The 136,585-nt window shown below is 41.3% G+C and overlaps 1 protein-coding gene across 8 annotated transcripts; it reads right to left on the bottom strand.

Moving 5' to 3' along the window:
- Positions 1–50,746: 50,746 nt before the first annotated feature.
- PLS3 (plastin 3) lies at positions 50,747–131,635 on the bottom strand. Of its 8 annotated transcripts, XM_035007518.1 has the most exons (18): positions 103,632–103,719; positions 100,945–101,106; positions 90,411–90,494; positions 87,909–87,989; positions 76,627–76,790; positions 70,357–70,486; positions 69,717–69,849; positions 67,902–67,983; positions 66,607–66,772; positions 64,208–64,350; positions 61,569–61,664; positions 57,486–57,681; positions 56,041–56,119; positions 55,144–55,258; positions 54,789–54,922; positions 54,109–54,232; positions 53,764–53,888; positions 50,747–51,997 (listed from the first exon to the last, which is right to left on the bottom strand). In XM_035007518.1, the coding sequence occupies exons 4-18, from the start codon at positions 87,979–87,981 to the stop codon at positions 51,865–51,867; spliced, it is 1,893 nt and encodes a 630-aa protein (XP_034863409.1). In that variant the 5' UTR covers positions 87,982–87,989; positions 90,411–90,494; positions 100,945–101,106; positions 103,632–103,719; the 3' UTR covers positions 50,747–51,864. The 8 variants fall into 8 exon arrangements, with proteins under 8 accessions (XP_034863409.1, XP_034863416.1, XP_034863432.1 ...); XM_035007525.1 differs by lacking the exons at positions 100,945–101,106; positions 103,632–103,719 and adding an exon at positions 131,547–131,629; XM_035007541.1 differs by lacking the exon at positions 100,945–101,106 and having other exon boundaries at positions 103,632–103,720.
- Positions 131,636–136,585: the final 4,950 nt, after the last annotated feature.

Raw genomic sequence — 136,585 nt, 5'->3', positions numbered from 1 at the left:
GGCAGCTGCCTTTCTGCATTTCAGGTCAACACAGGAAATCTCACAAATCCCTGCTGCCTTCCACTCCCAGAGGGTGGAGGGAGGGGTGAATGCTCTGCCTCACCTTCCCCACCAGGCAGAGTGGAAAGTGAATTTCCTGACCCATCCCTGGCCTCTGGATCTCAGCTGCCCCTCTGGATTCCTCCCTGTGTTTCCTGTCCTTCCCTTTAGGGAGTAAGGGCCATTTCCTCACGCAGAGATCCAAGCCAAAGCCTTTTCTTCTGTCCCCCTTCCCTGGACAGACGCAGATTCCGTAACTACTAACCACCCATTGTACCTGGAGACCGAGGTCTAAATGGCTTTGCCCTGGTGAACCAGGGCTGCACAGGACGCATTCATACACACGGGGCTCTCATACTGTAAAAGCCTTTGCTCTCTCCTCGCAAAGGCCCAAAAAGCACACGAAAAAAATTCCCAACATCATTAGAGAAATCAAAATCACAGGAGATACCCCTTCACACCTACCAGGACAGCTGTAATGAAAAATGGAAAATAACAAGTGTGATAAGGATGTGGAGAAATTGGAGCCCCCATTCGCTGCTGGTGAGAATATAAAATTGTACAAAAACTGTGGAAAGCACGTCCACCAAAAGTTACAGAGTGACCACATGATCAGCAATTGCACTCCTGGGTATAACAGAGAACTGAAAACATATTCAGACAAAAACATGTACATGACTGTGGCAGCATTTTTCCTAAAGCCAAAAGGGGGAAACAACCCAAATGTCTGTCAACTGATGAATGTTTAAACAAATTGTGTTATATCCATACCATGGATTTTTAAAGATTTTTTTATTAATTTATTTCGGCGGGGGAGAGAGAGCACGAGCAGTGGGGAGGAGCAGAGGGAGAGCAGCAGACTCCCCGCTGAGTGGGGAGCCCGATGTAGGGCTCGATCCCAGGACCCTGAGACCATGATTTGAGCCAAAGGCAGATGCTTAACCCACTGAGCACCCCCAGGCGCCCCCATACCATAGATTTTTATTTAGCCATAATCTGAAATGAAGAACTGATACTAGCTAAAACACTGAAGAACCTTGAAAACATCATGATACATGAAAAAAGATAGACACTAAAGAACCACACATAGTAAGATCTCATTCACTAAAAATATCCAGAACAGGCAAATCTATAGAGATATAAAGTCATTATTGGTTGCCAAGAGCTAATGGCAGGGAGATGTTGGGAGAAAAACTTTTCCTCTACCAATTTAGTACAGTGACTGGGGACTGCAAATTAATTAACAGTAAATTAACAAGAGAAAAGTTTATTTACTATGTGAGAGCTTTTAGATGAAGAGGCTCCCTAAAGAGCTTGAGATAGGGGTTTATATACCAACTTCACAAGGCAGGGTGCACTTCAAAGGATGGAAAGTTCTTATGAGGTTTGCTTATGCAATCTTTTGGAATGTTCTAAGGCTCAAGACCAGGCCTCCCTGATTAGAGAACCCCCCCAATGGGGGTGGAGCAGGTTGTGGCAGCTGTCTCATAAAACTCTGCTGAGGCACCTGGGTGGTTCAGTCAGTTGAGCACCTGCCTTCAGCTCAGGTCATGATCTCAGGGTCCTGGGATCGAGCCCCACGTCGGGCTCTCTGCTCAGAGGGAGTCTGCTTCTCCCTCTCCCTCTCTCTCTTCCTCTGTGCTCTCTCTGAAATAAATGAATAAAGTCTTTAAAAAAAAAACAACCCACTGCTTTAGCCAGATAAGAGGAATTCAGACAAGGCTTCCGCTGCTCTTGTATCTCCGGTGTTTTCACTTTGAAGCTACCTTTATACCATTCCGGTGGGTTATCAGTCCCATCAAGAGAATGGGAATGGGGTGCCTGAATGGCTCAGTCATTAAGCATCTGCCTTACGCTCAGGTCATGATCCCAGGGTCCTGGGATCAAGCCCCACATCGGGCTCCCTGCTCCGCGGGAAGCCTGCTTCTCCCTCTCCCACTCCCCCTGCTTGTGTTGCTTCTCTCGCTGTGTCTCTCTCTGTCAAATCAATAAATAAAATCTTAAAAAAAAAAGAATGGGAATAGACTGATAATAAGTATGAACTTTCTTTCTGAGGTGATGAAAATGTCCTAAAATTTATTATGATGATTGCTGCACACTTTTCTTTGTATTCTAAAAAACAGTGACTAGTATACTTTAATGTGGTGAGTTACATGTTATGTGAAGGGCATATCAATAAAAAAATGTGAACCAGCACATAAATTCAATAAAATTTAGGTAAAAGATTTTTAGAAAATTGTACAGTGTGGGTAAACTAAGAATACTGCAATCCACTGATCAATGTTTACATCACCAAAAATGTGAGCAACAGATATCATGTGCATTCTGATATAATGTAATAAGAGTACAAAGTGTTGACTATAAAATGTTCTGGCTAAAGTAACTGAGCCTAAATCTAACCAAGTTCATAGATGTCACTTAGGAAATTCTCTTTCTCATGGAACATGGCCAGCAAGAAGATACATACAAAGAAATCTAGAATGTGAGTAATTCTACAGGACAAATAACTCAGTCTTTTCATCCAAGGCGTGGCAAGAAAAAAAACGGGGTGAGAGTGGTTATCAATAACGAAGATTATGTCATATTTCAGCCAATGCTATGTATGATCCTTGTTTGCATCCCAGTAAGAACAAATCAAATTTAAAAGACACATTCAAGTCCAACAGGTTCATTACACATGGATGTTTTGATATGGCATCAGGGAGTAATTGTAATTGTTGTTAGATGTAATGATGGTATTTTGCTTATGTTTTTTTAAAGTCCTATTTGTTAGAGTTTATGGTACAGTAGAGTACGTGGAGGAAATACCTTCCTTGAATTTATGCATGAGGACATATGATATCTGGAATATGCTTTGAAATATGCAGGCAAAAAAATTAAATAAATAAAACATAATTGGCAAAATATTGGTCCTTGTTGAAGCTGGTTGGTACATAGAATATTTGTTATATTGTTATATCTGCTTTGTTTGAAATGATCCATTTTTTTAAAGATTTTATTTATTTATTTGAGAGAGAAAGAGCATGAGCAGGGGCAGGGGAGGGGGGCAGAGGGAGAGGGAGAAGCAGGCTCCCCGCCAAGCAGGGAGCCCCACGTGAGAGTCAATCCCAGGACCATGGGATCATGACCCTAGCGGAAGGCAGATGATGAACCACCTGAGCCACCCAGGTGCCCCAAATGATCCATGTTAAAGAGCTTAAAAAGTCCACAAAAACAACTATGCCAACCAAAACTGATAAAATAATCATATTTTGAGTATGTTATTGAGATAGACAGAATACCAAACTGAAAGTGTTGATTATGGTTACATTTACACATCTGTAATTGGTTACGTTTCCAGTTAGGACTGAAGACAGGTGATTTTTTTAAATTTGTTTTTAAATTTTAAGTAAACTCCACACCACACATGGGGCTCGAACTTACAACTCCAAGATCAAGAGTCACATGGTCCACTGACTGAGCCAGCCAGGTGCCCCCAAGTGATTTTAAGCACAATAGTCCCCCCTTATCAACGATTTCCTTTTCCAGTTTGTTACCCGCAGACAACTGTAGTTCAGAAGCAGATGCTCCTTCTGACATAGTTTAAGAAGGTCAATAGTAGCCTACCACTATGTCACCATGCCTAATGTCATTCCTCTCGCTTCATCCTGACACGTAGGCATTTTATCATCTCCCATCATCATAGGAAGGGGAAGAATGAGTACAGTACAATAAGATATTTTGAGAGAGAGATTCTATTCACATAACTTTAATTACAGTATATTGTCATAATGGTTCTACTTAATTATTAGTTATTGTTGATCTCTTACTGTAACTAATTTGTAAGTTAACCTTTCTCATAGATATGTTTGTCCAGGAAAAAACATGGCATATATAGGATTTGGTACTCTCCATGGTTTCAGGCATCCACTGGGGGTCTTGGATCATGTCTTCCACAGATAAGAGGGATTACTGTAGGGACACCTGGGTGGCTCAGTCGGTTAAGCCTCTGCCTTTGGCTCAGGTCATGATCCCAGGGTCCTGGGATCGAGTCCCACATCGGGCTCCTTGCTCAGCAAGGAGCCTGCTTCTCCCTCTGCCTGCCTCTGTCTCTCTCTCTCTCTGATAAATAAGTAAAATCTTAAAAAAAAAAAAGAGGGATTACTGTATTGTAGACATATTCAAGAGCTTAATTGCGGAGGATGGTATCTAATGGGCCCTTGTATTAAAATGCAAATATGTGGAATGAAATTCTGAAAGACACACACTATATGGTTAACAGGTTCACCAGTAGGAATGGCATAAACATGAGGGCCCAGAAGGTCAGGGTGACTCATTTTTGCTGAGCACCTACTATGTGTCAGGCACCATTCTTATTGCTAGAAATACACCGTGTAAAGGGGGGGGAAATCCCAGCTCACATGGGGCTCACCTTCTAGTGGGGGGGAATGAAAAAATAAGACCAATGAGACACATATATATCATAAGGGATAATGATCCGAGCTTTCCAGCACACGAAGGCAGGAGAGGGGAGTAGGGCATGGGGTGGCTGTGGGGATTTGCACCTTCAGGTGGATTGGACACCTCATTGAGAAGGTGACATAAGATGTGAAGGAAGTAGGAGGAGAGCCCTGTGGAGATCTGGGGATGAGAGCTGCAACGAGAGGGAATATCCTGTACCTCTTTCTGCTGTTACTCTGTTAAATCTTTTAGCCCCTGACCAATAATCATTTTCCCTCCAGTTTTGATGTAATAGGTGCTGTGTTTAGGGCCAGGATTACCTTGATGGTTTATGTAATTAAGACATGGTTGGGGCGCCTGGGTGGCTCAGACGGTTAGGCGTCTGCCTTCGGCTCGGGTCGTGATCCCAGGGTCCTTGGATCGAGCCCCGCATCGGGCTCCCTGCAGGGAGCCTGCTCCTCTCTCTCCCTCTGTGACTGCTCCCCCTGCTTGTGCTCTCTCTCTCTGTCAAATAAAAAATAAAATCTCAAAAAAAAAAAAGATATGGTTCAAGACCTTTGCTACTTTGAGTAAGTTGAGGCTCTAGCCATGCGTACTAAGCATGTATGCTTCTATATGTTGGATCTTTCTTGAACATGTGCATAAATTATTCCTTGCTTAGCATCTTAAGTGGCTAAGTCCAGTTTTATAAGCTGTTCACAGCTACTTGAGTGACAGAGCTGTACAAAATCCAAACTGTCCCTTGCCACCTAGTGCCAAGATATTCATCCCTCATTGGAATCATTAAGTAGCAAGTGGGGAACATTTCTATATCCGTGGATATAGGGCTAACAGGATATTTATTTCATTAACCTCAGGGACAGTAGTTTAAGTAAGCAGAAAGGTTGATCAGTATCTCTGGCCACTGAATCCCAGCAAATTACAGTGTGAGGTCACCAAATGGTCACAGCTGATGACATCACAAAGGGTTTGCAGCATATAAAGCCCAGACCATCTTTAAGTCTAGGCTTATTTCTCCTAAGGGTGTGTGGTGGCTGGAAGGGTTCCTGTTACAGGGCTAGTAAAAGACTGGTGTATTCTTCTCTTTCTCATGCAGAATCTTTACTTAGAGAAATTGATTCGTATCCGCAGCAAGGGTAATCAACAATAATTTCTTTCCTTTTCAGCTCACGGTTTTGAAGAAAACCGAAGAGTGTGATCGACAGTACGTGCTGCCCTTGCCGTGGTGTGGACACAGAGTTCAAGCTTAGATGAGGAGCAGACACTGACGTCACACTTCTGATAGGTAAGTAAAGTCAGCTCAGTTGTACTTTGATTCTGTGCTACCCCCTTCAGCACATAGGCTCCTTTTTCAAAGTAGGCCTCGCACAGAACTTCCTCTGTTAATATCTGGTTAGCACTGTGTCCACGTACACTCCGTCTCTCTAATGGTTCATTACGATCATCATGAGAGATCGTGAGCCTGGGGGATTGGAAATATTAACCTATCTGGCCATGATGTGACTAGAGCTGGTTTCGTGGTAAGTTGTACCTTGTGTTTTATCCCCTTGATATTTACAAGCATGACTTTCTGAAATGTTTTAATCCAGTTTATACTGGTGACATGGAAGTCTTGTAGGAATCATGTGTACATTAGACTTCAATTAATATTATAGCTCGGGTTTTAGTGCTCAAGATGGAGCAAAGAAAGGTGGTGTTATTTCAGTACCTTGATACCTTCTAAAGCTGTCGGAGTAGCCTGATACTTTCATTAACCCTAGAACTAGGAAAAATTTGAGGTTATCCTGTTTGTCTCCCTGGACTGCTGAGGAAAAGGATGATGTTGAAACTTTCCCTGTGAGGGCGCCTGGGTGGCTCAGTTGGTTAAGGGTCTGCCTTTGGCTCAGGTTGTGATCCCAGGGTCCTGGGATCGAGCCCCGCATCGGGCTCCCTGCTCAGCGGGAAGCCTGCTTCTCCCTCTGCCTGCAACTCCCTCTGCTTGTGCGCTCTCTCCCTCTCTCTCAAATAAATAAAATCTTTTTTTTTTAAAGATTTTATTTATTTATTTGACAGAGACAGTAAGTCTTTCGTCTTTGTAAGACGAAAACTACACTTGTGAATGCCAATTCTATGTTCTTCTTTTGGTCTGTGGCACAGGGCAGCCTCAGAGTAATAGTGAAAGATGAGTAGCTTATTATGATGATGTGTTCTTTTATGATTTTAACAGTAAGACACATGTAGGTGATTTAGAACGTTATGCCAGTTTTTTAAAAGAATTTATTTTCTTGAGAGAGCGAGTCAGCGAGAGAGCACAAGGAAGGGGGAGTGGCAAGCAGAGGGAGAAGCAGGCTCCCCACTCAGCAGGGAGCCCGATGCGGGACTCGATCCCAAGACCCCGGGATCACGACCTCAGCCAAAGGCAGACGCTTAACCCACTGAGTCACCCAGGCACCCCTCGTTCTACAAGTTTGATGAAGGAGTCCTAAGAGCCTGTTTTCTAATGGTTGTACTGGCTTATCACCTCCTATGGACCATATCCTCGGCACAGTCTCTCCTGCTAACGTGGTGAGCGGGTCAGGGTTCCGCAGACACCGGCTTCGTGTACCGTGTGCCAGTTCCTAAGCTCTGTGAATCAGCAGCTGGAGCAGGGAGAGAGGAGAGCACCTGGAGAGAGAGGGGAGGCAGGACCCAAACACCCCTGTGATCTCATCAACCTGCTAGCTCTGATTTTGAACAAATTTCTTTACTTCTCCAGGTTTTGATCTTCAACTAATATGTGGGGCAGTTAAATGAAAAGTTCTTAAAAATGCGTGCTCAAGGACCTTTCCTAGAAGCTGATGAATAGTGTGGAAATTAATTTTAAAGTACATGCATATTGAGCATCTTCTTATGTGTCTCTTGGCCATCTGTATATCTTCTTTGGAAAAATGTCTATTGAGGTCCTCAGTCCATTTTTTAAGCAGATTCATTTTTTTTCTGTGTTGAGTTGTAGAAGTTCTTTATATATTTTGGATATTAACCCCTATTGGCTATATTATTTGCAAATATCTTCTCTCATTCACTAGGTTGCCTTTTTTTTTTAAATATTTTATTTATTTGACAGAGAGAGACACAGCAAGAGAGGGAACACAAGCAGGGGGATTGGGAGAGGGAGAAGCAGGCTTCCCACCGAGCAGAGAGCCTGATGTGGGGCTGGATCCCAGGACCCTGGGATCATGACCTGAGCTGAAGGCAGACACTTAATGACTGAGCCACCCAGGCGCCCCTGCCTTTTTGTTTTGTTGATGGTTTCCTTTGCTGTGCAAAAGCTTTTTATTTTGGTGTAGCGGTCACTAATCATGAGAGAAGTGCAAATCAAAACCATAAGGAGATATAGCCTCACACCTGTCAGAATGGCTAAAATCAAAAAGACAACAAATAACAAGTGTTGGCAAGGATGTGGAGAAAAGAGGGAACACTTGTACACTTTGGTGGGAATGTAAGTTGGTACAACCACTATGGAAAACAGTATAGAGGTTCCTCAGAAAATTAAAAATAGGGCACCTGGGTGGCTCAGATGGTTAAGCGTCTGCCTTCGGCTCAGGTCATGATCCCAGGGTCCTGGGATCAAGTCCCGCATTGGGCTCCCTGCTCCTCGGGAGCCTGCTTCTCCCTCTGCCTCTCTCTCTCTCTGTCTGTCATGAATAAATAAATAAAATCTTTAAAAAAAAAAAGAAAATTAAAAATAGAAATACCATATGATCCAGTTATTCCACTACTGGATATTTACCCAAAGAAAATGAAAACCCTAGGGCACCTGGGTGGCTCAGTCGTTAAGCGTCTGCCTTCGGCTCAGGTCATGATCCCAGGCTCCTGGGATCGAGCCCCGCATCGGGCTCCCTGCTCAGTGGGAAGCCTGCTTCTCCCTCTCCCACTCCCCCTGCTTGTGTTCCCTCTCTCGCTGTGTCTCTCTCTGTCAAATAAATAAATAAAATCTTAAAAAAAACAAAGAAAAGAAAATGAAAACCCTAATTCAAAAGATATATGCACCCCTATGTTTATTGAAGCATTGTTTACAGTAGCCAAAATATAGAAGCAACCCAAGTGTCCCTCAATAGATTAATGGATAAGGAATATGTGGTGTCTGTACACACACACACACACACACACACACACACACACACACTGGAATATTACTCAGCCATCAAAAAGAATGAGATCTTGCCATTTGCAATAACTTGGATGGACCTAGAGGGTATTGTGCTAAGTGAAATAAGTCAGGGAAAGACAAATACCATATGATTTTACTTATATGTGGAATAAAAAAAAACCCACAAATAAATAAAAAAAAATAGATCTTAAATACAGAGACAAACTGGTGGTTGCCAGAGGGGAGGTGGATGAGGGAATAGGCAAAATAGATAAAAGGAATGAAAAGGTACAGGCTTCCAGTTACTAAATAAGTCACAGATAAAAAGTACAGCATAGGGGTGCCTGGGAGGCTCAGTCGGTTAAGTGTCTGCCTTCTGCTTAGGTCATGGTCCCGGGGTCCTGGGATGGAGCCCCGCATTGGACTCCCTGCTCAGTGGGGAGTCTGCTTCTACCTCTCCCTCTGCCCCTCACCCCCACTCGTGTGTTCTCTCTCACACTCTGCTCTCTCTCAAATAAATAAAATCTTTTTTTAAAAATTTATTTATTTTATTTATTTGACAGAGAGAGACACAGCGAGAGAGGGAACACAAGCAGGGGGAGTGGGAGAGGGAGAAGCAGGCTTCCCGCCGAGCAGCGAGCCCGATGCGGGGCTCGATTCCAGGACCCTGGGAGCATGACCTGAGCCGAAGGCAGACACTTAACGACTGAGCCACCCAGGCGCCCTAAACAAATAAAATCTTTTAAAAAAAGGTATAGCAGGGGCGCCTGGGTGGCTCAGTTGGTTAAGCGACTGCCTTCGGCTCAGGTCATGATCCTGGAGTCCCTGGATCCTGGAGTCCCTGGATCGAGTCCCGCATCGGGCTCCCTGCTCGGCGGGGAGTCTGCTTCTCCCTCTGACCCTCCCCCCTCTCCTGTGCTCTCTCTCTCATTCTCTCTCTCAAATAAATAAATAAATAAATAAAATCTTTAAAAAAAGGTACAGCAGGGGCGCCTGGGTGGCTCAGTCGGTTAAGCGACTGCCTTCGGCTCAGGTCATGATCCTGGAGTCCCGGGATCGAGTCCCGCATCGGGCTCCCTGGTCAGCGGGGAGTCTGCCTCTCCCTCTGACTCTCCCCCTCTCATGCTCTCTCTCTATCACTATCTCTCTCAATAAATAAATAAAAATCTTAAAAAAATAAAATAAAATAAAAAAAGGTACAGCATAGAAAATGTAGTCAGTAATATTGTATTAATGCTGTACAGTGACAGTGACTATACTTATGATGAGCACCAAGTAATGTATAGGATTGTATAATCAATATGTTGTACACCAGAAACTAATATAACATCATATGTCAATTATACTTCAATAAAAAATTGAAATGCACATGTGCACATACATACACAAATTTGCAGATATTTCAGGAACTTTAAGGAAACCTCTGACATCATTCTGAAGAGCACCTGGACTTAGGAAGCTCCATGTCTCTTCTTCCACTTTCACTCATCTGTGATTCTAGTGGCTTCCATCACTCAAATCGTATAGGCCCCTTGCCCGAAACTCAAATGAATTCCCCTTGGAATCAGCATAAAAATAATTCTCAAGCATAGCCAGCAAGACTGGATCAGACCAGTCTTTGCTCTGCTTACTTAACCAGGTTTTTCCTTGGTTGCTTTGCCCCAAACACACAACTTTTGCGTTTTTTTCCTAAGTTTTATTAATAGAAGTATAATTGACGGAACACAAACTGTCCCATTTAAAGTGTACAATTTGAGGTGCCTGGGTGGCTCAGTCGGTTATGCATTTGCCTTTGGGTCAGGTCATGATTCCAGGGTCCTGGGATGGAACTCCCTGAGCTCCCTGCTCAGCGGGGACTCTGCTGCTCCCTCTGCCTCTGCCCCTCGCCCAGCTCATGCGCACTCTCTCTCAATTAAATAAATAAAAAATCTTAAAAAAAATAAAGTGTACATTTTATAAAATCGATATATGTTACACCTGATAAATGATCACCACAATCAAAATAACGAACACATCCATTACATCATGTTTTATAATCCTTTGGAACATACAGTAATGAAAACTACATTGTTGCTCCAAAGAGGTTATTTAGATATTTATTTCCTGCTTAACTAAGGATAATTTATCATTAAGGCAATTACATATATACTTATAAAACATGCACCTCGTGTATTTGAGTGTACTTGAGAAATTTTTTTTCTTATGTACTTGATACTTTCTTCCCCAGATCAAATGTTATTTAAGTGAAATCTGTCATAGGAATCCTGAATTAATGAGTGTTATTGTATGTCCTATCACTGCTTTTGGTTTAAGGGTATTTTGAGACTTAATCATTGTAAATATGGAGTCTTTGACACAGTTCCAACCATAAGAAATTATGAACAAAATTGTATAGAATTCTATAATCATAAAAGTTAAAAATATTTGGAATTCCTTAAAAATGGTGAGAATTTGGTCAAGATATGTTCATGGATTCTTGGTTATGGTCCTCGAGGAGCCTACTGTTGAACTCAGTAAGTCAGCTGAGGAAACAGTATGTGGTAGCTTATGCGTTATGTGTGGTCCAGGTCAATTTCTCTTTAATGGCAATTGACATAAAAATAACAGTCTGAATAGAAGCATAGACTGGCAGTCACCTTTTGCCTGAGGAATATGATACAATAATTTCTAATTGCTTGTGTTTAACCTTAATAGATTCTTCATGGACTAGGCAAAAGTTGAGGAAAGCGACCAACACAGCAGTGGACATTTTCAAAAAGGTAGGGCTTACTAAATATTTGATATAGTTGTTTTACTTAATAACCTAATTACATTACATATACTCTCCTTTCTGTTTTGTGACACTTTGAAATTTTGTTTTGGTTATACAGTTCTTAGTATTTGTGGATTTAAAACTTTTTTTTTTTTTTTAAGATTTTATTTATTTGACAGAGAGGGAACACAAGCAGGGGAGTGGGAGAGGGAGAAGCAGGCTTCCCGCGGAGCAGGGAGCCCGATGCGGGGCTCGATGCGGGGCTCGATCCCAGGACCCTGGGACCATGACCTGAGCCGAAGACAGCCACTTAATTGATGGAGCCACCCAGGTGCCCCAGGATTTAAAACTTAACGACAGATACTGATTTCTTTTTTTGGTAGCATGATAGTGAAGCACTGTAAACAAGCAAAACATTTGTCAACTGGCAAGTGCTTGTGCTTAAAGAAATACGTGATACAGGGGCGCCTGGATGGTTTAGTCGTTAAGCCTCTGCCTTCGGCTCAGGTCATGATCCCAGAGTCCTGGGATCGAGCCCCGCATCAGGCTCCCTGCTCAGCGGGAAGCCTGCTTCTCCCTCTCCCACTCTCCCTGCTTGTGTTCCCTCTCTCACTGTGTCTCTCTCTGTCAAATAAATAAAATCTTAAAAAAAAATTAAGAAATACATGATACAATCTTACCAACCATGAAATATGAAGTTTTTATACATAGCTTTATAATTAAAAATTATAAATATTAATAAATTAAATAAAATTTAATAAATTTTGATGTACATGCACATCTGTGATAATATCACCAAATCAACATAAGGAACATATTCACTATCCCCTGAAATTACCTTTTCCCCTCTGTTATCCTCCCCTTACACATCCCTGTCCCTCTCATCCCCTGAAAGTCATTGATATGCTGTATATCACTTACAAAATTTTGAATTTTTTGGAGTTTTATATAAATGAAATCATAGAGTATGTACTCTCTTTTTTTTTCCTGGCCTTTTAAACTCAGAATAGTTGTGAGATTCATCCATGCTCTTTGTGTCAGTGGTTCATTCCCTTTGTGGCTGAGTGGTGTTCCATTGTATGGATATGCCATAGTATGTCCATTCATCTGTTCACGGACATTTGGAGTGTTTCCAGCTTTTGGCCATTATAAATAAGGCTAGGTACCTACGTGTGTGGGTCTCCGCGTGAACTTTCATTTCATATACCTTCATTTCTATTGAGGTATAATTTACCTATTGTAAAATTCACTTTCAAAGTGTACAAAATTGTACAAGTTTTGACAAAGGTATTTAGTCATCATGTACCCACTATCATAATCAAAATATGGAATATTTCTATGACTCCAGAAAGTCTTCTCAGGTTCCTTTGTAGTCTGTGACCTCATTCTACTTCCCGTCCTTGGCAACTATACTGATCTAATTTCTGTCCATATAGTTCTGTCTTTTTTAAAATCATATACATGGAATCATAGAGCAATAATCCTTTTGTTTCTGGCTTCGTTTACACAGCACAACACTTTCAAGATTCATCCATGGTGTATCCTCATCAATGGTGCATTCATTTTTATTGTTGAGTATTTCATCGTATGGATATATTTTGTTTATCTACCTGTTGCTGGACATTCAAATTGTTTCCAGGATTTGGGGTTTCTGAAAAGCCTTATGGGAGAACTTTAGATCTTCATATGGGTTTGAGTTACAGTCCAGAATCCTTTTATTTCAACCTAAAGGATTTCCTTTAGCAATTCTTGCAGGGCAGATTTAATAGTAATGAACTACCATCAGCTTTTATTTATCTGAATTTCTCATTCCATTGCATTTTGCGCTTTTGCTGTGATTTTGTCCTGCTCTTTCATTTGGTACATATTCCTCTGACTCCTCATTGTGTCTGTTCCTATGTATCAGGAAAATCAGCTACATTTCCTGATCTTGAAAGTAATGGCCTTGTGAGGTGAGGTCCTGTAGCGCCCTGGAGTGCAATGTCCCTTGTTCACCAAAACTAGGCGCTACAGGGGTGTTGCATGTGCCCTCCTTCGTGGCTAAACTGCATTGCATCCCTTCAGGTTTCATTTCCTTTGAATAGGTGGTTCTTTGTAGAATTACAAGCTAGTAACCTAGTTCTGTCTGCCATGGTCTCTAATGTCACTCTTCTTGATAGCAACAAAATGGTGTATCTCTCCTTTCTCTCCCTGCTTGGAGTGACCTTACTTGGTTTCCTTGAAATATTTAATTAAAAAATTTTAGGGCACCTGGGTGGCTCAGTCCGTTAAGCAATCGACTCTTGATTTTGGCTCAGTTCATGATCTTGGTGGGGTCCTGAGACCGAGCCCTGCGTCTGGCTCCATGCTTGAGATTCTTTCTCCCTCTGCCCCTCCACCTGCTCGCACTGTGAATGAATGAATGAATAAAATCTTTAAAAATTTTTAAATGATGGTGCTACCTCATGTAGACTTGCTAGAATTTGAGTTTGCCTTTTCTTTCCATGTGAATGACTTAAATAAATGTGGTAGGTAGAACAAATGACGGATTGATTACTATGCTAATGTGATTTAAATCTAGATTTCTTTTGCTTCTCTCCTGCAAGCATAACTACCATTAGGTTCTATCAGAAGTTTCATTTCTTTTTCTCTTAAATCCTATGAAACTTCAGTATAGTATTTCTCTCTTGTTGGTGTAAGAAAGGAGCACAAGTGTAAATGGTCTCTAGTTTTCAGCCTCTGATAGCAACATAAAGGGCTTGTGTGGTCTCTCTTTTGAGAGTTTGGCTTATCTTGGAGGTAATCAGTTTTCTCTCAACAAGAATTAGAGTATCACTGAAGTTACTTCAGGATTTCTTTGTTTTTCTATGGGTAGAATAAATTCTAAGAGCTTGGAGTATAAAATGTTTGTATGAAATTGTCAGTTTTTTGGTGAAAGAAGTTGGATTTTTTTATTAGAACTTGATGCATCAAATGTTATTGTTTCAAGGAGCACATTCAAAATTCCCTTTGAGAATCTTAGAATCAACTTAATTTGGGGCTGGCATTGTCGGCAATAAGCAAATGATGATCATCTGTCACAGCTTTTCTGTAAGATTTTATTTTTTAAGTAATCTCTACACCCAAAGTGGGGCTCAAACTCACAACCCTGGGACTAAGAGTCGCACGCTCCACCGACTGAGCCAGCCAGGCGCCCGGGTCACAGCTTTTAAAAACACGTATTTAAGAAAAACAGCACTGAAAAATAACTTTTAGAAAAAGAAATTTCAGTGTTTGATGATTTATTCTCATCACCAACATTTAAAATTAAAACGCAAGTATATATGTTCAAGTAAGTCACTTACACTCCTCAGATTTTCATTTCTTCATGATTAACAGGAGAGGATAAGATTAGTGAACTCTAATAAGGCCCCCTCCGTTCACGTATTTCAGATTTGTGTGATTCCAATTTTTTTTAAAGATTTTATTTATTTGAGAGAGTGAGCATAAGAAGGGGGGGCGGCAGGGCAGAGGGAGAAGCAGGCTCCCCGCTGAGCCAGGAGCCCGATGTGGGGCTCGATCCCAGGACCCTGGGGTCATAACCTGAGCCAGAGGCAGACGCCCAACCGACTGAGCCACCCAGGCGTCCCTGTGATTCCGATTTTATGTGTGGTTACAGATCGTTTAGCCAATTTAAATTACAAGCAGAAAGATTCAGTGCTTTTCTGTGAGAATGTACAAACGAACTATTTACATAAAAAAGGAAATTGTGGACAGTTCGCTTGTATAGGCACCAAGCTTGGGGGGGAAAAAAACAACCACGTGGAGAAGATAACTTCGGGGGGGGGGGCGGTTGGAGATGAGAGTGTGGACTCAGAGAAATCTTAACATGGATAATAGTCAAGTTGAACTATCTCACACTGGAGGTCCTCCATCTTCTGGGAAGTTCATTTACTGTCCATGAAGGCTCTTGGTGGGGGGGGGGGCCTTGAAATTTAAATAGACTAGAAAAGTTTTGGATCAGCCACTGTGGGACATTTTCCAGAACTCAAGTAGGGATGGCTAAAACAATTAAAATAGTAAAGATGTCCGTGATAAATCATGCAAAACTTTTCTTTTCCAGAAGTGAAAATGACTTTGTCTGTCTTTGGTTGGAGACCTATTTCTTCATTCCTTCCACTACACCCACTACCACCAGCAGCACTAGCCGCACCCCCCACATGGATCCTTAATTGTCATGAAAATAATTGTGACTGAGGATCTGAAATGTAATGCTGTATTTCATACATAATATTGTTTAAAACTATGATTAAGTATACATTTATGCTGGTGATCATTGCAGGTAAATGAAGAATTCAGAGCCCAAACCGAAGTTTAAGCCAAGATGCAAAAAAAGAAAAAAAAGATCAAAGAGCCTGGGACAGAATCCTGGCAACAGTGAACCCAGGTAATAAAACTAGATCATATTGTATCATGTCACGGTGAGTTCTATGGCAGGAAATTATTTTGGTAGATGGAAGGAATGTGTGGCCAGAAGTAGACTTTCTTTTTTTTTTAATAATTTTTTTTTAAAGATTTTATTTATTTATTTGAGAGAGAGAGAATGAGAGAGAGCCCATGAGAGCGGGGAGGGTCAGAGGGAGAAGCAAACTCCCTGCCAAGCAGGGAACCCGATGCGGGACTCGATCCCGGGACTCCAGGATCATGACCTGAGCCGAAGGCAGTCGCCCAACCAACTGAGCCACCCAGGTGCCCCAGAAGTAGACTTTCTGGTAAAATTAACATTTTCGTTTACATAACCCTACAAGTTTGATTTTCTTTTTTTTTTTTTTTAAGATTTTATTTATTTATTCATGAGAAACAGAGAGACAGAGAGGCAGAGGCAGAGGCAGAGGCAGAGGGAGAAGCAGGCTCCCTGTGGAGCAGGGAGCCCAACATGGGACTTGATCCCAGGACCCGGGATCATGACCTGAGCCGAAGGCAGATGCTTAACGGCTGAGCCACCCAGGCGCCCCAGATTTGATTTTCTAAGACAGTAAACCGTGTTCATATGTGGAAGAGACTCAGGCATCAGTTTCTTAAGCCGCACTGAATGTTTTGTGACAGAATATATTACGCAAGCAAAACTGTTTTCAGGAGGAAATTGTCATGAGGATGTGAATAACTGGGTCCACAATAATTCCTTTCAAAAAGAAAATCCTCAATTTCATGATTAACCAAAGCCCTTTGTAAACCTCTCGGCCATCATTTAATAACCTATGAACATGATCTATTCACTTTGACAAAAACATCTGTGTATACTTAACATCTTCATAAGAGTGTCTAAACTCCTCAGCTGGCTGAGAACGGTCCTCAAGACAGCTTATGTTTGGAGGGAATATGCAGAAAGTGAAGGCTGCATCTTAACAGAGGAGATGCTCACTAGGTGTTTGTTTTTTAAATTTGTCTCTTTTTACCATTCTACTAAAAACTTATGTCGAACTCCAAACAACCCAATCTAGTGGCCTTTTCCCAAGTTCGTCCTGTTTCACTATAATATTTTATAATTTTCCACTACATTTATTTTTCCTATCCTCCTTCCCTTTTCACATCTCTGAGAAGTCAGTTACTCTTTTTTTTACCCCCGAGGTTTTGTCCTCAGCTCGTGACAGATGACATGCATTCATGAGGAGGTAGCCTGCTGTAGTCGAAAGGGAGCTGAGGGGCGCCTGGGGGGCTCAGTCGGTTACACGTACAGCTCTTGGTTTCGGCTCAGGTCATGATCTCATGGCTTGCGAGATCAAGTCCCGCATGGGGCTCCATGCTCAGCGGGGAGTCTGCTTGAGATTCTCTCCCTCTGCTGTCCCCTCAAATAAATAAATCTTAAAAAAAAAAAAAGAAAGGGAGCTGAATTAGGTGTGTGAAGAACCGCATTCAAGTCCTAATCATGTTTCGTACTAACTGCATGAACTTTGTTCAGTCCCTTAAATCTTGGGAGTCTCAGTTTCTGCATCCACAAGAAGTGAGATGAAACTTACCCTACCTATGTTACAAAGTTATAATGAGGATCAAAAGGGATAAGAAATGTAAAAACTCTGAAAAGCATACGACTGTGCAAATGGTTATTATTTATATTATTACATGACAGCTAGGTCATTGGCACTGTGAGAGAGACTCTATTTAAAGCTAATTGGCTCCCAAGGGGAATAAACCATGACCTTATAGGAATCATCCCTATTTTGAGACCTTATATTAATTATCTATATTTGAACCAACTAGTCTAACAGGCCCAAGCTGTGGAGATTAATTCTTCTTTGTATTTTCTCACCATGAAATCTAATTTTGCATTATTTGGGTTGGTCAAATATCTGTAGAAGTCTTTTGCCTATATTGTTAAGTCCTCGAATGGTGATAAATAATGAAAAGCATGATAAAATGCTTTTAGCACCTTGAATGTATAAGAAAACTCAAACGTCTACTGTTATGAGTTATTTGCTACGTATTTTATTGGCAGCATTTAAACACTGGATTCTTTATGTTACAGGAGCATGGGCCCTCAGGTTGCCCTTAGATTTCAGGATCTCTTCCAGCACATTCATAGGCAGATGGAGGGCCACGCCCACGAACCCCTCTACCCACACCATCTCTACCCTGAGGAGTTGCTCTTCCTTCTCCAACTTCTTTACCTAGTATAAGTGGTAAACCATCATCACCACTATCACCTTTGTTGGAGGACCTCCTCCTCCAAAATCACCACTTGCTGGGTCTTATGGAATAAAGCAGAAATAAACGTATCAGTCTGAATTCCATGTATTTATTCTTGAAGTGCATGACTTGATTCTCCTTTGTAAGAATGAACTCAATGGGAAAACTTTGACTACAGAATGTTCTTGAGCATCTTCTGGCCCTCAGTGGTCATTTATGAAAACTGCATACCTGTGGGTATTATATAATGTTAGAGAATAAGACTGCTGACTCTCGATTTCCCTTGTGAGCTCATTGTCTTATGTTTCTCTATCAGACAGTATCTCAATTGGAAACTCCATAGAGTTAACTCCATAGAGATATAAAATTCATATAGCAAGGAAAGGAGAATCAATAAAGTGGTATAAGGATAAACGTATTCATTTCCTAAGGTTGCCATAATAACTGCCTACTAACTAGATGGCTTCTAAAAACAAAATCTTTTCTGTCAATTCTAAAGGCCAAAAGTCCAAAATCAAGATGTCGGCAGGACCACACTCCCTCTGGAGGCTCTGGGAGACAATCTCTCCCTTGCCTCTTCCAGTTTCTCGGGGCTGTTAGCATTCCTTGGCTTGTGGCTGCATCTCTCTCTGCTCCATGTTCACATGGCCATCCCCTCTGTGTCTATCTGTAAACTCCTCCCTCTCTTATGAAGATATATGTGATTGAATTTAGAGTCCATTCAGATAATCCAGGATAAGACACTATGCTTTTTTTTTTTTTTTTAAGATTTTATTTATTTGACAGAGAGAGACATAGTGAGAAAGGGAACACAAGCAGGGGGAGTGGGAGAGGGAGAAGCAGGCTCCCCGCTAGCAGAGAGCCGGATGTGGGGCTTGATCCCAGGACCCTGGAATCATGACCTGAGCCAAAGGCAGACGCTTAACGACTGAGCCACCCAGGTGCCCCAAGACACTATGCTTTTTAATTTTAATTCCAGTATAGTTAACATACAGTGTTGTATTAGTTTCAGGTGCACAGTATAGTGATTCACCAATTCTGTACATTACAAGATGAGTGTACTCTTGATCCCTGTCACATATTTCACCCATCACCCCTCCCACCTCCCCTGAATGGGGAGAAATCAGAGAAGGAGAAAAATCATGAGAGACTCTGGACTCTGGGAAACAAACTGAGGGTTACAGAAGGGAGGGGAGTGGGGGATGGGGTAACTGGGTGATGGGTTTTAAGGAGGGCATGTGATGTGATGAGCACTGGGTGTTATATGCAACTAATGAATCATTGAACACTACATCAAAAATTAATGATGTGCTATATGTTGGCTAATTGAACATAATAAAAACAAACAAATAAACAAAATACATGTGTTTGCCAAAATGTACTTTAAATATTTGGTCACAATATACAATCTCTCCAGCACTGTATGAAATTTGCCATTTGCAAAAAACTGACCTGAAGACTGAGAACAAACTCTACAGCTAAAGGTAGATAAGAGGCCAAACGGAAGAAGGTAGGAAGTGTGGAGACACAGTTTGGGAGAGAAATGGATCATGGCCGCTGTGGTGGGGAGAGAGCCATGCTCATGGAGAAGGATGAGAGATAGACTAACATACAGGGGAGCATGGGGAAAATGAATCGCCATAGCAATTGGCTTGGAAAGCAAGTGGGGCCAAATTTTATGACTTCTAGCAACCAGTGGGGCTTAAAGCCTGGGTTTTTTGTTTTTTGTTTTTTTTTTAAGATTTTATTTATTTGAGAGAGAGCAAGCTAGAGGAAGAACCGAGTGGGGGGAGGGGCAGAGGGAGAGAGAGAGAAGCAGACTCCTCGCTGAGCAGGAAGCCTGACATGGGGCTTAATCCCAGGATCCTGGGATCATGACCTGAGCTGAAGGCAGATGCATAACTGACTGAGCCACCCAGGTGCCCCATGACTGGTTTTAAGGGTCAGCAAGCTTGGCTGGGATAGAGCCCAGAGGGTACTGCACTACTCTTAGAGAGAAGGCAGGCAAACAACATGTGGACATACAGCATGGAAACAGGGATCTTAAGAGTACCTAGGGCACCCACTGGAGAGGTTATTTGCTCATTTTGCAGCATGTTCCAGAGAGGCAGCATTCATGGAGACACCCTCTGGGAACAAAGGAACTGACCAGCACCATTTCCCTCCCCAACTCCTCAGCATAAGCACAGGGCCACCTGTGGGAACCAGCATAGCATCCACACTCACTACCTAAATTGCTTACACCAAGTCCCACCCCCCTGCACTCTGGTGGAACTGCCCTTCCCAGTCTCTCTTGCCTTAGTCCCAGTGCTGTGTGCCCCTCACCCAGAAGACCAGACCAGACTCCTGCTCACAGCACATCTCCCAGCACATCTCCCAACCCGGGAGTTTTGCAAAGCCTCAGTTCTAGTGGCAGTGGTGACCGGTCTTATTTCACAAGCAGACCAGAGCATACCTAATCAAAATGCACCACATTCAGGCCAGGGACCAAACACTTCCCACAACAGGCAAAGAGAGCCTCTGCAGACAAGAGGAGAGCACATGCAGCACACACTGGAGACAATCCCAAAAGCACCAGGCCCTGGGGAACAGTGGACACTACATGGCAGGGCACTATAGGATTTCTTCATAAGAGCATTAACTCTAGGAGATGTAGCTAAATTTCCTAACACACAGAAACAGGTTCAGAGACTTAGAAAAAATTAGAAGACAGAAATTCATCCCAAACAAAAGAGCAGGACAAGGTCACAGCCAGAGATGTAAGTGAAAGAGATAGAAGTAACATGCCTGATGGAATATTTAAAGCAATGATCATAAGTATACTCACTGGACTTGAGAAAAGAGTAGAAGACATGAGTGAGACTCTTAACACAGAGATAAGGAATAACATAGGAGAGATAATGGGCTCAATAAATGAAATGAGAAACACACTTTTTAAAAATTTATTTGAGAGAGAGAGGGAGCACAAGCAGGCGGAGTTGCAGGCAGAAGGAGAGGGAGAAGCAGGCTCCCCGTTGAGCAAGGAGCCCAATGTGGGACTAGATCCCAGGACTGTGGGATCATGACCTGAGCCGAAGGCAGTCACTTAACCAACTGAGCCACCCAGGTGCCCTGAGAAACACACTTAATGGAATGAACAACGGACTGGAAGAAGCAGAGTAATGAATTAATGACCTAGAAGACAGAGTAACGGAAAGTCATCAACCTGAACAAAAGAGAGAAAAAAGGGACACCTGGGTGGGTCAGATGGTTGTGTCTGCCTGTGGCTCAGGTCATGATCCCAGGGTCCTGGGATCGAGGCCTGTCTTGGGCTCCCTGCTCAGCAGGGAGTCTGCTTCTCCCTCTCCCTCTCCCTCTGCCTTTCTCCTGGCTTGTGCTCAACCTCACTCTCTTTCTCAAATAAATAATAAAATCTTAAAAAAAAAAGAAAGAGATAAAAAAATAAAAAAATAAAAAAGAAAGAGAAAGAGAAAAAAGAATTATACAACATGAGAATAGACTTAGGGAACTCAGTGACTCCATCGAATGTTATAATATTCATATTATAGGAGTTCCAGAAGAAGAAGAGAGAAAAGGGGGCAAAAAATTTGAAGAAATAAGAGCAGAAAACTTCCCAAATCTGTAGAAGGAAACAGATATCCAGATCCAGGAGGTGCAGAGAACCCCCAACAAAGTCAACAAAAGTAGACCCAAACCAAGATATATTATAATTAAATTGGCAAAATACAGTGATAAAGAAAAAAGATTTGAAAGCACAAGACAAAAGAAGATAGTAACTTATAATGGAAAACCCATAAGCCTAGCAGGGGATTTTTTTTAGCATAAACTTCCCAAACAAGAAGAGAGTGGCATTATAAATATTCAAAGTGCTGAATGGGAAAAATCTGCAGCCAAGAATTCTCTATCCAGCAAGGCTATCACTCAGAATAGCAGAAATAAACAGTTTCCCAGACAACCAAAAATTAAAGGAGTTCATGGCCACTAACCCAGCCCTGCAAGAAATATTAGAGGGGACTCTTTGAGTGGAAAGGAGAGAACAAAAGAGATGCAGGGAGGAAACACAAAAGCAGTAAAAATGAATATTTCTGTAAAAAAATCAAAGAACTCACAAAAAAAGGATGTATAATATGACAACATATACCTAAAATGTAGGGAGGAGATGAGTAAAGAATGGGTTCAAACTTAAATCATGATCAACTTAACATAGACTGCTGTAAGCAGAAAAGGTTATATACACACCTAATGGTAACCATATATCAAAAACCTGTAATAAACATGCAAAGAATAAGGAGAAAGAAATCCAGATATATCAGTAAAGACAACAAGCAAACCATGAAAGAACACCAGAAAGGATCAGAGAAAATCTTCAGAAACAACCACAAAACAAATAATACATGACAATAAATACATATCTATCAATAATTACTTTGAATGTAAGTGGACTAAATGTCCCAATCAAAAGACATAGGGTGGGGTGCCTGGGTGACTCAGTCAGTTAAGCGTCTGCCTTCGGCTCAGGTCATGATCCCAGGATCCTGGGATCAAGCCCCGCATCGGGCTCCCTGCTCAGCAGGAAGCCTGCTTCTCCCTCTCCCACTTCCCCTGCTTGTGTTCCCTCTCTTACTGTGTCTCTCTCTGTCAAATAAATAAATAAAATCTTAAAAAAAAAAAAAAAAGACACAGGGTGACAGAATGGTTAAAAAAAAACAAGACTTATCTATATGTTGCCTACAGGAGACCCATTTTAAGCCTAAAGACATCTTCAGATTGAAAGTGAGGGGATGGAGAATCATCTATCGTGCAAATGAATGTCAAAAGAAAGCCGGAGTAGAAATGCTTATATTGGAAACACTAGACTTTAAAACAAAGACCATTACAAGAGACAAACAAGGATGCAATATAATATTAAAGGGGACAATCCAATAAGAAGATATAATAATTGTAAATATTTATGCACCCAACAGGGGAGCAGCCAAATACATAAAACAGTCAATAACAAACATAAAGGAACTCATCAGTAATAATACAATAATAATAAGAGGACTTTAGCACCCCACCTACATCAATGGACAGATCATCCAAACAAAAAATCAAGGAAACAATGGCTTTGAATGACACACTGAACCAGATGGATTTACCAGATATGTTCAGAACATTCCATCCTCCAACACCTGTTTCTTGTGTTTTTGACTTTATAAAGCCATTCTGACTGGTGTAAGGTAATATCTCCTTGTTGTTTTGATTTGCATTTCCCTGATGATGAGTGATGTTGAGCATCTTTTCATGTTTTTATTGGCCATCTGGATGTCTTCTTTGGAGAAATGTCTGTTCATGTCTTCTGCCCATTTTTAATGGAATAATTTTGGGGGGGTGTTGAGTTGTATAAGTTCTTTATATATTTTGGATACTTACCCTTTATTGGATATGACATTTGCAAATACCTTCTCCCATTCTATAGGTTGCTTTTTAGTTTTGTTGATTGTTTCCTTCACTGTACAGAAGCTTTTTATTTTGATGTAGTCCTAATAGCTTATTTTTGCTTTTGTTTCCCTTGCCCCAGGAGACATAGCTAGAAAAATGTTGCTACAGCTGTTAGATACATTACCACCTGTGGTCTCTTCTAGGATTTTTATGGTTTCAGGTCTCACACTTACGTCTTTGAGTTTATTTTTGTGTGTGGTGTAAAAAAGTTGTTCAGTTTAATTCTTTTGCCTGTAGCTGTCCAGTTTTCCCAATACTGTTTGTTGAAGATGCGATCTTTTTCCCATAGCATATTCTTGCCTCCTTTGTCATAAATTGATCATATAATCATGGGTTTATATTTGGGTTCTCTATTCTGTTCCATTGATCTGTGTGTCTATTTTTGTGCCAGTACCATACTGTCTTGATTACTTCAGCTTTGGAGTACATTTTGAAATCTGGTATTGTGATACCGCCAGCTTCGTTCCTTTTTTTCAAGACTGCTTTGGGTATTTGGGGTTTCTTGTGGTCCCACAGAAATTTTAGGATTATTTGTTTGTTTTTTTCAAGGTTTTATTTATTTATTTGACAGAGAGAGAGAGAGAGAAAGAGCACACAAGCAGGGGGAGCAGCAGAGGGAGAGGGAGAAGCAGACTCCCCACCGGGCAGGGAGGCCGATGCGGGGCTCGATCCCAGGACCCCGAGACCATGACCCCCAGCCAAAGGCAGACGGTCAACCAACTGAGCCACCCAGACGCCCCTAGGATTATTTGTTTTAGTTCTATGAAAAATGCTATTGGTTTTTTGATGGGGATTGCATTAAATATGTAGATTGCTTCAAGTAGTGTGGACATTCTAACAATATTTGTTCTTCCAACTTATGAGCATGGAATATCTTTCCATTTTGTGTCATTTTCCTTATTATGTGTTTGTGTCATCTTCCATTTCCCTCATCAGTGTTTTGTAGTTTTCAAGAGTACAGGTCTTTTACCTCCTTTGTCAAGTTTATTCCTAGGTATTTTATTCTTTTTGGTGCAATTGTAAATGGCATTGTTTTCTTAATTTCTCTTTTGCTACCTCATTATTAGTGTAAAGAAATGCAATGGATTTCTGTATATTGATTTTGTATCCTGAGACCTTACTGATTTATCAGTTCTAGTAGTTTTTTGGTGGTCTTTAGTGTTCTCTGTATCTAGTATCTGCAAGTAGTGGAAGTTTTACTTCTTCCTTATTGATTTGGATGCATGTGTGTGTGTGTATGTGTGTGTGTGTGTGTGTCTGATTGCTATGGTTGGGATTTCCAGTACTATGTTGAATAAAAATGGTGAGAGTGGACATCCCTGCCGTGTTCCTGAACTTAGGGGGAAAAGCTCTCACTTTTTCACCATTGAATATATTAGCTGTGGGTTTTTCATATATGGCCTTTATTATGTTGAGGTATGTTCCGTCTAAACCTACTTTGTTGAAGATTTTTATCATAAATGGATGTTGTACTTCGTCAAATGCTTGTTCTGATTCAACTGAAATAATATGGGTTTTATCCTTTCTATTTATTTATTTATTTATGAGAGAGAGAGTGCAAGTGGGGATGGGCAGAGGGAGAGAAATAATCTTAAGTGGGTTCCATGCCCAGTGCGGAGCCCAACGCAGGGCTTGATCTTAGGACCCTGCAATCATGACCTGAGCCGAAATGAAGAGTTGGATGCTTAACTGAGTGAGCCACCCAGGTGCCCCATAATTTCTCTTTTTAATGTCATGTATCATGTTGATTGATTTGTGAATATTGAACCACACTTGCATCCCAGGAATAAATCCCACTTGATTTTGGAGAATGATTTTTTAAAATGTATTGTTGGATTCAGTATGTTAATATTTTGTTGAGGATTTATGCATCTATGTTCACCAGGGATACTGGCCTGTAATTTTCTTTTTTTGTACTGTCTTTATCTGGTTTTGGTATCTGGGTCATGCTGGCCTCATAGAATGAATTTGTAAGCTTTCATTCCTCTTCTATTTTTGGAATAGTTTGAGAAGAATAGGTATTAACTCTTCTTTAAGTTTTTAGTGGTGATGTAGTTTTGGAATGTTGGTGAGGTCCGAAGCTGAAGGCCAAGAAAGAATTCTTGAGATATCTTCAGGGCAAAAAGGTGGTTTTAAGTGAAAGCAGGGGGACCAGGACCTGTGGGCAGAAATCTGCTGCCCTGGGATTGTGAGGACCAGCTGATTATATGCTTTGGGGTTGGGGGAAGTAGAGATAAGGGAAGTTTCAAAAGGACTTTCATATGCTAAAGAAGACTCACAGGAAACCTGAGGCCTTGCTATCGTCAAACTAAGGTTGTTTTTCTCCCTAGTAAGGCATTAATATTAAGACAGTTGGGAGCTTCCTGGAGGAACACTATACTCTGCCTGCCTCAAGTATTTGTCAATCGGCTGCAGGTTATAGGGACATTTAATTTTATTTCCATTTCCTTCTGCCTTTGTTTCCCACATCAGAATTCACCTGTGATGCCTACTGGTCCTCGGCTTTTGTTTGTTGGGAGTTTTTTGATTACTGATTCAATTTCCTTGCAGATAATGGGTCTGTTCAAATTTTCTATTTCTTCTGACTCAGTTTTGGAGGTTGTATGTCTCTAGAAATTTATCAATTTTTTCAAGATTGTCCAGTTTGTAGGCATACAATTTTTCATAATATTCTCCTATAATCTTTTGTATTTCTGTGGTGTTGTTATTTCTCCTCTTTGTGATTTTGTTTGGGGGTCTCTCTCTCGTCTGGCTCAAGGATTATCAATTTTCTTGATCTTTTCAAAGAACCAGCTCCTGGTTTCATCTATCCATTCTATTGCTTTTTTCAGTTTCTCTTTCATTTATTTCTGCTCTCATCTTTATTATTTCTTTCCTTCAACTGGTTTTGGGTTTTGTTTGTTGTTCTTCTTCTAGCTCCTTTAGGTGTAAGGTTAGGTTGTTTAGTTGAGATTCTTCTTCTTCCTCCTTGAGGTAGGCCTGTATTGCTATAATCTTCCCTCTTAGAACAGCTTTTGCTGCATCCCAAAGATTTTGGACCCATGTGATTCATTCTGATTTTATTTTTTCTGTTGTTCAGATTATACAATGTTACAAGAAGTCTTCCAGTTCACTAATTCTTCTGCTTGTCTAAATCCACTGCTGCGCTCTTCTTGAGTGAATTTTTTCATTTTGGTTAATGTAAGTCTTAACTCAAGAATATCCATTTGCTTCTTCTTTCTATAGTGTCTCTTTATCGATATCCTGTATTTTATGACTTGCTGTTAGAATGCATTCCTTTCCTTCTTTCAGCTTGGTTTCCATTAATTTTTAAATTGTATATATAAGAGCTGATTTGCAGTCTGTCTTCTAAATCTACCATTTGGTCCTCTTCAAAGGTAGTTTTGATCGCCTGTTCTTGTTTCTGTGTGTGGGTTACACTACCCTTTCTTTGCACCTATTTTGGTTTTTGCAAATTGTTTTTGAAAAGCAAACATTTAAGATAATATATTGTAACCACCTTTGATACAAGACCCCCTCTCCTTTCCTTCCTTTGGTGTTTTTGATATTGTTTGTGTGGCCATTGTTTGTTTGTTGAAAGACTTGGCTGTACTATTTCTGCAAAGTCTATTTCTTCCATAATGTGTAGCCTTAGATGTTATTGCTTAGATTTGTTTCTTGTCTTTTTATCATGCTCCTGCAAAAGAATGTTCCCATAATGGAGACATGTGTAGATTTGGAGAAGAGAAGAGACCTAACAGGTGATGTGGCCACTCAGAGATGAGGGGTGTTAATTTGGTGCATGGATCCTCCCAGCAGGCTATTCTCTAAGAACGGAGAGGGAGGCCAGGATGAGAGAGAGAGAGAGAGAGAGAGAGAAAGAGAGAGAGAGATGCATATAAAAATCTTTTAAAACAATAGTCTAAGGAGCTCCCTAGGCCCATGGATAACCTCAGCTATTTGGTTAGTAAACAATGGACTGCAAAAATATCTTCGTTGACTCTTTTTCTCTTCATTGACAAATGCAATCCTTGCTCCATTACTTTTTAAAAGAAAACATTTTCATGAATACAGATGCATTTCAAGGGAGAACTGAAGTCACCTTTGCCCACACCTGCATAGTCCCCTCAAGACCATCCAGTCCAGGCTACTCCCAGCCTGGCTCAGGCTCTGACTCCCAGACCCCTTTTCTCACCCATTCCCTAGTTGTTTGGACAGAAGTGGGTGGGGATTTCTAGGGCAGGAAGGAAGGAAGACAAAGAGGACCCTGAGGGGCTTTGTCCTGGTCAGGCAGCTGCCTTTTTGCATTTCAGGTCAACACAGGAAATCTCACAAACCCCTGCTGCCTTCCACTCCCAGAGGGTGGAGGGAGGGGTGAATGCTCTGCCTCACCTTCCCCACCAGGCAGAGTGGAAAGTGAATTACCTGACCCATCCCTGGCCTCTGGATCTCAGCTGCCCCTCTGGATTCCTCCCTGTGTTTCCTGTCCTTCCCTTTAGGGAGTAAGGGCCATTTCCTCACGCAGAGATCCAAGCCAAAGCCTTTTCTTCTGTCCCCCTTCCCTGGACAGACGCAGATTCCGTAACTACTAACCACCCATTGTACCTGGAGACCGAGGTCTAAATGGCTTTGCCCTGGTGAACCAGGGCTGCACAGGACGCATTCATACACACGGGGCTCTCATACTGTAAAAGCCTTTGCTCTCTCCTTGCTCTAGGTGGACATTTGATGTCACCTTAGGGTGGAGACCAGCTTGACATGCAAACCTCCAAACAGTGTCGTGTTTCGATGCTAAGAAAGGGGAGGTCCGTATACTCCAGCTCCTTTCTCAGCTCCAGGTCAGGACCATCCCGAGCTGGGGCTGATTTGCTCCTGTTTTGCCTCTGCTCGGGTCCTTAAGGATTAGTTCACTTCAGCGCCCTAGCTCCTGGCCTGTGTGATGAGAAGAACGGCAAGAGAAAGGGAGCTGAATCCAAACCCCCTTACGACGTGCAGCCCACTGACAAATACCTGAGACTCGCAGGACCTGATCCCTGAGGGAACTCACGGCTGCCTTGTAGAGGCCGTTTTGCGGCAAGCCACGTGGGCACTGGACACCCGAGCGACGTAAAAGGGGTGTCAGTGGCCGCCAGGCTGAATACAAACAGGCCCATGAGGGGGACCCGCCTCCAAATACCCAGAAGCCCCAGCTGGCCAATGGGCTACTTCCACCTGGACACAGATTCCAAAGAAGGAAAATCGCACACGATCCCATAGCTCCTCACCTTCCGTGCACCACTGCGTCCGGGCAGACAATCTGTCCTCCGCTGTACTGCCTTCTCCTCCCTTGTACTGTGTTCTAGCTCCTTTTTCTGCCTTGGGTGAATTCTTTCCCCGCCCGCACCTTGGGCCTCCGCCCGATTGGGTCACCCCACATGCCTTAATGTTGAAGTTTCATTAGAGCTTAAAAGCAACCGTATCTTGACAATAGCCAGACTTCCACGGTCTCATAAACCCCACTTTCCGCATTGAGAAATCCCTTAGAGACTGCCCTTACCTCTATCCTCCTCCCTCCACACGCTTAAAAGTATAGACTCAGTCACTTCCCCCATCACAGTGCAGCTCTTTCTGCCCACGTGTCCTGTCCCCGTGCGCCTTTTTTGCATCACATAACGTCCCTCGAATTCTTTCTTGACTGTTGTGCTCAGTGAACCTGCATCATTTGTGGTGACCCATCCATGTGCAGAATCTGCGTCTTCCTTCGGGACCTTAAGCCTTGGTGCAAACACAGTGAGTTACTCCCTCTTCTCCTTTATACTCTCATTTCAGAGGCTATTCCAGGAGCAAGGTCTTATTGCAACACTTCCAAGTCTGCTGCTCAGGCTGCAATCCTCTGGCCCCCATGGCCGCTCTTCAGGGAGCAACAAAAGCCTACCTTTTTCCTGGAAGCCAGTACTTTGGCTGGAAATGGTAATAAGACCCAGAAACTTGATGCCCTCTCTTTATTCCTATTCTTACACAAAGCTGCCTTTCCTGGGCATTGGACAGCCGCTTCAGTTACTAGGATGGTTGCCAATTATAAGACTCCTGTGTAAGGTCTCCTTCTCACTGGTCTAACGCGATCCCCTCCATATCTCTCCTCTAGCCACTTCCAGCTGTGAGACCTCGGCTCAGAGCTGCCTGAAACCAGTACCTGCTTGATTTAAATCCCAACCGGGGATGTTTCCTGGGGAAGTTGGCGATAAAGACTATGGAATGTGGCTTAGACCATGGTGGATTTCCATCTTTACTATTCTTTTTATTTATTTATTTATTTATTTATTATTTATTTATTTATTTATTTAAGATTTTATTTATTTGAGAGAGAGAGAAAGTGAGAGCGAGTGAGCACGAGCTGGGTGAGGGGCAGAGGGAGAAGCAGACTCCCTGCTGAGCAGGGAGCCCGACGCGGGACTCGATCCCAGGACACTAGGATCATGACCTGAGCCGAAGGCAGTAGCTTAACCCACTGAGCCACCCAGGCGCCCCTACTATTCTTTTTAATATTTAAAAATCTTTTTAAAGATCTTTATTGATTTGAGAGAGAGAGAGAGAGAGAGGGAGAACAAGCTGGGGGGGGGGCAGAGGAAGAGGGAGAAGTAGACACCCTGCTCATCAGGGAGCCCGATGCGGGGCTCAATTCCAGGACCCTGGGATCATGACCTGAGCTGAAGGCAGATGCTTAACCAACTGAGCCACCCAGGCGTCCCAATATTTTTTCAATTTTTATTTTAAGTAGGCTCTACACCCAATGTGGGGCTCAAACTCTCGACCCTGGGATCAAGAGTCACATGCTCTACCTACTGAGCCAGCCAGGTACCCCTCCATCTTTACTATTTTTGGTCAATGTCCCCTACTGACTACTTAAATTGTAACATTAGGTATTTTGCCCTGCAAATTCTTAGCATCTCCATGAGTTAAAACAGCAGGCTCTCTTAGTCCATCTATTGGCACCTATTATGTCCTGGGAAAAACAATAGGGAAGTGAAGGGACATCCACATCCCTTCAGTAGGGCAGCTCGGTGATCATAACTACCTTTTGAGGGACACTTCCGGTGGCTTTGAACACTAGGAACCCTTGACATTATCCTGAGCAGGACACCATGCAGGAGTGGGGGGTAGGGGGTTGGGATTATGGCAATGGACTTTTCTTCTTCAGTCCCCAGGAATTCCCCCTTGGAGTGTCTTTTAACCCACTGGAGCCAATTTGGATTGCAAGATTTAAAGAAGGGACATCTTCTTCTGCAATAACGCATGGCCTCAGTACTCCGTAGGAGACGAGGAAAAAATGGTCCATTAATGGGTCCGTAAACTTCAGTACTATTTCTATCGAGAGATCCTGTACAGACCTCCCTCTTTCTCCTGAGTTCCTCACCTGCTCTTTGCTTCTTTTGTGTGTCAGATCTGGAATATATCTTGAAAGGACTGAATGAATGGGGTCTGACTCTTGTTGAGTGGGGGAGGTTTTCTCCCTCATTCATTTCCTGGGTTAATGGCTATGATAATTGGAGCCAGTTGTCTGGCTAGTCCAGCTCAGGACAGGGACTTTTCAAACTATTCCCAAGCAGCTGCTGAAACTCCTTTTGTCTTGGGGAGGGTCTCTGTCTTCTCCAGGCCAACATGGACTGCCTATTCTCCCTTTCTGTTGGTGGAAATAAAACACATCTGCTCATCTGTCCGAGCTGACCAGCTTTAGGACTGGGAGTCCTCTTTCGTCTGTCTGGGGTTTTGGCTGGAGGCACCTCAGCTCTTCTGCAGCCCCCCCTCCCCATTTTCTGCACCACAGTCAGTACCGCTTGCGAAACCAGCTCATCTACCGTCCTCAGTGCATCCGCCACCATTGTTTCTTGCTCCTCCTATCCCCACTAACAAAGACTGGAGAGCACCCCTCCCTGGACTTAAACCGTCCACTTCAGATTTCCCCACAGGTGCCCCAGGTAAAAGTTGACAGTGGGGAACAAATGGACTGACTTTCAGTGGCCCCAGGTGCAACATATTCAGTATTTAAGCCAATTTAAGTTAGTTTAATTAAGGTAAACATGTCTTTAGAGTTATCAGCGTGAAACAGAAAACTTTTATTCTACCAAGGTTTACTGATAGCCAAATAAACTCATGTTATCTCTGTTAAAATTTGTCCGCAAAAGGATGCCTGGTTGGCTCCGTCAGTGAAACGTCTGCCTTTGGTTCAGGTCATGATGCCAGGGTCCTGGGATCGAGCCCCACATCAGGCTCCCTGCTCAGCCGCGAGTCTGCTTCTCCCTCTCCTCCCTCTGTGATCTCTCTTACTTTCAGTCTCTCTCAAATAAATAAATAAATAAAATCTTCAAAAAAAAAGTGTCTGCCTTTAGCTTGGGTCATGATCCCGGGGTCCTGGGATCAAGTCCTGCAGCAGGCTCCCTGCTGGGCGGGGAGTCTGCTTCTCCCTCTGCCTTGTGCGTGCGCTCACTCTCAAATAAATAAATAAATAAATTCTTAAAAAAAATAAAATGACGGTTAATTTTGTCTGTCTCAAAGTTTTCATGGCTACTTGTTGAAAAAAAACAAGTAGATTGAATGAATAAAACAGTTGAGATGAATGGATTTTTAAAGTACACTGGTATATGGGGCGCCTGGGTGGCTCAGATGGTTAAGCGACTGCCTTCGGCTCAGGCCATGATCCCAGGGTCCTGGGATCGAGCCCAACATTGGGCTCCTGGCTCAGCGGGGAGTCCGCTTCTCCTTCTCCCACTGCTCATGCTCTCTCTCTATATCTCTGTGTCTCAAATGAATAAATAAAATCTTTAAAAAAAATAAAGTACACTGGTATGAAATTCAAATTCTGCATTTCTCTCTTGTTAAAAAGACAAAGTTGTCTTGGATTGTTGGTCTGCTCTCTGTAAGTAAATGTAAATAAAGGTTTTTTTTTTCTTTTTTCTTTATCCGTCCAGAAAACCAAAGCGTCTATGTTTTGTCTTTATCAGGTCTTTCATTACTTGAGAAAGTTAAAACTTCTCAGTGTTAAAGGAGCTAAGTTTTGCTAACAACTATTTAGCTTCCTGTAGAATCCCTTATTGCCACCTTGGTTAAATGTATATATTAAATTTATAATAATCTATAATCCTATTTAGGCATGTGCTTTAAAACTTTCTGAGGGTTTCGACAGACTTCTCTGAGATATGAATTGTAAATGAAACCTTTTTGACTCATTAGGTTTGTTTATTTGGTATGTTAAGTTACTCTGGAAGGACTGTCAAACAAATAATGATAAGCTGTGGTTGTATTTTTTGGATAAATGCCATAACTGTTCTAGAAATGATGTGAAATTCCTAAAGTTCTTTTTTTTTTTTAAGATTTTATTTTTAAGTAACCTCTACATCCAATGTGGGGCTCAAACTCACAACCCTGAGATCAGGAGTCACATGCTCCACCCACTGAGCCAGCCAGGCACCCTGAAATTCCTAAAGTTTTTTATATGTTCTGGTATAAGGTCGTTACTTGACGTTCTAATTACTGAAGTGTTATGCGTCACAGAAATAACTGGATTTCCTTGTCAGCTACATTATAATGAATTCTCATATCAGATTTTAAACGGTGACCATTTTTAAAAAAATATTTTATTTATTTATTTGAGAAATAGAGAGAGATCATATGTGGGGCTCGATCCAAGGACCCCAAGATTATGACCTGAGCCAAAGGCAGACGCTTAACTGACTGAGCCACCCAGGTGCCCCAACTGTGACCGTTTTTTAGAAATCTTTTGTCATTTGTAGTTATTGTTCTGATGCCCTTGCAAAATGTGTTTTGTCCTCAAGGAGAGTCATGAAAAGGACTTTTGACAAAGACAAGTTTATGTTCTTTAAGATCTTAAACTAAACTGGGTAAGAATTTCCAGAACTAATGGAAAAGCTGCATTCACACAGAATAAGAATTAATAACATGGGACTGAATGAGTTGAGGAAGATGAGTTTTTATGACTCTTACTTGAAACATTGTTGGTTCTCTAATGTTTGCTCTACCGGATTAAGGAAACTTTCTCCTAAGATATCCATGATATGCAGAAATATGATAAAATATTCCTTTGTGGACAAATTGAAACATTTACCTTTTCTCCCTACCTGAACTCTCTGAACCCTCTGAAATTCAGAAACTCTCAGTGAGGATTCTTCCTTCCATGGCAATTATATCTGCATAAGTGCAATGAGAAACTGTTCTCCTTGTAACAGGACGCCACTGGAAAGATTGGTTATATTTACCAAGGCTTTGCCTGGGATGTCACATTTGAGAGACATGCCTAGACTCAGAGATGACCAGACAGCTTTAAGGAATTAAGGTTCACTTTATGGAGCCAATAAAGCTCCTTGGAACTGTTGGCCTGATACCTTGCTTACAGGGTTCCCAGTAGCCTCGTCCAGTAGTGAGCAAAGAATGTCACTTCCCGGCAGGTGCAGGGACCTCAGGATATGGAATTTGCCCAAATCCTCAGGTATTGCAGGCATGTCTGATGACAAATATTTGGCTTGGCTTCTGGCCTCGAGAGGCTATTAAAAGGTCAATCTAGAGATTCCTTATAAAAAGTTCCAGCAAAGCAGATTTTAAAAGATCTATCTGGCCAATCACTATTCTTGCTGAGTTTCTGTAAATAATTAGGCCAGTGTGTTAAAGCTGGACTTGTTTTTACACACAAATGAGTCGTGATTTGGCTGTCTTTGATAAAAATGAGGGTGGTTATAGAGAGAAAAATGTGTTTCGATAACACATCTTTGTAGATATTAGATTTTAATACTATTTATTATAAACTAGACTAGATCCTGAATTCTTCTGGTTTCCTCAAATATCTGGCTATGGCTCTCCAAACTCAGGTTTCCAGTCTTCTTCTATTGTTTTGACTTAAACTCATTACAAACTAGAACTGCCCCTTTTCCTAAAGCCCTGAAAACGGATGCCGGACAGCTTGAGGTCACCTTCAGAGACACTGTCACAAAACTCATGTATGGGGGCGCCTGGGAGGCTCAGTCCGTTAAGTGTCTGCCTTTGGCTCAGGTCGTGGTCCCAGGGTCCTGGGATCGAGTTCCGCGTCTGGCTCCCTGCTCCGCGGGGAGCCTGCTTCTCCCTCTCCCTCTCCCTCTCCCTCTGCCCCACACTCGCGCTTGCTCTCCCTCAAATAAATAAAATCTTTAAACAAAAAAAACAAAACCCCAGAATCTTGCATCTACATTCCAGATTATGATAAAAATGTAACAGGATTGCTAAAAGATATGAATGCTCAAATTGGTGCTTTAAACCATCCCTCCCTCTCTTTTTTTTTTTATAAAGATTTTATTTATTTGGGGCGCCTGGGTGGCTCAGTTGGTTAAACGACTGTCTTCGGCTCAGGTCATGGTCCTGGAGTCCCGGGATCGAGTCCCGCATCGGGCTCCCTGCTCGGCAGGGAGTCTGCTTCTCCCTCTGACTCTCCTCCCTCTCATGCTCTCTGTCTCTCATTCTCTCTCTCTCAAATAAATAAATAAAATCTTTAAAAAAAAGATTTTATTTATTTGAGAGAGAAAGAACATGAGAGGGAGGAGGATCAGAGGGAGAAGCAGACTCCCTGCTGAGCAGGGAGCCTGTTGGGGGACTCGATCCTGAGACTCCAGGATCATGAACTGAGCCACCCAGGCGCCCCTCCCTCCCTCTCTTTTAATGATTGGTTAAACTCCTGGACTGGAAGAGGATTTTGGTCAACTGTCAAGGATCTTTTTATTGGGCTTCTTTTTCTCATAATAATATTAATCTTATTTTGTTGTCCCCGACGCTCTCCGCCTGCTGCCGAGACTCCTTCCGTGCCATAACTTCAAGCCAACAGCTGATCATTTCTACTCAAGGAGATATCTACCTTCATATGCGATGTCTACCTTGGATTTGGCTGTCTGTGCCTTTCATAACTCCCACAACTGATGTCAACAACAAATGATCAATGTTGACCCCAGGTAGGGACATCTCTACACCCCTATTTGGCAGGAAGAAGTTACAGAAGGTAAGACCGTCCACCCTCAGCAACCTTAAAGATTTAAGGGTCAAAATTGTTCAGGGTGGGAAATGATGAGGAGAACAAAAGCAAGAGAAATGTAGCTTAAATTGAATCTTGCAACTGCAGCCCACTGATAAATACCTGAGACATGCAGAGAGTGACATTCTTTAAGGAACTCATGGCTGCCTTAATGTTGATTTTTTAAAAAGATTTTATTTATTTTAGAGAGGGAGAGAGCATGAGCACAAGTAGGGGGAGGAACAGAGGGAAGAGGGACAAGCAGCCTCTACGCTGAGCACAGATCTCGATGCAGGGCTGGATCCCACAACCCTGAGATCATGACCAGAGCAGAAATCAAGAGTAGGAGGATTAACCAATTGAGCCACCCAGGTGCCCCAGGTTGATGTTTTATTAGAGACTAAAAACAATAGTCTTGACAATAGCCAGACCTCCAAGGTCCTGTAAATCTCAATTTCAGCATAGAGAAATTCCTTAGAAACTGACATTATATCTGTCCCCCCTCCCTCCACACACTTAAAAGTATATAATCAGTTACTCCTCGCAATCACCGCGCAGCTCTTTCTGTCCCCCTGCCATAATAAAAGTACCTTTTTGTACCATAAAACGTCTCAAGAATTTTTCTTGACCATTGCACTTGGTGACCCTGCATCCCGTGGACAGATTTTGGTTTTCCAATTCAATGCTCAGTGCATCAAGCTCACTTCCCTGGCCCCTGCATCCCCTTTAATTCCACAATTCTGTCTGGCCTTCTGGTACACAAATCCTGGCCCCCTCCGCCTTGGCTGCACCCTTGTGAGGCTAGTCTGGCAGACTGTGCCTGAAATCTGCATGCCCACCTGCCGTGCTTTGGGAATGCTCCTGCCTGAATGTATCCCATTGTGATTTCAGGACAAATACACATAAATCATACGTGGTTGTGGTCAAAGGAACCTCAGCTTCAAGGGAAAATCAAAAATTTTCCCAGATGAAGACTTTTGTTTTCCCACCAAAGGCAGACTATTTCCAAAAGTTTAAAGTGTTCTTTGCATCTTGACTTAGAGGAGGCTTTGTTATTTCATCCAAGCACCAGGGGCGTGGTGAACTTGGCGGGTCCTGTAAGCCTTCGGTTCAATTTCAGACAAGCAAGTAGCACCATGCAATTTGGCCACTAGATGGCAGGAGTGTTCAAGGTTAGCATAACAAGAAACTGGCCCAGAGTCCCCCCCAAGTGGTCACTCTGGCGAGCTGCAGGCAAAGCAAGAGGAATTTACCAAATTTTGGTGAAAGGAATTCTTCATGTATGGGTCTTCCCAAGTCTATCTTTATCTTGATAATGACGTTAGGAAGTGTAATTCTGATCTAGATAGTTTCCACACTGATAAGTCTATCCTCTTTACATCCTGTCTCCACATTTAAGAACCCCTCTAAGGAAAACCACTTTAATCAGCAAAGGAAATCAGAGATTTTTTTATGGAAACATAGGGCAAAGACAGAAGCTCCACTTTTGTGGAAAAATGTCTTTCAAAGGAAGTCTCCAGGAATCCTAAAGCAAATTTCCTGAGCTCATGTGATTTCAAACATGAAGAACTGATCCAAATTTCATTCAGAGCAATTATCCACAGAAGTTTTTTTGTTTGTTTTTTTAACAGAGAACCTATTCTCATTCATTCATTCGTACATTTATTTAAGTAATCTCTACACCCAATGTAGGGCTCGAACTCACAACCCCAAGATCAGGAGTCACATGCTCTTTGGACTGAGTCTGCCAGGGGCCCCACAGTTAGATCTTTTTTTTTTTTCTTTCCAACTGTGCCCTTAAATGCTTTTTAAAAAAAATTTTATTATGTTAGTCACCATACATTACATCATTAGTTTTTGATGTAGTGATCCACGATCCATTTTTTTCTTATAACACCCAGTGCTCCATGCAATACGTGCCCTCCTTAATACCCATCACCGGGCTAACCAATCCCCCCTCCCCCCTCCCCTCTAAAACCCTGTTTGTTTCTCAGGTCCATAGTCTCTCATGGTTCATCTCTCCCTCCAATTCCGCCCCCCATTTTTCCCTTCCTTCTCCTAATGTCCTCCATGTTATTCCTTATGTTCCACAAATAAGTAAAACCATATGATAATTGACTTTCTCTGCTTGACTTATTTCACTTAGCATAATCTCCTCCAGTCCCATCCATGTTGATGTAAAAGTTGGGTATTCATCTTTTCTGATGGCTGAGTAATATTCCATTGTATATATGGACCACATCTTCTTTATCCATTCATCTGTTGAAGGGCATCTCGGCTCTGTCCACAGTTTGGCTATTGTGGACATTGCTGCTATGAACATTGGGGTGCATATGGCCCTTCTTTTCACTACATCTGTGTCTTTGGGGTAAATACCCAGCAGTGCAATTGCTGGGTCATAGGGTAGCTCTATTTTAAATTTTTGAGGCACCTCCACACTGTTTTCCAAAGTGGCTGTACCAACTTGCATTCCCACCAACAGTGTAAGAGGATTCCCCTTTCGCCACAACCTCTCCAACATTTGTTGTTTCTTTCCCTGTCCATTTTTGCCATTCTAACTGGTGTAAGGTGGTATCTCAGTGTGGTTTTGATTTGGATTTCCCTGATGGCTAATGATGATGAACATTTTTTCATGTGTCTGTTAGCCATTTGTATGTCTTCTTCAGAGAAGTGTCTGTTCATCTCTTCTGCCCACTTTTTGACTTGATTATTTGTTTTTTGGGTGTTGAGTTTGAGAAGTTCTTTATATATCTTGGATACCAGCCCTTTATCTGTAGTGTCATTTGCAAATATCTTCTCCCATTCCCACAGTTAGATCTTGAATGCATTTTCTCATTGCTTGCCTTACAAACCACATGGAGATGGAGGCTGTGGTTTCCAGTGCCTGAGAACACCAGGACCACCTAGCCCTGTAGCGAGACAGATGGGATCTTCTGGCTTATTGAAGGAACCATGAACTGTCTCCATCAAAGGGTGTTAGAAAGGACTTAATTTAGGATTTGAATTTGTATGAAGTGGTTTTATAGAGAATTTAAAGGATTAGTGCTTTGCTCTTGATCGGATGCTGTGATATAAGAAGAAGTAAATACTTGGTCTTTGTCTTGGGTTGCTGGTACACTGTTCCTATAACCCTTGGAATCTTTCGGGTGATGAGCGTCTTTTATATGCTAATGAGATGACTCCAGTCTGGGGGCCTCTAGTTAACTTCAGGGCTGGGCCCAGAAAGACCATGATTAGAAGGTTGAAACTGACCTCCAAGGAGGGGAAAGGGACTGAAAAGTGCATTCGGTCCCTCTCAGGAGTGTGAGCTGGCCTCCTATCTGTTGAGGGTCTGGATAGAACAATACGGCAGAGGAATGTGAATTCTCTCTGTCTCTTCTTGAGGTCGGGACGTCTATCTAATCCTGCCCTCAGATATCAGAGCTTCTGGTTCGTGGGCCTTCCAACTCTAGGAGTTTAAGATATTGTAGTCTCCTCGGAGTGGAAAGGTAATTCAGAGGATCAGTACCTGGCGAGTACTCAGGTAAGGGAGGACAGAATGGAGAAGAGTCACATCAGCCTTACCGTCTTTGTTTCAGGTACCTCTTGTATCGTTCCTTTTTTTTATCTTTTATTTTTTCATTAGCCTCTTGCAACAAATCATCCAAAGAAGCTATTTCGGAATTTTGAGGTCTTCTAGAGGCTTTTGCATACCAATCAAAATAGGTATCCCATTCTGCTTGTTGGATTTGGGAACCCTTACTTTTTTTTTTTTTTTTAAGATTTTATTTATTTATTTGACAGAGAGAGAGAGTGTGTGTGTGTGGGGGGGGAAGCTGCAGAGGGAGAGGGAGAAGCAAGCTCCCCACTGGGTCATGACCTGAGTGGAAGACAGAAACGTAACCAGCTGAGCCACCCAGGTGCCCCCAGGAACCTTACTTTCAAGTGCCCTTCTTAAATGAAGAATCTTGTTTAATTGGAACGTTCCCCCATGATTAATTCTTGGTTGTGTTAGTGGGATTTTTGCCATTTTTGTAAATATCCCTAGTCTCCAGGCACTGTTCTTAAATATAAAATAAGCAGGTGTGTCAGAAGGTGAAGAACTTAATTCCTTGAAATTTCAGGATCCCATTTCTTTAGCTAAGCCTTGGGTCTCTCAGAGCCAAATTAATATCTTAGAAGGATGTGCCACTGGGTTGGGAATTTTGCGGTGTTTTGTGTTGTATACCTGATTGCATGGATCTTTTTTTTTTTTAAGATTTTATTTATTTGTCAGAGAGAGAGCACAAGCAGGGGGAGCGGCAGGCAGAGGGAGAGGCAGGCAGAGGGAGAAGCAGGCTCCCGGCCGAGCGAGGAGTACGATGCGGCACTCGATCCCACGACCCTGGAATCATGACCTGAGCCAAAGGCAGGTGCTTCACCGACTGAGCCACCCAGGTGTCCCTGCATGGAAATTTTCTTGAACTAGTATCAATCTAACTCATTCCATGACCAATTTATCCTAGCCTGGGAGTCAGAAGTTAGGTGGCAAGCACTCTAACAACTTTTAAGTGCTCAACCAGTGCTCGTCAATTGTGAGGCTTTGGCTTCTGAGATTCTTAAGATCTAGTATTCCTTTCCTGGAAAGATTTCTTTACAGTGGCAGATGTTACTAGTCTAACTTGTGCCTACTTAGATTTTGACGTGCCTTTGGTCAAAACAGTCTGGATTTCTTTTTTTTTAAAGAAGATTTTATTTATTTTGAGAGAGAGAGAGTGAGAGAGAGCATGAGAGGGGGGAGGGGCAGAGGGAGAAGCGGGCTCCTTGATGAGCAGGGAGCCCGACACAGGGCTCGACCCCAGGACCCTGGGATCCTGACCTGAGCCGAAGGCAGATGCTTCACCGACTGAGCCACCCAAGCTCCCCAAAACAGTCTGAATTTCTTGTCTTATTTCCCTAAGTCCCCCAGCAATTTACTCTGTGGACTTACCTCAAGGCTTAGATTGAGGGATACCCATTATTTTCCCTTGTTGAAATAAGTCTAATTCAATCAGACTTATGTTTCTGGTCGCTTGTGCACAATTCCTGAGACTTGTAAGGACCTTCCAAAGCTCCTTACTTTGTAGATGAGCTCAGCCACACACCCAAATGTTGGGGCCCACTAAGTCCCACCTGGAAAAAATCTGGAGTCTCTCCTACCCCAATTTTTCATACCCCATGAAAAATCTGGACTTTCTCACACCCCAATCTTCCACCCAGAAGGATTAGGACAAACTCCAGGAGCTCAGAGTGCAGAAGAAGCAGAGCCTGATCCGAGAGAAGCTTACTAGAGATCCCAGAGAAGAGCTGGAATCCTCAGCCGCCAGCCTCAGGTTCCACCTCGTTGCCAAAACCATCGGACAACAAAACTAAAAACAATTGAGCAACCAGTCTGTTGTCCTTTGTTCAAGGGGAAACGATGCACGGTTTGGGGGCGGCCAGCCCCTCACAAGCGGTGGAACATTCTTCCTGGGCAAGAGTAAATCTTACATGGAGCGTTCTATAGAAGAGGCAGCTTGGACACAGGGCATGATGGGGAAGGAGGAGGGGGATTTCCTTGAAAAGGCTAGAGGGTCCTGTTTTCTGGGGCAAGGTAAAGTAGCTAAAGCTGAGTTGGAGAAGTGGGGCAGGAGTACATTCGGTTTCCTTGACAGGTGTTTCTCATAAGTGCAGACTGACTTAATGTTTACATTTGTGATGTGAGGGGCGCCTGGGTGGCTCAGTCGGTTAAGCGTCTGCCTTGGGCTCAAGTCATGATCCCAGGGTCCTGGGATCGAGCCCCACATCGGGCTCCCAGCTCAGTGGGGAGTCTGCTTCTGCCGCGCCCCCTGCTTGTGCTCTCTCTCTGACAAAAAAAATAAAATCTTAAAAAAAGCATACACAATTATCTGAAAGTACACAAAGTATCTAATATCACAATTTTCCTGAATACATAGGATAAATTAGTGTATGGCAGACCAGTGTAAGCCTCTCCATATAAAATGTAGTACCTTAGTTGGAGGTAAACTGTATTGGGTTAGAATCATGGAACACTACATCAAAAACTAATGATGTATTGGGGCGCTGGGTGGCTCAGTCATTAAGCGTCTGCCTTCGGCTCAGGTCATGATCCCAGGGTTCTGGGATCGAGCCCCACATCGGGCTCCCTGCTCCGCGGGAAGCCTGCTTCTCCCTCTCCCACTCCCCCTGCTTGTGTTCCCTTTCTCGCTGTGTCTCTCTCTGTCAAATAAATAAATAAAATCTTTAAAAAAGAAAACTAATGATGTATGGTGACTAATATGTAATATAATAAAATTAAATCTAAAAAACTGTATTGGGAATATGAGTATCATTTATCACAACAGGAGTAAGCCCGTTTGGTGTCCCTAATCGTAAATTTCTCCAGTGAAACTAAAAATTCAGCAAAGCAGGGAATGATGTGTTTTCTGAAGATAATAAGCTGACTCTCGTGGTCAGGTGAGCCTCAGTAATATTGTCTACTACTGATTGGCTTGGTTTTGCTGGTAGTATTACAATAGCCTTAGCAGAAGCGTTCTGATAATGTGAAGGCAAGGTCTATTTTTATGAGGCTGAAGGTCAGGATTAATGATATGAGGGAAATTTATTAGGTACCAGAAGGAGCCTATAAAAAGGAATCTGCCTTCTGAGGTGTTTAAAGGGATTGATACTAAATTACTCTCAGCAGGGCCTGGTAGAGTATGTTAGATCCAGCCATTAGTTAAAATCAGAGCAGTTGCTATGGCCTGGGAAGAAAAGGTATAGAATTTGGTCTTCCCTCAAGTTCCAGAAGAAGACCATAGAGGGGGGCGCCTGGGTGGCTCAGTCGGTTAAGTGACCGACTCTTGGTTTCGGCTCAGGTCATGATCTCGGGGTCCTGGCCTCTGTGCTCGCTCAGCTCGGACTCTGCTGGAGATGATCTCCTTCTCCCTCTGCCCCTCCCCTGCTCATGCGCTCTCTCTCTAAAATAAATGAATAAAATCTTAAAAAAAAAAGACCATAGTGTTCAAAAATAGTAAGATGAAGATAAGGGAGACCACATTAGTGTTCTAAAGGATATAAAAGTATAATAATAATATTAGTAGAAGGGGAAAAGGACAGAAAAAGAGTGTTGAAAAAATCAGAAAATTAATCTCATTCTGTCATCTTGGGTGGAACCTATCCACTTCCGAAGTCAGCAGCTTGTTTTGTTGTCTTGGGCATAAGTCGTCCACTTCTGCTCTCAGCAGCTTCTGGAGAATTCCTAAGGACCTTCAGTTTAAGGTCTTCTGTTGGAATGGATTCCAGTGATGTGGGAGGCAGTGATACATATCCGTTAAGTTAAAAGTTTTATATACTTACAAAAACGCAGGTGTCACTATCTTCGAGTTGTACTGATATGCCAGGTGCTGACAATACCAAGTAAAAAGATATTTTTTTAATCGAGGCTCAAGGAAAGTTTTATTTCTGTTGCCTGTTTCGGAAGACCAAATCTCCAGTGGCAGATCATGCAGAGACTATCTAGGTGTATATTTTGAAATTGTACCTTGTATCCGATGATCATAAAGCTGGAGATATTTTGTGAGTCTCTAGGAATATTCAGTCACATTTGCCTGTAATAGAGTAGAATCTGGGATTGGAAGTAAAATTCCCAAATGCATGAGGCAGACTTTTATTAACGTATAAGGAGATAACTTGGATCCTTGAGAGGTTTAATCTTACTGCTGTCAAGGCCTAATGCAATACTCTGGGTCAGGGAAGTTCAAGGGTTTAGAGAGCTTTGCTAATGGTAAGTTTAGAACTCTATCAATTTTCTTTATTTTTTCTGAATTAGAATATGATAAGCACAGAGGAATTTCTGAGTAAGATGTGCTACTTTGAAGGATTTTGAAATGGCAATACCAGCAAAATGTGTGTCCCTGTCACCAGAGTGTTGTGGCCAAATCATCTCTGCTATTGAGAGTGGTATCATGAAGCATTTTTGCTAAAATCCATTTTTATCGTGGTTATCTTCTTAGACAATGGCAAAGCATCTCAAGGTCTTTTCATTCACCATTTATTTCTTTTATAGGGGTTCCTGGAGAGGTCAGGAAATCTCTTTGTTTCTAAGCCATGTTGACATCATGAACTAACCTGAAATCTTATTATAGATGTAAAATATCCTCTTTTTTTAAAAAAGATTTTATTTATTTATTTGAGAGGGAGAACAAGTGGAGGGGAGAGGCAGAGGGAGAAGGAGAGGCAGACTCCCCAATGGGCAGGGAGCCCGCCACTAAATAAAATCTTTTTTTTTTTTTAAAGATTTTATTTATTTATTTGAGAGAGAGAATGAGAGAGAGAGAGCACACGAGAGGGGGGAGGGTCAGAGGGAGAAGCAGACTCCCTGCCGAGCAGGGAGCCTGATGCGGGACTCGATCCAGGGACTCCAGGATCATGACCTGAGCCGAAGGCAGTGGCTTACCCAACTGAGCCACCCAGGCGCCCTAAATAAAATCTTTTTTTTAAAAAAAGAACTATCATATTCTATTTATGCATAGGAAGTTAAACTTTTGTCAAGTTTATCATCATCATTAGGACATTTGGCAGACAGACAAAAGCTCTTAGAGCAGTTCTGACTTCATTAAAAGTTAGAAAAATGTATTCTCATTGTCCTTTCTTGTATAAGATTGAGGAGCAATCTTTGTATTCTCTAATGGCCATTTCAGGAAACCCCAAGATAGTTTAAGCACAAAAGACATTTTAATAATGTTATTATTTGTTTTGAATTTGGAGCCTGGGTTTGGGAAAGGCGAAATCAAGAATCGCTGTTAGAGTCAAGGTTTTAAGTATCTAAAGTATCTTAAGTATTATATATAGATATATATATATATAAAGTATCTTAAGTATCTAAAGACAAGAACTATTTACAATCGACATTGCAAAACTTTTATACTAGATTATAGCGAGTTAAAAGCTGTGGAGTCATGATCCCGGAGTCCTGGGATCGAGCCCCGGCATCGGGCTCCCTGCTCCGCGGGAAGCCTGCTTCTCCCTCCGCCGCTCCCCCTGCTTGTGTTCCCTCTCTCGCTGTGTCTCATTCTGTCAAATAAAGAAAATCTTAAAAAAGAAAAAAGCAAGCAAGCCAGCTGTGAAGTCAAGAAAAAGCCGCGGCAGTGTCTCATATTCGCCAGGAGGGGGCGATGTTTGTTCATTTCTGGGATTTGGACCGCGTTCGGGTGCTGTCCGCCCTCATCCCTAGCACAGAGGATGTGGCCGTCCCCGAATTTGTTTATGCTCACAGGAAACAAGGCTTAGCTGTGAGTGCCAGGCCAGCTCCCATAGGTGAGGGGCTATTTCCATTTTTCATCGGTGGTGAGATTATGAGAAGACTGTCTTATACATATTGTAAATCTAAACTGCCAAGCCTGACGAGGAGCCCCTTCCGTGAAATCTAATGAACGCAGCAGTTTTGAAATAGGATTTTGAAACCGGGAAACAAGTATGGGTCAAATCGGGACCTCAAAAAGGAACATGCAGGTTTTTTTTTTTTTTTAAGATTTTTTATTTGTTTATTTGCGAGAGAGAGAATGAGAGACAGAGAGCACGAGAGGGAAGAGGGCAGAGGGGGAAGCAGACCCCCCGCTGAACAGGGAGCCCGATGCGGGACTCGATCCCGGGACTCCAGGATCATGACCTGAGCCGAAGGCAGTCGCCCGACCAACTGAGCCACCCAGGCGCCCGTTTTTTTTTTTATCTCCAGTCCAACTTGTCAGAAACTAACCACCAGCTAAAGCATCACTTCATATTGGGGATTTTACTGACCACCACCCCTAACCCCTACACATTCTGTCTACCACTGTCAAAATGTTTGCTTTCTGACTTTGTGCCCCTACCTGATACAAACTTCCATTGCTACATTTTACTTTATGATTAGTGTTTGTGTCCCAGATACACAACTAAGGAAAAATAGTTTAACAGTAGACTCAACAGAAAAAGAATGTGTTTCATTCACCTTATTCAGGCCTTAGAGCAGGGCTCTATATTGTTGAATTGATTAATTACTAAGGAAAAATAGTTTAACAGTAGACTCAACAGAAAAATACAACTTTGAAAACTTCTCCATCCTTGGGAAGTATGTTGAATAAAAAGTGGCGAAAGAGGAAGACTAAAGTCCTAAGTTCTTCACTGAGGGCCATTTCATGAAGTGAACAAAATCTGAAAAATTGGGGGCGCCTGGGTGGCTCAGTTGGTTAAGTATCCGGCTCCTGGTTTCACTCAGGTCATGATCTCAGGGTCCTGAGCTCAAGCCCTGCATCGGGCTCTGCGTTCAGTAGGGAGTCTGCTTGAGATTCTCTCTCTCCCTTTGCCCTCTGCTCCCCAACCCCTGCCTGCCCTGCTCTTGTGGCCACAGGCAGGCTCTCCCCCTCTCAAAATAAATAAATCTTAAAAAAAAAATCTGAAAAATTCTTCCTGAGTCGCTGCATTCCTCCAGCTGGTGTTGAATGGTTTTATACAAAAAATCTTTCACAAATACTATGTTTTCCAGGAAGTGGTTGTCGTCTCCATCTTGTTGATCCTTTAAATATACCTTCCCATGCAGTGTTCCTAGGAAGGTATATACAGGTATATAAAGGACAGATGACCACTTCCCATTAAATAAGCAATGACTGTTTTTGTCTTTTTAAAAAATTGACTTTATTGTGGTAAGAACATTTAACCTGAGATCTACCCTCTTAATAAATTTTCATATTGGAAGGAAACATTTCCTATTTGCAGATTAATACACGATTGTAGAAAGTCCCCCCAAATTTACACAAAACCTCACTCCAAATAAAAGGAAATACTTAGGTATAAACTTTAAAAAAAAGTATGGACTTTGTATACTTAAACTTTTTAAAGTGCTGATTAAAGAAATCAAAGACCTAAATAAATGGAGAGATATACCATGCTCTCATGGATTGGAAGAGTTAACCTAGTAAGGATGTCAAATTTCTCCCCAAATTGATCTATAGATCTCACACAATTCCTATCAAAATTCCAGCAAAAAATTGTTTGTAGACATACAGAAGCTTATTCTAAAATGTATATGGAAGAGCAAAGGATCTAGGATAGCTAAAACAATTTCGAAAAAGAAAAATAAACTGGGAAGAATCACTTGACCTGATGTTAAGGCTTATTATGTAGCTACATTAATAAAGACAGTGTGGTATTGGCAGAGAGTTAGACACACAGATTGATAAAACATAATAGAGAACTTACAAATAGACCCGGGGTTAAGGATGAAGGGTAGTAGTTGTGGCTTTAAAGGGGTAGCACTAGGGAGCATTGACTGTGCTGGTTGTTCCATGAATCTACACATGATACAATGGCACACACACACGCACACATGCGCACACACGCACACACAAATGAATGCGCGTAAAACTGGTGGAATATGAATAAGCTCTGGATTACACCGATGTCAATTTCTTACGTTTTCTTGTTATCTTCCCCCCACAGTTTTCACTGTTTACTCCTTTCTAGCTCCTGGGGCTTTTTGTTTTGTTTGTTTTTTTGAGATCTAATTGACAACATTATATTATTTGCAGGTGCACAATGTCATGATGTAATATTTGCATGTATTGTGAAATGATCACCACAATGTCTAGTTAACAACCATCACCACATACGATTACAAAGTTTTTCTTGTGATGAGAACTTTGAAGATTTACTGTTTGAGCAACTTTCAAATATGCTATACACTATTTTTAACTACTGTCACCACGCTGTATGTTACATCCCCATGACTTATTTTAAAACTGGAAGTTTGTACTTCTTGACCCCCTTCACCCATTTTGCCCACCTGGTTCTTGATATTTGTACTATAGCTATATATTATTATTGGGTGAAACTTGATAAAGGGTCTATGAGACCTTTTGTTCATTTTTAAATACTTCCTATTAACCTATAATCATTTCAAAATAAAAATGTAAAACAATTCAGCCCTGAAAAAAGCCATGTTATCTTTTCAACTGTACCCATTTATCAAACCCCACAAACTCATACCAGGTGCTCATTTATACCAGGTTTTGAAATATTATTTTGCCTTATTAATTGTCAAGAATATATTTTTTTTCTTTTTACTATCAGACAAATCCAGAGTATAGGGCATTCTACAACAAAATGGGTCTGAACTGTTAACAAATATCAAAGGCACAAAAGACAAGAAAATGCAAGATTGTTCCAGTATCTTAAATCTTGCAGAACAGAGACTTGACAATCAAATACAATGTGTGCATTTTTATTAAGAACATCCTTAAACATATTTTTGGTATAATTTGGAAAATTTGAATGTAGACTCTATTAAGTGTGATATCTATGTTACATTTTGTTGTTGTTGTTTTAAGATTTTATTAATTTATTTGACAGAGAGAGCACAAGCAGGGGGAGCAGGAGAGGGAGAAGCAGTCTCCCCACTGAGCAGGGAGCCCAATGTGGGGCTCGATACCAGGACCCTGGGATCATGACCTGAACTGAAGGCAGATGCTTAACTGACTGAGCCACCCAGGCACCCCTCTAGGTTACATTTTGGAGATATGACAATGTTATTGTAATTATGTGGGAGAATATCCTTGTTCTCAGAAGATTTATGCTTAAGTATTTAGGAGTAAAACATCACAAGGTCTGCAACTTACTTTCAAATGGTTCAGCAAGACACACACAAAGGAAAAACACACACACATACAAACACACAAAGAAAACAAATATGTCAAAATGTTAACAATTGGTGAGTGTAGGTGAAGAATATATAGGTGTTCACTGTAGTACTCAACTTCTCTGGAGGTTAAAAAGTGTTATCTGTTATTTGCCTGATTATGGTAATAGTGTATTTCCAAATTTTAACTCTCCTGACATTATATATGTAATATACCATACAATTCCACTCCTGTGTGGAATTTAAGAAACAAACCAACAAAGAAAAAGAGACAAAACAAGAAACAGACTCTTAACTATAGAAAACAAACTGATGGTGAAAGGATAGGACAGTTTTCAGTTTGACTGTAATTACCACATTGCCTTCAACAAACTGTAGACTGATCATTCTTCCATCTGGGTGTTGGAGAATGCCTGTATTCACATACCTTCATCAACAGAAAATTTATCAATCATTTTAATCACTTTTTTTTAAATCAATTTAAGGCAGTTCATAAAGAAGGCAGTTCTCTTAAATGTGTATTACGAAGTGAAAGAACCAATCTGAAAAGGCTACATACTGTATGATTCTAAGAATAGGATATCTGCAAAAGGCAAAACTAAGGAGACAGGGAAAAGATCAGTGGTTCCCAGGGGTTAGTGGATGGGGAGGACTGAATAGGCAGAGCACAGAGGATTTTTAGGGCAGTGAAACTATTCTCTAGGATACTGTAATGGTGGACAGGTCATTATACATTTGTCAAAACCCACAGAATGTACAACACCAAGAGGGAACCCTAATGCCAACTATGAACTTTGGGTGATTATGATGTGTCAATGTAGGTTCATCAATTTTTTAAGAATTATTTATTTATTTGAGAGCCAGAGAGAGAGTACGAGCAGGAGGAAGGGGCAGAGGCAGAGGGAGAAGCAGACTCCCCTCTAAGCAGGGAGCCCGATGCAGGACTCAATCCCAGGACCCGGGGATCATGACCTGAGCTGAAGGCAGCTTAACCGACGGAGCCACCCAGGCACCCGTAGGTTCATCAGTTTTAACAAATGTAGCGCTCCAGGGGAAGCATTGATAATCAGAGAGGCTATGCATGTGTGTTGGCAGCGGGTGGTCCCTGAGAACTCGCTGTATCTTTCACTTAATTTTGCTTTGAACCTAAAGCTGCTCTAAATAGTCTACTAAAAAAAAAAAAAAGCAGTTCTTGGTTTCAGTGGCATAACCCTCCTTACTTCTGAGAATCAGCATTCCCTTTTTATGTTCATTGGCCAATTATAATTTTTTGAATTGGGTAATCAACTCCTTTGCCCCTTTTTCTTTCTTTCTAAGATTTTATTTTTCAGTAATCTTGACACCCAACATGCGGCTCGAACTCAGAACCTCTGAGATCAAGAGTCACAGGCTCCACTGACTGAGCCAACCAGGCCCCCCTGTCCATTTTCCTAACGGAATTTTTTCTTTAGCAGAAGACAGGTCTTAAGATGGGATTGTCCTTACCGGTTACTCTGGTATATGTTTGCAGAAGACTTGCCTTTTATTTATTCATTAAAGCTGTTTTTATATTAAGAAAATTAACCTATCATATGGGTACTATAGACCAAATGTTTGTGTCTCCCCCCAGTCTAATCTCTCATGTGATGGTATTAGGAGGTGGGGCCTTAAGTCATGAGACTGGAGCCCTTGTGAATGGGATTCGTGCCCTCATCTGTGACCCCAGAGAGCTTGCTTGCGCCTACCTCCATGTGAGGTTATAGCTAGAAGATGGCCTTCTGTGAACCAGGAAGCAGGCCCTCACCACACCGCCAATCTGTCACCTTGATCTTGGACTTCCTAGATTGCACAACTGTGAAAAAAAAAATATGTTGTTTATAGGCTACCTAGTCTGTATTTTGTTATAGCGGCCCAAATGGACTAAGGCAATGGAACTAACCGCCCCCCACCCCGCCCATCTATACTTTGACTTTGCTTATTGTATTGATTTATATAATTGTGGGTTTGGGTTTTTTTTTGCCAAAGCAGAACTGTCAAATTTCTTATTCTTCTATTTTAGGTCTTTGGGGTTTGTATCATACTCAGAAAAATCTTTCTTACTCAAGCTATAAATACAGTTATTTACACCATAACCATGCAGTTTGTCAAAGGATCGGATTATGTATTACTCACTCAGACAAAGCCTTAAAATGCTACCATGAACCACTGGTGGTCAACTGGGGATGATTTTGCCTCGCACGGGACCTCTGGCCATGTTGTCTGGAGACATATTTGTTCTACACACCGGGGCTGAGCTACTGACCTCTCAGGGGTAGAGGCCAGGGAGGCCAGTGAAACCTCCTGCAATGCACAGGACAGCCCCTCCCTGCTCCAGCAAGAGTTAGCCGGCCCCCCAAATGTTGAGGGCGAGAAGGGTAAGAAAGCCTGCCAGAAACCATCTCCCCTCACTGGTTATCCGGATCCCCCCATCATGGTAAGTTGGAGAAAACCCTCTGACCCCACTGGGACTCCTCTTCATTCAGACCCTGTAATTCAGCTCCGCGAGCTTAAATTGAACAGACGTCATTTTGTACAGTACACCAGAAAAAGAGAATATTGGGGGGGAAAAATCTGGCAAACTTGACTGGCATACCACGAAGGGGCGGAAACATGAGACTGATTATTATGTAAATGCCTTTATTTGAACTAATACATTGCTACCAGATTACATCACTTTTCAGAGTTAGAGTAACATTATGATCTTGGAAACTATAGCAAACAGCTTGACAAAGCAAGAGTACATTACGTCCTACATATATATTTTTATTTTTTAGTGACCACGTCTCCTTGTTTTAGGTGGAAAATTAGAAAATTTATGGTACGCTTAGCATGCTTGGCCTACCGTCTCCTGTCTGCATTCTGAGCGCACTCTCTCCTCAAAAGTGTCATATTCAACAGCATTTTAAATCTAAAGAGAGAGTTTGATGATACAGGCTTTTAAAACAAATAAGCATATATGGAACCAAGTGTTTGAAGACAAAATATGTCAGCTGTTTACAACTTGGGTGTGAGAGGGTCGATGCAAAATCAAGGGACACCTTTCCTCTACCTACAATGTATGGTTTTTACTTACTTGAAGACCCCTTAAAAAAAGTAGCAAAATCAGCAGTCTCATTTAATGTAATCAAAATATTCTTAAATGTACAAAAAAGATCACGTAGAAAGAATACTGTAAAAAGATACTGATTTTAAGAATAAAAGAATACGAAAAGCTTCTATTACATTCTGCACAGCCAGTTACTTCTGCCAATGTTCAGTACTACAAAGATAAGCAAAGGATACTCCTATCCAGATACCCTCTGAGCCCAGTTCTCGAGTAAGAACTAGCATCCTGGATGGAAACACAAAATTATGGTCTAACAATATTCATATCCGGTCATCTAAGCAAGTCCCAAGAGGTGGACATTCTAAGGGGGGGGGGCAAAGATACACAGAGACGACATACAGCAATGGGAAATGTCAGGGGCAGCCATCTAGGAGGAGAGAGAGTAAATGATTTGGCCGTGAGCGTGTTTCAGGGGTGCCTGACAAATCCAACTTTGACTACGGGAAAGAGGAGTTGTTGCCATTAAAACTCTTTCCCCTGTGAGCTCTCAAGATGAGGAGTCTTGTTCATCAAAACTCTGAGTCCTTTCAATGACCATCAGTTCCTTAAGCCATGAGCACTTCCCCTGGAAAGAGTTGACCTGCTAATCATGCACCTGGGAGCAAGGTTGTTTTTATTTGAATTGGTTATTTTACACCCTCTTCATCCCCCTGCCCATCAAGCACGCAAACACGGTCATGACCATCTTGGGCTTTACTTCCACAAGGTCTTCGGGGAGAGCATACACCCTGGCTCCGATTCTTCTAGCCATTGACACGGCGTACCTATTGGTGGAGGAAACAAAAATCAAGATGAACCTCTTGTTAGTCAAGGACATGATAGGAGACATCTGTTTCCTCTTGTAAAGTCATTTGGCTGGGATGTGAAACGTTCATATTGAAACTTCAGAGCGGCATGATTTTACTTTTTGTTGTTTTCTGTTTTGTTTTTGAGGTCAGTCTTAAGTGACATCCGATTTTTCAGCCCTACTGCTTGGGACTGATTTTATTCACCCCTTTTCTGACATGACACCGAAGATGAGAAAAAAATACATATAATTATCCAGATCGGCTGTATGATCGATGTTGATATTTTCATTGAGCATGTTGACGGGTTAACAGATGCTCTCGTGTGATCCTAGAGATAGGGGACGGAAGTCTATGTCATATATTCAAATCCAAGCTGCTTTGGGAGATGCAATGAATTCTTCCATACAGTCAGGGCGGGGGTGGGGTGGGTAGAGTCTACAAGATGTGGGGACAGAGTGGTCAGAGCAAGGAATGGAAAGGGTACACAAAGTAAGGGAAGAAAGAACTGATGTGTCCAGCTAGGGAAATCTGCTGGAGCGCCCTTCACTTAATACAGGAGACATTTCTAGGGGTTTTGTAACACAAATCTTTAAAGACGATCGTTTCTGAAAAAGGAAGGTTTTCAGTGGGCTGATTTCCAGTGTATGCTAGTCAAGCTTTCATGGGTTGCCTGCGAAACCAGGTCACAGTCTAGGTCTTTGGGGAAGAAGGGAAGTGACAGGTGGAAAAGCCCTTCTCAATATTGCTGAAATGCAAAAAACTTTCTTTTTATTTATTTATTTTTTAAAGATTTTATTTATTTATTTGACAGAGAGAGAGAGAGAGAGCACAAGTAGGCAGAGAAGCAGGCAGAGGGAGATGGAGAAGCAGGCTCCCCGCCGAGCAGGGAGCCCGATGAGGGACTCGATCCCGGGACTCCAGGATCATGACCTGAGCCGAAGGCAGCTGCTTAACTGACTGAGCCACCCAGGCGCTCAAAAACATTCTTTTTAAAAAGATTTTATTTATTTATTTTAGAGAGAGAGCACAAGCAGGGAGAGGAGCAGAGGGAGAAGCAGACTCCCCGCTGAGCAGGAAGCCCAACTCGGGACTCCATCCCAAGACGCCGGGTTCATGACCTCAGCCAAAGGCAGACGCTTCACCAACTGAGCCACCCGCCACCCCACAAAAAAACTTTCAAGGCATAGTTTCAGTGGAGGCTTAAGCATCCTGCTCATTTAGGGACCAAGATAATACACTCAACATATGTAGTAAAGGCGATCTGTGCATAGTGAAAAAAGACATCCGTAAATAACGCGTTTCAAAAAAGAGACAGAAGAATATTCTTATCTACGGCATGAATATTCTTAGCCCATTTTCTCCTTGTAGTAAGATGAACATAAACTATATTATTTCGGTAATTCCCTGAAGCAACAACTGACCGAGTGCCTATTCATTTCAAAATCTCTAAGGTAAGTATTATTGCTCCCATATGTACTGATGAGGAGTCTGAGGCTCCAAGTGGAGAGTGAAGGAGAGAGAGCACGAGCCAGAGGGAGAAGCAGGTTCCCCGCTGAGCAGGGAGCCCGACGCGGGGCTCGATCCCAGGACCCTGGGATCAAGCTCATGACCTGAGCCGAAGGCAGATGCTTAACCGACGGAGCCCCCTAGGCGCCCCTTAGGTGACACCATCCGTAAAGTGGCCGAACCTGAGCGAGAACGCAGAGTGGGTATTAATCATCATTATCGTCAGTGTCTCTTACTTGGCATTATTGTGCTTGTCGTCTTCTGTCAGATTGCCACTCTTAACAAGGTCATAGTTTATGCAGCCCGGCTGGATGGCGTCAATTAAATCCACAACTGCCAAACTGGAGCTGATCGTCTTGTCCTAGTGTCAAAGGACAATAAATCCAAGAGTTTCAGGTTTGTACAAATTAACACGTGATTACTTGTCTCAAGTTGCCACACACCAAGCCCAGTGGCTGAAGAGAATCTTGCCAGTAGCACAACATTAAATCACTGACAAACCAACCAAAGCCTGGCCTTCTAAATTACTGATCCTTTCTGGCACACATGACGTTTAATCATCAAATGCGCGCAAGTCTTACCTTAAAACTCTGAATGGAAGTTGATTTTCCAGCTTCACTCAATGTTCTGTTCACCCAGCTGACAATGATGTCATCATTAGCTTTCTGCCCATCTCCGAGGTCTTCCAGGACATTGAGGGTATATCTAGAAGGAGAAGTGGAAGAAAAGGTCCCAATCTACTTCATGAGGAAAAAAAAAAAATGCACCTTTTGTACCAGTCCAACAGTGACAATGACCTAAAAGAAGCTGTTTTGGCTGGTACTCGGTTATAATGGATGCGTGTCAGCATTCTAGTTAAGAGGTCTTTTTCTTTTCTTTTCGAAGATTTTATTTATTTATTTGACAGAGAGAGAGATAGCGAGAGCAGGAACACAAGCAGGGGGAGTGGGAGAGGGAGAAGCGGGCTTCCCACTGAGCAGGGAGTCCGATGTGGGGCTCGATCCCAGGACCCCGGGATCATGACCTGAGCTGAAGGCAGACGCTTAACGACTGAGCCACCCAGGCACCCCAAGAGGTCTTTTTCAAACGGATACATGGGCTGTTCAGAATTTTTGCATCTATCTGTTACCTAAGCTCACTTTAGAGTCTAAATACAAGTTTCCAGGGCGTAGTCATTGACATGTCTACCTGAAAATAACAAGGGCTGGATCACAGACCGCTAGGACAGTGGAGCTTAAACAGTGAAAACTGGGTACCATACCTTCTCATCAGCTGCCAGACTAAAGCTAAAGTCAGAGTTTGGTTTCCATCGTTCAGGTCTTGCCCTCCGATACCAACCAGGGAGAATTTGGCAGGATGCTTCCCCAGTTCAACAGCATAGTTGCAGTTTTCTAGCTGTAAACCCACAAAAAGCCAATGGTTGAGGATTTTTCATCTGCTTTATCTGGATACACATGTGAGTACGCATGCACGATGCTGGGCACTTAGCACATCAAAATAAGTTAAGACACGGTTCCTGTTCTCAAGAAGCTCAGATGCAAGCGTTTTCCAAACAAAAGAAACAAACAGAATAAAAATAGCCCGTGACAAATGTATACAGCAACTTAATGATCTACCTTTTTCATGTTGGCTCCAAGTTTCGGGTATGGAGGTTTATTAACCTTACTCCAGTCAACAGGAACTTTAATTCGTTCATACAACTGTAAGATTACCAGGGCATCCTGCAGGTCACTAAAGATTTAAAAATAATTTAATCAGTGTTTTTAGACAGCTGGGCCTTTGTTTCCTTAAAAACAATAACAGTACACTGGCAACTAAAACATATAAAACCACAGATAATACCCAAGGCTCATATTTTCTATCAATCTGTCCTAAAAAATAGAGCTAACACCATCCCGTTCACTTAAAATACTTATCGCAAGCCTCTGATTTGCAAGGTACTATTCTAGAAGCTGGGCACATAGAATGAAAATCCTTGGCCTTACACTAGACTCAGGGAGAGAGAGAGAGAGAGAGATAATAAACAAGTATATGGATCAATAGGTAATTTGATTTGGGGGTATATATAACTGCTATGAAGATGAAAAGAACCAGGGTTAGGGTTACGGAGTGTTAGGTGGTGGTCAGGGCCTGAATTAGTGGCTTGAATATAGTAAGGGAATAAGGCATTTGAGGCAGAAAAGAACATTCCAGGCTGAGAGAACAGTGAGTACAAAGGCCTCAAGACATCATGGATGGTGTACTTAAGGCATTCCCCGGTCTCTTTTCAAAATATAAAGGCTATTCCGTAGGGTGTTAGAAAGACATTCATACACTCTTCCACTTAATGATCATGTAAAGAAAGAATCTGGGCTTCTGTGTATTCGGAAAATGATAATGGATGTCACCATTCAACATCTTCCGATCTAAATAGCCAGTGTAAACGAACATCTAGAAAATGTTTAGAGCTGTAATTCCTTCTGTGGCATCCATTCACGATGTTCCTAACAGATAATAACAGTACAAAGGCTTACGCATAGAGATGGTTTACATGGGGATTAACACCAAGAGAATTCATCCAGTTACGGAAGGTTCTTTCTTCACGAGTTTCTCCTAATAAGAATATTCACAAAATGTATATATTAATTAAACACCTTGTATATGTGCATATCATATCAATTCATAGTTAAGATTACTTCATTTCCTCTGTACAAACCTAGAGGTTTTCTCCAATATGAATCTCCAGACATTCTCTCTAAATGCATTCTCTCTAGGTACAGCCTTCTTTAAAAAAATCTGTTGAATTTATTTTACAATCGAAGAATACAACTTTATAATCAAACAATTTAGAGGTTTATGAATTTTTTATAATCTCCTCCCCCTTCTAAGGCTTCCCCAATATCTCCCCAAGTCCCCATACCTCAAAAGTAACTGATGTGATCAGTTTTACATTTAAAAAAATTGGGGGGGAATCAAAAATATTTTGGGGGGTGGTCATATGAACCCTCTATACTCATGAATTTACACCTTCCCTCTACACATTTATAAATTTTAAGCTACACACGAGCACTCCTTTCACATGCCTATATCACAGCAACAAGTTCCGTGAAACTTGAAAAGCATAAAATGTAAAGATTTTATAGTCCTGCCAGTGGATGGTCAAGGAATGACTACTACATTTGTTCATATTTGAATCTTATACTTCATGCATATATAATCTGGAAAAGGTAAACTCTGCCTTCCCCAAACTTAATTGCCATCCATTATTATTATCATTTTAAAGATTTTATTTATTTATTTGACAGAGAGACAGCGAGAGCAGGAACACAAGCAGGGGGAGTGGGAGAGGGAGAAGCAGGCTTCCCGTGGAGCAGGGAGCCTGATGTGGGGCTCGATCCCAGGACCCTGGGATCATGACCTGAGCCGAAGGCAGACGCTTAACGACTGAGCCACCCAGGCGCCCTAAAGATTTTATTTTTAAGTAATCGCCACACCCAGTGTGGGGCTCTAACTCATGACCCTGAGATCAAGAGTCGCACGCTCTACCGACTGAGCTGGCCAGGCACTCCCTATTATGATTTTTTGAGTAGATGAGTAGAAAAGGAACTGGGGCTAGTGCTGTCTGGTTAGTCTGACTGTGGAAGAATGACATAATACTGTGAACTGATAGGTCAAATTGAGTGCATATATACCTTTTTCTGGTGAGGGGTTTAAAGATGATCTATTTCTAAAATATTAAAATAAAACAATGGTTTACTAAGTGGCCTTAAGCTAGGTGATCCTTGACTACAAGTTTCCCGGTATCACCCTTTTCTATCAGCTGCCACTTTTTACTCAGCCCTCGGGTCTACTTCCAGCAGAGATTTGCTAAGGGAAAGTGGAGAAGGAAACTTATTAAGTCAAGATCCTGGAATCATCGTGGCCTGTGTATTTCTGGTCTGTGGTCCCGCACATTAGAATGTGAGAAACCTTCAATTACCTTCCAACAGAGTCCAGTCAATATCCTGGTTCTCGGGCTTGGTTAGTGCCGGGTATTTATTGAACAGGTTGGCCACAAAGGCTAAGTTCAGTTTGGGGTTTCCACTGACAACATCAGCAGGGGTGACAAACTGTCTGCAACCCAACTTGTCTGCTTGTTGAAGCATACTCTCAGCTCTCTTCAAATCATCTGTTTCCTGTTGAAGTAAAGTAAGGAGGCATCTTTTAAAAGGCTATACTAAAAATATAGACATGTTCCCCTACAATGATAGGCTGGATATACAATTCTACTTTCTCTTGGCCAACATATGGTACTTATTATAAAATTGTTTTGAATACAACAGCAGAAAAAGTTGGCCGTATTTGCATGCAGTACCTAAAAAACACGCTAGGTGGCACCAGATCACTTAGCTGAGGACAGTGCATTTACTTCAAATAGGATTACATCTCCCCTGCGAAAACTCCAGAAAAAAGCTAAAACTGTTGCGATTTTTCAAGTGGGCCCTAAAGAAGGCAGAAGACTGAAAAAGATAGAGAAGTTATGAGAAAATATTTAAAAAATAATCATCAAGACTAGCACTTTCCAGTAATGTAATTTCAGGTTTAAATTGTGTATTTCAAATGGTAGTTTTCCTCTGCAAGGATTTTTTTTTTTTTCTTTTTTGGTTACGGTTTATTTGACTTAACATTTCCACCGAGGCAGAAGCAGAGTTGCTCATTTCTGTAAAGAATACTTACTTCCAACTAATTCCCATGACTCCTAACTTGTTACCCGCCTCCCCACCCCCCCCCCACCCCAAGATGAATGCCCAGCTCTGGATTAACACAGGGTTTGGTGAAGAATTTAAGTTATCCAATCATTTCAGCCTGATGTCAAAAATACAGTTTCTCAGGCACTCACTATTCCCACCTCCCAAGGCTACAACTGAAAAACCTGGAGCCGTGGGAGGAACGGGTGCTTTTGGATCTTCTGTTTCTAGTGACCTACACTTGAAAAGGAACAGAGTGGCACTCTGGGCACTTTCTACATCGACACAATACAGTTTTGCCCCGGGGCAAACGTGAGCACTTCTGCGGAACGGTGTCATGGGAGAAAGGGTTTTACGGTCTGGTGGGAAAAGAAGAGATAAAATAAATGAAACCTGAGGAATGTTACTTTTAAACTAAAGCTGCCCAGAATGTGTAATTTGACAGTCTTAACTTTGTCTTCAATGGGTGATGCTATCTTTAATTAGTTTTTTTAAGCTCCAGTGAGGTGCCATGATTGTACAGGACTCCAGAACAATGTGTATTTAGTTTGTTACCTTCTGCAAACAATCAGTAACCACCAGCAGATGGGCAATTGAGTGGGATTCAACCTTTCTTCAGGGTTCTCTCTGAGCATAGTGAGTTCCTCTCATGGAGCCTATTTTATTTCTTGTAACCTGTCAGTTATTACTTTAATGTTGTTTGCTGTATGCTATTTACCAACTTATTTTAAAATCCTTTCTTTATTGATCATCTTGGCATTCCTAATGAAGCACTGATAATATTGGATGGAATAGGAGGAAGCTTTAGAGTAGACAGAAACAAAAAAAATTTTATTTTATTTTTTTATTTTTTATTTTTTAAAGATTTTATTTATTTATTTGAGAGAGAGAATGAGATAGAGACAGAGAGCACATGAGAGGGGGGAGGGTCAGAGGGAGAAGCAGACTCCCTGCTGAGCAGGGAGCCCGATGTGGGACTCGATCCCGGGACTCCAGGATCATGACCTGAGCTGAAGGCAGTCGCTTAACCAACTGAGCCACTCAGGCGCCGAGAAACAAAAAAAATTTTAAATAGTCAAATAGACAATAGTGAAATAAAAAATAATCAAATAAAAAAACATATATGCAAAAATAACTCCAGCCCCACTTCCCACCATATTCAAAGTTAACCCCAAACATATTTCTAAATGTAAAACCTCAAACTATAAAACCTCTAGGAGAACACATAGGAAGAAATATTTGTGACCTTGCGTTAGGCTAAAATTTCTTATATACAACATCAAAAGCATGATCCATAAAAGAAAAAATGACTAAATCTGACTTTGCCAAAATTAAGAACGTCTGTTCTTTGAAAAACATTGAGAGAAAATATTTGCAAATCACATATCCAATCAAGGACTTGTCTCCAAAATACATAAAAACACTCAAAACTGGCTAATAAGAAAACAAACAATGCAATTAAAAATGGGCAAAATGTTTGAACATGACGATACATAGATGGCAAATAACCACATTAAAAATGTTCAACATCATAGGTCATTAGGGAAATACAAATTAAAACCACAATGACAGATCATTCGGCACCTGTTAGAATGATTCAAGTTAAAAGGACTAACCACACTAAAGTGTTAGTGAGGATGTGGATGAACTGGAACTTTTATATATATATTGCCGGTAGCAATGTAAAATGGTACAACCAGTTTGGAAAACGAATTGGCCGCTTCCTAAAAAAGTCAAACATAGACATACCCAATTACTCAGCCATTTCATTCCTAGGTATTTACCAAAGAGAAATGAATGCATATCTTTATACAAAGAGTTCTGTATGAATGCTCAATAGCAGCTATATTTGTAATAGCCCCAAACTGGAAACAATCCAAATGCTCATCAGCAAGTGCATGTGTAAACAAATCTGTGGTATCTCCATTCACCGGCATATAATTCAGGAATAAACAAGGAATGCATTTATGATACATGTGACAACATGAATGAATATCAAAATATTATGCTGAGTGAAAGAAGCTAGACCAAAAAAAAAGGATACATACTGTAGGGGTCCATTATATAAAACTCATAAAAATTCAAACTAATATAAAGTGAAAGAAAACAAATGAGTGGTTGCCTGGGATGGGGGCCGGAAGGCATTACAAAGGGTCATGAGAAAACTGGATGTGATAATGGATATAAAAAAAATCAATTATCAGTCAGTTAGGCCCTAAAGAAGGTAATAAGGCTGAAAAAGATGAAGAAGGACACTGACCAACAAGGTAAAAGTGTGAGCAAAGGCTCAGAGGTAAAATGAGTATTGGGGGCAGGGGTGAGGGGATGCGGGTAGAGACTAATGGGAAAGAGCACTCGCTACCAGACCTGGAGCAAGACTGTGGAGGGCCTTAAATGCTAAGCAGAACACTTGAGACTGAAGTCTAGAGTCAATGGGGAATCCTTGAAGGATTCTGGGGAGGGAAGAGTCAGAGGAGTGTTTGAAGATCAGCCAGGGAAGACTGAATGGAGAAGAGCTGTCTGGAAATCAGAATCAGTTAGTGTACTGGCTGCCAGTCACCCAGCGAGCCTGCCCAGACAGCTCCCCAGCGCACAGGACAGCTTCCTATCCATACCAAGTCACCCGAACCAGAGTCTCACGTCAAACATACAGACAGCAATATAAGCGCACAAGTCAGTTACAAATTCAGTTCTGATAAGGGCAGTGTAAGTGGTTTAGCCCGTGTTATCTACTCGATCCTACTGCCTAGTAGGCTAGAAATACGGATTCTCTAAATTAGTACAAGGCATTCTATATCTAACGGGTACAAAGAACGCACCAGGGGATCCTAGAAACTTGAGACGAAATCGTCTAGCCCAATTTATGGATGAGCAAAGTGAGATCCAATTTGGGGAAGGTCACTGAACAACTGAGTGATGTAACCAGGGAATATGGTCCATGAGTGAGTCCCCAAGCTGGATTTCAGGGATCCGCAGTTTGTAAACATATTCATGTTACTCTCAACACAGGAATATTACAGATGCATATACGAATAGCTTGTCATTACATCTCTCACTGTGACTATAATCCAAACACTTGGAAAAGGTTAGTTTCTAGCACTTATTTCGCCACCCTTGCTTTGCATATTTTATGCAATCAATATAAACCAATAAAACTATCAAACTCCACCAAAGCTACTCTTTCTGCCTTTGAATTATACCCACAGCAATAAATTATAAAATAATGCTCAAAATTTTTAACACCATTACAAGCAATTATGAAAATTCTTGTTACTTAGAAGAAATTGACAATCATTTTGTAAGACTGTAGAATTCAAATGAACACCTATACTTACATTGAAACCTGACATGTTAATATCTATCCGTGGTTCACCTTCCTTCTGTCCTTTTGGTGCAATTTGATTGAGAAGATGGAAATAGGCTTTGGAATCCTACAAATGAATTGAAAATCTCAGTGAGATCACATCTACAAAGAATGAATGTATCCCATTGTCCCATGTTTGGTAGGATATTTGCACTGGATTTTGTGAGAATATATGGCACAAATCTCTGTCTTCTAATCTAACAGATCTTTCCCCCAGAAAAGCCCATCTATCTGGCCTAATGTCTGTCTCGAATATGGATAACTGGATTTTATCATGACTTTACAACCGATTAACATTACCAATACAATAATGCTAGTAAACACATTAACTAGTTCTGTACCTTCACTGAATTACTGAAGTCAATAAGCTTGGTAGATAAAACAAGCAAGAAAAGAAAGTAGGAGCAGAAATCCAGGAAGCATAGGGAAAGAGAAAACAGACAGGTTACATCATTACAAAACACAATATATACCATAACCTATGGAGAAGAGATTAGCTATGTTAAAGATGTATTTAATTGTAAATTTAAATGACATTTTTTAAATGAGTAACTCTTGAGTTGGTGAAATAACGTTTAACCCTGTATGACCTGAATATAGTTTACCAAACAAGATATATTTTTTTTAAGTAGGCTCCCCACCCAGCATGGAGCCCAATGCGGGGCTTGAACTCATGACCCTGAGATCAAGACCTGAGCTGAGATCAAGAATCGGACGCTTCACTGACTGAACCACCCAGGTGCTCCCTGAAGATTTTCTTTTTGCTTTAAGCTCCTGAACTCATTCATTGTTTGAATGTTTTACTTGGAATCCCAGTAACTCAAAGTGGCGCTGCTCATATGGGGGTAGGCTAGGTGAAATCAGGCTGTGTGGACCCTCTACAGAATACAACTTGAGAACCACTGTACCGGGGCAAACCCTTAATAACCGTCTTCAACACACATGTCAAGTAAACTTCTGCCTTTAGGGGACTGAACCTGGGGTCAAGACTCCTTAATCCTGCTCTATTGGAAGATGACCTTCCCAGCGGTGATCAGTTTCTATTACTGAACCCTGACGGTCCGGACAGGCTTATAAAGGAACGTTTCTCCTAGTAAACTCTGTAGATTATGTGCATCTTAACCCCCTGGGGGAAGCCGTTCAATATACAGATTACTGGGTCCAACCCCAGACCTACCAAATACAAATCTCTGGGAGCTGCATCTTAAATGAGCCACCTAAGCGAGTTGGATACAGAATGCCAGAAATGATTCTAACAGTGGGGAAGATCAGGGGAGTGAAATCGACTTCAGAGCCATTCATGAACTGCAAACCCAGATCCCACCATTAGCAGGCGCAGGATTTGCCTCCCCGTAAGAGGGCATTACCGTCGTCGTGGAAGCGCTTTTGCTTACAATTTCTTCTTAATGGTGCCTGAACAGCTCATAATCGAATCCTATGCCCTTGAGAAGAACGGGGAAAGAGCAGACCCAGCAGTGTCTTTCGACCCTGGAAAGGGCTTTACGGGTGAAAATTACACTTGAAGCCTTTTTTCACATTACTGAACAATCCTTTGCTTTTTAAAAAGATTCAAGGCAGGCTCCATTTTTAAACACCATTTCCTCTTGTACATTTCAAAGAGGTCCCAGAACAGAAAATCCATTTAAGAGTGGTTTTGGGGAACACATCTCATGCATAAAGCAAAAATATACCTGGCCAAACATCTTGTGTAAGTTAAAAGAAGGGGTGGGAGGCCTGCTGGTCTTATAATTTGGGAGCGATCCTTAATTTTCCCTGGTGAAATCAGTAATGCAACTATCGCACGACTTCCTCTCCCCACTGAGCACATCAATAGGATCACAGCCTATCGTTTTCATAGCCCTGTGGGTCAGTGACATCTGGTGAAGATCCTTGAATGTGTTCCCTGTGTCCCAAACACTTGGATTTGGGAGAGAGTCGAGTCAATGAATGAGAATTTTTTTTGCTGTGGTGATTTTGGCCCCCTCTCTCTGGGAAGCTACCAATGTCTCCTTCCTCTGCTAGTTTTTTCCTTACTGCCTTTGAGAAGCAAATGCCAAAATGTAACACAAGAAATATTTGTAGGTCTTTTATGTGGCGGGTCTTGTGGTTGGAGGCGGGCTTTGGTCGGAGGGCCCTAGGGCAGGGGCTGAGGTACGAGACAGCCATATGTAAGAGTTCATCACTACCCTCATAAACTCAATGTCTACAGGTGGGAGCACATGATAGAAAGAAGCCAAATAAGAAAGGGGAAGGAGAATCCTGGGGCCCTTTCTCTCTCTTCCAGGATTTACTAACAGGTACCCTGTGGTCTGGGAAAGGCAATTAGGAAGAGAATGGTCATGGCCCACCCTCTGATACTCCATGTTTAACAGGCGGCAGAATAGAAAGCCTCAGGACTATATAATACTTTGACCCTTTCCCAGAGAAGGCAAGTTAAACTCGGCGCTAGTACTGTTCACTAGGTTTCAGCTCTCCCGAAATCTACCACCGGGGCCGAGGGCCAACAAGGCCTGGCGATATCCTGGCAGGACTTTTCCCTCTGTCTAACTGGGAGGAAGTCATCCAAGACATCGTATCCTCCAAAGGCGTGATGGTTCTTTGCACGGTTACCTTGATGTCAGCACTAAAGTTGTTGATTTTTTGCCAGCCCGAGTTTTCCAAGTGAAAGTTTGCCCATCTGAGCAGAAGCTCTTCTGGAGACAATTTCATAAGCTCCTCCAAAGTCTCACCATCTCGAAGTAAGGCGGCCAAGGCTATAAGGAAAACAAACACACAAACCCCACAACCAATATATTATATGACAGTGGTCATTACAAGTTCATTCGGTCTTTGGACACTCTGTTCGGTAACAGAGGTGCAATGACTGGTCTGACCTAGTTCCTCATTTTTAGGTACTGATAGTCTAATAAAAGTTAATATATTAGTAGATAATTATATGATGATCTAGATAAAGACACTGTTATGAGAATACATAGCAAATACATAATTTAATTTATTAGTCTTCATGTTCCAAATGGCAAATAAGTTACAGCTTTTAAAACATTTTACGTTATGTCGTATGTTTACCTAAATTGTCCTTGTTTTTTTTTTTTTTAAAGATTTTATTTATTTGAGAGACTGAGTGTGAGCGGGGGGAGTAAGAGAGGGAGAGGGACGAGCGGACTCTCCCCAAAGCTCGCCTTGGGGCTCAATCCCACAACCCTGAGATCATGACCTAAGCCAAAATCAAGAGTTGGACACTCAACAGACTGAGCCACCCAGGCACCCCGAAACACTATGGTATTTATATTTAAGTGTAATTATTTGACTCTCAAAGGGTTAAATCTATTTTTAAAAATATTTTTTAAAGTAATCTCTGCACCCAACGTGGGGTTCAAACCCACAACCCCGAGATCAAGTGTTGCAACATTCCACTAACTCTCAGAGCCGGCCAGGTGCCCTGGGTTAAATCTATTTTTAAAGGGATATAATTTAACTTTACGTTTTCTATAGCACCTAACATGTAAAAGCTGCTGTTACTTTTTGTTGTTGAATTGAATGTATAGAAGGAGCCAAGGGTTTCTGGTAAATATTTCCTATAGGGAGTAGGTAGAAGCAGGGGGTGTCTGCAGAGAGAACAGTCTAAATTTTGGCCTTGTTTTAGGAGTAAGTTGTGGAGTCCTAACGCAAAAATTACCTCCCATGAAATAAAAGGAGGTTTAGCTTGAACAAGAAGACTGAAACTGCCTGATTTCTTTTTGTTTAAAGATTTTATTTATTTGAGAGAGAGAGTGAGCGAGAGAGAGCACAGAGAAAGAGGGAGAGGGAGAAGCAGGCTTCCCGCTGAGCAGGGAGCCCGATGTGGGGCTCGATCCCAGGACCCCGAGATCATGACCTGAGCCGAAGGCAGACGCTTAACCGACTGAGTCATCCAGGCGCCCCATGAAACTGCCTGATTTCTGAAGAGGTCTAAGCAACACCTTTATCAGGCAAATTTCATCTTTCACAGACTCTGCTTCATGCCGCGTCATTCTGACGCTGAGGGATTTAAGCCAGGGCAGAAGCAGCAGGTCACTTGTCCAAGACCCTCCTTTGGCTCCCCATCTCCACCACGTCAAAGGCTAGGGAGGACTAAACAGCCTGATATCTATGCACCTGAGACCTTTTCAAAGAAAAGTCATTTGATTTACTACATAAGCCAATGTGATTTTATTTTGCTGTCCCCTTTGCCTTTCTGAACCGACTTCAACTTCTTTAACAAGACAAACGCCACTGTGCAGAAGGCCAGCAACGAGAGTAACTGTCTTTGTTCAAATATATGTACCTCTGAGTGGATTGAAAGAGCAAGTGTAACAGTCTCAAAAGTGCAAAAAAGTCTTAGCATGGATTGATGTGCAAAATAAGACCGTCGACAGACATTCTGGGGCCTTGAAAAGACTGAGAACCCCAAATACATATTCCCCAGAAGTAACTAGGATTGAGAGAGCGATTTCTGGAATAAAATAGGACTATCTGGAGTGGTGTTTAATGTTTTAAGCTTTGCAGGAAGAGGATCATGTAGTATTGCCCAGGACACATGACAATTATATTGTATGTGCTTACGCATCCTACAAATCCATGGTGTGATGTGAAACCCCATGCTGTAAGAAGTTCAGGAAATATGTGACCATCAAGGGTGGGGTAGACTAGTTTGAAGAGGTCTCAATCTGTGGGTGAAGATGGGGTGGTAGTTGTACAGGCAGATTAGAAAAGAAAAGATACCCAGGTTGGGGACCTTGGGAATGTTCCTTAAACTCTGCGCTTTTGTGTCTTTATTACAAAATGAATTCTAAAGCACCGGGCAAATGCGAATTACTACTAAAGAAGAAAAGTTGTAATCAGACTGTTTTCCAGAACAACACTATAGCATTACCTTCTGTTAATTCTAGTTATCATCTAATCACCACAATTAAGTGAAAGCACGACAGTCTGCGTGACCAGGAAAAAATACCCAATAAACAACTTTCAGAATAATGACTGTGTTCCATTACCTTCATTCCTGCTTAATTCAATGTCGGCGAACAAACCAATCTTAATGATCTGCCAAAGCAGTCCCAGAACCAGATGCGGTTTCCCAGCCCGCAAATCCTCGGCACCGATGTTCACAACGTGACACCCAATGGCGGAAGCAGAGTTCAGCGCCAAGTTTAAGTTTTCCTGCAAGACAGCCAATGTACACATTTGCTTCTTGACCTTTCCAGTTTTTAAGGAGTCTACTCCCTTTACTGAAAATCATGCTCAACGAGGAAATTAATTTCAGTCACACATGATCCACAGAAAACAATTTCCAGGCAACAAACTCCAGACTTTGGTGTTAAAGGCATAGCTAAAACAAATCTCAGCCTTATTATTGTTACTGTCTTTTCCAGAATTCCGTGGGAAGTTAACTTGGTATTTTTATTTGGTCTCTTTTGAAGTACACGGACGTTGTCACAAAAGGAAAAGGCTGAGTGACTAGAGTCAGGATATCCATGCGGGTTAAGGGTCATATTTCTTTTTTTCTTTTTAAAGATTTTATTTTTAAGCCATCTCTACACCCGACATGGGACTCAAACTTACAACCCCGAGATCAAGAGTCGCATCTTCTACTAACTGAGCCAGCCGGGTGCCCCAAGAGTCACTGTATTTCTATTTTTTTTAAAGATTATTTATTTATTTATTTGACAGAGAGAGAGAGACCAGCAGAGGGAAAGGGAGAAGCAGACTCCCCACTGAGCAGGGAGCCTGATGTGGGACTCGATCTCAGGACCCCGGGATCATGACCGGAGCCGAAGGCAGACGCTTAACCAACTGAGCCACCCAGGCGCCTGAGTCGTTGTATTTCTAAAAATGCCTAAATGAGAGGTCTATTCCATGCATCTGAAAAAGTTCTAGAAGCTGAATTCTCCACATCCCAAGAGGTGCTCTTGCCCGAGGGAATTTTGCTATCTCAGAGTATAATACTCACTTGATGGAAAAGAAAAATGCTCCATTGCTTAAGCATGCTAATTAATTAAGAGCTTAAATATTTTTGCTTATTTCTGCAGGCTTGAACACAGTGTGTAATGAGAGGAACACAGGGCTTTGGAGTTAGACCTGGATTTGAACTTCAGTTCCAACATTAACCCTGGGCAAGCTCAGGAGCCTTTCTGAGTCCCAGCTCTCCTGTCAAACTTGGATAATAGTCCTAAACTCAAGAGTTAATATAGGAATTAAATGGGAAGATACGAAGGGCAGAACTGATGGTCTACAGAATAGGCCCTCACAAGGCAGTTTCCTGGAAGAGGGCAGGGAGATCAATGCGCACCTGAATGATGAAGGGTGTCAGTTTCTTCTTGTTGATTGCTCTTTCATCAATTGTATCAGGAACTGAAAGGTTGATCATTTTACTGAAACACAAATTAAGCAAGGAATTGGTTTACTTTTAAAGAGCCTGTAAATATTCACAAATGTTTTAAGGCACATGACATATCTCGCATGTAATCCGAAAAATTCAGTGCAATATACGACTTTTATCATGTTGATAACAAAAAATCTATGCACGTGAAAAAAAAGACCAAAATGTTTACAGTAGGTGGGTATTTCTCTGTTGGGGATTGGAACATTCTTTCTCATTTTAATTTCTTTGTATATTCCCATCATTTTATAAGAATGAATAACTTGGATATTGAAAAAACCTTACTGAATACATTTTAAAAACAGATAAAATCCCACACGGAAACTGTGTCTCTTCTCGACTGTAAAATTCACAAATGAGAATGACCATTTATTCACAGGATGTAAATTTGTTGAGCATGAGATTCTTTCAGGCACCGTATTTGTTGAGAGCCGAAATGATGAGCAGGCATGATACTTGGTGCCGCTAATCCAGTGGTGACAGAAAGGTTCTACTAATTAGACTAGAATCTGTGATTTCTTTGGACGAATCTCATTTCGTAAAATTTGGACTTAGATGCTAACATTTTAGGTGTTTCTAATACTGCCCCCAAATATATGATTCTGCACAGGGAAAACCATGCTTCTTTCCATGCCAGATTTATTTATTTATTTATTTAAAGATTTTATTTATTTGACAGAGAGAGACACAGCGAGAGAGGGAACACAAGCAGGGGGAGTGGGAGAGGGTGAAGCAGGCTTCCTGCCGAGCGGGGAGCCCGATGCGGGGTTTGATCCCAGGACCCCGGGATCATGACCTGAGCCGAAGGCAGACCCTTAAAGACTGAGCCACCCAGGCGCCCCCAGATTTATTTTTTTTTAACATTTTATTTATTTGAGAGAGAGAGAGAGAGCACAAACAGGGAGAGGGAGAAGCACATTTCCCACAAAGCAGGGAGCCTGATGCGACATGGGACTCGATCCCAGGACCCCGGGATCATGACCTGGGTCGAAGGCAGATGCTCAATCGACTGAGCCACCCAGGCGCCCGTGTCAGATTTGAATATCAAATCAATAGCATCATGTGATTATCACTCTGTATTAAAACACATGGGGGAATTATTTCTTTAGTGCCTATACATGGACGAAGCGGGCTATCTTACGCTTTTTAACGGGGATCATAGTGGATACAGGTGAAATGCAAAGGGGTTTGAATATCCTGACTGCAGCTGGGTTGGTCTTACACAGCTCCTGAGTGGCAGAGGCTGAAGACGAACCCAGGCAGACTGATTGTGGAGCATGCTCTTAGCCCATCAAAGGACAACGTGTTGATCATCTTACATCCTTTCTGCCAAGATACTGTTGGCTCTGGCACAGCAGCAGGGACAAACAGATTTTTCAGAAATAAGTAACTGGAGAGTGAGAACTGAAGAGGAGGTTCTCTTTGTATTTTGAAGCTATGGTACTTTAAAAATAAGTAGACACTGCCATACTTAAGTCCAACAAAGTTGTCATGTTCTGCTTGCTCAAGTGATGAGAAAAACTGGAAGCTGGTAGCTTCCTTATAAAGCGGTCCCCAGTCTAAATGAGTGAGTTTTAGATTTGTATCTTGGTGGTACTTTCTTGGACACACCCAGACGACTTTCAATTCTGTTTCCCGAGCTGAAGCCGTCGAGCACCCAGAAACCAATATATCAGTTATGTGGAAGGCCGTTTAGAAAATCGGGACACAAAATCAACATCTTACCAAAGCACAATTCCATCACCAACAGCTTTGAACAGGTCGTCAGTATTTGGGTTCATGGGTATAACATGTCTGCAGTCGGGATCATTTTCCAAAGCTTTGTTTATCCAGTTAACAAAAGCATATTTTTCTTCCTCTATAGTCATGTTGAATAACAAGAAATTAGTTCACACTCTAGGTTGACTCTAAAGCCTAAAATAATTTGTACAGTAGTGCTGAAAGTTAATGTGTCACAAACATGGGGTTCTCCACTTTGGAAACCCAGATACTTGAATACAACATGGCTATTACGAAGTACAAAATTAACAAGAAAAAAATAGAGAGCAGGGTTAACTGATCCTTAGAGAAGTTAGTTACCAAATTCTTTAAAAATTATTACTTTTATTCCTGTAGAGTTCTACTATAATAAAGCCTATATTGCTCATATTGTAGAATATGCCTTGCAAGCTAACAAAGCCATACAATAAATACTTACAATGCCGTTATGGCAAGTATTAGTCCCAGGTCTACATACGTGCCACAATGGGCTTCTGCTGTATTCTTAATTAGGAAGCAATGTTTTTCTAGCGCCCCTTGACATCATAGCAGGCACCCTACTTAGGTCGCTGCGTTAACCTAACACATGTGAAACGCGTACTATTACCTGAGTAAGAATGCTGCGTTCCTTCACTGGACAGCTCGGAAGTGCCTCCCAGAGCACAAATCCCTTCTTTCCTGTTGATTGCTTTGCGGAAGGTTTTGGCAATGTCACTGCTTTTTACCTCTTGGAAAATCTACGAATGAAATTACGTTGTTAATTCACCATTCGTTTTAAATCAGGCGCAACGTTTTAAATAAAGCCCTCTATCTTCTTTAAGACTCCGCTCACCTATCTTTTCCCACATGGGTGGTGAGTCTTAAAGGAGATGGAAAACTGGGCATGAGTTTTTAAGATGCTAAGCAAATACTACGATACTGCAACTGAAAATGAAGCCAGATCGTCAACTGCACACACTTGTCAAAAACGTTAAGTGCCACATGCATTGAATCCACTTTAAGCTGAAAACTAGTGTGGTTCAAGATCTGCTAATTTTCTACCAACAAGTAAGGCTTTGTTTGTTCCCTGGAGAGAAAAGGCTGAAGGATCCCCCTTCTTTAACTACAGTTCTTAGCGCAGAGAAAGATGAAAATTTATGACTCAACCAAAAAAAACCTTTTTTGGGGGTACAATGGTAAGAGTTTGTTCAATCAAAATTTACAGAATACTAAGGTGAAAAAATGGGTTAAGTTGGCAGCAAAAAGACAACTCTGGAGAATAAACACAAAAAAAGAGGCTTTTCAGTGACTGTCTTGTTTGAGTGTTTATGAAATCCAGCTTCTCGTCACAGTGAAGAACATGGCTAACAAAATGAACCTGTACATGCTAATTGTACAAGAGCAGGTGGTAACAAAGCAAATTTCATACCCTACCCAACTGCCTGACTGAATGGACATTCTAAAGGACTATCTCTCTCTATTTTTTAAAGATTTCTTTATTTTAGAGAGAGCGCCCAAGTCGGGGGGGGGGGCGGGGAGAGGGGTAGAAGGAGAGGGAGAGAGAATCCTCAGACTCCCCGCTGAACACAGAGCCTGAGGTGGGGCTGGATCCCAGGGCCCTGAGATTGACCTGAGCTGAAATCCAGAGTCGGAAGCCCAACCGACTGAGCCACCCAGGTGCCCCAGGACTATCTATATATTTTTAAATACTGGAACTCACCTAAGCCCAAACTTGTTTCTGATCTACCAGTGCACATGGCTAAAGTAGCCACCTCCAGTAAAATGAGAGCAAGATGTAGCATCTTCATAAAGATTTCTTTAAAAGGGGCACCTGGGTGGCTCAGTCAGTTAAGCATCTGACTCTTGATTTCAGTTCAGGTCATGATCTCAGGGTTGAGCCCTGTGTAGGGCTCCATGCTCAGCAGGGCGTCTGCTTGGGATTCTTTCTCCCTCTCCCTCTGCCCCCCCCAACCCCACATGCGTGCACGTGCTCTCAAATAAATAAAATCTTTAAAAAAAAAAAGGTGTTTACCACATATAAGTGGACTTACAGAAGGACATGTATGACTCTAACGGAAGAGTTGCTGAACAAAGAGAAAAGGAGTCAAAGGCCTTTGGCATTACTGATAGGTACACACACACACATGCACACGCACACGCACATCTCAGGAGGGGCAGCCCATGTTTAAGTTCATAGACCTGGGTGACAATATGTAGCAGTTCAGGTTGTATCTATGAGAACAGGCACGAGGAGAAGTTTGAAATCCAGCCCCATGCGCCACTAACCAAGCCCTGTGTCCTGCACAAGATGGCAGCATCAGGTCAAAAGCAGGGAGGGCCTTTTTATATTTAGGTTTCCCAGGCGGGAACCTTTTTTTTTTTTTAATCATTAATCCACTAATCCATTAATACAAATCAGAGAGAAAGACTTTCTGTAACTGGTGTAAAAGTTGTTAGAGGTGTTGTGGGTGGTCCTCTCGCGAAGTCAAGTTCTCCTCTTGCCTTTCCAAAATCCTGACTTTCCTCGGACTTACAAACCCAATTTTATTTAGGAAAATACGGAGTAGTTCAGTTCCACAAAATCAAGCTTACTCAATTTCCACAGCTGTGATTTTTCTGCTCCACCTGTAATTTCAGAGGTAGAATTTTAGAATGGGTGTGCACGTGTGCGTGTGTGTCTATGTCTGTATATGTCTATAGACACATACACACGGACTACTCTAAATATTGCACACAAATATTGCACACAACCAACTAAATACTGAAATCATTTTTCTCCTTTCTGGCCATTATACGGACTCTGTAAAGTATCGATAGTGTAGAGCTGACTCCTCATGCGCTCTGAGCAATTTCTGAATGACTGAAATTATTTTTACGTACGCTGATTTTTTAAGACCAACTTTAATTTCATTCAGTTTACCTCAACTTCTGAGCCAAGATTATGCAACAAAAGGGTGACCAGCGAATATAGCAGTCTTCACTGTGATGCATTTGGTCCCCGTAACTCCTCTTTGAGAACTATATATCTGCTCAGTAAAAACGCAATATTCACTGTTCTACCTCATTCTGAACTCCCCTTCATTTAGCTGGACATTGTCTAGTAATTAAAATCTGAAATGTGTGCTTTCCCTCATGACTGACATACCATAAATCACTGGCATGACAAAAAAAAAAAAAAGCATCCAAAATGTTATTGCTTCAGAAATGACCTATGAAAAGTTATTTTATTTTTTTACTAGGACTATCTCTGCCTCAAGATCCCTTGCGTCTAGAAATTAGGTTGGTTTCCATGATCACAACCGCAGCTGAAAAATAAATGTAAATTTATATGCAGCATGGAAAAGAGGAATAATACAAATAATAAGTAAAAAAAAAAGAATGCTGTATAATATCCTAATGCAATTACTTACTTCACTGTAGTTAGTTAAGCTCATGCTTGGGAATGAAAGCAAAGTTGCAATCAAATCAGTTAATTTTTAATTGCCTTACAAAGGTTATATGACCTTCGTTTTTTACATATTTTTAAATAAATGTTTTCAGCCATGCTCAAACTTTCAGGTTCATGGTATTTTCCTCTGTTCCTTAGATTAATTAAAAAAAAATTTAAAGGGATAATTGAAGATTTATGTATCTTCAATGGATTCACCCCAGGAGAATTTGCATTTTATTTTCTACGTTAGGGAAGAAATTGCTCCAGTGGATGATAAAGCTATTTGAGTAGAAGCCCTTGGCTTAACAAGACTCTGTGAAATCAGAGATAACACAAGGCCAACTACTGTGCTAAAGTCTTCTCAATGAATCTTTTCAAAGCTGCCCGTTGTGATACTAATGAGCCCATTGTTTCATGCTGTTTTCCCTCAAGGCGGAAGGACTGGCTTTGTCATGCGTGAACAGACTCCGGGCAACACGGCTCGCTTCTATACATCTTATGGAATATATGTGTGTGTATATATATGTTTCTTTTTTTTTTTTAAAGATTTTATTTATTTATTTGCGAGAGAGAATGAGAGACAGAGAGCACGAGAGGGAGGAGGGTCAGAGGGAGAAGCAGACTCCCCGCTGAGCAGGGAGCCCGACGCGGGACTCGATCCAGGGACTCCAGAATCATGACCTGAGCCGAAGGCAGTCGCTTAACCGACTGAGCCACCCAGGCGCCCTATATATTTCTTATTCCTTTTTAAAGTTTCGTCACCTTTTCTAGCTCCGTGCAGGACTAGTGGCCAGACGAAAGCAATCCAGAGGCATAATGACTTAGGAGGAAGGAAAGATTTCAGAAAGAATTGCAAAATATTGACAGGCTTCCAGGTTTGAGGCTTGCTTCCAAAGTGTTTCCAAAGTAGTACGTTTGAGTTTTTTCCTTTTTTTTTTTTTTTTTGGAATCTGTTGTAGGCCCAAGCTTAGTAATAATAGGAAAAGAACACTGCCTTTTTTTTTTTTAAATCACTACTTGCAACAGCTAACATCTACATAGCATTTGCTATATGCCTGGCACTGTTCTAAGTGCTTTACTTATATGAAGTGATTTAATCTGATGAGATTGGTGCTATTAGCAAAAGTCCTAAAACAGGTCAACAACTTAGTGCCATTATGCAAGAGCAAATTTCTCACTGTGAAAACAAAGGAGTTTAATGCAGACATCTCTGCTGAAAGAAAGTGCCACGCCAGTCTTTTTAAAGATGCAGGAAAAAAAAACCCCCACCATTACCTTGTAGGTATAAAAATCCAGTAATGTCGTTTTGAGATACTTAGAAGAAACAAAATCAGGGTATTAAATTTAACTTTAACATTTGAGGTTTACATATAATTTAGGCGCTCTCTCTCTCTATTCTTCTCCAAAATTAACATAAAGTGATTTTGTCTGTAGGCTGCTTTGCAATTAACACCTCTTATGCAGCAATTTAAATAAAAAAAAAAAACCCCAAGATGCAAGAACATGTTTATTTCTACTTCCTTATGTTAATACCTGATAGGAATAACTCGCTTCCTTTTTCACAGATGACTAAAATCTACCCATATTTTGACAATTTTTAAGCTGTCTCATCGGTGACAGAGCAGATGGAAGTGGACAGACATTTGGCCAGACACCCATCTTTCGGTGCGGTCATGGTGCTATCATTCTGAAACTTCAGGCTGTTATTTTACCGTCCTTCCTATTGAAAATTTCTTTAATTATACTCTTTAATTTTTCAAATCAAAAACAAAAGCCTGGATTCCTGAAAAGAGTATAAACATATCAATCCCTTCCAATTAGAAAATGTACATTTTAACCTAAAATGTCCTCATTAATATTTTTAAAAAATTCCTAGTGATGCCAAAATTAGTATGCACATCATTTACTTTTTAAGAATATACTAAGGTAATCAAACCTGCTCCCTTAAAAGCCTCCGGACAGCTCTGAAGAATCTGCAACATTTCAAGATCTACAAAATTCCATCTTTCCCTAAGATCATTTTTCTCAAAGACACTTTCATAATTTTGTCCTTAATAATAGTGGCCACACTGCAAATCTTAATGATTTAGGTACGTTCTTTCTAGTAGATAAAAATTCTGGGCCGTAAATTATTTCAAAAATAAGCAATCATAGTTAACTACTGCTCTAAGCTGCTTTAAATTCACAATTCAACATGCAGTTCCACGGGGGGGCACGTTTACATCAGAGGACATGCGAGCGCTCATACTGCAAGTCAATTGCAACTTACTATTGAACACAGAATTCAAAACAAAAGGCTTTGGCAATAACTGAAGACAGAAACAGTGGGGAGGAAATCAGTATTTCAAAAGAAGCCGGCAAGAACGCTACCATTATAATTACGACACATGTCTACATTTTTAAAACACCAGCCCTCCCCGCCCCGCCAAAGGCTCTCAGCTCTGTAGACATCATTATTTAGTCAATTTGCTTCTGGAGCTCTTAACAGTGTTCTAAAGGAGTTAATTCTAATGGGAGAGAACAAACCAGAATTTCACTGGCTATAGTGAGCCTCAGTCACCATGGAAAAGGAGGGTTAAGAGTGCTGGGAAGTTTGTGATAAATACAAGGCAACTAATTACCTGTTTGCAACACAGTCAAAGGAATGCCTAATTAGATCTAGCCAAACTCAGCCTTAAATTAATAAATCAAACCAATAAGATCTCGCGGGAAGGAGAGGCAACTGCTGTATCTCAAATACTCTTTGTCAATGGCTATGGACTGAAAATGGCGCCAGCCACCTTGCTCACTAGCAGCTAAGGCGTCAGGCTTTAGTAAGGAGTGCCATACATACGCCCTCCAGGCACTGAGCATGGAACCAGGTGCTTGGAAGTAGACGAATTAAGTCAGCCCCGGACCTTGAGGAGTATCTGATGATACTAGAGAGGAGGACGCAAATTTTAAATGCCTCCTCCAATGGACTAAAAAGATATGCTTCTAACTTTTAATTATCAAAATTATCATCCTAGAGAAAACCGTCCGGTTAAATACTACTAAGGCGAGAGTTGCAAACCTCTTTTTAATCAGAAAGTTCAACTCAGGAAGCTTCCAGGACTGTGAGTCAGGGTGTAGCATTAACATCGGGGAGCACCCTATTCCCCAAGGGAGACGGAAAGAGCACTTCCAGGATGGCACTTAGCACCTTGAAAAATGCCCTTTAATGAAGCCCCAGAGGAAATGGTTCGCCTTTCACAGCGAGTAGTGTGTTTTAGCTTTGATTCGGTCAGTGTTCTTTTTCTCACTTCCTTTGCTAAGATACTCTAATGGTTAAAAGAACTAACTACATTTGGTGGGATGAGAGAAATTTCATTAGTTGTAACAGTACTAATATGATACATTTAGGAACTTTATAGGACTTATTACTATAAGATCCCGCTAGACAAAGGAACAGTCATGACTCCTACTAATGGGGGATTTTCACATACTTACATAAACAAATTCATCGAAGCTTATCTTCCCATCTTTATTCCTGTCACCATCCAGCATGAGTTTTTGAATAATTTCTCTCACTTTATATCCTGGTAATGGCATATTGGCTTCCTTGAAAAGCTCATGAAGTTCATAGTCACAGATGAATCCGTTGCTGTTGAGATCTTTGTACAAAGGGAGAGCAGGTAAAAAAAAATGAAAAAAATTTAGGAGAAATAAGTTAGCCTCTTAGAGTATTCTTATGATCAGAGCATTTTTCTTCATCTGAGACTCAGTTCCTAACCTCGCCTGAATACAGTGCTTGCTCTTCTTAGTGTTTGGTATTTAAGGTAGTTTAAAAGGGAAACACAAATTTTAACCGAAAGAGCATGGTTTTACATCATGTTTCCTATATTTTAAAAACAGTGTATAAGTAGCTCCACTTAAATATAGCATCCCTAATACTAACAAAGTAGAGTTGCCTAATTATTATTCAATCACGAAGCTGACAGGACTTTTAAGAAATAATTAATAGACTATGTACCAATAAAACACCGCCATGGTATAAAACAGTTTCTACTGTATCTACTTAGGACTTTTAAGCCCCTCATTCTTCCATTAGTCTGGTAGAATATTTTATGAATTGATGCTGATTATATTACAAAGCACACCTGAAATTAAGCTACCATCTTCAGCGCCATTTTTTTCAAGAGCTAATGTAAATAAACATCAATCTAAGACAAATATAGAGTTCATAAAAATAAATGCAGTCCTGAGTAATGCAAATGTTTACCATGACTCTATAAATAACCTTTTTATTTTTGTGCTAGGACAGTTCTAATGGAGGATGTAGTGCTGATGATGCTTAGGCTGAAACTTTTAAAAATGGGGGGGGGGGGGGGGAGGAAGTGATCAATGACCCAAAGTTAATTTACTGGGAAAGAGGGCTAACGTCCTAAGGGTTGTAATCTCTTGGGCATTTTTTTTTAAGTAAAGAAAACTGGACTTTCACCAGCAATTTCAAATACCTACTGTTCAACAACGCCTTTTATTCTTTAGGTCCCCACTGAATTTCATACATAAATTTAATTATTGCAATAAAAGGATACAATCTCAATAGAGAAATGACTCAAGATAACCACAGCACTGTTCAAGAAAATGTATTGTGAAATTAATCTATTTGATACATTACTTTAAAACAATACTGGGTACTGTTCTTGAAATTGGGGATGCTGCCACCAACAAAAGAGAAGTCCTGCTGTTTGCGAGCTCACATTCTAATGACAACTACTAAGCAAATAACATATAAGGTGAGATAGGACTATAAAATATAATATAATGGGGGCGCCTGGGTGGCTCAGTTGGTTAAGCAACTGCCTTCGGCTCAGGTCATGATCCTGGAGTCCCGGGATCGAGTCCCGCATCGGGCTCCCTGCTCAGCGGGGAGTCTGCTTCTCCCTCTGACCCTCCCCCCTCTCATGCTCTCTCTATCTCATTATCTCTCTCAAATAAATAAATAAAATCTTAAAAAATATATATATATATAATATAATGAAATATAACATAAGTGCTGTGATGAAAAATAAAGCAGGAAAAGGGGGGTCAGACTGGGGGCTATTTTGCCCCCCAGGGAACCTTCAGAAATGTCAGGAGACATTTTTGGTTGCATGACTGGGGGCCAGGGTGAGGGATGGTGTGAAGATGCTCCTGGCATCCAGTGTGCAGCCTTGCCAAATACCTTACAATGCATATGACCCCCTCCTGCGATACAGAATTACGCAGCTCAAAATGTCAGTGGTCGAGGATGGCCACTTTGACAAGGTTATATTTGAATGAAGACTTACGTGAGGTAAGGGAGCGAATTGTGTGGCTATCTGGGGGGAAAGAGATTTCAAGTAGAGGAAAGAGCAAATGGAAAGTCTGTGATATGGAAGAGTATCTGGTACGGTTTCAGAACAGCAAAGTTCCAGTAGGACTTGAGTAGAGTAAACAAAGGAGAAAGTAAGGGATGAGGTCAGGGAGCTGATCACGTATACTCTTACAGGTCATGGAAAGTACTTAGAATCTTTTTTTTTTTTTTTTTTTAAGATTCCACTTATTTATTTGAGAGAGAGACAGAGGACAGAGAGAGCAAGAGTGGGGAGGAGAGAGGAAGCAGGCTCTCCACTGGGCAGGGAGACTGACCCTGGATCATGACCTGAGCCGAAGGCAGACAACTAACCGACTGAGTCACCCAGGGGCCCCATGGATCTTATTCTAAGTGTGATCTAAGTGTAATTCATATTAGCCATTTTTTGTCAACTATTAAAATATTAAATATCCTATATGAAATCATTTCCCCAATATTTTGAGGGCTGATGAAATTCTATATTTAATTTTAATGAAGTGTACTTCTAGAGTCAAACAAATATACTCTTAAATGTAATTGGCACATTTAAACCTACTGATTAGAGTATCTATACTTCTAAAACATCATCCTCAAACTACCCCAAACTTCTGAAAATCATGAATATTTCCTTCGACAAAGAGCACTTAATTTCCCTAGGGCACATCTTTACTTTCTTTGCTTTGAATTAATAAAAGGCCATACATCAAACACTTTACTAGTTAAGTGTTTATATGCAGAAATCAATCCAGCAACAACATCTGCAATTGCTAAAAAGAACAAAGTGATCCACATGGTACCGTGGCAGGATTTTAGCAACTTTTGATGAATGAAATTCTTGAGTTTAAATATACCTCCTCCCATGCATAAACCAATCTGTTTCTCCCATTTTATTTAAAAAAGTTAAAATAGAGGGGCGCCTGTGTGGCTTAGTCGGTTAAGTGACTGACTCTTGATTTCAGCTCAGGTCATGATCTCAGGGTTGTGAGATCAAGCCCCACATTGGACTCTGTGCTGGGCGTGGAGCCTGCTTAAGATTCTTTCTCTTTCTTTCCCTCTCTCTCAAAAAAAGAAAAGTTAAAATAGCTCGTTACTAGGGTGTAAGTGTGGCATAGTGAAAGATACACAGCATAATTGAAGGGATACAAGTGGGAGTAATGTGATATAGGATTTGCATAAGTCACCTCTCTAGGTCTTCATTTTCCCATCTGTAAAAGAAGTCCTTTGGATCAAATGATCTCCAAGTTCCCTTTTTGACTCTAACACACTCTGATTCTAAATTTGAGTAGCCAAGACTTCATAAACCACACACACACACACACACACACACACTTTTAAAAAATATTGGCGGTACAATCATAATACATATTAAAAACAAATATATAGTAATAACTTTCTGATCACTACTATATCATATTATCGAAATATAACATCTCTTCATTTTTCGATCTTTTAGGAAAAGATAGCTTATTCCTGGCCACTATCAAAACTTTGTCCACTTGGCAATTTCTGATAGAAAAATATATTTTTTTAAATTTTTTTTTTTTTAAGATTTTATTTATTTATTTGACAGAGAGAGACACAGCAAGAGAGGGAACACAAGCAGGGGAAGCAGGAGAGGGAGAAGCAGGCTTCCCGCAGAGCAGGGAGCCTGATGCGGGGCTGGATCCCAGGACCCTGGGATCATGACCTAAGCCGAAGGCAGATGCTTAACGACTGAGCCACCCAGGGGTCCCGATAGAAAAATATTTTTAAGGGGTGCCTGGATGGCTTAGTTGGTTGAGCTGCTGGCTCTTGATTTTGACTCAGGTCATGATCTCCGGGTCCTGGGATTGGGCCCTGTGTCGGGCTCCACACTCAGCATGGAGTCTACTTGAGGATTCTCTCCCTCTCCCTCTGCCCCTCCCACTCATGCTCTGCCCCTCCCACTCATGCTCTCTCTCTCTCAAATTAATAAATAAATCTTTAAAAAATATTTTCAAATGTATTCTACTTTACCCTGACTTCTGAAATGACGTATCTGAGCATAATTTAATCTGTGATTGACTCCAGTTTTGACATAGCATAGAACAGGGGCTTAATTGTTCTTTTTGTATTCTCGGTGATATAACAGAAGCAGAAGGCAGAGATTTTTAAAATAAATATTGGAGAACTGTGAATTCAAAACTACATGAAACTGACCACAGCGCCCAGAGTCTAGTCCATTTGGCAGTTTATTAGCCTTAGGTAGAATAGAGGTGTAGGCAATGGGGAGAATTAGCATTTGCACGAGCCCTCTCTGAAATAACCTCTGTTGGGCATTAATTAGAAGACAGCTCACTGATGTGATTAAAAGATGCCAGGAAGTACCCATCCTAAAATATAACTAACATAAAATAACCACATGCGGGAACTCCATTTTGAAGTAAGAGTAGTAATAAACAGATGTTGTTAATAACTGACAGGACCATTTTAAAGGGGGTTGGAGGAGGAAGACTTGGTCAGTACACAGCAATCTTCCTTATTAGGTTGCAAGTCTCTTGACAAAGACTCTTCTGAATCTTTTGATCTCCACCCCAATACGTGTCCCAGTACCTTGCATATAACAAGCGATGGGGCAAAAAACAATTTTTGTAGGACCATTGATACTCAGGTATTAACCAGGAAAAGAATTCTCTAATCTAACAAGCATTTTAAAAACAGAATTAAACAAACAATAAGGAAAAAAAAATACAGAAATAGCACTAAAAGACCGAATGGCAATTCACCAGGAAACCATAACGACAGAAATATCCCTTAAATAACATTCAATCTCATTCCCTTTGTTCTAATCCTGTCCCCACCCGGCGGCCTTCAGATCTGTAATTTGGTTTTCTAAGTGAACACACCCACTGAGGAGTACCCAAGTAGACAACCAGTGATGGCTTGTTCTCCTGTTCTAAATGTAGAAACCTGCTTTGTCTGTATTAAGAAATACCGCGTGCACTTGTTTGGCGGAAGGCAACCTCCAGAGCAGCGTAGCACCTACTCCGTGGCAGGCACTGAGCTAGATACCAAAGACAGAAATTAATCGGAGGGACTCTCTCTGGTTCTTACTTGAAACTGTGGCTTTTAATGGAATACCTAGCTATCCACTACCTCTCCCGAGAGGGGAAAAGAATCATGGAACATATGCATCTAGTTTTACATATTTTAAAAGTTTTACCTACTCTGCTATTTTACCCTATTTTATCAGCAGATCGAGCTCGTACTACCTCCCATAATCAAAGACATTTTAGTGTCAGGACTAGTAAATTATAGCCAGCCTTTCTTAGAACTCCTAAATCATATCTTTTTGAAGACAACAATTTCAATTTCAATAAAAAGGCAGAGGGAGCCTAAAAAGGCAGCTTGCAATTAATTTTACAAAATCTCCCAGCTGGAAAAGTACTTGAAAGACAAAATAGGGTGCAATTATTTTTAAAGAGTTTTATGCTAATTTTATTTCCAATCCCCCCCCCACCAAAACACACACACACACACACACACACACACATCCTTAAACTATTATCAAAGATCTAACACGCTGTGCTTTGGAAAGCCAGAAAATGAGATAGCACAATGGCATTTTAGAAAGCTTCCATCTTATCGGTGACATTATTAACCAGGAGCCCAAAACGAGCTTTGGCGCTGATCTTTTTTTATTCAGAGTTTTGACACAAACATGAGAATTTAATAATAAACTGACCCAAAAAACACAGACCTAGATTGAAAATAGTTTTAACAACTGGAAACTAACATCACAACGTCCTGGCATAATGGCAGCCCTCTATTTTCTCATTAAAGCTGCCAATATTCTGGAAGCCCTTTATGGCTCATTTGCCACATCTTCATTAACTACACATTGGCATGGGGTCGAACAGGTTCTGCATTTTGAAGACTCCCATTTTCAACCGCCTGATAAGGTAGATACTATCATACAGCCTGGATTATCTAGAACATTCTTAATGCTTCTGTGCAAGCAAGTCTCAACTCTGGGGTTCAGAAAATATGGTCAGTAGGAGTCAACATTAACAAACGGCAGGAAAAAAAGAAACTCCACACACCTCCCCACTGAACAAAGTTCCCGCAGAAAGTAAAGAGCTGAATATTCAGTCCATTGACCAAGTGTTCTTCTTTTTAAAGAAAAATCACAACACTTAAAAAAAAATCACTAACAGGCTCCCAGTGCTGCACCCGAGAGGCCTTTCATCAGAAAGGAACCAACTGTTTGTAACAACAGATTCCCTCTGTCTGTCACTCTGTCTGTGTGTGTGTGTGTGTCTCTCTCTGAGGACACATGTAGGTTCACATCTGCATTCTGTCTTAAAAGAAACCCCATTATGCTTTTGTACCAAGTATTATTTTAAATGCCAGTTAACTCTCTCAACACCCTCCCCCAAGTAACCTTAAAGTAAATAAACTCATTATACAGCCGTGTTCCTGCAGAAGTTTGAATCACACCAAGAATGCATATCCTTAAAAGGAAATGTTTTCCCTCCCCTTGCATCCTGTTATTTAAGCTATTTTAAGTACTTGTCTGGAGAAAGCTGAGCCAGAATTCAAGTGGTTTTGATTTTAGCTGTTGTGCACTGCCCATGTCCAGGTGGTATGAGGCACAATCTATCACTTCAAATGCATCTTTTGGGGTGCTACTTCGTCTTTTAATCTGACAGTAAGAAAGACTGGGATTTCCTTTGACACCCAGGTTGTGTGTGTGTGTGTGTGTGTGTGTTGCTTTAACCATCCTTGAATCTGTCTAAATCCAGTGTCTCTCTTTATAAAGAGGTTGCATATGTGAGTTCTCATCTGTAACACACATGCAACCTCTTTACTAACCCATCACGGACAGTGTGCATTAGGACCCAAAGAAGAAAACCAATCAAGTACAGATGCACATCCTTTCAGGAAAGCTGGGTTTAAAAGTTCCATTTAGTTTAACCAACATATCCCACAACGTTTTCGCACTTAAAAAAAACTGACAAAAAGAACCTACGTGACTAACAGTAATGGATTTACACACGTGTGCGTGCACACATACACAATCTCGAATGCCCATGAAAGCACGTGAAATATTGATTTAGAAGACTCGGCCAAAAGACTTGTGCTGAAGAATTTAGATTATATTCCATCCTAAGATCTAAGCAGTAAAGTCAAGCTTTCATTAGGCACTAAAACCTTAGAGGCAGATGCTAAACATCTCCAGATGCTTCACTAAACATGAGGTTTGCCTTTCACAGCTTATACCTTTTGAGGCAGCTCATTCCAGCAAATAGAAGAGGCAGTTTAATGAGTCCCAGCTCAGGGTAGAAGTGAGGTCGCTCCCTAAGAGTTCATTCTAATCGTGGATCCTCAAAGATGGAGGTCAAGTATGGTTGAAGGCTAGGCAACATGAGAAGGCTGAAGCCAGGCGATCAAAAATGTTGTCTATCGATCCTTTTCCAACTCAAAATGTCCAGCAAGTTTGGCCACCAGGTCCCACCTGCTGCCACTCTCCCACTTTAAAAACACACACGCACCTCCACACACGCTCACATGAGCACATCCTCACACACATGCGCTCTTGCTCTGAAGCCCACCCATCCACACACGCGTACTTCTCCAATCTCCCACACCACCAAAACATGGTTTGCAGACCATCCCAAGACCTTCGTCTCTAATATTCCACTGACAATTAACCGGATGGCTCAGTGAAATCGCACTGGTTAGTTTATTTTTTTGGCTGGCCTATAGGTTTTATTTCTTAAGTCATAATTCAACAAATATGCACTGGTGTAGTTTTATTGAATACTAAAAAGTAAATTAAACTAAACCGCTGTGACTTTCGTGGCATCATCCTGATGTGGTTTTTATGCACTACAGAATATCAAGTAATCTGAAACAACTCAACTTCCTGAGAGGAGAAAATCACCACAACTAAAAGTTTTTGACTTCGGTTGGTGGGCAGTCACAAAGGAATATACCCACAGTATTCCTACTCATTTATGAAACCCCGTTATTCTTTTATTTCAAAAGTGCTGAATTTGTGTGTGTGTGTGTGTGTGTTTTTAAAAGCTCAGTAGCAGTTGCTTAGGAGAGAAAAAGTCAGATGTCAGTGTTTGCCAATCTGAAAAGATTTACATTACATGAATTTATCTTTATGACAAGTAATCATCCAAATGACTTCTAACTTCCATAACAAGATTAAATTCTCAGAATGTAAAAGACATTTTCTAGTTGGTAAAATATTTACTTCCTAAGTGTTCTGGAAGTTTTATTTATTCTTCTTCAGAAAGAACTTATGCAGCATTTAAATTAAAACGGAAACATTATGAAGTAGGAAAAAAAAAAACAAAAACAGAGCCAAGGCTTCTGCTATCCCAGTGGGAAATACTGGAAACAAATGTTGAGAAAATTAAAATAATTAAATGAAAATATACTGCTTGGAGCTTAACACTAAGCAGGTGCAGAAAGTGAGTGAAAGGAGAACTTTAAATCTTAATACTTGATTTATTGCTAGTAAAGAGAATTTCAAAGCACTATTAATTGATTGGACAAAACCTATGGTTAGCGGTAATTACAGAGATTTTCCTCACACACTATGATTTTGCTGAATTTCTAAAGAGATAATCAAGGCTATTATTGTTAATAGATGGGAAAAATCACATAATGATTTCCATATTTTGTCACAACTGAACAGAGACAAAGTGGTCCTCCCTACCCTCCCCCCACCAATAAGAAAGAATTGTCCTTGACAGTAAAGTAAGTTCTAGAGCTTGTTTTTCAAATCAAGTTTCCCTGAATGAAAAAAAAAAAAAAATTTCCATAACACCTTTGACAGTTGCCTGAGGGCTCCGTAACTAATAACTACAAACTACAAAGATTTTAAAGGAAAAATCAAAAGATTCAGCTGGATCTTTAAACACTTTTCTAAAAGACAGACTCCACACAAGCCTTTATTATGCCAAAAAATATATATATAAATTTTATGTGCTACAACGTGATGGCCAAAACCTCTAGCAATAAATTCCACCATGATGAAAATCTTCGTAACAAAGGCCCTTTTAGTTTACAGTGGGTAACAAAGTCTCAGTACGTGAAAAGATTACATATAATTCCTTGGGATTCAGTCAATTAAATATCAATTGCGAACCTAACATGCGTACAACACTGAGCTAGATACTGAATGATATGCACGGCAGGCAGAAATTAGGGACTCCAGAATTTCTACTTAGAGCATGTAGAGTAATAAGAGTAATAAGAGCCTGCATATCTTAGGAATGAATATATGCCTGTTAGGGACATCAATAGTATGTATGGTCTAATGTCCTGCCTTTGGGACTCTCTTCATCTACCCTAACCCCTCCAAGATGTAGGATTTAAAATAAGAGTAATTCTACGATGACACTTTCTTGCAGTTCAAGCTCTAACTGATCCCTCACTTAGTGCAATTTAACCCTGGTTCCTCCATGGAGACAACTGGTGAATCCTCTTCATATCATTAAAGTTTGTAAGGAGTAATGAAGCTCTTTTACCGATAAGAGTATTTCAGATCCGTCAAGTAAACCATACTTGAATAGCTTTACATTTTAAAAAGATACTGCATACAATTATTTCCAAGATGCTTCCTATGAGAACAAGGCCTATATTCAAGAATAAGCATTTTTTTTTTTTTTTTTTTTTTTTTAGAAAGCGAGGTAAGATTCAATAATGGCCATAGTAAGTCCTGGTCCTTACCCAAACTTCTATTCATAAAGAAACAAATTAGACTGGGGGCGCCTGGGTGGCTCAGTCGTTAACCGTCTGCCTTCGGCTCAGGTCGTGATCCCAGGGTCCTGGGATCGAGCCCCACATCTGGCTCCCTGCTCCGCGGGAAGCCTGCTTCTCCCTCTCCCACTCCCCCCTGCTTGTGTTCCCTCTCTCACTCTCTCTCTCTCTGTCAAATAAACAAATAAAAATCTTAAAAAAAAAAAACAAATTAGACTGTCCCCAACACTGAGGGAGGATTATAAGAAACAAAAAAGAAGGTTCAAAGGATATGGAATCCTAAAACAATTCTGATAAGGCTATTTCTACAGAGTAATGAGATTTAAAAAATCTTGCAGCCAAGAATTCACCTGCTGTTTTCTCGTAATCAATCTTGTATCAGACTGGGTAGTACTCTTTGTTACAGCAGGTAGCATCTATGGCCAGTTAACAGATTGCATTTTTTTTTCATACACACACAGAAAAGTGTGTTAGATTCAGGCCTATCCATTTTTTTTTTCTACTTGGAATTCTGATGCGATTGTGAACAGTCACTTTGGCTGGATGGGGGCGGTCATTATTCTTCCCAAGGTAAGCTATAACTTACTAAATGCCTTCACAGACAATGCCGGCCATGAATGTATGGGAGTAGAGATGTACTCCTTACTTTTCATTAATGAGATTTGCAACACAGGTCCAAGAGTTAAGTCTGATTTAAATAACAAATTATGATCTAACTTTATACCTTTTAATCAAGGAGATACCAAATAGTAGTTTGCCTCTCTAAGCCCGTGTTGACTCATGTGAGTACATGCATCAATGATCAGTTCTCACCCTGTTTTCTTACTAGCTTCTACTGATTTGATCTGAGCAATGAAATTTGGAATGTAAATACTATAAACCGCTTCCATCGCTGCTAAATTCTAAGACACATTCAATGAGGTTTAAGGAAAAACCAAATGGCGTGCTATGTCTTCCCATCTAATGCTGATACTAGAACGTAACGTGGGAAGGCAGAACGGGCTGCACTGTCCAAAGGCACAGAAGATCCATGAAGAAGGCAATAAAGCCAAGCCAATGGGGCAAAGGTAAAACATCATCTAATCATCATCTAACATTTTCAGGGGTCACACACCCCTCTGAGAATATGGTGAAAGCTCCAAATCCTCTCCTCAGAAAAATATGATACACAATACAATAACAACACAAAATCTGTTCAAAATCTTCAGGAGCCACAGCAGCCCCCCGCCCCCCCCATTAAGGACTGGTACCCTAGACTAAAAACCTTTGACCATAGTAGACAGATGTAATTAGAAATAATAGTTTAAAGTGTAGCTTCTAAAACTTTATCCCAGGGACGCCTGGGTGGCTCAGTCATTAAGCGTCTGCCTTCGGCTCGGGTCATGATCCCAGGGTCCTGGAATCGAGCCCCACATCGGGCTCCCTGCTGGGCGGGAAGCCTGCTTCTCCCTCTCCCACTCCCCTGCTTGTGTTCCCTCTCTCGCTGTGTGTCTCTCTCTCGTCAAATAAATAAATAAAATCTTTAAAAAATAAATAAATAAAACTTTATCCCGTTGATTTTAACTACCTTGCCCTAAGATTAATGATTAACCATTCATGTAATTTTTTAGAGAATTAACCTTCATTAGGGCAAAAGATGGCTTTAGTATAGTTAAAGCTATAAAAAAATACTTACCAACTTTTGCAAAGGCCTCTTTGAGTTCATCAAGCTCATCTTTGGAAATCTGAGTGGTAGCCATCTCCTCCATTTAAAGATCTAAGGAGGAAACCAAAAAGGTTTAAGACTGAAAGATTTTTGTGATGATTATAAGTATTCCTGTGAAATTCTCATCTCAGAGATAATTTAAACAGAACTGCGAACTGCTAAAACCATCTCAATACGTTCCCATATTTATAGCTAACGCCATAATAAAGAAAACAAACACATGAGAAATCATTATTTACCAAAAGTTATTCAGAAAAAAAATATAGCTCTGGATTGTCCTTTCAAGGACAAATTCTTACAAAGGAAGAACCAAGGTACTTAGCAATGACAGGAAAGAGATACATAATAGAAATCTGTGGTTTTTCATGTTAAAACTGAAAGTCCAAATTTTGTGACCAAAGATTAAGGGAATATGTAACTGCTCTATTAAGCCCTATCTCTCTTTTTCTGTCTTACTGGCTACTTCCATTTCTTCCAGCTTTATTGAGATATAATTGACATATAATAGTGTGTAAGTTTAAGATGTATAACATGATGATTTGATATACTAGTATCATGAAATGATTTACTACAATAAGGTTAGTTAGCACATCCATCACCTCACATTACCATTTTTTCCCATTAAGTCACTTAAAAATCATTCAGTGTGAAGGGGCGCCTGGGCGGCTCAGTCAGTTAAACGTCTGCCCTCGGCTCAGGTCATGATCTCGGGGTCCTGAGATCGAGCCCCAGGGGCTCCCTGCTTAACGGGGAGCCTGCTTCTTCCTCTCCACCACTTGTGCTCTCTCGTGTTCTCTCTCTCAAATAATAAATAAAATCTTAAAAAAAAAAAAGAATACAATATTCTTGATTTTGCCTCTTGGCCTACAACATTTATGATCTGGACCTTTACAGAAAAACTACTGAGCCCTGCAATAGAGAAAGGAGGTCTGTTTCACAATGGGTAATCCCCAAATACAAACTCATCAACAATTTCTGGACAAAAAGGCATGAAAATGATTATGCATTCTCTGGGTTTGGTTGGGTTTTTGTTTTGTTTATTTTTTTTGGTTTTGTCTTTTTCTCAATCTTTTTTGAGGACTTTACTTTTATAGAACACTTTTAGGTTCACAGCAAAACTGAGCAGGAAGTACAGAGATTTCGGCCTCACACACCCCCTGCCCTCACATGCACAGCCAACCCCGTTATCAACATCCTCCTTTGCTACGATCGAGGAATCTACACTGACACATCATTCTCACCAAAGTCCATGGTTTACCTTAGAGTTCATTCTATGGGTTTGGACAACTACATGATGACATGGATCTACCGTTACAGTCTCAAACAGGATAGTTTCACGGCCTTAAATGTGTTCCTCTTTCAAAAAAGTACTCTATATGTTAAATTTCACGATCTATACGAAACACAAACTCTTTGAGATTGCGTATTTACCCCTTTTAGATATTTTTGTTTTTAAAAAAAACTAGTCACCAACTCATCAAGAGAGAGCTGGGCCACACCTGTCTTTCTCACAGCCATAGTTGTTCTCTCTGAAACTTGTCACAGTCCCAGGCACACAGTAAGGCACTCGATATAATAGTCCTTTACTAAATTCATCCATTCAACAACTGTGTGCCAAGCTACATTAGATAAATTCATATTTGTATTAATTCCCTGGACCCTGACAACAGCCTTAGGAGGTAAATATTCTCCTCTTTTTTCTTATAAGAGAACTTAGGTTCAGAGGGACCATGAAACTGGAATTCAAACTCAGCTTTCTCAAATCCCCGGGATGTTTTAAATCGACCATATGATACGGTAATTAGCTATGTTTCCACCACAATGCAATACACATTTCTAATGACTGGTATTTTCAAAAATTAAGTAAAAAGACCTTTATTTACTTATTTATTTTTAACCATTTTATTTTTTATTAAGTAAATCTCTACCCCCAACGTGGGGCTCGAACTCACGTCACACGTTCCACTGGCGGGCCAACCAGGCTCACCAAAAACAGACTTTTATCTTTTTTATTTTATTTTACTTTTTAAAAGATTTTATTTATTTGAGAGAGAGCTAGAGAGAGAGAGAGAGAGCATGAGCTGGTGGGGGAGAGGGAGAGGGAGAAGCAGGCTCCCCGCAGAGCAGGGAGCCCGATGCGGGGCTCGATCCCAGTACCCTGAGATCATGACTTGAGCCGAAGGCAGACGCTTAACCGACTGAGCCACCCAGGCACCCCCAAAAAAGACTTTTTTTTAAAAAGATTTTATTTATTTATTTGAGAGAGAGAGAGAGAGCATGAGAAGGGGGAGGGTCAGAGGGAGAGGCAGACTCCCCGCTGAGCAGGGAGCCCGATGCGGGACTCGATCCCGGGACTGCAGGATCATGACCTGAGCCGAAGGCAGTCGCTTAACCAACTGAGCCACCCAGGCGCCCCCAAAAAAGACTTTTAAAAAACAAAACAGAACTTGCTTCTTCATAAACTTTTCTTACCTATGATGTTAAAATGTCACTAAAGAGGGAAAAACTTCTCAGTAGGTAAGTTGGGTAAATCACCTTTCAGAGTAGTCTGAGGCTCTATATGGTAAAGAAAGATCTTCAGTTAGATATGGAGTAGGCATTTTCAAAATTAAGAGTAGAAAGCTACTTTTCATATGTTAAACTGTAATCTAATGGCAGTACTTTAAAAAAGTATCCTTTATTTTACTATTACAGTGTTTAACACTTCTGATTACAAACATACTATATAGGATTCACTACAATTTTCTTTATATACATAAGTAGTCATATTTTCTTTTCTTTTTTTAAAGATTTTATTTATTTATTTGACAGAGAGAGAGCACAAGTAGGCAGAGAGGCAGGCAGAGGGAGAGGGAGAAGCAGGCTCTCCACTGAGCAGGGAGCCCGACGTGGGGCTCGATCCCAGGACTCTGGGATCATGACCTGAGCTGAAGGCAGAGGCTTAACCGACTGAGCCACCCAGGCACCCCAGTAGTCATATTTTCAATACGAAATTATTAACCATCCTCATGAACTATACCATGTAGAACAATGGGACACAAAGTCTGAAAGTGAGACCGTCTCAGAAAATCCAAAACATGTGGCCTCTCCTTTGTCTCTAAAGGTCCTTTACAGTTTGAGCAGTTTGTACATCAGTAATGATCTAAAGTATATGAGTTTAAAAAAAAAGAAGACAAGTGATTTTATTCTCATACTACCATATTCCCCCCCCTTTATTTAAAAAAGATTTTATTTATTTATTTGACAGAGAGGGACACAGCCAGAGAGGGAACACAAGCAGGGGGAGTGGGAGAGGGAGAAGCAGACTCCCTGCTGAGCAAGGAGCCCGATGCGGGGCTCGATCCCAGGACCCTGGGATCATGACCTGAGCCGAAGGCAGAGGCTTAACTTAATGGACTGAGCCACCCAGGCACCCCCCTGTCTAACTGTCTTAATGAAAGCCTAAAGTGACTTCTTTTACACTGAAGGGGAGCAAAATATACCACCCCAAAATATGCCTCTTTGGCACACTGATTATTTTAAGCTGGTTATTTTTAAGAAATAGCAAACACTGGTGAAGCGCTGAAAACTGAGAAGTTAACCTTTTGTATCAAATATTTACATTCATAAGGGAAATCTCCATTTGTCAGAGTGTCTCCCTGCTCTAACAGGAAGAGAATATCTAAATCTCTAGAAAGTCTTATTAATGGAGGAAGGCACAGTCTTAAATCTGCATTAACAAGCTTACTGTTGTTTACTGTGCTTTTCCTGGTCACCTCCCATAACTGACTCCCCACCCCCAGCATCTTCTTTTGTCTTTAGCTAAAAGTGGTATTTAAGGTGGTGGCTTCACCCATTTTAGGGAGTTACTCAGTTTTCCTGGGTCTCTCCCATGGATACAGGAGGTATGCAGGTTATTAAACTATTGTTTTTCTCTTGTTCTGTCTTATGTCCATTTAATTAGACCAGACAAAGAAGCTAGAAGGGCAGAATAAAAATTGTTTTCTCCCCAACAACACCTATAACTCACAGGAGACTTCAGGAGGCACATCCAAATAAGAATAAAAATAACTGGAATATGCATATATCCCCCAAACAACATTTCTAGGCAAGTTGGTCCAGGATAACAGAACAGTTGAATTTAGGAGTCTCTTGCTTAAACTCAATTTCATTTATTTATAATTATTTGAAATAAATGCTCCCCTGAGGCACCTGAGCTAAATCTAAGAAGTACCAAGTCAAATTTAAGAGCCTCACAATAGATGCCTTAGTTGATAAAAGTCACAGTTTTTTTTTAAAGATTTTATTTATTTGTCAGAGAGAGAGAAAGTGCGCACAAGCAAGGAGAGCAGTGGCAGAACGCGGCAGAACAGGCAGAGGCAGAGGGAGAAGCAGACTCGCGGCCGAGCAGGGAGCCCGATGCCAGGCTCCATCCCAGAACCCTGGGATCACGACCTAAGCCGAAGGCAGACGAAACGCTTAACTAACTGAGCCACTCAGGCGCCCCAAAAGTCACAGTTTTTAAAGTTGCTTATGTAATGCAGGCCTTTTCCCACATGAATAAAAAAAGGTTTTTTTCTTAAGACTACTAGTAGGTATTTGACGGTATCTTTAAGGAAATTAAGCAAATTAAGTATTAACTTGGGGGGAAAAAACAGCACATTTAAGTAATTTATTTATTTATTTATTTTTTAAAAGATTATTTATTTATTTATTTGAGAGACACAGTGAGAGAGGGAACACAAGCAGGGGGAGTGGGAGAGGGAGAAGCAGGCTCCCTGCAGAGCAGGGAGCCCGATGCGGGACTCGATCCCAGGACCCTGGGATCATGACCTGAGCTGAAGGCAGTCACTTAACCAACTGAGCCACCCAGGCGCCCACATTTAAGTAATTTAGTTAAGACTGCCCGTAGGTCTTTAAAATGCAGATTTTAAAAATGAAAATCTTACAAGTTAAAATTACAGGCGCTCTATTCTTCTTCATGGGGCATTCATTGCACTCTAGGGCCTTCTTCTCTTAAAGCAACTAAAACATCCTAGACTGGAGCTTAGGAAGCAAAACCGAGGATTTGACATCATCATTGCCCTGTACACGGGCAACAGTTGTTCCTCACCCAAGGTTGTAGGGTGTTACAATGGCAGGATGGAAAGACTTGAACGTGGACTCAGAAAGCATCAAGCAGGGTCCTGGTTTTGCTCTTTCCTAGCAGTGTGTCCATGAGCAAGTTTACTTCATCGGGCTCTCAGTCGCCTCATTTGAAAATAGCAACAATAATACCTCCTTCCCCAGGGTCCTCATGAAGATTAAGGATGGCTTATGTGAAGGCACACTGTAAGCTAGAAAATATTATACAGTAACTTCAAATCCTTAATGAAAGAAAATGGGGAGAGGCACCTGGGGTGGCTCAGTCGTTAAGCGTCTGCCTTCGGCTCGGGTCATGGTATCCCGGGGTCCTGGTATCCAGCCCTGCATCAGGCTCCACGTCAGAGTCTGCATCTGCGTCTCCTTCTCCCTCTGCCCTCCAGCCCCCACCCCTGTTCGTGCTCTCTCTCTCAAATACATAAATAAAATCTTAAAAAAAAAAAAAAAGAAAATGGGGGAATAAATGAATGTCTAAGTAGTTGTGAGAGGCTATATAAAAATAGGCGTAAGTTCTAGTAAGAACCTTTTAAATGGGGTGTATGGAAAGTTTTTCCATTTGCCCTATAATTATTGACTCCAGAGTATAAAGATGTCCTGTGTACATAAAAATTATAAGCCTTTAGTCAAAGTAATTTAAGAAGGATGGGCCCCACGAAAACCTGTCAGCCACTTTTCACCCATGACTCAATCTGGCTCCTTCATTAAGGCCAGTTTCTAACTACAACTTGAAGAGTGGCCAGGAGATACTCTCACAAATGCAAATTTTACTTTAAATATTTCGGGACCACTTTTAAAAATCACTAACAGTTTGTCAATATAATCATATTCTTCCCAATCTGCACTTTTTTTTCATTGGCGATCAAAAGTAAAAGGTAAAGAGGTAAAAAGTAAATTTACTTGCTGAATAAAAGTTTAACTTCAAGTTCACAGTATGTGATTGACAGGCCAAAAGAAAGTCTGACTTTTGAAATACGTCCTTTTCCCCAGTCTGTCTTCCCACAAAAGTGAATTTTATTTACAGGGGAGAGAGAGAGAGAGAGAAAGAGAGAGGGAGAGAGAGAGAGAGAGAGAGAGAGAGAGAGAGGGGAAGCGTGCTGATATTAAAAAAACAACAACACAGAAATATATTTTCCTTCCATTTAAATGTAGCCAAATGAAATACTAATCAAAAGTAAAAGCTCCCAGGGTCTCTGCATTTTTCTGAATTTTCTCATCTGCAAAGCACTTTGATCTGTCCCAAATTCTGTTTCCTCCCTAGCTCCTCTGCCTGCCTCCTCTATAAAGGGAAAGCTGCAGGGGGAAAAAAAAAAAAAGAAAAGAAAACAACACAGATCCTCTCTCTCCCTAAACATCTGAGACAAAGGAAAACAGATTTTCAAAAAAAGGGAATAAAACGAAAAGCAAACAAAACCTTGTTTGTTGTTTTTTTTCATAAAAGGATATGGTGTACGACTGGGTCTGAATTCAGGGCGTCACCCATAGAGAAATCTTAGGCCAATGAAGTCATCCCTAATTACAGAGTTTGACTAACAATGCAGCAATTATGAAACCACTCCGCGGGCTCATTTAACTACACTCAAACCCTGAACACAAATCTTTGCTGAGAAAGGTGTGCGTACAACTGACTACCTGAAACTATCAGTCAAAAATTCTGAAAGGTATTTGATGGGAGAGGAGGAGGGGTGCCTGTTTTCAGCCCCTACAGCGATTCAGTGGAGGCATGCAGCCGACTGAATAATCTATTTACTAATCTCTGTCATTCAGCAGCACGTGGGGCGGGAGGCAGGGCACACACGCTGGGAAACTCATCCGTGGATAATCGGGAGTTGATTATGAACTCTGTACTTCTTTTTCTGGCAGCTGAAAGGGAACTACAGGAGAAACACCCGGGATATTCAACCAGAGGCTTTATCCCAGCCACTAGCAGGCCAGGTAAATACTACTGGGGAAGCGAGGCTGGTTACTTAAATCAGAGATTTGGCAACACATATTTAAGCTCGCATAGCCGCCACGAAGGAGAGAGCAACAAAGGGTGGACAAAACATGGAAGAATACGTTGTTTCACAATAAATGAAAACCAAACCAAACCAAACCAAACCCCACAGCCACGGCTAAGGGTGAATAATTCAACAGCGGTCAACAAGAAGGGGTGTATTTGTCACCTTCCTTTGTCCAAATCAGGCACTGCTCCGGAACACCCACACTTCACATACTTACCTGTACCGACAGAAACTGCCACCCTGTCTCCTCCCGAGTCGGGTAAGTCAACAGCACTAGTCTCCAGGTCACATGGGTGTTCAACACCGAGCTCGAGCTCACCGACTCTTCCCATGATTACTCAAGCTCCACACCTGTACTTCCAAGTGACTTTCTACAAGATTTCAACTTGACTGTCTACCCTATATACTCACTTATTCGTTTATATCCAGGCCTTAATGGAAGGCTTATCAGTGGGTACCAGGCACTGCGTCGTGTGCTGCACAAGTAGGGAATTAGGACGCAAAGTCCCAAGAGCTTACTGTCTAGTGGGAGAAACAGAAAGACAAAGACAATACTAGTGAGAGCCGTGGGGGTCAGGAAAGGTTTTCCAAAGAGGACTTTTGAACTTTATCTTAGAACCTAAGTAGGAATTCCTCGGACAGACATCACTGATGAAGGCCTTCTAGATACAGAGATGTGAAGAGAAGATTATATTCTGGAGGCGGAGAAATGCAGTTGGTTGGAGCACTGTGCCTGGGATTTAGGACAGACATGATTGGGAGCCGAAGGTCAAGGTCCACTTTAGAAGGGCTACACTCAGGGCGCCTGGGTGGCTCAGTCGGTGAAGCGTCTGCCTTCGGCTCAGGTCATGATCCCAGGGTCCTGGGATCGAGTCCCGCATCGGGCTCCCTGCTCAGCGGGGAGTTGTCTTCTCCCTCTGCCTCTGCCCCTGCTTGTGCTCTCTCTCTCTCTCTCTCAAATAAATACAATCTTAAAAAAATATTTAGAGGGGCTCCAGTCAAAATCTGGACTTGACCCTCTGGTCCAAGGGTGAAGGAAGCTGAGTGAGGAGGATTCCAGGCAGGAAAGTCTAAGTGTCTACACTGAACTTCCTGCTGCATTAGTTCCCATTTTCAGCTATCTCCCCTGCCAAATCAGGTGTCACTTTCCAGTTCCCCACTTTGCTCTGTCTCCAGAGAAACAAAGGGAGGGCAAAGTAAATAAGCAGTCTGGATTCTTCCATCATACCCCTGGATCACCTCATGTCTGACCTAGTCCAAAAGCCTTTGAGTTGGTCTGTCTCCAGTCTTGTGTCCCTCCAAGGTGATCTTCACACTGCTAGCTCCCTGGAGAGAAGACCTACGATCGATTCTACAAAACACAGGGTCCCGCCTCTCTTGCACGGCATTCAAGGCCCTACGCGGTTCTGTATTGAGACCTGCCTATCTTTCCAATGTCACTTCCCATCACGTGCACGGCCCCCTCGACCCACGCTCTAGAAAGATCCCATTTCCCAAGCAGGCCACCGTTTCCTACCCCCTGTTCCTTCTCCTCTGTGCCTCTCTCCGTGGAATGCTCTCCACCCATCTCCTAACCTAGCTCTGCAAAAGCTTCTTTGAGGAAGTCTCTTCAGATTGAACCCACCTGAGATCACAATCCTCTCTGCACAGGACTGGCTGCGTTTTCTTCTGCAACAACCAGCGCAGGGTTCTTTCAGGCAGCTCTGATTTTAAATATCTCGTTCTACCGTCGGAGCCTACGTACCAATGTTTGAGTGGGAAAATACAGTCACCACAAGGATAGCATTTATAACAAAGCTCTTGGATGGAAGGGGCCATATCCCATTCATCTTCATATTCCCAGCCCTGATCACAGTGCCTACAGAGTAGGTAATGATAATAATTAAGATAATATAATAACATACCATTGTAAGTTTACATTACAGCTGACATTTACGGAGGACTTATTATGTAGGTGCATTCTGTGAAATGCTTTATATACATTATGTACGTTATGTCTCAGAAAAAACTTTATAAACCGGGTGATACTGTTATTCCCATTTTGCAGACGAGCAAGTGAGCTCAGAGAGGTTGGGTAACTTTCCCAAAGTCACACAGCTCTTGAGAGGTAGAGCCAGGCCTCAAACCCAGGTCTGCCTGCCACTAAAGTCAGTATTCTCAACCATTTTGCTATGCAGCCTCCCGAACAACAGCTTATTGAATGAATTTATTTCCCCAACAAGACTATAACCTTATTAGAGTGGAGATGCAGCTTACTTATCTCTGTATTCACCACAGCCCTTAGAATAATGCACAAACACAGTGCATTTTCTTTCTCTTTTTTAGAGAGAGAGAGACAGAGTGCATGCAAGTGGGGGGGGAGGGGCAGAGGGAAAGGAAGAGAATCTCAAAAAGGCTATACACCCAGCGCGGAGCCAGATGCGGAGCCAGATGCGGGGCTCGATCTCACAACCCTGAGATCATGACCTGAACTGAAATCAAGAGTCAGACTCTTAACTGACTGAGCCACCCAAGTGCCCCGACAAAGCATTTGCAATACATATCTTCTGAATAAAAAATGGCCCCCAGCTAGTGCCCACAACCATGTCGATCATGTCCATCCCCTTTTAGGAAGCTATCATTGCTTATGCCTAAAACAGCTTGTCTAATCTCTGCCTGATATTCAGGTCCTCTAGAGCGGTCCTACTGGACACATCTAATCAGTTTTACATTTCAACAAGACTCACAATTAGCTTTTTGATCACAATTATTCTCCTGAGCATGTCCTGTTAACTCCTACATCAGTCATTACCTTTTGTTTTATCCTGTCCCTCTTCCTCTTTCCCTCCCTCCCACTAAGGACTCCCTCTCCTGTATCCACCTCTCACACTTACAATGCCCTCCTCATAATTTTTCTTCTCTCCCTATCCAAATCCTATTCACCCTTCAAGGTTCAGCAGAAGCCTCACCCTCTCCCAAAGCATGTTTCCCAGTGCCTCTGCCCCCTGCCGCCCTTCCTCTTCAAATCCCACAGGCTTGAGAATCCTGTAACAAAATCTGGCAATTTCATTATGGCCTTCCTCCTCTAGTTATGTTAGAGGATGTGAGGACCGCCTGGCTGGGACATCCGTTGTCCTACTTGATTCAGTTCACCTGCCTCCTCCACACAGCTCCTCAAACTTGCTTCGAGAATAATCTTCCCCAGGAAAAGAGATTCCTTCTTTGACTAAATAGCACACAAATGCTTGTCTAACTACTTGCTCTGCTGGTCTCATTTTGAGACTGTTTGTATCTCAAGAACAGCGTCGGAACTCCGTCTTCCTCTTCTGTACTCCCACTAAAACTGGGTAGAGACATGGCTCAAAAAATATTCCAACTGACTGCAAGGTTTCGAAGGTTTGAGTGGTAATTCCCAGCATGCCCAATATCCAATGACTACTGAAACCGTCGTAGGGAACAAGAGTCTAGGGTCGTTACTTGACTTTGCCCAAGACGCAAGGCTGCACAGCAAACGTCAAATTAAAAGACTGTGGGTGAAGGTAATGAACTACTGTTACCGTAAAAGCAAAACCAAAGAGGCTACACATTGCTTTGTGGAAAGCAGGCTCATGCCGATTAGAGACTACACAAGATCCTTGAAAGGCTCCTAACAAATGTGACCACGGTCCTGAGAAATATGCAGTTACCAGAAAATGTAGACAGTGACTCCTCTAGCTAATACCAACTTGTTTTTGTTACTTAAAGGATAAGGGGGTTCACTTAATCCTTGAGCTGAAATCACTAAAACGGATTGTGGAAAACATACAGAATACACGAAACAGGTTCAGTAAAGACTATATACTGTGGAATTCTCAAAGTTCTTTCTTCAGAACATTCATGTTAAACGGGTGCCGACAATAAGACAGGCCACACTTTGAAAAAGGATACCAATGTTTCCCTTCTCCTGTGGCCCATTCCTTCCTCCGTCTGACAGGCCTGTGCTTCATGGGATTTAAAGATTTTATTTATTTATTTGACAGAGAGACAGCGAGAGAGGGAACACAAGCAGGGGGAGAGGGAGAGGGAGAAGCAGGCTCCCCGCGGAGCAGGAAGCCCGATGCGGGGCTTGATCCCAGGACCCTGGGATCACGACCTGAGCCGAAGGCAGGCGCTCAACCAACTGAGCCACCCAGGCGCCCTAGTGATTAGTTCTTAAACTTAACAGCTGACTTTTCTCAAGGGGCAAGGGGTTTGGAGTCTTTGTGCATTTCCTTTTAGAAAATTTCAATGGAGGGGAGCCTGGGTGGCTCAGTCGGTTAAGGTCATGATCTTGGGGTCCTGGGGTGGCGCCCCGCATCCTCCCTGCTCAGTGAGGGGCCTGCTTCTCCCTCCCCTGCTGCCCCTCCCCCTGCTCATTCTCTCTCTCTAGCTCGCTTCCACTCTCTTTCTCTCAAATAAATAAATAAAATCTTTAAAAAAATTTCAATGGAATCTTGGTACAGGAGTAATTGTGACAGCTTAAGAGGTTATGTGCATCTTTCTAAATTTAATGATTTGTTGCTCTGAAAGTCAAACAAGTGAGTCGAACTCTAAATGCCCTCATGCATCACAGGTTCTTGGTCCTGAGAGTTAAGGAAAGGTTTGAGCAGAAAGAAGTGGTGATGGATGTTACTGTCGATTATTCCAGCAGTTCAGCATTATTACAAATTGCTACAGCCACAAACGGGTAAAACTGAGCAGAGGACATGGCTAGATGACCCCAAATAAAACTGACAGCACTTTCCCATGAGGCACAGTTGTATATGCCGTTAGGTTATACGGTATTGAGGACTTGAGAGTAAAGCAACTGGCTGATGGAACATAAATCTGGCTATATTTAGCAACTACGCTTCTATAATTCATTTGGATTAACATAACATGAACGCAAGAGTATATTACTTGAGGTAAACAGAGTGTATCATTTCAGGGACATTTGGGAGGTGACCTGAAAAACCTCACCCACTACTTCCATGACAAAGTAGGTTTCAAACTCCAGATCGATGGAGAAATGAACTTTGGAAGGCTCATCAGGGACTGAAGGCTGACTCTACCCTTTATCCCACCCCACGTAGCTGCCCACCTACAACAGCAACTTTGCCTTGGAGGTCGCGTTGAATGTTTAAGGAGACTTAAACATTAGCTTACTATTTAATGTGACGGAGACATTGGTATCTCCTGCAGATATGCTGCTCTGACAACCCTTGAGATGCAAGAGAGAAGCACAGAGGTTTTATTAAGAAGTGCAGGGAACGGGGCGCCTGGGTGGCTCAGTTGGTTAAGCGACTGCCTTCGGCTCAGGTCATGATCCTGGAGTCCCGGGATCGAGTCCCGCATCGGGCTCCCTGCTCGGCGGGGAGTCTGCTTCTGCCTCTGACCCTCCTCCCTCTCATGCTCTCTCTATCTCATTCTCTCTCTCAAATAAATAAATAAAATCTTTAAAAAAAAAAAAAAAGAAGTGCAGGGAAGCAGAGATGGCTGTTACTTGGGAAGTCATGCATAGCAACTGCATAGCGTTAATTAAACTAAACTATGTTAGCCCTCTTCTGACTTCTCTAGTACCTACAAATAATTAAGCCATCTCAAATTCTCATTTGCATTGTTTTGAAGATTCTATTTATTTTGACACAGAGAGAGAGAGAGAGCGCACAAGCAGGGGGATGGGGAGAGGCAGAGGCAGAGGGAGAAGCAGGCTCCCCACTGAGCAAGGAGCCCGAGGCAAGGCTCGATCCCAGGACCCCGAGGCAAGGCTCGATCCCAGGACCCCGGGATCATGACCTGAGCTGAAGGCAGATGCCCAACCGACTGAGCCACCCAGGCGCCCCTTGTTTGCATTATTTTAAAGGAGATGCACCACAGAGTCCTAGTTGCTAACCACTAACTCCCCTTACCAATTCCTGTAGCTCCGCCCCCTTTCATTGCAGGATGACCACCTACTCCTCTATTTCTTCCACCAGTCTGGGAGCTCCTTGAAAGCAGGGCTGGTATCTTCTTTGACTTTGTATCTTGGCTCACAATAAGCACCCACCAAACGTGTGTTGAATAAATAAACTCTGATGGAGGCAAGTAGGGAAAGTGAACATCTTTAAACACAAGGCAGACTAAATAGTTGTCTCCTGTGCTTTTAAAAATGCATATTCTATTAGAGAAAGCTGTGAACAAAACAGTCACGACAAAATAATGTTCCTGCATTCTTCACATGCAATTGGCCTATTAGCATGCTTTAGCTATCTACTCTTGTTTAATGCTTCAAGATACTACAAAAACTACTCAAGATGTTTGCAGCCTGTCCTTTGAATTTAGCTGAAAGTCAAACAGAAAGGTGTTTTTTTTTTCCAGAAACAGTTTTTACTTGTTACAATGTTGACAATCAAGTAGCACATTTCACCTTTCCAATAGTACACATTAGGCACAAATCGTGCTTTGACAAACCTGCAATTTATAGGTAAAAGTAACGTTTGGAAATAAATGTAAATTGCCCCAAACTAAATTTAGCTATACTTAAATGTTTTATGAAAATTTCCAATAAACACAAAAAAGAAAATAGTACAATAAACACTCATAAACCCACCACCCAGACTGTACATTGATCAGGATTTCCCTGCAACCTGCTTCATCTCTTCTCCCTTTTCTGTCACTTTCCTGAATTATTTTAAAGCAAACCCAGACATCTCATGATTTTGCCCTACATAGCTCTCTTAAGAAATGAGTTCATTTTCTGGAAATACCTCTATTCTATTCTCGAATCCGGCATAAGCTAGATTCTAATCGATCTTTTTTTTCAAGTACCAATATCTATGAGTCACTTAAACCCCAAAGGGTGCCCAATCATGTGTCATTTCCTGGAGGAATATCAAATACTTCCATTTAAAGTAAACGTTTCTTTCTTCTTTTTGTACTTAATAAAAAAAAAAGGAGATAAGACCTTAAAGTAATGGCTATTTAAAAATAAGTTAGTAACTTTTCCAATAAAGGAAACATTCAATTCAATTTAGTCAGACTGAAGGCATTCTTTACATTCTTACCAGTCAAGAGTTTTACAGATATTTCACATATGTCCTAATCATATTCTAAAAGCCCCTTTCTCTGTGATGAATACCATATCAAAGCCAAAGATAAAACAACAAAGTGACACCTCTCCTTCTCCTACCAAAAGCCAAGCTTGTATTAACTCCTTGGATTGAAACAGCACATTCTCCTTTACAAAGGTCGAAGCCTGTCTATATTTCCGAAGTAAACATTGACACTTTCCCCAAATATCTGAATAATTCATGAAAAAATACATTTGCGGGGTGCCTGGGTGGCTCAGTCATTAAGCGTCTGCCTTGGGCTCAGGTCATGATCCTGGGGACCGGATCGAGCCCCACATCGGGCTCCCTGCTCGGCAGGGAGCCTGCTTCTCTCTCTCCCACTCCCCCTGCTTGTGTTCCCTCTCTCGCTGTGTCTCTCTCTGTCAAATAAATAAGTAAAATCTTAAAAAAAAAAAAAAAGAAAAGAAAAAGAAAAAATACGTTTGCTGCTAAAGAAATTAACTAACCTTCACATCCGAGGGGTATTGCCCTTTCCTAGGAAAATTAACATTGAAGCCAAGGCCAACCTTCAGGTGTGTGCGTGTATGTGTCTCTGTGTGTACTAGACCCACACACATACACACACACACATCACAAGGCAAGATCAGACTAGTTAACATGCTTCAATTCAAACCAAAATATTAGGATGCACAACTCAGAAATCACTAGAGATACAATTTTAGCTTAGACTTTGAGCTAAGCTGAAAGCTATTTGTTAGTATCTAAAAGTGCCTCCTGCAATGTTACATACCCTGCTTCTATGTTCTCAAATATAGTACTTGTTAATTGAGAAAACACTTCTTACTGCATACACGCATCAGAGTCGGATATCTAGCTCTGCTGAAACAAGGAGAAATAAAACATCTATGATCACCAATGGATGGAAATCCCTGACGAGTTTGTGGGCACTGGAAATCACCATCACTACCATGTCACAATAACAGCACCAAAATTTCAACACCAATGATTTTCAGGTATCTTGTAAAATATAAACAGACAGTAACACAACTTTGTCACAAGTCGTTTCATAAGAGCAGAATACTGGTCTAATCATAACCTATTCTGTCATGACAGCTACCTCATCTTTTCCACAGAATTTTGAAAAACCATTTACGGATCAAAGGCATCAAAGGCATCTGAAATTCTACTCCCCCCGCCCCCCAGATATAAACTAATAGTTTCTGCCATTTAAACCTCTGAGCCTCTAACGTGATAGACACAGGTATATAATTAAGATTTCAAACGCAATTTTTAGAAAGTACAAAGTCCCTAGAATATTCCCCAAATAATGAAAAGGCAGAATATAAAGAGATAATTTTAGATTCTAAAACTTCAAAAATCTTCTCTTATATTTGGTTCTCCTTGAGTAAGTAACGTTTAGAATGCATCTCCAAATGCTTAACTACCCAAATACATAGTAAGAATCTCAAGCTTTTTAAATAAATTTCTGCTTAAATATTCAGTCATCGAGAAGTTAGAGCCTAACAAAATAGTATTAAAATAGTTACCCTTCTGCGACGAGAGCAAACCTGTTTCTTTCTCTCTAGCAGCACTAATAGAAGGAACCTCCCACGCCCAGAAAGCCAATCTGGAAACCCAACATTCTTCTTACAATTACAACTTTGGAGAGCAAGTCATAACACTTCCTGCTAGAAAAAGAGAACACCCTGACAAAGGAATGATACAATGCTTACGAATCACCTTCCTGACAGCCTCGTGGTATTCTGCCAAATATTAATAAATTCTAACTTTACGAGATGTAGGGAAAAGTTAATTTTTTTTTTTAAATTCCAGCTCCACTGAAATCCTGCAAGAACACAAGGGAATTTAAAAGTTGGTTCAGGTCAAATAGCTACAACCCACATACCTATTTAGAACTTGAACATTAGCCAAGTAACCTGCTTATTTTAGAACACATGGAACCAGCTTCTCCCCAGTGCCCAAGTCACTCGTCCATAGGAAAGTACATTACTTAGAAAGGCAAATGAACGGTCTCGGACTACTTGCGTTCTCTATTGTTCATTTCAGTCTATACCTATTCATGCCTTCATACAACATTTATGCTCCATACACTAGTTGTAGCATTTATTGCCAAGGATCTAGGTCTTGTTTTCTTTTGAAAAGGTCAGCTATTGAGTGTGGGAACTGTATTTTCTACAGGCATGGCACATAGGAAGTAAGCCAATACTTGGCTGAACTGAATAATTTTCTATTCAGGGGCAGTACCACAGAGTAGTTAAGGGCTGTGTGAGTCCTTGGGGAAGTTGCTTAAGCTCCTGTGCCTCTATTTTCTCATCTAGGGAGGGTAATAGTAACGACCTCAGGTAATAGTCACTATCTTGTATGTTTGTTGGGATGCTTAAGTGATCTAGTATGCGTTCAAAATTGAGATCATATCCTGGCACATGGTAGGCATTGAGTATGTGATAATTGGTAGTCTTCCTACTGAAATTTGCTTTTAAACCAATCGAGCAATTCCAGTCAGTCAATTGCTAAATTAAGCAAATGGTTCTCTGAGTGCCTTTTAGGGGAGAGAAGAGAAAATCCATAGGGGTGCTGTGCCAGGCTCAAGAGACCATTTCTAATACTGACATGGGGCAAGTCGATCATTTGAAAGGGAAGGGGCACAGCGCAAGCGTCAGGGTCTTAGGAGTCTGCCAGACTTGACTTCTGCATGACCTTGCACAACTACTTAGCTTCTCTGAGCCCTAGGTTCGTATCTATATAGATCGAGCTAATTCCACATACTTCACAGGGTTACTATAATGATTAAAGAATGTCTGGCTCCAGCGAGGTGCTAAGCGGCAGACATTATTATGATCTTTCTGGGATATAACATGCATAATACCATCTGCCCTATCTACCTAATACGAAGGACAGTGAGATCAGAGACACTCCAGCCCCCCCCCCTTTTTTTAAAGATTTTATTTATTTATTTGAGAGAGAGAGAGAGAGAGCACCAGCCAGGGGGGAGCGGCAGGCAGAGGGAGAAGCAGGCTCCCCGCGGAGCAGGGAGCCTGACATGGGGCTCGATCCCAGGATCTTGGGATCATGACCAGGGCTGAAGGCAGACGCTTAACCGTCTGAGCCACCCAGGCGCCCCACTCCAGCCCTTTATAAATAATCGAAGGCAAACCAAAGCATTTTCTGACAACATATTGAATTCTCAAAATAAGGAGGCAACTCCGACTGCACTCGCTTGTAAAAAGGTTCAGGGTATTCTCCTGCCCTCATCACTAACTGCCATTAGCGTACCCTGGATTACATTTTGTCTTTTTTTTTTTTAAGATTTTATTTATTTATTTGACAGAGAGAGCAAGAGAGCAGTAGGAGGGTGAGGGAGAAGCAGGCTCCCCGCCAAGCAGGGAGCCCGATGTGGGGCTCGATCCCAGGACCCTGGGATCATGACCTGAGCCAAAGGCAGACGCTTAACCATCTGAGCCACCCAGGCGCCCCTACATTTGGTCTTCTTAATGGAAGCACTTTATTTCATCAATCACAAAAACTGCAGGAAATATCAAAAAGCAACAAATCCGGAAGAGAAGGAATATAGCGGCAGGAGCCAGAGGATGTGTTTTTCCATCTGTCTCCGTGGCTGACTCACTACGTGAAGCCCCTTCAACGTTCTGGAGTCTCGACTTCTCCATTTGTAAAAGTGAGCACAGCATTATCGGCCTGCAGCCTGCCAGGGAACACAGGACATAGTAAGTATGTCTGGAACACTTGGAGCCAACCGGAAGGAAGGACATACATGTGCGTATTATCATGCATTTTACAGAAAACTGGGGGTGCAATTGCCTCGGGCAAGGTGACAGTATCCGCCTTAGACCCGAAATGGCGGGTTTTCCCAGCCTTACCTTCTCTGCCCCACACTTGTCCCGTCCAACCACTTAGATGGGTCTGTCTCAAGGGCTATGGACCTCTTCAATAATAATGCTACCTGGGACCAGCTTCCCTTGACCTGCCCTTGGCCATCTGGGGGAATGCGTCTCCTTTCTAGCTTAGTGAACTCTAAGGCTAGTCTGTGATCACAGGGAGATCCCGTCAACACCCAGTCCCTGGTTTTAAAGTCTATTGGCAACATCGCAGAACTCAGGTAAACTGCAAAACCTCGTGAGGTTGTGAACGTTCCCGGGATGGATGGATGGATGGATGGATACTCCCTTCAAAAAGGCCCATCTTCTCCGGAGGAATTAGGAGGCCATTTTCGAAAAGACGCTTCTACCGCCTCAGTAACTGAACCAGTTTTAGTCTGCGGCCCATTTTGTAACCTCAGTGTCTCATCCTCTAAGTTATGTGTGGGTGTGCAGGGCCGGGGTGGGGGGGGGGGCGTGTTGGTGCGTGTGCCTGCGTGTGACTCTTGTGTGGGAACGGAATCTCTGCTTTTACTGTGGGTAGTGAAAGTTGGTGTGGGAACAGAAAATGGCAGGGGTTGTGGAAGACGTTCCACGTTTTTTCTAAGCAGGCCACACAATGAAAACCACATTGGTGCCGCATTCCAAATCCACCATGATGCACACTCAGATGGTACAACCAGATCCATAAAGTGAAAAGCTCACACACGCGCACCTGTGGACGGACACACACACACACACACCCCTAAGGGTAGAAAGGAAGGAAAGAGGCACACCCAAAGTTGCCTGAGAGTTTCACAGATGTATCAGGGTAACTCTCATTCAAACGTCATGCTCTCCACCACACCCAGTACCGAGTATATTCTTTCCATGTGTGACATATAACACTGACCTATTGTCCTCTAATGAAACACAGTTTTACCCATCTGCATGCCTTATAAGGTGAACAAACAAATAATAACACTCACAGTGAGTGAAGCTTCAAAGCAAAGGGATCGTGCAGAGGTTACAGGCAGGGAACGGCTACTGTATTTTGGACAATATTGGAAGGTTTAGGAAATTTATACTAGGAGCAGTTATTAGGTACACGAACTTCCTGCAGCACGGATGTGTCCGCTTTAACAATCAAGTGTGTCTGGCTTATGTTATCATTCTTTTCATATTTGAGGCGGACATAAGCTACAAATATATCTTCATTATTTCGGTATTCCAAGGGATGTCTCCTCAACAGTAAGGATGTATTAGCTCCGTATTTGTGTAACAAAGTAATCAAAACCTTAAAATAGGATGTCTTATTATTACACATTAAATTATATACTTTGCCCTAATGCACTAAAACAAAAGGTTGAAATACATAGAAGGTAGTTGTAAGTGTTTGAGTCCTCCAAAAATTGTCAGCTGAACTACAGACAAGTCAAGGAACCGATTTAAAAGACATCTGTTGTGACTACAGTTAACAATACTGAAATGTATATTTGAAGTTTGCTAAGAGAGTAAATTCTAAAAGTTCTCATCATAAGAAAATCTAACTATGTCTAACTAACTATGTGAGGTGTTGGACATTCACTAGCCTTTTTGTGGGGATCATTTCACAATGATGTGAAATGATCGATACATACATCGAATCATTATGTGGTACTCTGAAATTAATGCAATGCAATGTTAATGTCAATTACATCTCAATGACACTGGGGAAAAAAAGCCATCTGTGTTCCGTTCATAGATAGTAAAACCATACAAAGGAACAACTCAGATGCCATACACCTGTCTATTCTGAGGGTCTCATTCAAAAAAAAAAAAAAAAAAAAAGAAGGAAAGAGGAAAGAAAAGGAAACAGGAGAGGAAAAGGGAAAGGACCAGAAACAACAAAAACTCAATGATTCCTAAATTTTTGGTCTCAGGACCTGAGAACCCCAAAGAGCTTTTTGATATGAGGGTTGGATCCATCAATGCATTTATCATATTAGAAATTACAGCTGGGAAAATTTCAAGGTATTTATTTGAAGTAACAATAAACCATCACATGTTAACATAAGTAACATCTTTAATAAAAATCACTAGATTCCCCCCCCAAAATGAGTGGAAAATGTATTGTTTACATTTTTGCAAACTGCTTTATCATTTAACTTAATACAAAGACAAGTGGATTTTCATATCTGCCTCTGCACTCAATGTTGTTTTAGGTTCAAGTGTATTCAGAAAATATGGCCTCGCACAGATACATTGTTGAAAGAAGTATTTTAAGAGCCCTTTCAGATAATTATGGATATTCTTCCTTATAATGCTACACCGAAACTTGAGAAGTGGTAGTTTCTTAAATGTTAGTTACAGTGTGGAATTTGATACCATACAGATGAATTTTTCCTACTCTGTTACATTAAAATCCATTGGTCTCCCATGCACATTAAATGGGCCTTTTAAGGGTGCCTGGGTGGCTCAGTCGTTAAGCGTCTGCCTTCGGCTCAGGTCATGGTCCCAGGGTCCTGGGATAGAGCCCTGCATTGGGCTCCCTGCTCCATGGAGAGCCTGCTTCTCCCTCTCCCACTCCCCCTGCTGTGTTCCCTCTCTCTCTGTGTCTCTCTCTGTCAAATAAATGAATAAAAGCTTTAAAAAAAAAATGGGCCTTTTACCCATGCCTGATTTTGTAACATCACGCACGGGTCATTTGGAACAATACTGTTTGACTAATGCAGATCTTCCAAATGTTGTCCCACTTCATTTTACAATATCTAACAAATCACTTTAATTAAAAACACCACTGATCTCAGAAAAATCTATGTATTGACACTTGATGGCTGATGCAAGCTTTCAAAACTTTGAATTTTTGCTTGAGAGCTCTAATTTTATCCTTGGCAACAAATACTCTCAGTTGTTTGCCTTGTAGTAACAGGCACACTTGGTTCATTTTTAAAAGTTTTTAAGTAATCTCTATACCCAATGTGGGTTTGAACTCACGACCCCGAGATCAAGAGCCGCATGCTCTCCCGACTGAGCCAGTGAGGTGCCCCTCACTTGGTTCATTTTTGATAAGATATCTGCCAAATACTCAGGTCTGAATAATCAGTTAGTGTGTCATTCACTCTTTCAGTAAAAACAGTTTTCTATTTTGAAAAGATGCGGCTAATTTAGCTTGCAACTCAAACAACTGCACACGTACTTTTCCTCAGGACAACCAGTGTCCATCCAGCAGAAAAACTTTAAATATTAAAAGATATATGCCCAAGAGTTCAGAGTTAATAAAATTAATTTTTCCTGCTTCATTAAGGACATTCATAAATGAAAGCCATGTTGTAGGTCTGTAACTCTAAGGGTATGGGGTTGAATTTCGTGACGACTAATATAGGGCGGTGCCGCTGCTTTGCGTCTTGCTAAGGCACCAGGTAGTTTTACCACCATTGCTTTGGCACCTGTGGTGCAAATGTCAACAAAGATGAAAAAGCAAGTAACATCTTAGTATCAGTATGCAAGTAATTTTGATCCCCAAGGGCCCGTAGGCCAATGCGTTTTTAGAGAACTGGTGCTTTATTTAGTAACATTTCTCATGAAGTCATCGAATTTTAGAGAGACAAAACACATAAAGCGTGTAGGGTTTTTTTTTTTAAGATTTATTTATTTTAGAGAGAGAAAGAGAGAGCATGAGCAGGAGGGGCAGAGGGAGAGGGAGAGAGAATCTGAAGACTTCGCACTGTGTGTGGAGCCCGAGGTGGGGCTCGATCTTATAACCCCGAGATCACGACCTGAGCTGAAACCAAGAGTCAGATGCTCACCCGACTGTCACCCAGGCACCCCAGGTGTGTAGGTTTTGACAAGAAATTTCAAAACTGAGACTACAATTACCAGAATTGCATGGATAGGTTTTCATGCGAGTTCTGTGGCTGCTGAATTATGAAGAAAATTAATGCATTGATATCAATTCTGAGGGGACCATTATACAGCTTATCCATTCCAAGCCACATTTTGCAGAATGAGGTTCATGTCTGTACGACATGAATTTATCATGATAGTGTAGTTGAGAAACTTTTAATAAATTTTTAAATTAAGAATGGCAATATATTTGTTACAAAATTGTTTCAAAATACCCAGCTCATGGGTGGCAAATCAGATTTTTCTTCTGATAAACAGTTAAGTGTTTCTCTGACATAAACTAAAACACAAAGAAAGGGTTTGAAAGTTAAAGTCTGTGTGAAATGCATAAAGTATTACTATATTAAAATATTAAAAACTAAGGGCACCTGCCTGGCTCAGTCAGTGGAGCATGTGACTCTTGATCTCAAGGTTGTGAGTTCAAGTCCCACATTGGGCCTAGAGCTTACTTTTAAAAAATAAAAATAAAAAAATAAAATATTAAAAACTAGGTGTGCTGTGGGGCGCCTGGTTGGCTCAGTCGGTTAAGCTTCCGACTTTTGATTTAGGCTCAGGTTGTGATCTCATGGTTTGGGATGGAGGCGCATGTTGCATGGCTCTGTGCTCAGCAGGGAGTGTGCTTCTCCCTCTCCTTCTGCCCCTCCCCTCACTCGCACGTGCACTCTCTCTCAAATAAACAAATCTTTAACTAAATAAATACATAAAAATTAATTTTTTCATTTTATTTTTTTAAAGATTTTATTTCTTTATCTGTCAGAGAGAGAGACCACAAGCAGGGGGAGTGGTAGGCACAGGGAGAAGCAGGCTCCCCGCTGAGCAAGGAGCCCGACGTGGGGCTCGATCCCAGGACCCCAGGATCATGACCTGAGCCGAAGGCAGATGCTCAACCCACTAAGCCACCCAGGCACCCCAAAATTAATTAATTAAAACTAGATATGCAATAGTACTTATGGATAATATATGGGGTATTTTAAAGTAAATCCCAAACAACAAATAAAAAGGAAGGCGAGAGAAAAGATGAAATAAGAACATCAAATTTTGATGACTGTTAAAGCTAGGGGGGGTGGAATTCACATATGCTATTTTACTTTGTATGTTTGAGAATGTCCATGAAAATACACAAAATTCCATGTGCTTAGAAGAGAGTATTCAGTACACTGGCAAGCAAAAATAAAATTCCTGCCTCATATTCATTCACTGAGACAAATATCAAATGAGCATCCGCTCTGTAAAAGGCACTGTGCTTGATGGCATCAGGAAATATAAAGGCTATGAAACATGCCTTTCACACACAAAGGGCTCACTCAGAGCATCGGTGTCCATATATGTCATGAATTCCCTAAAATGGTTATAACGGCATCTTATGCCACAGCCATCCTCGGGGGGGGGGGACCTATCCTATTGCAAAGCACACATTGGGCCCACCGAATTGCCAGTCATCACAATGCAATTTGCAGAAAAGAGAAAGGACAAACAGCAGGAAAAGAAAATACAAACAGAAATTGAGACACGAAGAAACGAGAGAGCCTCTCTGGTGTTGCTCTCTAAAAGGAAACGAACGAGGGATGTGAGCGAATATGGGCATGACCACATCATGTTTCCACCACAAAGCCATCATCTTATTTCGCTGCAGGACAGGAACCATCATGTCATATCCTTTGACTCAGCTCTTGTACAACTCACATAGGCAAAAATAACTGAGCAATACATTCATTCTCCATGGAGAACGCTAAGTATTCTAGAATCCTTCAAATGACTGAAGGCAACGTTTATAAATGCCATACGTTAGGGCTACTGTGTCCTTTTCACCCCCTCCCTCCACACGAATTAAAGCCCATCCTGAAGAATAAATCCACACGTTAAACTAGTAACATTCCTCAGTTACTCAAGGGATCTGATTATAACATTACTAAATGAAAAATAAAAGTGACAAGCAAAAAATCAATTATTTCCTTATCAGGTTCCAGCTTCCTGCCATGGATTCCAAACAAATTGTCAATTTTTCCCCTATTCCAACTTCAGATAAAATGTGTAAGAGTTCTCGAGACTTATGCAATGAAAGTCTTCAAAAGCTGAGAGTATTAAATGATTTAAAATTGCTCTGCTGCTTCAATATTTAATATTTATTAAGCTCTAGGAAGGCAGTGATTTGTCTGCTTTGTTTACCAATCTATCTCAAGCATCTAGAACATCTAGATTATGATCATAATGAAATATGAAAGGAAGGATTCTTAAAGTTCTCTGCTTTTAGGAAATAAAGGCCCTTCAGAGGAAAGAAGTGGAATGGAAAGTAGAAAGAACTCTGAATTTTATCGACTGTTCCCTCAAATTTACCACACAAAGAAAGAAAAATCTCACTTAGCTGTCAAGACACCATTGCTGATAGTTTTCTAAACTTTAAAATGAGTACTTTTCAACCTCACAAGGAATACTGAAACCTTCAAAAGAAGCGCGGCCTTAGCATTTCCTGCCTGCCTGCCCTAGTCCAAGATTAACCTTGTCAGTTCTTAGGAAGAACTATAAAACCCCTTTAAATGACTAATTCAGATGAAGTGGTAACATGAAGCAGTAGTTTATAAAACGCTGGTTTCTACTTGTTACCAGATGTTGCCATCACTTCAAAGTGCTAAATGCATTCATGAAGGGGTTCAGATATATTTGCATGTGAAATATTTTCTGACTTCCGCTATTACCGTGGAGACATGTTCCCAGAGAAAAATTGTTGCCTCATTGTCTAATAAAACATCTTTAAGGTTGCCAATATTCACTTTAAGAACCACCAAGTACTCTAGGTGAATCTAACCCTTCAATGTAATTCTTGCAAGCACCTACATACATTTTCAAAACACAACACAAATTAATTCCATTTCATTGGGAAGTTTGCCATGAACAGCCAGCTTAAAGGTCTAGCTTAAAAATCTAAATTTCTGTGTATGTATGCTTTTGGAATTTTTTAGGCAAGTACACAGTCCCCAGCTTTACCCCACGTACCAGGTTCCTTTACTAGGTATCATTCAACAATTGCACAAAGTTTTCTGCTTCTATCCATTCTTTTATGGTTACTTTCTTTGGTTATGTTGCCATTAATTTTTATTAGCTTAATTAAAAGATTTTTTGCATCTCCACAGAGAGTTTAATTCAACAACAATGGTCGCTATTTTCCACACATAATGGTCATTTGTTAAATTTAGCCCAACACAGAATCCTGAACACAATGTAGGGTTATCCTTAAGACTGGCTGCAAAAATACTGTGGTCTCATAGAGTGTTCTCTGCCCTTACTATTCAAACATGTGGGAGATGCCCCATAAACATTATTAATTATATTTTTGCTGAGATGCCCCAATTTTATTTCTTTGAGAATGAAGTTGAATCCATAAACATTACACTATGCTGGCTCCGGTTTTTAGAGACCAAATTATAACTGACCAGTGCTGCTTGCTCAATATTTTATTTGGCAATCTGTTAGCTGCTACAGCTAAAAAGTCTCCTTATAATTCTGCCACAGAGCAAATGGCTTGTATGGCCTTCACTTGCTAAAAATCATATGGTTAGCAAAAAGTCACCCACACCAGGGTAACTTCTTCCCTCTCTCAGTTTATCCCTCTCCCTGGTACTATGTTACCTCAGAAGTTGGCTAAAGCCGCTAGCAGTGTTCTTTTGATGGGGTAGACTGTCATAGGCTTAATGATTCTGAGAATTCACTGCTTTATTTTATTTGCATTTTTAAAAAGATTTTATTTATTTGAGAGAGAGAGAGTGAGTGAGCACACGAGCAGGGGAGAGGGGTGAGGGAGAGGGGGAGGCAGGCTCCCCGCTGAGCAGGGAGCCCGATGTGGGGCTCGATCCCAGGACCCTAGGATCATGACCTGAGCCGAAGGCAGATGCTTAACTGATTGAGCCACCCAGGCACCCCTGAGAATTCACTGCTTTAAAGAATGCACTTTTAAGCCTCTCATTAGACCAAATAAATAACAAACGCAGATAACCTCTATGTGAAAAAAGAAATTGGAATATCCGTTTATGACGGGCACCATTTCATTGCATTCTTCCTTAAATTACATGTTTTTTTTCGATTACAGGGAAGGTTATGGTGCAGCCGTGGCCATTACCTAAACAAAGTTCGGTGTAGGTGAGGGGGAGAAACAATGGCTGATATTAGTGGTGGTAAAATTCACTATAATGATTACACTAAAACTATGAGCCATAGGCTCTAACTTAGGGAAGTTTTCATTATTGAGAAGTTAATTCTGCTAGCTGTATTTAAGGTAGTATAGTTGGACTGTGATTTTCAAATTCCTGTCTAAGCCTAACCATTTAATACCACATACATAATGTTATAGGCCACCAGTGCTATATTTTGTTAAAACAATAAAAGCCGATCTAGAATATAAACAGGATGGGAAAGATAGCCAGAGGTTTTTTGGTGTCTCCACCCTGAATCATTAAGCAGAAAGAAGGGTGGAAAAGCTTTATCTTGAGAAAGCAAGAGAGAAATGAAAGCATGATCTCATTCACTTTCCCTCACCCAAAAGCAACAAGGTGACATTTTCTCTTCCATTCTTCTTCAACCCTAATCAATTTAACAGTCCTCTTCTTTTTTTCTTACACCTAAGAGTAAGTTTCCAAGTGTCCTATTTAAATTAAGAGGTTTACCAGATTCTTTTTGTAATTTTTAAGACTTTCTTTTGCAGAATCAAAGATCAAAGCAGGAGAATGCACAAAAGTTTTCATTTAAAACTTTTGATTTACTATTCGTGAATAACAAACACATCGCAAACTTCAATACCCTAAATCCCAATGCTTTAGCGGCATATTCTATTTTGCTATTTGAGGAAATGCATTTGTTTAAAACAACAGGAGAGGTAAACCATAATTTCCTTAAGGCAGAACAATAGGTTTAGGAACCTTGTACACAAAAGTCTAATGTAGGGGTGGGAGGGTGGGGTAGGGTCTTAAAAATTCTGGAAGTAAGCCTTCAAAAAAGTTTTAAATTAAAAAATAGGTCAATGACTTACAACCTAAAAGTTATGTATCTAAATCAAGAATGTGACATTCCTTTGAAAAAAAGGAAACTTTCCAATTTTGGCAATCAAAAAAAGGCATCCAAGTTATGTCTGAAGAGTGGTGGTAAAATTCACTATAATTATCACTATAATTATATTAATTAATTAATTAATATTCATTCAATGATTTAAAAATCACAGCAGTTGGGGCGCCTGGCTGGCTCAGTTGGTGGAACGTGTGGCTCTTGATCTCGGGGTCGTGAGTTCGAGCCCCACGATGGGTGTGAAGATTGCTTAAATAAATAAATAAATAAATCTTTAAAAAAGATAAATAAAAAATAAAAATCACATAAATTGGGACAACTGTAGAAAATAAGACCTAGCATGAGACCACAGAAGGAATTAAATTGTCTTCCTTACTGGAATTACCATTTTTACCTTAAGTAACATTACATGTGCAATCTCAAAATTCTAATTCATTAATGCAATTTCTATCAACATCCTAGCAGAGTTTTGCATAGTCACAGACCAGCTTATTCTAAAAACTTATGTGGAAACAAATAGGTCTTGGCACAGGTAAAATATATTGAAAAATAAAGTGGGTGGAATCACTCTGCTTGGTGTCAAATCCCATCTTGTGGCTGTAGCAACTAAGACAAGGTGGGATTGGCAGGGCAACAGACACAGAATGATGGAACAGACCAGAGAACCCAGAAATAGACCTACATGAGTATGCTCAACTGATTTGTGACAAGGGTGCAGAAGCATATCAGTGAAGGAGTAGTGCTTGGGCAATTGGAGAACCATAAAAAAAAAAAAAAAAAAAAAGAACTTCAACCTAAACCTCACACCTTTACACAGAAATTAACTCAAAATGGGTCACAGACTTAAATGTGAAACATAACCCCACACAACTTCAGAAAAGAAATTTGAAAAACTCTTCTGGAACCATGTTTGGTGAAGGAGTATTAGATAGGACATGGAGAAGACAATCCATAAAAATAAACAGTGATAAATTTGGCCTAGTCAAAATAAATACTTTTGTTCTGTGAAAGACCTTGGTTTAGAGGATGGAAAGACAAGTTACAGACTAAGAGAAAATAGTTGTATACCACATATTGGACAAAGGACCTCTCACAACTCAACATTTTAAAAATCCAATTAGAAAAATAGGCAAAAGACATGAACAGATATTACACCAAAGAGGTGTGAGATGGGAAGAAACACATAAAAAGATGTTCCACATCGTTAACCACTGGGAAATGCAAAATGAAACCATAATGAGAAATCACTAGACACCTATCAGAATGGCTAAAAAAAAAAAACAAAAAACAAAAACAGTGACAACACCAAATGCTGGCAAAGATGTGGAAAAACTGCACCACTCATACATTGCTGGTGGGAGATTAAATGGCACAGTCACTTTGGAAAAACATTTTGGCAGTTTCTTACAAAACCAAACATGCAACTCTCCTACAACCCAGAAACTGCACTTTTTGGGCATGAATCCTAAAGAAAAAAAAACTTACATTCACACAAAAACCTGTACACAAATGTTTACAGCAGCTTTATTTGTAATAGCCAAAATTGAAAATGGCCCAGATGTTCTTCAGTGGGTAAGTGGTTCACAAAACTGTAGTACATCTACACCATGGAACACTACGCAGCAATAAAAAGGAAGTGCTGATACAGAGACGGCTTGGATGAATCTCCAGAGACTTAGGCCCAGTGGAAAAAAAAAATCCCAAAATTACATACTCTGTGATTTCAAAAGATTTATTTATTCACTTGAGAGAGTGAGAGTGAGCACAAGCAGGAGGGGCAGAGAGTGAGGGAGAAAGAACCTTAAGCAGACTCTGCGCTGAGTGTGGAGCCTGATGTGGGGCTCGATCTCACTACCCTGAGACATGACCTGAGCCAAACCAAGTTGGTCGCTCAACCCAACTGTGCCACTGAGGTGCCCGTGTGATTTCATTTATACATTTATGAAATGACAAAATTATAGAAATGCAGAACAGATTAATGGTTTCCAGGGGTAGAGATGGGGGGGAAGGAAGTATGTGTTGTTATAAAAGGGTAACAAAAGGGATTCTAGCAGTGATGGAACTTGGCTTTGATTCTGCACTATGGTCTTGCGGGAGATTCCCATTGTGGGAAACTGGGTAAAGAGTACACAGGATCTTTCTGAGTTCTTTCTCATAAGTACATGTCTACAGTTATGGCAAAGTAAAATTTAAAAAAAAATCTAATTCAGACTTAACCACAGAATATAGTATGATTAAATTGATAAGGAAAAGAGAAGAACATCTACTTGCAATAATACCATATTCTGTTTTCAACATTATTCCCACTAATCTTTCCGAAACATTACTGACAATAACTATTACCATAATAGCCTTAGCATAGACAGTCAATTCATGACTCCATTACAGTATCTAATCTGGGTCAAAGATACTGTTTTTTTTTTCTGTTCAATACCAAAATAAAAAGCTGAAATAAAGGAGAATTTCAGGGCTAAAACTCATCAATGTTGATAATTTAGGTATCTGTTCTTGGAATTATTTACTTAAGTGGCACTTCTCCCCAGGTATTCACATGGCTCACTCCCTGATCTCCTTCATGTCTTGCCCCAAACATCTTCCCGCCAGTGAAGCCTTCTGTGACCACCTGATTTGCAAATAGCAATGCCACTCTTCCCACTCCCTAGACCCTCATATTGGGGCGCCTGGGTGGCTCAGTCGTTAAGCACCTGCCTTCTGCTCATGTCATGATCCCAGGGTCCTGGGATCAAGCCCCGCATCGGGCTCCCTGCTCGGCAGGAAGCCTGCTTCTCCCTCTCCCACTCCCCCTGCTTGTGTTCCCTCTCTCGCTGTGTCTCTGTCAAATAAATAAAATCTTAAAAAAAAAATACACTATATCATGGTTGCTTTTCTATGTCCCCCTAGTAGGATGTAAACCTCATAAGGGTGGTAAGTTTTGTTTGTTTCAGTCAGTTATTATCACCAGTGCCTAGTACACTACCTGACCTATAGAAGACATTCAGTAGATATTTGAATAAATGAATGACATGGAATTTTTTGTGTGTGTGAGGAGTAAAACAAAGAAGAAATACTGGCTCTCTCAGAGTGACAAGAGCCACTTTAAAAGAAATCAAGAGTGATAAATCCCAGAATGTATATCCAATATACTGACACTAGAGTTTTCAAAATCTTTGGATACATCACAATAGAGGAAACTTTTTAATATCAGTAATTAGGACTGCAGTTTTGTTAGCATTAAGAGTAGTCTGGACTGAATATATGACCTAGAAAAACAATTCACCACTGTAAAGCCATTGCTAATGAATTTCCATTAGTGATGCAGAGCTGGCCGAGTTAAACCAAGCTGCTTAAGTTATAGGTGAAATGTGTCTCATAGAGTTCATGTCAACTTGAATGACTTGGCATCTGCCATTTTGTTAACACCTGAAGGAAAACACCACTTAGTATAAGCTAATTCAGAGAGGAAGAGGCTTTCCCAGTAAACAAAGCTGGATTCTGGATGTGGTGTTTAATTTTATGGTGAGAAGAGTGATGAATTAGGTATCAGGAGACTCCATCTTCCATCACTGTCCTCTACCGTGGTATGCTGGGGGGCAATCAAAATCAACTAGACCTCTATCACCTCATCTATAAAAATCAGTGGCTGGATTAGACTCTGAGCTCTTCAAACGATGGCACATTGTTTTATTTATCTTGGTGATACCAGTGCCTGGCACACTGTTGATAATTAATAAAGGCTGGCACACTGTTGATAATTAATAAAGGCCTGTTAAATGAATTAAGTAATTATACAGGGAGTTCTAAATGGCTCTCCTGGAAATTATATCTTTTCTTGGCTGAACTACAACCCTCCTCTCTCAGGGAGGCCTATCCTTATGTAAGGGCCCTCAAGATACGCGCTGCCCATAAGACTAAGGAGATGGGGTGGGGGCGGTGCCTGGATGGTTAAGTATCCGACTCTTAATCTCAGCACAGGTCTTGATCTCAGGGTCGTGAGTTCAAGCCCCACACTGGGCTCCATGCTGGACCTGTAGCCTACTTAAAAAAAAAGACTAAGGAGACTGGATCCAGAAACTTCTCTGTGGATTGAATCCAAAACATAATGGGAGAGATGTGTTCTAGGTATCATTAGCTATTTTGACCTGATGCCGGTGAATCTGAGGTGGTCAAGGGTGCTTGAAAGAAAAACTCTGATCTGAAACTGAAGGAGATTCTTTTTATCATCCTTTGATAGTCTCTTTTTCTCATATTTTAAGCCAGTAGGTAAAGAATCCCTCAACCTTAACATCAGACTTCCTAAATGTAAAACACCAAGCTCTTCTGAAAATGGCAAGCATTAAATGTATTCAATATTATTTCTGGATGGATAAACAAGAAACTAGTTCTAATGGTCGGCTCCTGGAAAGGGAAATGGGGACTGGGGTCAGGGGCAGGCAGGAGGCTCATTTTCTTTTCTTTATGTCCCTTTATAGTTTTGAATTTTGTTCTGTGAATTTGTTTCATATTTGAGAAGCAAATTAAAAAATAAACATACTAGATGTGCTCAATAATGGTCTAGGTCAACTGAAACCATTGTGTTTCAAAGCGTTTATCATTTACCTGTGCACTACTTAATACTTAATAGGTGTTCAATAAAGGTGTATAAACAAGAAATTTTGTATAGCTCTATTACACAGTAAGTTTTAGAAAAGGTGATTATACAACTTTTACAGGCTTTTAATGATTCAAGTGAAAATATTACTAAGGAAAAAGGATTTGGCAACAAGTTGGTAATACACTACTAAACATTAGGAAACCAAAAATTAGCTACATTGAGATGTAGAAATCAGGATTGCTCAGAGTCGATCAAAGCAAAGATTTACATTAACAGCAGAGTTAGCGATACATGAAAAGTCATCTTGTCAGTACCACCTCTACCTCAGTAGCTGACCTGTGGTTAGACATTTAATATTAGCATTCTCAATTTTTCCTAATAGCCAAACAGCAGAAACAACACAAATGTCTATCAACAGATAAATGGACAAACAAAACATGGTACATCCATACAATGGAATATTATGCAGCCGTAAAAAGGAATGAAGTCTTGGTACGTGTGTGAATGAACCTTCAGTGTGGAATGAACCTTGAAAACACTATGCCAAGTGAAAGAAGCCAGTCACAAAAGACCATGTGGCTATATTTTCCATTCATATGGAAGTCCAGAATGGGGAAATTGATGGAGACAGAAAGTAGATTAGTGGTTGCTTAAGAATGGGGAGGTGGGAGGCTGGGGAGGTAGGGAGAAGGTGGGAGGCTGGGGAGGTGGGAGGCTGGGGAGAGTGACAGCTCAAGAGTATGAGGTTTCTTTCTGAGGGGATGAAAATGTTTTGAAATTGACCATGGTGATGGTTGTTCATCTCTCTGAATATACCAAAATCCGCTGAAATTGTACACTGCACTCCATAAAACTGCTTTAAAACATAAAAAAATATTAGTATGTCCCTAGTATGTCTTCTTTGAGTCTAAAGGTAAGCAGTTATCACAATGCAAGGGCCATACATGATATTCACTCCTGACCATTGACTTAACAACAGCTGAAAGAGAAAGAAAACGAAGGAAACCATTTGCTTAGTCGTCTTGTAGGATTCACACCATTATGTATCTTATTCGGTGTGATTCATAAGTTATGAACTTGCTGGTTAGGTTTTCATAATTTAATCTTTATCAGCCAAGGCCACTCATAGCCACTTAGTTTTCGCTCTTTTAAATGTATATATGGACACCTGCCTTGTGCCGGGTACACTGAAAAGAGCTAGAAGAGCGGGGCTTCCCCTCGGGGTTTCTTTTCCTCTCTCCCTAGAAGCACAGTTCTCTCCATGGTACCTCCAGACAGAGTCCTTGAGCATCTGATGCCCTCCCACCAAAATGAAACGATGATGAGATTTGGAATCCTGGCTTTTCCTGCTCATTTTAACGTCTGTGACAATCAAGAAGTTCAAGAAAGGAAATTACAGTGTAGTTACTTGCTACTGCCCGAGTCAGATAAAACTTAACAGAATACCGCGCTATGGAAAGCACAAGAACCACAGGTACAAGTCCTGGCTTATCAGTGTTTTCCAGGGCTTCTGCACACATGGCTATTTCCACAGTGGCAGATCCAGTGACTGCAGAACTCTGCGCTGTGCACAACATCTACAGTTTAGTAAAGCTGGAAAGAATTTTATTTTTGTAAAAACTAAATGGGGTGTGGCTCATTTTCTTGCCAAAGGGCTATTTTATTCCAAGACACTGCTGTCTGCTGACCTTCATTTATAGGCTGAGCAATGTTCTATTTAAGTAAAATTAACTCATAGTGGGCACTTTTTTTGGGATGCAGTAATTATTGCAAAGAAATAACAATGTTTAAATTTGATTTGTTCTTAGTTTAGATTTGATTATATTGGGTTATAAATGAATGTCTTTGTTCACACAAGGCTTAAATTTAGAAATTATTTTATGTTGAGAAAAAGGGCCATATTTAAGTTCATTTTCTACATGTAAGAATATTTTTAGGTTTCATGAAATCCAATATTTTGTGTGTTTTTGCTTCTACTAGACTGCAGGTGTCTCTCACCCACCTTTACAGCAATGGTACCTAGCAGTCTTTGTTATACATTTTTTTTCGTTGAATGATGAAACCATACCACAGAGTAATTAAGGCATTGTCCGCGTTACTATCCCTGGTTAACTAGTACTTCGTCTGTAGTTTATACCATCTCAATATATACTTGGGAACTTTGGGCACATTTGAAAGTTTTCCTGAGTTTACATCTATTTATAAATGGCCTAGAGGCCTTCTTTTATGTAATTCTTATATAGTTCGAGGTGCTTGACTTGACATATCATCCTTCCCTTCCTCTTTACACAAATCTATGGTTAGGGAAGTTTCCCATCTTTGGCTTGCATCTATAAATATATTCTAGTTTGCTTTTTTTTTTCCCCAGAAAAAAAAAATGCTGGAATGCTTTGATTTAGGATCAGACACCAAATGTGTGGGTTGGCTTACATTTTAAAACATGCAAATCAATACTACTTTTTGGTTATCTATACTAATGATAATTTGGCTTTGTTTTTTAATTATTATAAGACAAAATATGACATTTGAATGATTCATAGTCACTTGTAAAAATGATTTCAACTGTAGCTTTAAACTGGAGACCCACAAACTGCTCAAAATATTTGTTGAATGTGTCAGTGTCCTTCATCATTTCCTGGTTTTTGCTTTTGAAAACCTCCACTAGAGGAAACTAGGGGCATCATAAATTTAAGATTAATATGCTTTGGATTCACCCATTTCTAAAGGCTACATGTCGTCTTGGAAAGATGTTGATTTCATTTATAACCCTCTGCCTTCCCCAACACTTTAAGTTTTCACTAATTTATTTTCTCTTGTCTCCTGTTTTTACAAAGGTAAACGTCCTAACATTCACTTTCTATTTCTCCTACTACAGAAACACTGAAGACTTTGAAGCTTTTTTTCCTCTGCCCCCACCAAATCAAGGATCAACATTACCTATCATTACCTTTCACCCTGATCTAAGCTATATTTGTTAGTAGCAGTGGGTTTATAATGATTTCTGTAATGTATGAATAATGTTTCCAATTTTCCCTTGAGGGCGAATTCTTTAAACCATTAGGTGGCATATCCTCACAAAAGGATAAATTAACTGGTAAACAGGTTTCCTAGCTAAGTCAAGAATCTTCTTCAACCTGGAACATTGTTAAAATCGTCCCTATCCACAATAAAAAGCAATGGAAAGCAATATTTTTACAGTGCCATTAAATAAAGCAGAAAATATAAACTATCTTATTTATCTTGAATGGTGATACTTAAGGAAAAAGTGTTTGAATTAGAGGAAAATGAACAGATGGATACTACCTGACAAGGTCATCTAAGGCAACATTCAATGACCTATAAGAGGGGAGTATTTATTGAGCACCTACTATCTGCTAGCTTCTTTATAAATGTTCTCATTTGATTTTAGGGACAACACTGAAAACAAGTGGTATTAGCCCCATTTTAGAGAGCAACCTAAAATCTAAAGGCAAGTTAACAAACCTGCCTCCCTTCCCCCATTAACAGTTCCGTTTTAAAAAATAGACTTCCTATGATTGTATACCCCACATGATTCTCCTTTATCCTGCTTTGCACCTGTTAAGTAGATCAGAGGAAACCAAAATATTTCCAAGACATACACTTTACCTAAACCAGCTTCAGTTTAGAGTCAAATACCATACACTATATAAAGAACAGTCTTTTTTTTGTTGTTTTTTGGAGTACCACTGTTTGAAAACAAGGCCTTTTTTTTGCTTAAGCCCATGTTTAAATTTCAGAGATTGTCAAAGGACTTCATCTTTAAAAACAAAAGTTTTTGCAATTTCTCTTCTAAATATTTATCTCAAAGAAATAATCAGAGTTGCAAAAACAGCTTTTGCAAGGATGTTCACTGAAGAATTATCTGTAAGATATGGAAACAACATAAACTTGCAACAACCTGGAGTTAGTGAAAGAAGTTATGAAATACCCATTATATGGAATATCATAGTAATTTTTTAAATTTTCAAAAATATTTGATTACAGGGGTGCCTGGGGGGCTCAGTCCTTTAAGAATCTGACTTTGGCTCAGTTTGTGATCTCCGGGTCCTGGGATCCAGCCTCCCTTTGGGCTCCCGGCTCAGCATGGAGTCAGCTTCTCCTTCTCTCTCTGCCCCTCCCCCCGCTTGTGTGTACTCTCTCTCTCAAATAAAATCTTTAAAAAAATATTTGATTATATGAAAAAATGTAGTAGTAAGTGAAAATAATGGAATACAAATTGTATATATAGCATGATTCCAATTTTTAAAATATGTAACTTTCTATACTGGAAATAGATTTAAAAAAATGAGCAGGTGGCACAATTATGAGTAATTTTAATTTTCTTCATTATAAATCCCTTTATAGGGCACCTGGGTGGCTCAGTTGGTTGAGTCCCAGGATCAAATCCCGCATCGGCTCCTTGCTCAGGCTCCTTGCTCGGCGGCTGGGAGTCTGTTTCTCCCTCTGACCCTCCCCTCTCTCATGCTCTCTCTCTCTCAGATAAATAAAATCTTTAAAAAAAAAATCCCTTTAGGGCGCCTGGGTGGCTTAGTTGGTTAAGCGACTGCCTTCGGCTCAGGTCATGATCCCGGAGTCCCGGGATTGAGTCCCGCATCGGGCTCCCTGCTCAGCGGGAGGCCCGCTTCTCCCTCTGACCCTCCCCCCTCTCATGTGCTCTCTCTCTCTCTCTAATAAATAAATAAAATCTTTAAAACAAAAATCCCTTTATATTTTCCTCTAAAATGTTTACAATGACTTTGTGGTTTTTTTGGTAATATTTTATTTATTTGAAGAGAGAGAGTGCAAGCACAAGCAGGGGGAACGGCAGGACAGAGGGAGGAAGAAGCAGGCTCCCCGCCGAGCAGAGATCCCGATACGGGACTCGATCCCCAGGACCCTGGGATCATGACCTGAGCCGAAGGCAGACGCCCAACCGACTGAGCCACCCAGGCGCCCCAATGACTTTGTATTTTTTTTTTTTGAAGATTTTATTTATTTATTTGACAGAGGGAGAGATAGCGAGAGCAGGAACACAAGCAGGGGGAGTGGGAGAGGGAGAAGCAGGCTTCCCGCCGAGCAGGGAGCCCGATGCGGGGCTGGATTCCAGGACCCTGGGATCATGACCTGAGCCGAAGGCAGACCCCTAACCGACTGAGCCACCCAGGCACCCGACTTTGTATTTTTTAACCCAAAGCAAAGTGGTTAAAAATACTTTAAGAATGCACTACTTAAGATACTTTTCTAGTAAATTAACTAAATCATACATATTGACTATTGTAGCATTTCCTATCATGTTCACTTCTAGAAAACACTATGCAGTCTATAATGGTAATTTCCCCTGACCTGAAATACAAGCGCCCAAATATCAAAAAGAATGATAAGAAATGACAAAACCGGAAATACACAAGCTAGTTAATACAGAAAAAAACCTTACAGATTACATTAGTCTATGAAAGATACTGTATTATTCAGTGTCAATAGCAGAATGTCAATCTGAGTGCAACACTATGTAATTAGAGCATAGAATAAATATTCAAAGCTATTATATTGACCTCACAAATTTTATTGAAGAGGAAAACGTTATATATATTATATAGAAATTACATATCTATAAGCAGCTTAAAAGAATCAGAGTTAGATTTTCAATAAACGGGTTACAAGATTACAAAAAATAACTTGCTATTCAATCTTTTAAACCAAAGATAGCAGAAAGAAGAGATCAGACTTCATAAAAGAAATTGACTTCTATGCACAAAATGAACCCATGCTTCAAAACTAGTCACATGATACCAGGTTATTTCAAGAGTCCTTTCACTCAGAAGTTTCTGCTTATTTCATTTTAATTCAGTACTATCACTTTACCAATGATATTTTAACAAATACTATCAAATACCATAGGATTTCACTCATGTGTGGAATTTAAGAAACAAAACAAACGAGCAAAGAAAAAAGAGAAATGAAAGTTTCTTAAATGTGGACAACAAACTGGTGGTCACCAGAGGAGGGATGGGGGAAAAAGGTGAAGGGGGTACCTGGATGGCTCAGGTCATGATGGGATAGAGCCCCGCATCCCGCATCCCGCATTGGGCTCCCTGCCCCGGCAGGGAGCCTGCTTTTCCCTCTCCCTCTGCCTCTGCCTCTCCCCCTCGCTTGGGCTCTCTCTCTCTCTCTCTCAGGCAAATAAATAAAATCTTTTTAAAAAAAGAGTATATTTATGGTGATGAGCACCGAGCAATGTATAGAACTGCTGAATCACTATATTGTAGAGCCGAAACTAATATAACATTGTATGTTAACTATGCTGGAATTTAACGGATAAGGACATAATTTTAACCAACCAGATAAAAATGCATGGTAACTCAAAGAATGACAGAGTTAATGAACCCGTCATAGAATTGGCAAGATGACAATAAACACTGGAAATTAATCCGAGGTTAACAGTTTTAAGGGTGGGAGTTGAAAAGGACCCTCAGAAGCCAGCTATCCAACAGGATTCTCAAGCGCAGATCTACGTTAACTTCTCCTCTTTTCTGTTAATGAGGACATACCAGTTAAATATACAGATTAACTCCTCCATTAGGAACTTTTCCAAACCTGCACTCCTTTAAAGGGCAATTATAAGGAGAAGCACTTGCTTTTTCGAGAGTTTTACACAAGACCTCCCATTATGGGCAGTCACAAAACTAAGAATGAAGTAGGATAAGCCAACGGATTCTGTAAGATTACCGACAAACACTAAAATACTGCTCAGTAGTTACTTAAGAAGGAGGAAAAAAAACCAAACAAACAACCCATCACAGTAATGGCTTTCAAAGGCTATCTGGCACAACATTTGAGGGAAAACACTGTAAGAAAGCTTTACTTAAGAGGTTTTCATTCTTGTTATCAGCCAGAATTAGATTATTTCTCCTTTGCTTGTAAAATTGGATGGCTGGAGAATATTTGCAGGCAAGTACAAATGGGGGCGAGACTTAAGTGATGAGGATTCTACCATTTCTGAAAACTCCTGTTCAAGTTGTAGTGTGTCTATGATAGACTACTACAGTACTTTGATTTTATATAGCACCTGTCTGCTGAAGAGCCAAGGGTCACTTATCCACAGCTCACTTAGCCTTTCAGCATGCCTGTGACATACATAGATTAGAAACAGATGGCTAAATAAAGTAAAATCCACATCTGGACACCGAGAACTTGTGTGATTTACTGACGATGGCCTAGATGTCCAAACTGCAGAGGACTCCAAGCCCTTGGATTCCATGCTCAATGCCTTTTCCAGTGAACGACACTACCTCCTTACCCTTAAACAAACTTCTAGACCGTTAAGAAAAGTTAAGTTTTCTCATAATACAAAATCAGTAGGTTTAATGCGCCAAAATCCTGGCTAAGCAATGATGTTAATGGTACCTCTATATTTTAAAGAACTAACATGAGTCATGGAATAGGCCACTGGTGAACGTCTTCCTGCCATAGCTACCAATTTGCCAACAAGGTAGTTAGCTTGGTTCTACACAGGTGCATTAAAATTTGAAAAATCAACTAATATTAACATTTTGAAATAAGCCAGGCTACAACTATTTGGGGAAAAAAAAAAAAAATCCCGGCAAACCAAAAACCTTGAGCCATGCCCTCAACTGTATAAATGAGAAGATGCATAATGTACTCGATGTGTTATCAATATAATAATTTTAAGTGACTTTCTCAAGGTCGAACTATGAGTCAGGAGCCATGTCTAAAATCTAGTTCTTTTGAAGGTAAGTCCAATAGATTCTTCCCTTAGTATTTCAATTTTCACTTAAAAGCATGTTTTTTCTTCCCTAAAACATTTTATTCTAACATTTGTCTTTCAAGTGCTAAGATTAAGGCAAATTAGATATTATTAAACATATTGAATTTGACAGTGCCTCACCTTCATAACTACAGTGAGTTGGTCCCAAGAATTATGACCTGCTGAGAATGACATTTCATGATTAGACAGTTTTTTATATTTCTAAGCCATAACTAACCAAAGCTGTATCATAACTAATAACAGCTAGTCCTGACCATTGGTATCTAAAAGAGCTTCCAGGAGGCACCTGGGTGGCTCGGTCGGTGAAGCATCTGCCTTCAGCTCAGGTCATGATCCTGTGGTCCTGGGATGGAGCCCTGCATCAGCCTCCCTGCTCAGCAGGGAGTCTGCTTCTTCTCCCTCTGTCCCTCCACCCACTTGTTCTCTCTCTCTCAAATAAATAAATATTAAAAAAAGAGCTTCCAATGTGTAATGTATCCAAAAAGCTTCTGAAACCTCCCAACACATTGAATGAACAAATATATGGTAGATCACTCTCTAGAATAATTACCCAGACTCAAAACACGATCTAGCCGTTTTCTTTCAAACTGTGTTTTATTAGTTTCACAGATCAAAATTTTCCCTCTCTGGATTACTTTTAACCAACAGAAAAAATTATCACATGAGCAAATATGAAGTGATTTTAAAAGCAGATACCCACATTGTTGTCTTTCGATAGATGCTCATTTTCATTTTTACACCAGCTACTTTTGGAATCTGTACTAAACAGCAAAAAGAGTTTAGCGTTCACATTTCGCCTAGATTGTGCTCATGAAATGCAATCGCGGATTCCTGAATTTATCATCTGTGGTAAGAATATCATGTCAGTAAATTTCTTGGAAAGGCTAGTAGAAACGATGCCTAAAACAGAACATGGAATAATGGAAAGTGGCCTTTCTTCCTTTTTTCCCCCTGTCGGTTTCACCAGAATCACTTTAGTTCTCAGGCACCATGGCCAAGCTCCCCTTTCTGTTCAGCAACAGTCATGCGGTTTGCCTAGGAGCAAAATTTCATTTGGTTTCTGATAGTGCCCTGGATACTGACATTCTGCCAATATAAATAGTCAAGTCTAATGTGCATGTAACCATTTGTAGAAGAGATGTAATCACAACCAAAATATTACTCACCAGTTATAATTAATCCTTCTACCCCAAATGCCATAAGCCTAGACATTTTTAGCAATGGGCTCTAAATGATGGCATCAGACTGGAGACCCTGGACTTGAATGCTGAGTGTCTGTACTCAGTCAAGGCAGAGCATAATTTGCTTGGCTCCCCACCTCGGGTAAAGAAAGAGGTTGATAAATTGCTAGATCTAACAGTAGAGATTAAGAATTAGACTCACAACCCCCTCATCTTACTAAAAACCCGAGTTCATGAAATGATAGCTGCCCCCCCCCCATTAAGTCAGTAACAGTCAGTGGTTTTAAATGAGTGGACACTTGAAGACAATGAAATGCTCCATAGACTGAGAACCTAGTGATGATCCTGTTTTGATGTGAGTTAATAATATTTTAAAAAGAGCTCATCTCCCTACCACTTTAACCTCGTTGGATTGTGGTACTCTCTCTTTGAGGTTAAAATATGTATTAGGAGTTCAATCTAAAATTCTGTTATCACCTCACTTCCACTAGGGGGGTCTATCTACCAGTGTAGTTTAACTACAACAACTCAGGTGCAGCTTAATTCCACTTTGAGCAAATCTGCGCCACAAGGCTAGCCTTGAGTTCAGAACTATATGCTTTCAAGGAGTTCTAGTTTTTAGGCTCAGAAACCCCAGCACAGCACAAAAATGGAGTGCTCGAGTCATTCCGAGGTTGCTGCAGTAGACGGAGGGGTTTTTTGGCTAATGCACACAAAGCCAACATCTCTTAAATGTTCCCGTTTCATTTATAGCTGCCCTAGTTTCAAGGCTGAATCTGTATCAACTGGATCCATTTTTGTAAATAAGTAAAGCTTTTAAACTCCTGACCTCAGAGACTCCTCTGCCTGTTGCTTTTCTTTTTTTTCCTCTGCCCATTTCTATACTCTGCAAAATATAATCTGAATATCAGAACTGCCACGTTTTTCCAAAAGCAATCTTAACTTGGGCCACATGGGCAAGTATTGGTCATCATCACAGGAGGGAGCGGTTTCAGGGGCCTCTCATTATTCCATCAAGATACTGACAGGCAAAAACCCAACCAGCTAGATTTATCAGATTTAAGATCCACTGTTTTTGTGCCTGATTTCTGATCCAATTAATTGCAACCCACAAATAACTGGTGGTTAATTTTAGTCAAGAAATGATCCACCACCTTCAAGGAGACGCCTAATAAAGAGAACAGTTCAATCAGAATATAGGCCAGAACCAGGAATACGGGTAAATCCTAATTTTTTTTTTAACACTATCTTAAGGAATATGGCTTCCAAACTATCCTCTAGGGATGAAGTGGGTGTGAATTAAAGGACGATTTTCCTAGAAAAAAATTACTAAGATATTTTTTACATTTAGGAAAGCCACCGGGGAGATATTTGTCCCGGCACAGAGATTTCAAGCCCTTATTTTAAAAACAGCTCCCGTTTTTTATTTTGGATAAAATCGGAGCACCAAATTCCCTTTCTGTTCCCCTCCTCCAAATCCAAGTAGAATTCCCTGGAGTAGAGGCTAGATTCACACTCCCCCTCTCCTTTTTTTTTGTCGTGGTAGTTTTTGGAAAATGGGCTCCAGCCACTACATTCCAGTTTTCAAGGCAAAAGAAGTCATGTGACCATTACCCTAGGGGCATCAGAGACTTGGGGCACGTGATGCCAATCAGCAAGTGTGGGACTTCGGCCACTTCGCTGGAATTCACTGTAAACCGCATCTCCAGGATCAAGTTGAGGCTCCCAAACACAGTGTGACATCAGTCAAGTGGCGTAAGTGCTTACCTCTCAGGAGTTTGTCATTTCACTTCACGTTTTCTACCTGCTGTGCGGCCAGCCAGGCTCTCCTCCCCTCCACCCCCTCCCTCGTAACAGGCCGGGCACCCCCGGCATCCCGTCCGTCGGATCCTAAATGGCGAGGCTCTCCAACACAGTTAGTTCTAACCTCAACCTGCACCCGTAGGGATGGTGTGCAGATCCGGTGAGGAGCAAGAAGCAGCGCGTCGCGCAAGTGTCCGAGAGCATTCACCCCACGCCACCTCCCAGCCTGGGATCCTCTGCTGTCCTGGAGCCGGGCCGTTGGAGCCGCCAGCGCGGTACGAGCGGTAGCAGCGGTGGCGGCAACTTTGGGACTGGCAAGAAGCCAGGGCGGGGGTGGTCAGCGTCCCCCCGCCTCTTATTAGAGCGCTTAAGTACTGCGGGTGGAGGAAAGTCAGCAGCGGCAAGTGCAGCTGGGGGGCGGGGGAGGGGAGATCACCCCCCCATCCCACTGCCCCTGCCGCTCTGCCTCCCCCGGGAGCCCCGAGAGGTCCCGCGCTGCCGCGACCGCGCGCTCGCGGCTGCAGAGCCAGAGGAGCCGAGCAGGGCGCGGACCGAGGGGTCCGGGGAGATGGGGAACCGAAAGGTTCTGCCCCAGTGGCCCGGCGATGTTGAGCTACCGAAAGGGAAAAAGTGCTTACTCATAGGGAGACGCGGTGCGATCGCGGCGCTCTCGCTAATGGCCAGGGAAGCAAACGGGAGGCAGGCAGCTCCCGGAGCCCGGTTCCTTCCCTGGGCCAAGGCAGCCGCTCAGAGCCCCGGAACTGGCGTGAGCCCGCGAGGTCACCCGAGGCGGGCGAGCGGGGGCCGGAGGCAGCCTCCGGGATTTCCTGAGTCCGGGGCGGGAGGGGGCGGGGGGCCGGGGGGTGGCAGTAGCTGGGGAAGAACGACAGAGGGAAGTTCGGCGCTCGGTTTCCACTTCGCGGCCGCCGCTACGGAAGGGGAGAAGGACAAGGTTGGCGTCAAGGACTGCAGCCCCAGGTAAGCAACAAGTTAGGAGCAACTAGCGAGAAGGCACCATCCCGGTGGTTAAGAGCAGAAGACGTGTTTGCGGCGGGTGGTCGTGGGGAACACTGTCACTCCCACCCATCCTGGATGCGAACGACCCGCTTTGGCGCGCAAGGTCCGGGACCGAAATTTCTGCAGCCCCCTCCCCGCCCCGCGTCCTCCCCCCCCCCGCCCCCGCGCGGGGCACGTCCCAGCTGAGGTTGCCGGAGATGCTCTCCGCTGGACCCACGCCTGCCCACGCCCCGGGAACCCGCTCCCGTCGTGCCCCGGCGTGCCCACAAAGCACTTACATAAAGGCGCAGAGTCCCGGATCTGCCCGACAGCCTCCGACCGACGCACTCCGACAACTTCTGCCTCTTGCAATCTTTGCGGCCGTGGTTCTAAAGCCAGCGCCCCCTCCCTCCCGCCTGCCCCCTCCGCCCCTCGGCCGCCGCCATTGGCTCGGGTGCTGCTAACAGTCGGCCTGGGAACCTGGAAGGGGATTGGGCCGCGAGCCTGTCACATCAACTGGGTGGGGAGCCGGGAGCAGAATCTTCGGGGCTGGGCACCCTGGAGGGATGGGGACTCTAACTCTGCGGCAGGGAGCGGAGACCGGTCCCTCGCGACTGCTTCTCCCTCTCCCTGGCTAAAAAGGAAAAGGGATTAGAAGTCCACGGTGCCTGGCTCAGAGTCATGTGCAAAGGGGGGGGGGGGAGGAATAAATGAAAAGATAGGACTGTTGGGAATGGGAGTTTGCAAGTCACCAAGCCCCTGATTAAGTCCGAGGGTACAGGTTCTCCCCGGAATGGTGATGAGAATCTCGGCCCAAGAAGGGACATTTACTAGTAGTTTCGTCTGCGCGAATCAGCCCAGGTGTGACACCTTAGCAATCTTTCCTTTTCCCTTCCGAGGTCTAAGGAGCAGAATATGGGCAGGACGGGGCTCTCGGGTCTTTGGTTTCGTGCCAAGTAAATTGTTGACCAAAATCACCTGTTAGGTAGGGTTGTCCATGCGGAAGGGGGTGAGAGGTCGAGGTAGGAAGGAATGGTGGGAGTAACGTCGTTCCACTCGTTTGGAAATGGATGTCAATTCTCATTAATCTCCTAACACCAGAGAAAACTTGGAGACGTGCTCCTGCTTCCCGGAATACCTTTTCTGTTTCCCAGAGTCCCTTTTCTTCTTCTTTGCCCATGAGATTGCCTCCATGTCATAGCTGGCTTCTTGCATGAATACACGGGGAGGTTTCCCCTCCGTATCTGCGTTCCAGTCCTTTGGCTCACTCCAGATCCAAAATTAGCTCCGAGGGCCAGAGTTTGAGGGATTCTCCAGGGTCAGGTCAAGTGATTGGCTTGTGGTACAGCTGTCCAAGAGAAAGTCTAAGCCCCTTCCTGTTCCAGTCATAACCATTTGGTTTCAAAAAATGTGTACTTGGATTTTTTTATTTTTACAGATTTAATCTTGGTTCAAATACATAACATTTTCCATGCATTTTGGGGAAAATGCTAAACTAAGAGTGGCCTGAAAAATTGAATGCTCTTGTAAAGAAACTCCCACTTGATCTGTTATTATGAATTTCCTTAGAGAAATTAACCTGTAGTGAGTGCCAGGACTCCTTAAATGGGAAGACATAGGGGAGTTCACAGACTGCCTAAAAGCTAGATAAGCAGAGAAGGATTTGGCACTGGGAAAAAAGCCTTGTTAAATATTTATTAATGATTAACCAACCAGAAGGACTTATGAAAGGCACAGGAAGGTGAAAAAGAAATGAGAGGGCAATCTTGCTTTCAGAAACATTACATTTCTGTTATGAGAGATTTCATACTGGTTCAGGTTGGGATCGCTACAAAAATACTTATTTCAACACGTTGCTGTTAGCCTGACCCCACATACATTTACAATAGGCTCCAGAATGAGATTTCTGGCTTCCAATAATTGTCCCGAGGTTTGATATGGCTTCTGGAATTCTTTGCACAGAATTTCTAGACACACTAAATATGGTACTTCTACCTTTTGTCTGTAAGTCACCCCAGAAAAGCTTCCACCTGCTTTTAGACTTACACAGACAGACTTAGTAATTTCCTGAAGGAACTCGGCAAGCTAAATTTTCGAGCATGGATATATTTGTCTCAATTACTTAATTTTCTACTTCAGTTTATTTTTCAAGTTTTGGAATTCAGAGTAAGTCAAAATATTAAGAATCCCATGCATATGCTCCTTTTGCTTTCTTGTTTCTCAATTAGAAAAGCTTCCGTCAAAACTTTAATAAAAGTCTTTGTTCACCACTAACACTGCGGATGTCAGAATTCAGCCAAGAGTTTGTTTTCGAGAAACGTCACTTTAATGGAAGTGCAGTGGTCTATAGTTTCAAAGCTTCAGGGCGCCCAAGTGGGGCACTGCTTGACCTCAACAGAAAAAAGATGCCTTAAACGCGGAAGCACCTATTTGGATGCTAGTTGAGATGCCTATGTAACAAGCTCAACAGTATAATCCAGGTCGGGCTGCATTTTTTAAAATTTTTTTGAAGATTTTATTTATTTATTTGACAGAGAGAGCCAGAGAACACAAGTGGAGGGATGATGGAGGGAGAAGGAGAAGCAGGCTCCCCACTGAGCAGGGAGCCTGATGCGGGCCTCGATCTGAGGACCTTGGGATCACAACCTGAGCGGAAGGCAGACGCTGAACTCACTGAGCCACCCAGGCGCAGCCGGTAGAACTGTATTTTCATGAATATTATTAAAATAGGCATTTTGATGTAACTAAGCTACCTTTGTGTTGCCCCAAACCTAAAAGGCCTCTTCAAAGATTAACATTTTCTCAGAAAGGAGCCTCAAACTCAAAAGCTTTATTCAAACTGCATTTCTTTCTGATCTTGCACACCGTCGATCTAACTAACACAGGATCATTCACAGTTTACAAACCCCAAATTGGTCGTTGCACAGACGATCTCCAGCGTCCCTTCTAGCAGCTTATAGTCAGGACAGAGGCTCTAATTCATCCTTGAGCACCTTGCACAGCAGCCTGGCATGTAGCAGTTCAGTAAGTGCTTGTTGAACTAATGGTTATTTTATGGTTCTATTCTTGTAAAACTGAAAACAAAACAAAAAGTCTCTCTATATATAGGTCTCTCACAGATCCTGTGAATCAACAACCTAGAAGTTTTCACCCTTTCCTTCCGTCTCCAATTTTCAATCCCATACGCCTTTGTAATAAATAGCTTCAAATCAATATCACCAAATTTTGAAAACCATTTATTTTTCCTGTATTTTTTTGATGTCAAACGAGGCTCTGGTCTCACCCTTAGGTTTTACCTCTGTCCAATGTACCTTTCTTTCCTCCTTTCCACAAGCATACCCTCCTTTTCTTTGCTCTGCTTTCTATATCTCTGCCCAATGCTCTCCCCAGTCCAGTTCACCATTTATTATATGCACATATTCTGAGTTTTTTTCCTGACAATTTCTTAGCGTGAATTCTCTGTTTCCCTTTTACCCATTTTTTTTAAAGCCTCCTTTCTATAGTCCATTAAAATGTGATTTTGCTACACAACCATTACATAATAGAAGAAATCAAGAATCCTGATCAGTTCAATACAAATAATTTCTTCTAATTCATTATTGCTTTCTCACTGTCTAAATGTATAATTGTGTACCAATCTATTTTAATTAATTGCTTCTTGATTTATCAGTTCGTTTCCAGGAACCAATATATTTTGCTTTCATCTTATGTTTTAGTATGATAATTCTATTCCATGTTATGATATTTTAGGTTCTTGGACTGATCCTTGATTCCTCTTTTTATTCAACATGTTATATCTGGTTAAAAATACAGCTTATATGACAATATCCATAGCAAATAGTGACACAGTTTTTTTAATTAAGTGTGATTTTAAAGATTTCTCTTATCCTTAAACATTAGGCATGGAGGTGATCTTGGTAGATCTGGAAACTTCTTAAAATTTCTTGACCCAGAATATAATAATTGCAAGTTATTTCCATTGTTTACTAAGTGAAGGTGGTTTTCATGTTTCCAACTCAAAATGTATGCATGTATAACACATGAATGTTAATTCCTTGGGTAGGCATTTTCAGATATTTCTCAAGTCTCAGCAGTTCCTATCAATCTATCAATCTGAATGTCTGTTAAAACCTGCCAATTATCTTATAAGCACATTTTCATAAAGAAATTATTGTGGCATGTCCAAGAGTGTTTTCACATTTTCACTTGTTAAAAAGAAGAACAAAAGACCAAAAAAGTCAAATGAAATGTCTTTACTAGGATTAGGATATATTTGATCAACGTTAACCTTCTAATATGTAGATCCAATTTTGAAGGTCACTATCCATCGCTGGAAATGCTCAGAATTAAACTGTCACCCTCAGGTTTCCTGTCAAATATATCATTAATGGACAATATTCTTTTAAGTGCCTATTATGTTCTTGGCATTGAATGAAATATTATGGGGCGCCGGGGTGGCGCAGTTGGTTAAGCATCCAATGACACTTGATTTTGGCTCAGGTCATGATCTCAGGGTCGTGGGATCCCCAGCCTGCCACATTGGGCTCTGCGCTCAGTGTGGAGTCTGCTTAAAGTTTCTCTCTCCCTCTGCCTCTCTCCCCTCAAATAAATACATCTTTAAAAAAGTGAATTAAAGATTATAAGCAACATAGAAAAAGTATGGTCTCAACACACATGGAATTAATAGTCAAATAATTCAATAGCAAAACCAATGTAGATGAAATACTGAGACAACAATTCAAAGGATAGAATATATAAGGGAGCTCTATTCTCAACTTTTTGAAGAACCTCCATACTGTTTTCCAGAGTGGCTGCACCAGCTTGCATTCCCATCAACAGTGTAGGAGGGTTCCCCTTTCTCCGCATCCCCACCAACATCTGTCTTTTCCTGACTTGTTAATTTTAGCCATTCTGACTGGTGTGAGGTGATTTGGATTTCCCTGATGCCGAGCGATGTTGAGCACTTTTTCATTTGTCTGTTGGCCATTTGGATGTCTTCTTTGGAAAACTGTCTGTTCATGTCCTCTGCCCATTTCTTGACTGGCTCATTTGTTCTTTGGGTGTTGGGAGGGATAGGGTGGCTGGGTGATAGACATTGGGGAGGGTATGTGCTACGGTGAGCGCTGTGAATTGTGTAAGACTGTTGAATCACAGATCTGTACCTCTGAAACAAGTAATACATTATATGTTGAAGAAGAAGAAGAAGAAGAAGAAAGAAGAAGACCGAAGAAGAAGACCGAAGAAGAAGAAGAAGAAGAAGAAGAAGAAGAAGAAGAAGAAGAAGAAGAAGAAGAAGAAGAAGAAGGAGAAGAAGGAGAAGGAGAAGAAGGAGAAGAAG

Source organism: Mirounga leonina, unplaced genomic scaffold (assembly GCF_011800145.1).
Source record: "Mirounga leonina isolate KUSES-001 unplaced genomic scaffold, KU_Mleo_1.0 Mir_101664, whole genome shotgun sequence".
Lineage (NCBI taxonomy): Eukaryota > Metazoa > Chordata > Mammalia > Carnivora > Phocidae > Mirounga > Mirounga leonina.
The sequence above is the reverse complement of the archived record's forward strand: the minus strand, read 5'-3'. Positions and strand labels throughout refer to the sequence as shown.

Coding starts and splice junctions, on each gene's coding strand:
- PLS3 (XM_035007549.1), bottom strand. CDS start 87,981: ATGGAGGAGATGGCTACCACTCAGATTTCCAAAGATGAGCTTGATGAA. Junction 70,487..76,626: donor GCTTCGATGAATTTGTTTAT/GTAAGTATGTGA, acceptor TTTCATTCGTAG/ATTTTCCAAGAGGTAAAAAG. Junction 51,998..53,763: donor GACAAGCACAATAATGCCAA/GTAAGAGACACT, acceptor CTCCACCAATAG/GTACGCCGTGTCAATGGCTA.